This window comes from Actinia tenebrosa, unplaced genomic scaffold (assembly GCF_029948245.1).
Source record: "Actinia tenebrosa isolate PJP-AT-01 unplaced genomic scaffold, QUT_ActTen_1.0 PGA_scaffold3__52_contigs__length_22856419, whole genome shotgun sequence".
NCBI lineage: Eukaryota > Metazoa > Cnidaria > Anthozoa > Actiniaria > Actiniidae > Actinia > Actinia tenebrosa.
The window spans coordinates 21,483,438-21,607,277 of record NW_028292580.1 but is presented as its reverse complement, the minus strand read 5'-3'; the positions used below and the strand labels follow the sequence as shown (position 1 = coordinate 21,607,277).

Below are 123,840 nucleotides of genomic sequence, written 5' to 3'. Positions count from 1 at the left end.
TTATACTATTTCTATTTGTATATAACCTCTCTATCGAAACACAGCCACGAGCCCTCCTGACCCCTAACCCTTAGACCATTTTTATTCTTGTAAAAGGTAGCAAAACCTAATTTCCTGGATCAATTCTTTACTGATAAAAAAAAAAAAGAACATAAATAATAATAATAAAAAGAACAAAAACACATATGAAAATCATTCCATATATTGATATGACATTTGATATTGGTGACAATAACACAATTCAGTTCTGGTGCGCATGCTCACTGATGACCGAAAACAAGATGGCGGACCGTGTAAAACGTTTTTCTCGTCCACCAAAACGATTCATTGAGGAATGTAGTCGTAAAAAAGAACCAGGAATAAAGCGAAAGCAAAAAAACGACAAAAGTCTTTACGATGTTGAGATTGTTGAAGTCGATAGGGAAAGAAAGAAGTTGAAAATCCATTTGTTGGATATAGCGACAAGTTTGACGAATGGCGAGACTATGACAACGAAGGCGAATACTTTCCATTTATTCGCTTGGAGAAAGCTTATATTCCAGGCCAGCAGTCACTAGAAGACCGAAAGTTTGTTTTTCATGAACAGCTTTATCGCTCAATTAAAAGAGCTTTGTGGTCAGGCCGACGGGACGACCCTTCGACGAGAATAGAAATAAATGTTGAACAGGATGTCTTTTACTCCGGACTTGGAAAGATCACAAACAGTATTCTTCATAGGGGAAAGGACATTTATAAATTGGAAGACAACCGGTCTTTGGACGCTATACTAGGGACAAGGTGGGATGAGAGGATTCTTAATTGCATTGGAGATTATGCTTTTGTAGAAAAACAAACTGTACGGTACTGGATCACTAAGAAGAACCCAATTCAAGAGTTTAAGTACATTGGTGGTAATATGTTAAATCAGAAATCGAGGATTCATTTATGCTTGTATTTACGTTTGTACGAGGTGATGGAAATAGGAAGCAATATCTTAAAAACAATACATAAACATTTACCTTCAGATACTCAATGGATTTAATGGATTCCTTTTCAAGAATTATAAAGACAAACGTTTTGTTAATAGCCATGGTTATATCAAAATATCAATGATAAACATTATTGCAATTTTGTTTGTTTGTTTTGTGCATGTTTCCTAAATGCTAAACCACATACTGTAAAAAAACTGCTTTATGTCTAAATTCATAATTGCTGAAAACTCACAACTGAAAACTTGTTAATAGCCATGGTTATATTAAAATATCAATGATAAACAGTATTGCAATTTTGTTTGCTTGTTTTGTGCATGTTTCCTAAATGCTAAACCACATACTGTAAAAAACTGCTTTATGTCTAAATTCATAATTACTGAAAACTCACAAAGTGCAGCTTGGCACCCACTTATTATTCACTTTATCAAGATGACCACAGCAAACTTCAAATGCACACCTTTTGCATTTTTTGGTGCATGTCTTAATGTTGTGACCTTGTTCCAGACAGTTTGAGCAAGTCAAAGAATTTTTTTCTCGCTGGTAACCTTCTGCCTCAAGGTGCTGCACTCTTTGTTTTTTCCAGAAGAGTTGTCTCAAAGCAGATACCCCTCAGTGGTTGGATGATCTGAAATAATTTTTAGATGCCGTATCATTATATTTTTTCCATCCCTTGTTGATTGAAATGTGCAATATTTTTGTATAGCTTCAACAATTCAGGAAACATGACAGTAAAGAGTGTGCATATATGGTGTAATATCTTTACCCTGATAAAGATTAAGAAATTGTTGAAACCAGGATTTTATTTTATCTTTCAGCTTGACTGTTGATTCTTCATTATCATAGTCCAGTTTTAAATCTCCAATAATGTCCAAAAAATCACCCCAAAGTTTCTTCAAATTATCTGTGTATTCATATGTTGGAAGCAGAGTATTGAAGTCAATGTGCTGAAAAACAGTTAGTTTTTCTGGTCCAGTTAGATCCCTATAATTTTTTAGTATTTGGCTCTACCTTCCATTCAAATGTTATTCCAATGTTCTTTAAAAATGCCTCATACCCTGCCATGTGTTTGTATTTTTCCCTTTTAAACCATTTGGAAAAGTTTTAACATTTTCAATTGCATCCTTCCTCCTCAATTCTCTAATCAGAAGCTCAATGAGGTTGTCTGATATTCTTAAAAACAAGTGCAAAGTATCAATGATAACATGGTCTAGTGGAATAAAATTGAAGAGGGGTTTTGATTTGCAATTAAACCGTTTGGATCTTGAATGTTCAGTTATTTCATCATGTGTCCTTGCTCCAAACTTCTTATCAGTTAAGGACCAGGTTTTGGTTATATCACATCTAGATTCTCTGGGACACTTGCAATAAATGCATGCATAATCCTGGTTTGCTGGGCCTAATCCACAGACACATGCTAAGAATTTCCAATCACCTCCTAGGAAGTATTCAATTTTAAACTTTTGTCCTTCAACATCAATTTCATCAAAGTTTTCCATTTCTGTTTTTAAGTGACTTAGACTTTCTGCAAGATTGTCATAGGTTTCTGTGGTTTTCATTACAGCCAATAAATAATTACCTTTATCACTCATTGCAATATCCTTTTCATTGAGTATAGTGTAAGTAAAATTAACTATTTTTAATCTTTTGCCAATACTTGTTCCATCACCACTCAACTTCACCTTGATTGTATTTTCATTTTTTAGCATCCCCTTGTTTTTAAGCCTCTTGGTTTGTTCAATCAAGCTTTCCTTAAATGAAATCTGAACACCCTCTGCCTCTCCTGGTGTGTCTGTAAGCCTCCATTTGGCATTCAAATCTGATATTCTTTTATTAAGTCGATACATATTTGGCATTTCAGTTGATTTCAAGGCCAGTTCATGCCAAGCTTCATTGGAAATGTTAAATTTGTCCTTTATGTACAGCCAAAAGTTGAGATCAGTAATTTCCTCATCAGTGAGTGTTACAGGATTGTTCTCTTTGAGAGGGAGTTGATCTTTATCAACTAGCTGTAAGGTTTCATATTCTTGGGTTGCATTGTTAAAGATCTCTACTTTTGTAGCAATGAAGTCATGATGACCAAGAAAGGAGAGGGTTGCATTACATTGCTCTTTCATCTGGCCCTTTACCCTGTATTGGTGCCTTTTTGTGAACTCATGAAAACTCTTTTTCTTTGAAGACCCTCTTTGTTTGGTGTTGCTTTTTCCTGGTTCTTTATAACTTTTTTGACTAAATTTTTGAATCTCTTTTTGTAGAAGTTACAAGAGCTTTCCGATTTTTCAAGAGCAGCCTGTAGTTTTTCTTCTACTTTCAGCCTTTTTGACACTTCTTCCACAACAGTGTCTTCTAATGCTCTTTTTTGGCCTCTAAGATTACTGTTCTGTTGTTCAAGTGCACACTTGTCAATTTCTGAGTAGTACACAGTAAATTTATGAGTAGTCCCTCTCCATTTATTTTCTAATCTCCTGAGAGAGAAGCCACCCTTCCTAGCTGCAGCCTTTGCTTTGCTCTTTAAAACAGAAATCGTTTTTCCAAATACATTCAGTATACGATTGTTAATTAAAACCCCTTCGACTCCAGAATCTGTCAAAATCCTGCTCACAACCTCTGATAAAGCAGAAGTTCCACAGCCAGTACTATCCCTTTTCTTAGAGATGGCATAGATTAAATAGCTACAATAAAATGAATACAATAAAATTATTTTTTATACAATTCGGCTTCACTAATTTGAAAATAAAAATAAGAATAAGAATAAAAATACGTTTATTGAACGCTTAAATAAAAAAAAAAGCTTAATTATTCCAACTTACTTCGAAATTTCGTAAGTGAAGGTAGGAGAATTTGCCTTAAATTGATCATTTTGTTCCCTAAAATCGTCTTCTATGGCTTCTACAGTTTGACAATAGAAGATCAAAAGGACAAAGACCAGATGATGTAGTTTAGCAGCCATTTGACGTACCAAAAATCTCACAAAAGTCGACTTATAATATATCAAAACAAAGATAATTTATTCAAGATTTCAGATTTGGCGGTAAAATCATGATTCAAAGGCGGGTATTGAAGCTAGACCCAGTTATTCGCAGCTAGATAGTCGAGAATCGAGTAACGCCTTGTAAAATCGACTCTCAACGGTACTCGGAAAACACAGATTTGACGTACCGAAAAATGCCTCAAATCATTTAATATTACTACTAGTAATGGTTTACATACTGCTTTACTTAAATCCAGTGGTAAATGAAAGACAGACTCACTTAAATTCACGAGAGAGCGTAAAATAGTCGAAAAATCCGTGTATTTTCTCGCTCAACATATGAGCTTCGTACCGGAAGTGAGCTCGCCGGAATATGATATATGGCATTTGACACCAGTGATTTTCATATGAAAAACAAACAAAAAAACAAAAAACAAAAAAACATCACGATCACGGCACCTAACGCTTACGGCACTGACCTTTTCACAGTCATACGAAAACTGCACTATACTTGTTCGTGTTAGTCTATACCTTCAAAACAAAACAGTTTATTATTCGCTGAAATATTCCCCATAATCACTAAGCCTGAGGAGAATAGCTGTTTTAGTATAACTTTAGACTTGAGAAAACACCAAATTTATGTTAAGAAAACGTTTGAGTATTCCTTCCGTTCTGGAAACTTACTCCACGGTACGCCACGGTACGCCACGGTACGCCACGGTACGCCACGGTACACCAAGGTACAGCACGGTACACCAAGGTACGCCACTGTACACCACGGTACGCCACGATACGCCACGGTACGCCACGGTGCGTCGCGGTACGCCACGGTACGCCACGGTACGCCACGGTACGCCACGGTACGCCACGGTACGCCACGGTACGCCACGGTACGCCACGGTACGCCACGGTACGCCACGGTACGCCACGGTACGCCACGGTACGCCACGGTACGCCACGGTACGCCACGGTACGCCACGGTACGCCACGGTACGCCACGGTACGCCACGGTACGCCACGGTACGCCACGGTACGCCACGGTACGCCACGGTACGCCACGGTACGCCACGGTACGCCACGGTACGCCACGGTACGACATCCCCCCTCCCCTATTCAATGTTTTCCCACCTCACGAATCGATGGTAGCTCCCAACATTGCTAGGGGAAGATGTGTGAAAGACTAAACTTGCTGGGCTTCCTGTGTTGTCGGGTTTCAAGGTATTTTTTCGCCATTTGTAACATGTAGGTGTAATCAGTGCAACATGAAGAGCAATTGGGCGAGGGGTTACTAGATGTTGATTTTGATAAGACAGGAATGACTCTTTATTTACATTCTCCAAAAGTACGTGTGTAAATTGAATATGCTGTGGTTACATAATTACAATGCTTGGTTTGCTTGCTAAATCATCATACAGAAACACATACTGTCTTCTAAAAATCCTTTAGAATACTCCTATATTTATATCTTACAAATCAGTGGCGGATCCAGGGGGGGGGGGGGAGGGGTCGAAGAGGTCCACGGAACGTACCCTCCTTGAAGTTTTGATCTTTTAGGTAATAGAAATATGTCCAAAAGTATCCACAAAGATAATGTTGAAAACGAAATGATATATATTTGCTGTTATAATGTTTAATTTACCTTTAAGTTCCGTTACTAGATAGTAAATTAGGTGATTAGAGCCAATTTTTTTTGTCAAACATCGACTATAAACAAAAGAGAATTATACACAGTTTAAGAAACGGAACCCCCTTTGAAAAATCCTGGATCCGCCACTGCAAATTGTACTTAAATTTTTACAAAGAATAAATGAAGTATGATAATTTCATTAATATACGACATATACTGCGGCCCTATACTCCTTTTCTTCACTTCCAAAAGAAGCATGTACTTGGTTAGCCTCTTAATAGCGTCACTCTAAATATTCACAAAAACCAAAGGTAAAGCACAGGCAGCCCAATCACGGTTTTTGTCTGTATGTATATCGCGAAAAATCTATATTTATAAATTATTTGTTGAATAGACTTTTATGGAACTTCTTGTGTCTATTTTTGTTCTTATTCTTGCGAGGTTTCTTTCAAGGTTTTTCATACATCACATCAACAAGACCTACGGTCTCGTGCAATATCAACTCTTTGTAAAACACACTCGTGTGAATTATCCCAAACTAACTCGAAACAACATGATTATTGCCTATCAATATCAGAATATTATGTTTTATTATTTTTGCCCCACTAATTAGGTAGGCTACCATGTGACCCCATTGATATACAGTCAATTCAAAAAACGTTGTCGTCGACCGGCTCAAGTACGCGACTGGACCGAAAGGAATATGGATAAAAATCACTAAAGCGGTTAAATATTCGTTCTGAATTAATTGTTCCCGCTAGTAATAAGATAATAATGGCGAGAAACAATCCATCAAATGCATGTCTTTGGGTTTAGGGAAAGAAAAACAAAGTAGTTATGATTCAGTTCACAATTTCGAATATATGAAGGCATTTAAAAAAGCGTCTCCTTCAACATTTCCCGCTCGCCTACGAAGGTTCGTGCTGTAAACCAGGCATAACTAGTCAGATAAAATTATGGAGTCAACTCGGCTTCAATGATTGGCACCCGTCGCGTCTTTGATTCAATGACGTCATGGGTTTGATTCTCAGTAAACGCCATCGATCATATGTCAGTAGTGTAAGTTGTTTCTTAGTTCACCCCTCTTGTGCTTCGGGGGTTTTCTTTCCCCTCCGCATGCATAAAACAACTTAAAAGTTTAACTTTAATCCTTGTTACCAATTTTTTAACTAACATAGATTGGAGTCTGTCCCTGTTGTAATCGTCCGACAACGCCAACATTTCCACTGTGGTGTGTTCTGGCAGGATTTGGCGCAGATAGAAAAATTGGTACATTTTGGAACGGCAAACACATCCAACTCAACATATCAATCAACATTTTCCTCAAGGAGTTATCGTTGTGAAACAAAATCGTCGCGCTCGCAGCTCCATTGGCATAGCCTAGTATTGCACTGATGTACCTAGCCACATAATCACCAGTGAAGGAAATCTTTGGCCTTAAAGTCATCATTAATCCAGTGTACAAAACAAAAACGAAGTAGGGAATGATAAACACAAATATTAAGGATATGAACAAGCTGGTTACTTTGAAGCGAACAATGTATGGTCGAGAAAAGTTTGCATTTTGCAAAGGAGCGACTCTTCTACGGCGTCGCATATACTTTAATATACGAATATTTATAAAGACCAAGATATTGCCGGGCATTATGTAAGCAACGGTAATAAAACTAATGAATAAGCTACTGTACAGAGGAAGAGTATTAGCGTATTTACAGATCAAAGTGTACGAATTTTCTTCAATCTCAAAATATATCAGCTTGTATATGGGCATAGGGACAAGTGTTATAAAAACACCTAAAACCCAAGCTCCCATAACTATTTTCTTTGATTTCCTTCGACTTGGAACACGAAATGGTTGAAATATGCTACAATATCTTTCTATTCCGATAACTAATAAATTCAGAACCGTAATGACTGGGAAAACAAGATTGTTAAATCGATTGACTCTACAAATCCAGTCACTTTTGACATAATCGATGAACATCTCAGCTGTAAACAAGGGAAGGCTGATAAGAGAACAGAGTAAATCTGACAAGGCAAGGCTATTGATGAAATATTCTGTCAAGGATCGAGTGAATGTTCTTTGTATTGTACGGCGTCTTCTTCTGTGTTGCTTGTGCTTGAAGTACAGAATCAGGGAGTTTGCAATCAACCCATACACTCCAAACAAGAGCATGGTAGTGAATATAATGAGTTTGACACGGTGACTAACAGGCGCAAAGACATATTCTCTGCGGCTGGTGCTATTGATTGCATGACTGAAATTATCACTGCTGTTTCTTGCAAGGGAAGTGTTGATCGTTTCCATAGCTGCATCTAGAAGGTAAAAGAATGAAATGAACTGAGCATGGTAATCTATACTCGGTGGTCTTCCTTCCACTCGTATGGGCTAAGGTATGGGCATTATGCCTCTGCGCTTGAGGAAAGGATACTACAACCATACACAAAAGCCCAACACTTAAAATCCATATCCTCAAAACTCCATCCCTTAAACTCCGTCCCGTAAACTGACCGATTCCACGAAAACATCAGAAATGTGATCATCGTTTTCAGCCAACCCTTGAGCCAGAAATGGTTTCCCGTTCGACTGCACCCAGGGGATGAACCCATCAGATTCTCGCCGGGGAGATGAAAGCCTTGCACGATTCGCGGGAGCATGCTAAAAATAAAACAAAACGAGCGATACTTAAGGAAACGCAACGAATTGATGAGCAACGTTAAATTCAGTGTTGGGGAAAAAGGGATTCTGTGATCATGAAAGTTCTAGCTCTGGCGGGGCAATTACTTTTTGCTGAAGAAGTCATCCTAGTAGTCCACTTGGACTTTCATAAAAAAATTCTTTTTTTTTTTTACGAGTTCACCGTACTGGTGGGAAAAGTACGTCTGTTTAAAACAAGAACATAGATAATCTATTCGAGTTCCATTAGATACGAGCACCAAAAGAAAATCAAGAACAATTGGAGCATAATTTTTGACACACACACACACACACAAACACACAAAATTACAGACAGATGAAGCACACACACACACACATACACACACACACACACACATACACACACACACACACACACACACACACACACACATACACACACATACACACACACATACACACACACATACACACACACACGTACACACACATACACCACACACACACACACACTTACACACACATACACACACACATACATACACACACACACACACCACACACACACACATACACACACACATACATACACACACACACACACACACACACACACACACACACAAAATTACAGGCAGATGAAGTATGTCTGAACTACTTTTGTCCTTTTGCAGACCACTTGTCGAGGGCAGGAACAGTTCATATTTTATTAAAGTTTTTTTTACGAGTTCACTGTGAGACAAGGACATCTGTCTATTGCAAAAGCGTAGGTGGTCTACTCAATATTCCATTATAAACAAACACCCAAGGAAATTAACTTAAAACAATTGGACCTCCAGTTTTTTATTTCAAACAATTAGATAAGGTTAGGCAATTAGATAAATAGCGAAAAAGTGATGCACTTTGATATACCATCGCACTCCTCAGTGAGATTTTTGAACATCGCGTCTTATTTGCTCATTGCATTTCTATTCGGTGCCTATCACCCTTCTGACAATACTCTCAGTATTGATTCTACATGGGATAAGATGTGGAATGACCCGAAAATATTTCACAGTTTGAGTGCAGCTTCTTGAAGCCATAAAGGTTTTTCCATGCCATATGCTAATTCTGTGACGTATGAGGAGGCAGTTATAGTTATTTGTTGTTCCTTGTAATTCGAAACACCGTCTCCTATAGGAAAAGAGAAGAAGGGTGATAGGCACTTTAAGATATTATTAAACCCTGCGAAGTTTTAGGAAAAACGCTTTTAATTTTCCCGCAAATCTCCTTAATGGTTCTTCTGCGATTCTCATTTTATTCGCACGAGAATATCGTGAGCTTCGGTGAAAATAAAATAATACATACTTGGTAAATCTATAAAACCGTTACTTTGAAGCCAGAATCTTTGTTCCTTGATGAACGACCAAAATATGAAGCGGAAATTAAAAAAAAAAAACGCTATCGGATTTATTCAAGACGACAGCCTGCGGAATTCTTACTAAATGTATTCAAAAAACATTCTTACAAAACAAATATATGTTAAATATGATCAATGAAGTCTTTCCTAAGAAAATAATAATAATAACTTAACTATCATCACTAATGTAGTACTCGCGCACATTCAGTTGGTTGAAACCGTTATTTTTTGTGATCGTCATTTCGTTTGTTTCCGCACGTTAGTTTAGCATGGCAATTAAAGATCCCTGTCATTTTTGAAATTCCCTGAAGATGGGCCAGAGACCCGAAAGCTTGGAACAAAATTATATTTTAAGAAAGAATTATTTTCGTATTCAAGCAGTAAGCGCCAAAAACTATTTTCTTGAAGAAAGGCTGTTGTACAAGGCTAAAATCTTGTTATTCAGAAAGTTTAACTTGTTTGGAAGTGGAGATGACCGATGAAAGTGGAATCAAAGTGTTAACCCAAAGCAAAAATTTTATTCGAAAATGAGGTTTAGGCCTTCATTTGCTTATTTCCCATATATTTTCTATAAAAAAAAGCCTGACAAAGCAACATTCTAAAACAAATGCAACAAAACATCTTTGTACAATTGAAAATACCGCTTCAAACAGGCATTTTATCATAGTACATCAGTTTCTAACTGTTTAAAAAAGGTTTTGAGTGTTAACCCAAAACGAAAATTGGGATCAAAACTCATACGAAAGTCTAGTTTTTGGTGCTTTTTGCCAATATTGCTCTTATTGAAAAACATTTCCTCTTAAACGCTAATGATATCACAGAACCATATATTTTGGAAAAAAAAGTTTTTTCAGTCGCAAACCGGCTCTTGCGTTCCTATCAAGGTTCAGATAAACAGTTTATTTTTCGAAGTTTGATTTTTCCATGCATCTCGCTTCGAAACTAGAATTAATGAAAAACGTAAATTTCAATCCCGGTTTTTGGCTCACAAAACATCAAAACGTTCATTTAATTCGTGAAAGGATATTTTTAACATAACAACACACCACACAAATAACTTTAAATGGTAGCTACGATTATAGAAATAATTTCAGCTTCGCACGAATCCGTGTGAAAAACTCTCTTACTCCTCTTTTACTCCGACGAAGGACAAGCGTCCGAAACGTCAGTAAGTTTTTTCATCTTTTCACGGTGTATAATTTACTCTTTTATCATTACTGTTTCATTAGAAACACCGACGCAGTTCACACTAGTTTTTAGCTAGTTATCTCTTCTTGTGGAAAACTAAATAAACTTTTAATCCTAGCCCAGAATTCGAATTTACAACGTTCGTTTCATTATTGAAAGCTTCCAAGCAGGATGAAAATCAAACTTCGAATAATAAGCTGAATCTTTGAACCTTGAAAGCAACGCATGAGCTAGTTTGACTATAAGCATCAGTTTTCCTATCTTGTCTTAATTGTTTGTTCATGTACGTAGTTTTCCGAGACGAAGTTTGGCCATGGCGGAATTAGTGAACTACTCATGTACAGAAAGAAGAAAATATTTCAAAAATACACTTTAAAATGAAGAGTTTATTTACTTTGTGGTCTAAATAGGAGCAAAAGATTATTGACAAAGACGCAAAGCTACCACAAACTTTTCCAAAGGCCGGTACCGTTATGTGGCAAGTGTTGAGCAAGCAAGCACAAAAAATTTGTATATGATTTTTGTTTTTTCTTTATGCTGGAAACTTCAACCAAGAACGAGTAATACCAGTGAGAATTTTTTAAAAAGTTTTATATCTATATTGGAAAGGCGTTAACACATGGAAAAAAATTCATAAAAATAAAAAAATAAAAAAATAAAAACATTGTAATATAAAACCATTTTAAAACACTGAAATTTTACCGAAACATATATATATATTTTTGCGAAACAGACTTTAAAGCTAGCATTTAAAAAAAATTAAAGAAATTAAATTTTCAATAGAATTTTTTTCAAGTATTGATTGAACAAGTTTAGTTTTAATTTTATTATTTTTCTCTCCGATTCTTAAAAACATTTATGTATAAAATTCATTATTTTAAAAACTTGAACTTTCGGCTAACATCATGTTTTACTTAAACGGACTTTTATTATAATAATAAAAACAAATTAAATATTGATTGAGCAAAATTTAAGTTCAACTTCATAATTTTCCCCTCTCAAATTTGAAACATTTCTTATAGCCTCAAATTCAATAATCATACAAGAATTACACTAAACAAACAAACAGTTAAAAGCAGCTAAAGTACAATAATTTACTTTTGAACTCACCCAAAACTAGAAGCTTATTTTTTAAAGCTCAGCTCGTCCGATGTACTGTGGTACTAGACTTCACTTCTCTTCATGAATAGACTTTAAGGCGTCCTTGCTGTTCATAAGATCTTTCAGACTGACCGAAAATTATAGAATATTGTGATGGACATATTATAGGGTGGCTTTAATTTCTTCCGGATCAATATATTGTTTGATATATTTATATATTTGAACTTTGAAATATAACCATTTAGTGGTGCGGATATGTGCTGAAATTCTTCATTTCTGTTAAAAGCACCCATTTTGGCAGATAATTAGTTTTCCAGGTGCTTTTTAATATGTGATAGGGTGCCATCGCAAAACGTTCCGTTGTTTTTTTTGTTTTTGTTTTTTTTTTTGATTGAAGACTTAAGTGAGGGTGTGACACGTGACAATAATTTTGTTAACTGATTAACTTGTGGCCCTCTAAACTTAAATTTAACGTTAAACTGATTTAACGATATTTTTTTTCAAAATGGCAGCCATTTTAAACCGAAAGTGAATTTCACCAAAACAAAACACTAAAAAAATTATACTTCGTCTTCATCGGGGAAAATATTGATTAACGCATGTCATTTCATCATTTTAAAAGATGATTTTTCTAAAATTAGCCAGTAACGAAACTGAAAATAATAAAAAATCTAAGTGTTATGCCAAACAGGAAGTGAAAGTTATATTTTAATTTGTTAAAATTATATGCGTTATCAGTTTTTGAATATGCAATTGGCATGTTTGACTATTTCATTAAACCAAATGAACAACATACCATTCTCGAAATGACGTGTCAAGATAAAAGTTAAACAATGTTAAGAGCGGGGGTCTGTAAAAATCGACCATAGGTGTGCAAAATATTTTAAAAAATCGAAATTTTTCTTACTTAGCCCAAATGTAGGTCCACATGAACTATTAATGGGAAAAATATTAAAAACTTTATCAGATTTTTATTTTAGGAGAACGGCGCGATTTTCTGTTTTTCTGGCTGAGGACTACATATCAAGGCCTTTTCACCGCACCTCACAAAAAATTCTATTGAAAAATAATCTCGTAACCATAACGATACCATAACTTATCTAGGGGACTTATCTATTTCCAACACCATTGAGGGGAGCTAGCTTATTAAAGGGAGGGGGGCTTAATGATTTTCCGTTCCAAACATAATCACTATCCGGGTCTAAAAAGCAGTCTTCGTGTGAGAGCCTGGATTTATAAGTGGCTTACCGTGTACTGAAAGATATTCGAAAACATCTGCGCCGCGTCTGCACGGTGCCGGGGTATATATACAGATGTACATAAATAGATTCAGGACAGGGATATGCTGAGATAGAGCCCGATACACGTCACCGACAACCCTTCTGACAGCTGCAACTTATGAGTTCCTGGCATGATCACATGACCTCTGGTAATATGGTCCACAAAGGCCTCCACAATCTAACATCAAAGGATCCAGCCCCGATCTTGAGAGCTTGAAACAAATGGGCCCGGCATCAGGGCTTGACCCCATATATGACCTGCCTGGTAAGCAGCACGTTTATGATGTGCTCTGACAAAGCTACCCTTGTGGGTGGAATGCAGCCTTAATGGGGAGGGGAAGGGGGAAGGGGGAAGGGGTGGGGGGCCTGTGGAGGAGGGGAAAAGGGGAGAGGAGAGAGGGAAGGGAGGGAGGGCTAGGTGGAATGTTGTCAAACTACCCTCCTTAATGGATAAACAACTGCTTTTCGAGCACCACAATATGACTGTTGCCATAACATAACGTTTGATGGAAATACAAAAGACTAGGTAGAGCTAAAATGATCGAATGATCGGCACATAGATACGGCAGATCTTAGACCAGAACGATGAAAAGTTCAAAGCATCTTGTTTATTACGGTAACGTGAAACGTCAATTCACAAGCAAAATATTCTTCCAAATTTGTGAAAAAGAATCGAAAAAATCTTAAAGTGGTAGAAAAATCACAGGGAGCCCAATTTAGATTAAAGCGAATGGCGAAAATGAAATCCGAAAATCAAAATAATTAATTAATTCTTAAATTCGAGATCAAGATAATGTCCTTCATCTACGAAAGTCTGTAAAAAGATAAATAAAAAATGCACTTGAATTTTTTTTCCGCGCGCGCCTTTGTTGAATAAATATAAAACGCGCGCGCGTGCTGTGTGCTGTCATAAAGCACGCGGGGGTTGGCAGAACACGAGAGAAGTGTTAGGAGAAGCACGACGCGTAATGTGCAATGTGCTCTCATAAAGCACGCGCTCCAAACCAATCAGAACGCGACATCCATAACAGTTATTTTATAATTTCCTATATAACTCCCCCATGGTATCTGATGTTGATCTTACGTTATACACCTATTTCGAAGATCGTTGTCGCACCAAGAGCCTCATGTAACAAGCCAAGGCTCCAGAGAACGTCGGTACTTTTAATTATAATTGATTTATTCATGGTTCATGCAAGTGGCTATAGCTCTACACTAATTATCATCTCAAGCAGCCTTGCTTGGAGCAATTTGTGAAGTCAATAAAGAAAAATGCACCATGAATACACCAATTACAGCTAAAAGTACCGGCGTTCTCTGCGGTATTGGCTTGTTGCTTGAGGCTTTTGGTGCGACAACGAATTCTGAAATACACAGTCGCCATCTTTGAAAAAACAACACACTTTCAACCACGATTTCATCGTCTTTTAAATCTCGAACTCCACAAAAAACTTGATCAAAATGATCCCTATGGTGGGGGATTCATTTATTTAAAACTCTTTTGGCTCTTCCTTCCCGATGTCTATGACCGAAATTTTCGTGCGGAACATTTTTCGCCTGAAGAAAATTTTTTTCCTGCTGAAATGTTCTGCCATGTTTTGTCAAGGTTCTTATCTGCGTAGGACTCGGGCGAGAACGAATTTCGACCTTACCACTCTCCCGCACGGGATTTTTGTACCGTGTACACGACCCACCACCAGCCACCCCACTGGGCTAGTTTTGTTCTTGAAAAATCCTTCCACAAAGTCCTCTATGGTAGACATTTTTTTTTTGCTTTTTTGGTTGGTTTTACTTTGAAAAATGAAAGATAACTACAGATAACTCAACACGATATCAGGTTTAGTGAAAAATTACAATGGATGTCTTTCATTTAACTTGAAATTTTGGAGATTTCCCGACTTTTTCAGGACAAAACTACATCATTATGAAAGCTGGTAAGCAAAAATCAGGAGGGCATTATCTTGACTTCAAATTTTAAAAATTTAATTTTTGAATTTGAATTTTATTTCGATTTTATTTTACCGTTCACTTTAATCTGAATTAAATTGGAACAGAATTTCAAAAGGCCCTAAGTCCACAACACTTTCTAACTTTAAACACAAATTTCAAAAGCTAACTAATTATTTGGTTATTTTCTAGAGTTCTGGGGGAAATGGGGACGATCAAATTATTTTTTCAGTAAAATATGGCTTATTTTTGACAGCTTTCCATAGCAGTCCATCATGTCGACGCGCGTTGTTCGCGCGTTTTTGTTCTTGTTTACCGTAAAAAGGGTGAACTTCCACGCATACTGACGGCAAAACAAAATCGGGGACCCCCATATTTTTATTTTCTTATTTTACTTCTAGTAAGATGTAGTTTCATCATGCAAAATTAAAAAAAAAAAATTGGATGGGAACTTATGCCCATGAACTTCCTTAGGGTTTGTGAAATATAGGAAAACGATCCAAATCTTTCTTTTTCTTTTTTCTTTTAGTTTTTGAAAGCAGATTCACTGGTGGTATCTATGATATCATCAGTAAGATTGCCCCAAAGCTTGGGAACCTTAGGTCTGATAGACTTCTTTCCTTAGGTTACTGTGCGGAAGTTGGGGAGTTGAACTTTGTTGATTCCTCGAAGGTTGTATCATGACGTTGCGCTATTCGAAGAGATCAGTAGCTTAGATCTTTATGGACTTCTCCAAAACAACAAAAACAACAAAACCTAACTATTTAATTACTGTTGCCACGTCAGTTAAAACGACTTCACTCAAGAACTTATTTTATAATTTCACTTTGCTTTGATCATTGAAAGAATCATTATAAACCGATTGCATGTTGCATGTTGCATGTTGCATGTTGCATGTTGCATGTTGCATGCTACAAGTTGCATGTTATTTTTTTTTTGAATAGCCGTATAAAGTCAAATGCTAGCTAGTCTTGCGATTTCACTTACGTTGGCCCCTTAAAGATCTCGGAAAGTTAAATCAAGAGGAGCCGAACTTAAACTAGTGAATCTGCACTTACAGATCACGCAGAAAGACTGGACATATCCATCCTAACCATGCGTAGAATGTTTGGAGTATAGTGCCAGGAGCATGACCCGAAAAAATTAGTATTGGAAGCCTGGCATTCTGCCGAGGACAAGAGCTTTAAGTACTAAATAAACCGGCCATTTTCGAGTTCCAAATTACTGCTGTGTTCTTTCAGACTCATTTACTCAGGGTTTTCACCCTTTTTCTCTCTTTAAGGTGGCTGACTACTTTTCAACATTCGATTTGAACCCACGCTGTGCGTGCGCTCAAAAAACGCTGAATAATCTTCACGATTTTATTGAAAAACCATGTACACGTTTTGAGCTTCAAGAGGGCAAAACCCTCAAATTTTGCACGGGACTCTATCATTTTTTTGTTATTTTTCAGAATAACAGGTAATTAATTAGTCATGTTCTTCCTTATTTTTTTGTACAGAGCTTGATTTTCGCTATTTTTCTTCACAAAATTGCACAAACGAACGTATCTCAAAAACGAGCTCAGGACACCCCATTTTTCTTTACATTTTCAAAATCAGCACTAAATTTCAGGTCAAAAACGTTTTGATTTTCAAATTTCTGATTATTATTTACCAAAGAGTCAGCCACCTTAAGAGAATTTATCAAGTATTTTGAAATATAAATAAAACAGAAAAATGATTATTTAATTTATAAACAAACGTCTTATTTCGCATCAAACAATTAATTCGATACATTCAATAACCTGGTAAAGCGGCATCTTTACCGAATGCAGCTCAAAAAAACTTGGTTAAGATGATGGCGACTGACTTTTAAGCCTCACACTGGACTGAACTCATCAAGACTAATTAATTCAACCGCAGCAAATTGAAAGCAGCACAGCAAAAAATGTTATATTGTTTTTAAAAAATATCGCTTGACTAGCCACCGTTTGAAGATTTTAAATTAGTTTGTGGTCGTTCCGTAAACGTGTTCAGCTGCTTCTTCCCAAAGATTAACACAAATGTCCTTTTGTAGTCCGTCAAAGACATGCTTTTCTATCTGTGGAGCCAGCTTTTTAAACACATTTCCTTTCCTTTGAGAGTTCTTAGAATCCTCTTTGCACAAGACTTCTGCAATCTCGAGTAACTGTGTTGTTTGTTTATTTGCTTCTTCTCTGCTCCTCCGGAATATTTGAACGTAGAAATCGCTTCGTTTAAAACTTTCTTGGTCACTTCTTGTCAAACCACTGCATCCTAAAACATGTTTACTCATTGTTGAATTACGTACCAACCTAAAAAACAAATACGCACGTAAAATGACCTTTCAACTGGTAAAAATAGAGATTTGACCAGTCACCTATTTACAGTTTCTTCCAGGCTGTTGTGAGCGGCTTTTTATTTATTCGCACGTCATGATAAGTGATAATTCAGTTACTACATTACTCTATTCATACCTAAATTACTGTATTTTACTAAGTTTTGCCCGAAGCACTTTTTTAAAGACAGCAGCTTTTAGTCTCACTACAGAATCAATTGGAATATAGACAAATTACATGTATGAAACTATGAGCTTTCGATGAAGTTACGTCGTAAAAAATATTTTAGCATTGTAGCATTGATGCTAATTGTTTGTTAAATAGAGTTCATTAGTTATTTTAAAAACACCTCATTTACTTACACTTTACAAGTTGTTTTCTTTCTTACACTTGCAATTGCAATAACGAGTCTTCGAACTGAAGTAAGAAATCAAGCGATAAGTTTCTTGAAATGTTTTTCGTTGGAATATTTTGGATAATATGTTATTCCCCAGAGAGACACTTCAATCGCACTGAACAATAAAACGACCACTAAAAAGCGTTTTGGGTTTGTTATTAATTTAAATTATTCGTGGTTTACCGATACAGGCACTGGAAAATGTTTGGAAGGCCATTGGTATTTGACTGAGTTCGCGCCGAACGTATAGTACAAATTCTTCAAGACGCCATCACTGTTTTGATCAAAGTTTGGAGTAAAATGAGAGCTTAATCGCATATATTTTGCACCGTTCTTAAGGATATGTTATTTTGATCACTCGATGTATTTGAACTCAATGCTTTATTTTAGATGGTTTAAAATAGTACGAAGCTTCACTTGAAATAATAAAAAGATAAAAACTCGACGAAGTGTTCGCTGTAATATAAATTTCAGTTTCATTTCCGAGATACAGTAAAAACCCGCATAAAAGAACACCCATTTTTGGAGTTGAGGCTGATTTTGTTCTTATTTAACGGGTGTTTCTAAAAAATCAACCTGAAGGTGTTCTTAAGGTGTTCTTAAAATAAATGGTTCTAAAATATATACAGTATTACTATATAGACTACCAATACATGTAGATGATATCAATGTGTAAGTTCAAAAATGTTATCAAAAAAAATCTTGACTGACAATGATAACTGTATCAAAACAGTAGAAGAATAAATTAACCCTGATTGGTTATTTCTAATTTTGTTATAGTGTAATTATATAAATTTATAATAAAATTGAATTGAATTGAATTAAACTCTATTACTGTACTGCAAAACAGGTCTAGCACATAAATATTGATCTTATTATTTTTAAGAACACTTTTGAATATTTCAGGCTGATTATATTCTTTTATATGGTACTTTTAAAAACGCCCAAATTCAGGCTGGGTGTTCTTAACCCACTTGTTCTTTTATGCGGGTTTTTACTGTATCAGATATGTGATTGATGCATGAGCATGAGCAGTGCGTTGACGAAACAAAGTTGTGCTATTAAAGTGACCACTGACTTGTCTAGATCTGACTTCTCGTTTAAACTTTCAAACAAACAAAAATCCATTCTAATACTCACCATTATTTACCAGAGAATTGTGCATTTGTTGTCTCAAATTTACGAAGTCTGTCTTTGTCAACTCACAAGAAGCATAATCCCCATGCAAGCAGTAGAAGTTTTTTCTTTATTATTTTCATTTGTTCAACCATAAACATTGACAATAATTGTTAAGAGCTAACCTAATTATCTTACATTGTTAAAAATATCTTTTAAATAGAGCGCTTTTCGTGTCTTCATTTTTTGCGTCCCACACAACTTTGGTCGAGGCACGTTTTCTTGTTTACGGCTTTCGGCCTCTGACTGTTCGAGCGGACCAGAGGATAGAAAATCATTAGTAGAACTAATCAGCTGTATTTCCATTTTTGACCACGTGTCATTCCCTAGAGTATTATTTCTTTGTTTAACGGTTGCACATGAGAAGACATATGAATAGGGATAAAGCTCAAACAAAGAATCTTATTCTCAAGGGAATGACACGTGGTCTGTAATTAATAGATAGATAGATAGATGAACTTTATTTACCCTCGGTTTTAAAATAAGACTTGCTAGGCCTCTAGCATAGCTGCTACTGGTCCGAGAAAATGTGGAAGTTTACGCCTGACCTGGATTGCTTAGGCTTATTGACGCGAACAGAACTAGTCAAGACACAATCTGCCTCAAGAAGGTCATGGAAGTGGATGTAATATGAAAACAGCTTTAGACTAGCCAAAAGAGATCGTGGTATCAGTTTACTGTCAATGGAATATAGCTAGTGTCATTCCGATGGTAGAGAATGACGGAATCGTGGAACAGCAATGTACCACAGGCAGCCTAATCTCCGTTTTTGTCTGTATATATACACTTAATTGAAAAAACGTAGTCGGGTTCGAGAAGGTCATATCATCGAAGCTAAGACCGAAAAGGATTTTGGGTACTCCGAAATGTGTATTATATTTGCATATAGACATGTAAAAATGCACAGTAGAGCAAAGTAGGTCGACCTAGATTAACAACATGCCAAAGCCATGATGCATAAAATGTGCACAGGAAGGGGAAACTGCAATATGCATGAAATTAGCATAATTGTTTGTCTTCCCATGCTCCCCTTCGGTCTTAGCTTTGTGAAAATAACCTTTTTTTGAACCGGACAACGCTTTTTCAATTAAGTGTATTGCGAAAATTCGATATTTATAAATCATTGTTTATCTGTAACAAAATCGTTCAATAGACTTGTATGGAACTTCTTGTCTCTTTGGATATAAGGTAAGAAAAAAACTTGAGAAAGCATTTTTTGTACAAATAACAACTAAAATAGGCACAAGAAAATATCGGGAGTTGAAATTAAGGCCTAGGTGGTATTCGATGATGTAAACAGATTTTGAGGTCATATTACTTCATGTCAATTATCCCTAGAAACTTTTTTAGCTTATTTCGCAACCCCAGAAATGTCATATTCTAATTCGAACTGTGAGTTAGCCGCCCTTACTTAGATCAACCCAGAGGTTGTTTAAAACCCCGTTTAGACTGGCGATTTTTGCGGCGAATTTTGCCGCGATTTTTGTGGCAATTTTCGAAAATATGAAATTTTTTGTCTCATCCTTCATAAGAGACATTAGTCTAGGAAAATCTTGGTATCCTGAAAAAAAAACTTTACAAGTAAATTCTTTATCATTATTTATTATGGACAAAATCGCAGAAAAAATCGCAGCAAAAATCGCCGCAAAAAATAGCTAGTGTAAACGGTGCTCAAGGGTTTGATATGTGAGTTAGCCATGCGCTGACTTAGATCAACCCAGAGGTTGTTTAATTAAGGGTTCAATCTGTGAGTTAGCCATGCCCTGACTTAGATCAGCCCAGAGGTTGTTTCAGGGTTCAAGCTGTGAGTTAGCCATTGCCCTGACTTAGATCAGCCCAGAGGTTGTTTCAGGGTTGAATCTGTGAGTTAGCCGTGCCCTGACTTAGATCAGCCCAGAGATTGTTTCAGGGTTTGATCTGTGAGTTAGCCATACCCTGACTTAGATCAGCCCAGAGGTTGTTTCAGGGTTTAATCTGTGAGTTAGCCGTGCCCTGACTTAGATCAGCCCAGAGGTTGTTTCAGGGTTTGATCTGTGAGTTAGCCATACCCTGACTTAGATCAGCCCAGACGTTGGTTCAGGGTTCAATCTGTGAGTTAGCCATGCCCTGACTTAGATCAGCCCAGAGGTTGTTTCAGGGTTCTATCTGTGAGTTAGCCGTGCCCTGACTTAGATCAGCCCAGAGGTTGTTTCAGGGTTCTATCTGTGAGTTAGCCATGCCCTGACTTAGATCAGCCCAGAGGTTGTTTCAGGGTTCTATCTGTGAGTTAGCCGTGCCCTGACTTAGATCAGCCCAGAGGTTGTTTCAGGGTTCTATCTGTGAGTTAGCCATGCCCTGACTTAGATCAGCCCATGCAGAGGTTGTTTCAGGGTTCGATACAATTGATATTTTATTAGTCAGCCAGTGAACACTTTGTACTTAAGGCGCGATTACTCGGAGCAATTTTCTCTGCAACTTGTCTCCCAACAGCGTTGCGACAAAAGTTGTAAGGGTGTCTACACGGTGCAACGGAGACGCAAACGTTGCCAAAAGTTGAAACGAATTCTACTTTTCGCAATGATTGCTGCAACTTGTCTGGCAACATTTTTCAAATTGCGCTGTACGTTACACGCTGCAATGGTCCATGCAACTTGTGCACAAATTGCAAAGAAAATTAAATCGCTCCACGTAATCGCGACTTTAGATCCAGATTTAGGTTCAGTAAAAACACCTTTTACTCTATCAAAACTGAAAATTTTTCCAGGAGAAAATGTTCATTGTATATTGTCTTCTACAACGTGCTTATTCTACTGTTATTAGTGGAAATATTCAAATAAACTTGAAACCTCAATTCTTATTCTTAGATATAGATCAGTCGGTACCTTGTTTCAATACCACTCCTGCGCATGTCTAGAACTACCCGTATGTCTAACTAAGTTTCAAAACCCATCCCACATTGAGCAACTCTATTATACGAGTTTAGTCGATAGGAATCTTTTTTGCGACTGGCTGCTGGTCATAGCAAGGGGTTAATCATCTAAGGTCTAGGGGCCGACTAACCTCTCCCTTAGGTTTCGGCCGAGCTTCCTGATCAGTCATTACGGATAGCGGTGTCGGGGCCGAAATCTCTGGCGTAGCCGTAAATGCTTCGCGCTGCCATACGACGGTTCAGCACTCGATGTCTGGAAGTATGGTCCCAAATTGTAGAAAAATATAATACGATTGTACGTACCAAGCAATACAGTAGAATACTCGCCCTCTGCTGGTAAATAGCACATGATGGGCAGTGTTTGTCTGTCATTGTAGGCATGTAATGAGATTCATGAGATTCATTCAGCTGATCGATACCAAGCAATAGAATACTCTCTGGTTGATAGCACATGACGGGCAGTGTTTGCCTGTCATTGTAGGCATGTAATGAGATTCATGAGATTCATTCAGCTGATTGATACCAAGCAATAGAATACTCTCTGGCTGATAGCACATGACGGGCAGTGTTTGCCTGTCATTGTAGGCTGGTAATGAGATTCATGAGATTCATTCAGCTGATTGATACCAAGCAATAGAATACTCTCTGGTTGACAGCACATGACGGGCAGTGTTTGCCTGTCATTGTAGGCTGGTAATGAGATTTATGACATTCATTCAGCTGATTAAAACAATATTGACATATTAAAAATTGACAAGTGTTTGACGTCATTTTAGTTACATTTTCTGGTGAATACCGCTGTACTCCCTGACTACAGACTCATTTTTACGGGTTTAGCTTTGTTTAAGAGCAAATAATTCACAAATATTAACTGTATAAAATGTAAAGAATGTCCGGCAACTTGAAAAATACCGATGTTTTGAATTACGACGGATTTTTAATGGTATCTGTGAATATTATGAAATTCTTGTTTGGATGATTTGTAGCGACGTCTCAGTCGGTTTTCAGAAGCCAAGACCAGGCTAAACCGGCCAATATATCTATCCGAAAGTAGTGTGATTCTTAAAACTGAAGCTAAAAATACTCGATTTGCGTTTCAGACATTATTCCATCTACTAGCATATGGCCCTATTTCGTTTAAAAGACAACACTGACAACTGGGGGGGGGGGGGGGGGGGGGGGGCGCTAGAAAATGCAGAAAAAGCAACAGAAAAATTTAATATAACGACTAATATTCGAAATAAAGTACTATTTATTCAGATTATTCTTCTTCTTCTTCTTCTTCTTCTACTACTTTTTCTTCTTCTTGTTCTTCTTGTTCTTCTTGTTCTTCTACTTTTTCTTCTTCTTCTTCTTCTTCTTCTTCTTCTTCTTCTTCTTCTCCTTAGTCTTCTCCTTAGTGACTTCTCCTTCTCCTTTTCCTTCTTCTTCCATCTTCTTCTCCTTTTCCTTAGGATTCTTCTTCTCCTTCTTCTTCTCCTTCTCCTTCTCCTTCTCCAATATCGCTAAAGCATTTAAAGTTCATTAAAAATAAAGCAATCAGAACTGATATTAATTTTTCAATGTTTGATTTGGTTTACCGTTTTGGTTTGAATTCCTTGACTTCCGATAAAACTACTTAACACATTTGGTTATATAATTAACTGTAGCTGGTTAATATAACTTAATTATCAGTGTATTCCCAATAGACTCCATGTATAACACATCATATTCTGTTCTTCAAACACATTACTCTTTAATGTCACTGCTTCTTGGCTGTTTGAGGACGAGCAAACTTTGACTAAATTTGCTAGCTTTATTTCTATCCGTTGGCAAAATTTTGTTTCTTCAAAATATGCAGTTTGTTTATACGTTTATTTTATGAATTATAGAGTTAAAGTGTGTCACATACAAAAACAACAACAAAGCTAATGAGATTTTTCTCGTGACGTCACGCTGTAGAGAAATTTGATTGATTTTACAAAGGAGTTTATGTTCAAAGTTGTCATACCGATATCAGTAAAACTGCGAAGATTCTTGAAGATAGGTAATAAACTATATTGTAGATAGGACTTTTTTTTGAATATAAAATTTTACCTAGAACTTATTATTTTTTTAATCAAAAAGAAAATTTGTTTTACAAAATAAATTTCTTTGTAAAATTTGTCAAGGTTCAAAAATTCATTCTTTCTCTGGATTATCGACAATCTTCACGAAATCTTTACTACAGTTTGGCTAATATGTATAAGATTAATTTTACTGTAATACTTTTTTTTGTGATAAAAGGAAAAATGTGAAATATTTTAAAAAGCGTAACGTCACAGTGAAAAACCTCAATGCAGTCGTTATTTTAGTAAGAAAACTAGTTGTAAAAGACGACCTTTCGCTGTCATCTCGACAAAATGTATACCTAAAAGTACCTTTATCACAGTTGTTATTAGCTGTTTTATCTGGAAGAATAATAATGGCAATTGCAATTAGGTTTTTTCTCCGCCCTACAGACTCCTAAGTTACAGTATAAGTAATAACGACCAAGTTCTTTATTTAAACACAAGCACTGAGAAGAATTGAAGTCAACACTATAGGCTAGTCGACTCTATATATATTCCCGCCTTTAATTGACAAGAGTCTTTGTGAAAAACAAAAGCTTTTGCACTAAAGATGTTGTAATTTTAAATTTACACTGCTTACAGCACCTATTGATATAGAAATATGCATTCAACACTATTTTTCTTTGCGCTTTCCCCCAAATACAGAATACTTTGTGCAAAACAAGCGCTTTTGCACTAATAAAACTGTCCTATTTTTGACACGGCTTACAGCACTTACTGATATAGAAATATGCATTCAACACTATATATCTTTGCGCTTTCCCCCAAATACAGAATACTTTGTGCAAAACAAGCGCTTTTGCACTATAAAACTGTCCTATTTTTGACAAGACTTACAGCGCCTATTGATATAGAAATATGCATTCAATACTATATTTATTCGCGTTTTCCCCCAAATACAGAATACTTTGTTGAAAACAACGCGCTTTGGCGCTATAAAATTGTTATATAAATTTTTACAGTCGGTTTTCATCATCTATCGATGCTATAAAAGTATTAACTGGTATACATAAATACATTCCCGCCCTGTCAATATGTCTTTAAGTCTATTTAGAAGAGATCCGATTGGCTTCTCAACGCTATCGATTGTATTGTTCATTATTGCAATATACTATAATTCTAATTTAAGTTCCAATACGCATCAGTATGCATAGTAGGTAAGGCTTTTGTCTGATTGCAATGCCGTTGAAATTTGCTTAAGCCAAAAAAACCATTCCATCGATAAATGTAATGATTGATGACGAAGATTAACGCCCAAGATACGTTTATTTACAGCTTTACAGCAATTTACTTTTTTTCAAGAATAGCACTTTTTTTTTCTTATTCACATTTGTATTTCCTCATGAAAAAAGTAGCTCTTATACCCGTTTGGAATAATAATTCCAAAGCGCGCTATTCAATCTATATTGCGCAATAACCTGCAAGACTTCGAACGTTTAAATCGATAAAACTCTAAGATTAGGGACGGGACCGCCATTAACGTGGTCATCCGAGCCACTTGAAGGTCTAACCATTTGCAGAAGTAATTACAAAGGCAGTACCTTCTCCTCAGTTATTTTAAGACCCTGAGTGTTGGTCCGTCCGGAACTCAAACCAGGACCTACTGCACAACATACCGACGTTCTTACCTACTGAGCTAACCTGGTGACGGTGAAGTCGCTTATAAATTCCGCATACGCCCATTAGTGCACAGCACTTAAACATGGCATGCCATCACCTAAAAAAGTTAACAGAAATCCCAAAACTTTTTTCCTCAAATAAGAATGATAAATAATGTGAAAAAAAAAAAAAAAAAAAAAAAAAAAAAAAAAAAAAAAAAACCGTACTGAAAACGAACGTTTAACTTTATTTCAATGGTTTCGGCTTGAGTCAGTTTTTTATAATCTTTCTAGCTTCAGTTTCACTCTTTTTCGTGAAGAAATATCCAAAATTGTCTGACATACATTCAATTCAATCATTTTTTTATTTAGTTTCAAGTTAACCCGGACAAATCCAAAGTACTACCAATATTTCATTTAGTTTTAAAGCTAAACAAACTGCAATTATTATAATAATTAAGAGCCCAACGGAAGAGCTTAGGAATACAATTAATACCCCTCCCTTGACATTCTTTCACAACACTTCTGTGTCTTACTTCGCAGGAAAACAAAAACTTGAACAATGCTTCATGTAACATTGTTTGTCTGACTGTTGTCGAATATCGAAATGATTCAGTTTACATTTAGAAAAAAATCGAAAAAAGGGCAAATCATTTTTTTGAATCAGCTTTTGAACCAGCGAGGCAGCTTTGATAAGCCATTTTTCATCTTTTTTGTTTACTCTTTGATTTTTCCAAAGTTTTATATTGAAGTACAATCTACATAAGCTTTACGACACGATTTTTGAATCGGAGAGTCAGTTGGGTGATCAATGTATACGCTCTTTAATAATATTTAGCTCCAGTTTGTTTAGATATTTTACTTCCAAGGTTTAAAATACATAAAGATACATTTGAAAATAAATCAAATGACATAATAATTTGTTTTTTAACTTTCGAAAAAGCTAGCCGGAGAGATGAGTCTTGTTATTTTTCCGAAGTTAACAAAGTTCACGCATATAATATATTATAAATAAAAGAAGTTTTGAAAGTTGGGTATTGAGGTCTTCGAAGTTTTCTCGAGCTATTTCTTCACCGATTCGTAAGGTTTTTTCTTCTTTTTTTTTTGGTTTAGCTGGACTGCAAAAATCTTCAATTTCTGGTACCAAAGATTGCAAAATGTCGACAGGAAACCTTAATGAATTAATCAACATCCTTCCTGCTTAACTGGACAACTCAATGACAGCTTGTAGACAAGTCATTGACACAATGGCTGTGGCCACACTTGGGCGTTTAACTATAGTTTAGCAGTAGTTTAGCTTAGTTAAATGACGTAATACAAACTATAGTTATACTCTTTCATATATGGTTAAACAACTTTGAGGTCACACATGTGAGGTTTAACCATAGTTACACCAAGAACGACTCACACTTCTGTGACTTATCAGTCAAAACACGAAAATGGCTGACAGAAGAATCTTGAGGATTATTCTCCTGTTATTCAAGCAAAAACGAAAAAGGACGAAATTTTTTATTATTTAAGGGTTATTCAGTCATCACGGCGATTTAGATTGCTTACTATTTCAGTTATCGCACCTTTACTAAGACGTAACCGATACTCGCAGAGTGTGGATCCTTCCAAGACCTCAGTTCTGGTTCAATTCTATGCTAAATGAGTGTGTGTATGAACATGATCCGTATTGGCAACAGCAATTTCGAATATCAAGAAGTCCAAAAAACCTATACCTTAAAGAAAAATGTGAAATTAAAGGAAAACACAGACTACCGTGTGCTACGTATACGTTTTGGAGGGACTGATTTAATTGTCCCTTTATTGGCGCGACATACTTATTCCACTTACACAAAATAACCGAACCTAATTGGTCATTTTTTTCTTAATAGAATCTATACCATGGGTTGTACCTTAGTTTAACTTGGTTTAAGTTCCATTGTTTTACCTTGACGACCAGCATAGCAACTAACAATAGTTAATTAAACAGAAGAGAGGTCACATTGGTTTTGAAGTTAACAATTGTTAGAATTGGCTGAACTATAGTTAAACGCCCCAGTGTGGCCACAGCCAATGAGTCGAACAATACAATAATGAATTAACTACAATCCACGCTTTCATTCAACACCATGTGCTAATTTTCTTACCAAAGCACGATAAAGAAATGTTAATCGCGCCTATTGACAACGTACAGGGGAAAGGATTAAGCTTAAGAGTGGCTGTCCGTAACGGTCGAGAATGGCGGGACAGCGAAGGAATTTTCAAATTTCTCATATTTTGTCAGAAGACACCCTTTGGTAAGCTCTTTTAAAAAATCCAGTTTAAAACTTCAAGCGCTTTTTTATTTTGGCGAATTTTACGAAAATCTAAAACTCGACTTCCGGTTTGCTCTGGACCGGTGTGAACAGCCCAAAATATTACCCATATTTAAGAAGGCCTCACTCGTTCAAAAATACTCCTATCGATCTGATACTTTTTCAACATTTTAACTAACTATCAGACTCCAAAAGGGATAAATAATATTTTTGGGAAAATATTTTGTTCTCGCTTTTTGGGATTTTTTTTCGATGGCATTTCAAGCAGCTACGACGCGAAGCAAATTTTAGCCTAAGTTGAATGCCCTAAATCATCACCTGGTATATATTTTATTTTCACTAATACTATATGATCTGAAAGCTTGTTTATTGTACTTCTTTTCCTGAAAGTATTAGCCTTGGAACGCAAATACGTCCTCGCGATTAATCGACTCTTCTATGTAGCATACGGCGGTCTAATTTCGGATTCAGAATCAAAGCGCCTGCTTTATAAATACTCAAAAACTTTCTTGGATCACCCAGAATGAACATTTTAATCGTAAACAACATTAGTTTGATGACTGTAAACTATACTCCAGCTATATATTATTGACTTATACTTTTGTACTGGAATATTTTAGAGAGTAAGGACTTAAGCGTACGAATTCTAAGTTAGAAAAAAAACCTTTAGACCCCATCAAACGCAGGGTTTTTTTATTTTTCTCTTTTCTTTGTTTTTGTTGAATATACTTGCTCAAAATCCTCCCAAATTTCAATTAGTTCCACGTTATTCGTAGAAAAAACAAACTCATTTTTGTACTTTCTCAAAATTAATGGAATAAGTTAGAGGACACTATGATTGAATAAACAAACTGAATTAGTTGAGAAGCGTGGCACGTGAACGTCGATCACTTGTACCTTTCTTGAATTATATGAACTAAACAAACAACCTTTATGTTTTGTATTTTTTGTCTTTATCTCTTGTCAAAATTAATAATAACTAGTGACTAAAGTGCGTGCAGTTGCTTTCGTACTATTTCATTTAAGCCCCTTTCCCGATAACGTCACACATTTGATTCGCATCAACACTGCCTACTCTGTTTTTTATAAATCGTCCTTGTTTTAAGAGAAGTCAGTGGCTAACAAACCTGTTTCCTTTCTTATTCATTCGTCTAGAATGAACTGTTTGACAGGAACAATTGTATGGTTTCTATCAATTACGGCCGCAATCGTAAACTACATTCAAGGTATTTGGTGCTTTGCTCTTTTAGGGGAACAGGAACATGTAACTCTAGAGCCTCACAGAAAATCTGCAGCATTGTTACCTAGAGAGTTTTTAAGTCTGTCATTTTTCACCATTGGAACATATATCGTATTGGTCGTAAGTGACAGGGTGCTGTAGTTGGCAGGGCCGTAACCAGGGGGGGCACAGGGTGCACGTGCACCCCCACATAAAAGCTTAAGGTCCGCCGATTTTTTTATTCGATGTGCACCCTCCTTGTAAAAGTTCTGGTTACGGCCCTGGTTGGAAAGTCGAGATAGCTGCTTCTACAGTATTGTACTGGGAAAATTATCATCTTCCTCTATTGCGTTTGGGGAGATAGCAAGGTCTTCAGGGACGGTCTGGCCGAGTACTTGAAAAGACGCAAGCCGTCGGGACCTCGAGCACGTCTCATGACCTTTTCTACAAATTCTGGGTTTAACTTTCTTCCTAAGGTTTACTCAATGTTGAGCTTGTTGACCAAGTAGGTTCTCTGTTTTTTGATAAAGCGGTCAGACTTTTTATTTTCTTTGAGAGCCCAGCCTCTTCAGCAGATAAATCCGAGGTCCTCATATTACTAGACGAGAATTTTAGGGTCGGTAGAAACCCCAACCCCCTCTTCCAAGCTTTGTATTTGACGGCCTTAGCAAGATCAAATAGCGATTGTTTCTCAAGAGATTTCGACCATCTCTCAAGAGAAAAATGCTTTTCAAGAACAGAGAATCTTCGCACTCGCACGCAGCCGCCGCCAGAGCACCATACCTTCATTTAATTAAGAATGTAGTTTACTATTGCGGCTGTAATTGATAGAAACCATACAATTGTTCCTGTCAAAATGTTAAAAAAAAGAATAAGAAAAAGAAAAAAAAAACCGGCTGCTCAGCTCGACGATTAGCTTGCCTACTGAGCAGCTATTACCTGAATCTTGGCTATAAACATTAATGTTGTAAAGCATAATTTGATATATATATATATATATATATATATATATATATTTAATCAAACTCATAAATAATTCATGAGGAAAACACAATAGAAATCACGACCATGAAGGAGGTTTTATATCTAATATAGATTCGTCTTCATTTGCATAAACTTAAACTTGGATTTTCTTGGCCAGATTCACTTCAATTTTGAAAATTTTAGTGAAACACAAAGGAACTAACCTAGACGTTTGATAAGCAATCTACAGTATGAGTGGCCGTGTTGTATTCGATATACAATCACTCGGCTACGCCTCGTGTTTGTATATCGGATACAACACGGCCACTCATTCTGAAAAAAACGTCTGTCTGATGAGTGCGTAAGCACGAAACTCGGAGTTACAGTGAACATGTCTCGTCTTTAATCCAATCTTTACTATATATCTGTTGCTCTGCATCCCTACGCATCGAGCACTGTTTCACCAGTATAGACCACATTACATACTTTGTTATATATATATATATATATATATACAGCCATTTGCAAAAATTATGGCCGTTTCAAATATAAATACAACTATATCGAAAGTATATCAGACAGGGCGGGATATCATTCTTGATATTTTTTTCCAGAAAGCCCTAATGATAGACAACTTGAAAAATATATAGTGGAAGATATCCCATAATACTTGATATGCTTTCGATATACTCGTATATGTATTGGAAGCGGCCATAGTTTTTGCAAATGGCTGTATATATATATATATATATATATATATATATATATATATAATATGTTATTATTATTGGTAAAAAGATACTTGTTGTTCCTGTCAAACAGTTTATTCTAGGCGAATGAATAGGAAAGGAAACAGGTTTGTTAGCCACTGACTTCTCTTAATGAAACAAGGACGATTTTTGGCTTTTTCATTTAGAATCAAGTTAAATCAATCAATTCTGAAACCCCATATAAAAACAAGCAAAAACAGCAACAAAAGAGAAGGGAAAAAAAGCAGAGTAGGCAGTGTTGATGCGGATCAAATGTGTGACGTTATCGGGAAAGGGGCTTAAATGAAATAGTACGAAAGCAACTGCACGCACTTTAGTCACTAGTTATTATTAATTTTGACAAGAGATAAAGACAAAAAATACAAAACATAAAGGTTGTTTGTTTAGTTCATATAATTCAAGAAAGGTACAAGTGATCGACGTTCACGTGCCACGCTTCTCAACTAATTCAGTTTGTTTATTCAATCATAATGTCCTCTAACTTATTCCATTAATTTGAGAAAGTACGAAAATGAGTTTGTTTTTTCTACGAATAACGTGGAACTAATTGAAATTTGGGAGGATTTTGAGCAAGTATATTCAACAAAAACAAAGAAAAGAGAAAAATAAAAAAACCCTGCGTTTGATGGGGTCTAAAGGTTTTTTTTCTAACTTAGAATTCGTACGCTTAAGTCCTTACTCTCTAAAACATTCCAGTACAAAAGAATAAGTCAATAATATATAGCTGGAGTATAGTTTACAGTCATCAAACTAATGTTGTTTACGATTAAAATGTTCATTCTGGGTGATCCAAGAAAGTTTTTGAGTATTTATAAAGCAGGCGCTTTGATTCTGAATCAGTAGTATAGGGAATGGGGGTTCCAGCGCAATCTCAACACGGGCAAGACCCGTGTCAAAAATCCACCTACGGAAACAACCCACTCCAAGTGTGGTTGGGGGCAACAGCGCAAATATGTTAGTCTATATATGGAGTGCGAAGAATGTAAGAGAACTTTTAAGAAAGAAGCGGATTTGAAAAAGCATTTGAAAATGAAGACGAAGTGTATGAGCAGTTATGATTGTGGATGTGGTAAGAAGTTTGAGACTAAGGTTAAATTGTTTTGGCATTGTCAGGACTGTGAGTACGACTACGACGACCTAAAAAGTGCTTGGTATTAGGTATAAAATATTTCCTATTATATAGATGGAATCCCAAGCAACTTCAGCACGGTGTCAATACCCGGTAACGGTGAGATTGACGTTAGACAGTTTTGGCGTCAGTCAGAAAGGAAGGTTTAAAAGGACTCTCCGAAAAGGTATAGAAGAATTAGGAGCCCTGAAAGCGAGCATAATGGTAGAAGTAAGTTTGTCAAAAGACGAGGTAATGACGACAGCAATGTTGCGATCAAAGTCGTTAGTGATATTAGAATCCACGAATCTGGATAGGTCACTCAGTGAAGCCTTAGAAGCAATAATGGAGTCGCTGTCTAACTACACGAAAGAAGGATCGGGTTGGACAGTAGAGGAGGTTGAAGGAATAGAGATAAGTATAGCCAGGTACGTACCCATACGAGGGGGGAGTTACGTACCGCTACCAACGTGGGTAGAAAGGAAGAAGGCTATTGTAAACGTGAAGAATGAAGACAATCGATGCTTTATGTGGGCAATCAGGTCTGCACTGTATCCAGCAGAGAAGGATCCCTGTAGGACAAGTAAGTATCCCACAGATGATTTAGAGTGGGATGGTGTGGAATTTCCCATGCAGTTGATAGACATCCCCATATTTGAGGAAATAAACGATCTAGCAATTAACGTTTACGGAGTCAGAGAGCAGACGATAGTACCGTTAGTTCTGTCAAAAAGTAAAGGAGAGCGCGTACATTTATTCTACCACGGCGGACACTACTCATGGGTTAAACACATTAGCAGACTATTCTACAGACATACTAAGCACAAAGGCAAAAAGTACTTCTGTGACTGCTGCTTGCTGTCATTTACATCCTTAAATACCCTAAAGAAACACGATGAGATCTGCCGCGGAGTCGAAGAAGTGGCGCAACGGATCCAGATGCCCACCAACAAAGAGCTTTCATACGCAGACCATCAAAAGCAGATGCAAGTGCCTTACGTGATATATGCAGACTTCGAAGCGTTGATAACTAAGGAAGAGCAGAAACGTGGCGCCACGAATAAGGTAGGATTACACGAGATCTGCTCCTTTGGTTACATAGTAGTCAGATCAGACGGTAAAGCAAACCCTCCTGTGATTTACCGAGGTAAGAACGCAGCTAATGAGTTTCTAGAAGCATTGCGAGAAGAGGAGGGGGAGATTAGAAAACAATTAAGATGTCCAAAGAAGATGGAATTTACCAAAGAGAACCAGGAGGCTTTTAACAAGGCAAAAAAATGCCACATTTGTCAACATACGCTTCTTCAGTTTGGAAGACGAGCCAAGAAAGCGTGGGATGAAGATGGAAAGTATCTAGGAGAAGCTCATTTTAAATGCGGGAAGTATGCTAAGAAAGGTGAGAAGCCGGGAAAGCCCTCCACGCACTGCATTCACTGCCACAAAGCATTTGTTGAGGATTTCTATGTGGATAAGGTTAGGGATCACTGCCACATCACGGGTAAATACAGAGGAGCGGCTCATTGGAAATGCAATATAAACTTCAAAGTAAATCCAGACATGGAGATTCCGGTGTTCTTTCACAACCTCCGCGGTTACGACTCCCATTTGCTACTACAAGGAACAGACGGCTCCGACGTCAAATGCATACCCAATAACAAAGAGCGCTACATGTCCGTAACTGTGGGTAAGCTAAAGTTCTTAGATTCGCAGCAGTTTATGGCGGACTCCTTAGCAAACCTCGTAAAGTATAACACCAACTTTCCCATTTCCAGCCAATACGGCGCGGAAAGGAAAGGAGTGTACCCATACGAGTACATGGACTCCTGGGATCGATTCGAAGAACCCCTACCACCCAAAGATCGCTTCTACAGCACCCTAAACGAGTCCGGCATAAAGGATGAGGAGTACCAGCATGCGTTAGACGTGTGGGAAAAGTACTCCTGTGAGAACATGGGGGACTACCACGACATCTACCTAAGGTCTGACGTAGTGCTGCTTGCAGATGTTTTCCAAAGCTTCAGAAAGATGGCTATGGAATATTACGGATTGGATCCCGCTAATTTCTACACGGCTCCTGGGCTCAGCTGGAGTGCTTTGTTAAAGAAGACAAATGCGCAGTTGGATCTCCTAACGGAATACGACATGTACCGCTTTATGGAAGACGGTATCCGCGGCGGCGTATGCGGGCCCAGCCGACGTTACGCCCGCGCAAACAACCCCTTAGTAGAGCACGACCCAGAGAAACCAACCACATACATTTACTACCTGGATGCGAATAACCTTTATGGTTGGGCAATGTCACAGTACCTACCTGTGAGAGACTTCGAATGGGATCCAGTGAAGCCGATAGACTTCTACATGCAGGTAGGAAAGGAGGAAGACAAGGGTTACGTTTTAGAAGTGGATCTGGAGTACCCAGAGCGCCTGCACGACGAACACAATGAGTTCCCCTTAGCACCAGAAGCGATAGAGATACCATTTAAGCAGCTAAGTCCGCTGCAAAAGCAAATGTGCCCTGGTTACAAACCGTACAGGAAACTAACTATGAACCTGATGGATAAGAAGAAGTATGTGGTACATTACCGCAACCTGCAGTTCTACGTGCGACACGGAATGCGCGTAGAGAAGATCCACAGAGTCCTAAAATTCACGCAGGAACCCTGGATGCGCCCCTACATTGACTTTAACACGCAAAAGCGTACCGCAGCGAAAAATGACTTCGAGAAAAACCTCTTCAAACTGATGAACAACAGCGTGTTCGGAAAGACAATGGAGAACATCCGCAAGCGCGTAAGCGTAAAAATAGTCAGCACCAAAGAGGAAGCAGAAGCATACGTGTCACAGCCAGGCTTCGTTAGATACGTAGAAATGCTGAACTTCTACGTGATTCACATGAAAAGGGCAAACCTCTTACTAAACAAGCCCGTTTACACAGGCTTTACGGTGCTGGATCTATCGAAGCTGCTTATGTACGAGTTCTACTACGATAAGCTTAAGCCAAAGTACGGAGACCGCTGTCGCCTCCTGTACACAGACACCGACTCCCTAATTCTAGAAGTGCAAACGGAAGACGTTTACAAAGACTGCCTCCCCGACATAGACGAGTACGACACCAGCGGTTACCCGAAGGAGCACTTCCTTTACTCTGCGAAGAATAAGAAGGTAATTGGGAAGATGAAAGACGAAATGTTAGGAAAACCCATAGTAGAGTACGTGGGTCTGAAACCAAAGATGTACAGCGTGCTAAAGTTAGACGGTGTAGAAAAGAAAGCTAAAGGCGTAAAAAAGTACGTGGTTAAGAAGGACATTACGCACGAGTCCTACCTCAACGTATTACGAACACGGAAGGAACAGCGGCATAAGATGAACAGCCTGCGCAGCTATGGTCATCAGATACATAACGTCACGCAGGAGAAGGTGTCGCTGTCTGCATTTGACGGTAAGCGATGGATGTGTGATGACGGAGTGCATACGATAGCATTCGGACATCACACGATAAGCAGTTCTTCTTTGACGAACCCACGCGTGGGACCATCATGAAGATAATACAAGATGGGCTGACCCTTCTTAGCTATCGCACTTCGGATCTGGTAAGTTTCCAAAGACCAATTAGGATCCGTAGCTCTTTTGGATCCTCCTTCTAATTCACCCGGCTCATAGAGATATCGAACCGTGACATTACCTAATTTCTTTTCATGGGGGAAGACCGCCCTCGAACTTCTGATGAAGGACTTGTGTTCCACGTGTTTCTTTTTTATGGCATCCCTGGGTTTCATTCCCGTAGCCCTGGCCGCCTCGTTGTTCGAAGCTGCGACGACCTGGGGGAGCCTCTGAGTCCATTCCCTATTGCGTTTGGAGGGATCTTCCAGCTCTTTCCAATACTGGTATCCAAAGAGACGCTCGGCCAGGGTCTTATTGAATCTTTCGACAATGCTTTGACCCCTGTGGTACTCTGCTTTAGCTCTTCTAATTTTAGTGTCGTGGTCTTTCAGGGTCTTGGTAACCACGCCCATAAACTCCGTCCCCGCATCCACTTGCAGCAGCTTAGGCCATTTCAAGACGCGCTTATAAACCCTACCTAGGGCTTCTGCGACTTCCCCAGAATCCTTGCTGGTTATAGGTTCGGCGTCCTTATATCTGCTTGCGATATCAACTACGGTCAAAGCGTACCTATAGGTCTTCTTTCTCACCTTATCGTGCGGCAAGAAAAGCAAATCCGCCTGATGAACTTCATTGGGGGTATTTACGGTGAAGCTGGGCCTGGGAATGTACTTAGGCACGGGAAGATAAACCTGCCAGAGGGTTTGTTTTTTCAACCAGTTCTTAGCCGTTTCGTCTGATACCCTGGCCGCGGTCGCGAGTTTCTTGATAGCTGACGCTCCTCTCCAATAGCCTTCCGGCCCATAGTAAATCCTTTTAAGTTTGTCCTCTACGCGGCCCATTATATGAATTCCAAAACAAGATTGATCTTACGTCCGTTAAAATCCACCGTCTTTCCGTCCACTTTAATGGTGATGTTTATGCTTTCTACCAAATTAGACAAGTCATAGCTCAAAGAAATGGGAGTGTATTCTACTGGGTCAAATGGATTACCTTGGGGCAGAAACTTGGACATAAGAGAAGACTTTTCTCCATTGTTGTAACTATGAACCAAGTCGCAATAGACTTCGTAAGAGGATGCGACTTTCCATTTCACATCATATGTATTGCCGCTATTTATTGTGGTACTAGTAAGGCCCAGGAGTTCTACCAATGAACTGTCCTTTAAATTAGCGCTCCCATTATTTTTCTTAAATGTCATTTCATGGGGTAATCCTGTGGTAAGAGTATATCCATGCTTTGCTAGCTCCTTAGCCAGTGTTATGGGGGTGTAATGGGAATCTGGTATTTTTGGTTTGGTGCCGGAAGTTCCGATGACAAAGCCATTAATTAAATTATACCAAGAATTGTACAAAGAGCAACTAACCAACCGAACCTTACAGGCTTTGATGGGAGGATTCAAATACGTGGTAAAGTCATTCTTGTCGCTTTCCAAAAAGACGATCATTATATTAGATACGCCAAAGCCACGCCTCCGGCCAGCCCTGCGACTCCTACAAAGACCAATTCATTGTCTTTTTGTTTCTTAGAAGGCTGGTAGTAATTCTTGAACTGAGGCTTTTTCATTCTAAAGTCGGGGTGTGCTTGCGCATAAAGTTTGAAGGCGTAGTCTGTGTTTTCGAAGTTCTTGTCTGCCTGCATTTTGTCTTGGTAGTTCTTATCCAACCAATCCCTGTAAGCTTGTCTTTTTTCATTCCAAGCTGCAACGTCCCTTTGATATTTCTCCAGCGCTAAGTCGTGTCTCTTTCTTTCGGCGGCACCGCTTTTGTCGCCTCTAACTAATCTATCCAAATATTGACCACCATAATTAGCCCCTGTAAATGCTAAAGCTGCAATGACTCCACCTGCGACTAAGCTAACCATTATACATTAGGTAGGTACTTTTCCTTCCGTAGGTAATCCTTTACCATGATAGCCCCGCCTACGGCAGCGGTCATCTTAGCAAAGTTAGCGAAGCTCTTGCTTGGGTCTTCAGTAAAGTCTTCTTTGAGCACTTTCTTACCTACCCAACCAATACCCGCAACGATGGAAGTAATGATAGCTGCCTCTTCAACAGTTTTCAACAACGCGGTCGACATTATATTACAAAGCGAGAAGGAAAATCTAGATCGCCACGGTACGTGGTGATAAATCTACTCCATTTCAGGGATCTTACTTTTTCTAACCTCCACAGGTGCGTGATACGTTGGTGGTTCTACCTTTTTCGTTGCCCGCCATTGTAAGTAAAGGCTGCCTGCTGCTATAGCGACTCCTAACGCGCCAATGACGTACCCAGGATTAATGAAGGATTCCTCTTCCTCCACCTTTTCTTCTTTCTTTGCTTTGTTCTTCCTGTTCATCTCCGCGAGCTTCTTACCGGCAGCAACTCTGCCTGGAGATTTAGCCTTGGTGATTCGTTGCTCCTCTACTTGAGGGGTTTCCTCCGCCTTCGATTCAGCTTCACTCATTTATATCTAAGGACTTGAAGGAATTGATAAGTACTTAACTAGGTACTTGAGGCGACCTGGGTAATTCCCGCGAATGACTTGACTAAGTACTTGATAAGTCACTTGCAGGTACTTGACTAGGTACCTCAGCAAGTGCCGCCTGGAAGACCTTTTCGACTTCTCTGTCCTTCTTGAAGTCCTTCCAAGATGTTCCGAAGGAACCTAGTACCTCCTTCAAGTCGACATGCTGAGCTACGTGCAAAGCCGCAGAGGCGACTGCCATTAACTTACCGCACTTCAAAGACAACCACCCACAGGTTATCTTAAGTTCTTGGGATATGACATAGTCATCTCTTATGTCCTTCTGTAGTTGCTCCACGTCGTCTATGGGCAGTGCAAGTCCAAGCAATTTAGTGGCAAGTCGGATAGCGGAGTCTGCTACGGCGTCCGTGGTCTTACTTGCAAGGGCAGCCTCGTACCTCTTATGGAACTTCTTAACCTCCTCTTCTGACAGCTTATTAACCTGCTCATGGGTAAGTTCCTTACCTATCATTTCTTTACACTTCCCAGATGACACCAGGATGTTAAGTTGTTCCTTGAGGTTACTTTCATCTAACTGTGTGGGGACTTCATCTATGAGCTGCTCAATGTCCATATATGTTAACGTCATACGGAAACCTCAAAGAGAAGATCATCTTGGAATGTTGGTGCGTTTTTAAATGCCGCATGTATTCGTGCAGCTGTTCCTTGCTTATCTCACCGCCGTAGTCGCTTAAAATGGTTTCCAGGTCAGACTTGCTCGGAGTATAAAATACTACGAGAGAGCCTATGTTTTCCCTAAAGGGCTTAGAGACGCTGGTAAGCTGCTGGGAGAGCAACCAAACGCTGATATTGTCGTGTCTACCGCTGAAGGCGAGCTTCACTAATTCGGAGGTGCGCCTTTTTACGTCGTCCCCACAGGCAATGTCATCCAATATGAGGAGCGTCTGTGTATCTTTAGGGAATTGCTTGTGCCAGAACTTCAAATGGCTGGATAACTCGTTAGGATCTAAGATATCTACGAAGAAGTCGTCATCTTTCACTCCTATGCCTTCCCAGGTGCGGTTATTCACGTAGGTGGGACAAAGCAGCACTATGTAGTCAAAGCGGTATCTAAAGGATCCTAATAGCTGCTCCACGATGAACTGGGTCTTTCCGCAGCCGGTGGGTCCTACTATCAGAGCGTTACAAGGCATGTGATCTGGGTTCATATATAGATGGAACCAGTGGAAGCAGTAAGAAGGATTACCGCCGACGCAAAGGATAAAAGAGACACCATAGAAATGCAAAGGGAAGAGATAGACCGGTTAAAAGAGCGCGTACAGGAATTGTACGATGAAATGTGTGGTCTGAAGCGTGCAGAACGGTTTGGCGCGCTTTTGACAATGGCGGGCTGGGCTAAGGAGTCCATTAAGGACTTCATTCGATATCCCCCATAGATATATGGACTGCATTACGTGCGAACTACCTGCTGACTGCATCATCGTTACCCCTCCGACGCCTCGTAAGAAACACAGCTGCTGTCACTGTAATAAGGTATTCTCTGAAGAAGACTTCATTGGACATTGGTGTCCCGCGGATACTAAAGCACAAAGGACTTTAGACGACGTTCGAGAAGAGTAAGAGGTCGCAAAGAAGATCTTACTAAGCCCCAGCAAGAGGAATTAGCATAGGTCTTTCTTTTTTTATCGTTATTTTGTTAAATGCTGCAAAGAGGTCTCAAGTAAGGGTCTATCTTTTATTGTTATTTTGTTAAATCATCACGATCGAAGAATGGTTAACATGATTATCTTTTTGCTGGTTTCAACAATGAGAAAGAATGATACCTCATCTTTTAATGGGGGCTTAACAAAATAACAATAAAAGATAGACCCTTACTTGAGACCTCTTTGCAGCATTTAACAAAATAACAATAAAAAATAAGGTGTATATAATGGAGTGCATGCGATGTAATAAATCTTTCAGCAGTAAGCAGCGACTGCAATACCATCTTTCCAAGAAAGTCTGTCAGAAGACCGTAAGTACCCTTTGCGGTGACTGCGGTAAGGAACTGTCCACTGTACAGGCCCTACGATATCACCGCGAGAACAGAGTCTGCCTCAAAGACCGTTGTCTCCGTTGCGATGAACCTCACTTCGAGGAGAACTGGCATAAATACCGCTGCCGGCGTTACCACCTCGAAGAAGTCGTCTGTGAAACCCACGGCGATTTAGCAGAGCGATGTTGCCCCCTTGAAACCAGCCGGGCGCTCACGCGACGTAAGAAGGAAATAGACCAAGATTTCGTATGCTTTGACGACTACGAAGGAGTAAAATGGGAGAACCGAGAACACTGGGACGGCATCTGCGATAAATGTGGCTGTCAACGCAGCGGTCAACATATTTGGTGCTGCCTGTACGACGGACCACGTCCTTTAGACCATTACCTGGCGGTACGAAAGGCTTGGAAAAATGAGAAAGATATATGATTCCTCAAATCGCAGCGTTCATAGGAGGAGCCTTGATTACCGTATCCGCTTACCAGATAACAGAAAAAATGAGGTCCGCCGAAGCAGACCAATATCTAATCAATCACATAATGGATTAGCTTCCGGGCGACGTTCGATGTCAAACTTCCATCGGCCGTTAACCTTACCATAGGTACGCAGGTGTGTATATTCTTCACCTTGCAGTACGTACCGTACGCAGTCGGGAGCCCATAAACTGTACTCTTGGCTGCCGTCTAAGAGGACCAACCTTAAACGGTTAATGTCCTCGAAGACGACGTAATTTTTTATTTCGTATGAAATGCCATGTAGCAAGTCGCGCCAGTGAGTTTGTTCAAGAATCATTATATCTATGAAATATCTTTTGGTGCGTTCGTAAGTTCTCATGCGATTTGAAAGCCTTAACACACCAAGGGCAAGGTATGCGAATGCCGTCGACGTAACGGTCGATTTCCCTGCAGATCAGATCGTAATCGTTGCTTACCATCGTTAAGTATCCATTCATTTCATATTGCGTCAATACCGCTTTTTGTTTGTCGGACAATACGCCGTTACCCTTTGGCGTCTTCAGTTCCAGACAGAACCCATTGTATTTCTTATGGGAGTTAAGAATTAGGATGTCGGGTTGACCTGCCTGGTAGCCCTTTTGCCAGCACTTTATCCTTTTACTGGTGGTATCTTGCAATTCCCCGAGTCCAGGCGCTAATATCAGCGTAGGGTAAAACCTGCGTATCTTATCGATGACCTTCTTATGTAAGTCGAACTCATCCTCGATCTTGAAGGTCAACTTATTTGGACCATCCAACGAGTATTTCCCCGTCTTCCTTAACGTAGGTAGGACGTCTTCGAAGACCCAATCTTGGAACGACTCTGCCGTTGGCAGTTTGGAGCTGAATATCAATTGATACAAACCAGACTCCGTCACATACAGGGATTGCGGGTGCGAACCAGAAGGGAGGCGATTCACCTCCAACTCGTTAAGTCTCTTCTTATGCTTGTCCCGCACGTGGGCTTTAATAGCATCTTTGGTGTCTGCATAACCTAATGCCTTTGCTACCTCCTTTGCTTTAAAGTACAGCTTATCGCCTTGCACTATGCATTGCAGTTTAGTTTCGTTGTTTTCGAATACGCGGAGCATATTATACGTAAGGAATATTTTTTATCCTTTCGCTTGGCTCAAGGAACGCGAGCCTAGTAGGCAACGCTTTTTAGCTGATTCATTTCTACACTCAGTTGCGCGTCTGAGACTACGAAGATATATGCGTTGATCTTAGTAGCGTCGCTGGCGTCTTTGGTGCGCTTGATCTCCAACGTAATGCCGTCCTGGGTATTTACCAGCCGCAATCCCTGTCCATGTAGGTCTTCGTCGTTCGTCGTGCGCATGTCGATCCACAGCGCGTACTTATCCTTAAAGAATTTCTTTGGGTCAATTTGGTCGCCAAACTTACGTGCGACTTCCCGGTACATATCCGCGGGCTTTATCCCTTGTGAGTAAACCTTATTAGGCACTCCGTTGATGCTAACACCTACGTTGGTAATGTTAGGATTAAAGAACGCCTCGGAGTCACGCAATCCTGCCGTGTATGTCTTTGCGAACAGCAACATTATCCCTGTAAGGCTGCGCCTGGGAAGGTTAATGCTTTGGTTGATGACCTCTTCGACGTTATTTGTAAAGCTGAACGTCTTGTACATCACGACGTGATCGTAAAGGAAAGCCTTCCCGGAGCTGTATTCCATACCGGCGCTACGTGCTAAGTCTTCGCTGTATACCGTTTCATACTGCAGCTCTAAGTTAGTAACGGAGTATGGGTGGACGGCTGAGGAACTTACGTCCTTTCCCTGTAGGATGTTCGTAGTGTCTGCTAGGGTTACTTCGAACTGCAGCTCGCTTAGCTGCCTTGGGTAGTATGCACCGTGGTTCGTGATAACTTCGAAATCTAATGGAACGACATATTTAGTGCCATAAGCCGTCTTTATTTCGTCTTCTCCTGAGGCGCCAGAGGTTGCGCTTCTTACCTTGCGTATGGCATCACTGGCGATTCCCTGCTCTATCCTTTGCGCGCGGTCAAATGCAGTCAACCATAAGTCTTTGTACGTGGTATACAGATCGTACCTATTTAAGTCCAAGAGGGATTCCCCTGCGAACTTCACCCGCATCTTTGAGACAATGTTGCGGCCAAGGTCGTTGACAACGTGACGCGCGTCCGCAGTGCTTGGTTGTATTGCTAGGTCAAACCTTAGCGCCAGGGTGCCAGGAACTAAGACTAGGTTATCCGTTAGGCGGGGCACGCCTACGTACAGCGTTTCTCCAGGTCTAGCGCTGCTGGGGGTAAAGGTGACTCGGTGAAAGGTGCGTTCTGCTTTCAGTCCGCCAACCTGCTTAGGTAATACGTTGGGGTTTAACTTTGAGCTTATCATATATAATGGAAGTAGAAGGAACGGATTTTGACCCCACCACCGAAGAAGGTCAAGTAGACATTAACGACGAAGAATACGACGCATGGACTAAAGGCGCGGAAACCGACCCCCTAATCTACGATATGGCTCTAGAAAACAAGTATGGTAATAGATGGAAAAGCTTCAAGGCCGCCTTGAATCGCATGTGGCAATCAAAAAACCACGGCAGCCCCGTCCCTGAGTACTTGGAGCTTCAAAACATAGAGCAGCCTGGGGCAGCCGCGCGGGAAACTGTAGAGTGGGCAACGCAAGAGCTAACGCAGCGCTATTCCCACTTCGATGCTGACGACGTAAGGCTCACAGAACGCGGAAACAAAGTCCTCATAAGCGTTCAAGACCTGAGATTTCCTGATAAAGACCGCTGGACAAAACCGCAGCCCCTCTTTGACGAAAATGGCGAAGTTAGGGGTGACGTAGCAAGATTAAAAGGCTTCCAGCGTGCCACTAGAAGCATGTTAGAAAGATTGGAAAACATAAATGAAAGGGTTGCGTTAGAAAAACGCGTCGAGGAACTGCAAGAAACGTTGGAAGAAAGGGAGGCAGAATACATGAGGCAAAACCGACTACTTCTCGATGCTCAAAAGAGAGAAGTTGATGACAAAACCCAAAGAATAATAGAAATTAGAGGACAAAGAGACAATGCCCTACGCGATAGAGACCAATCCCAAAGGGCTTTCGACCTCGCCTTACAGGAGCTAGACCTGACAAAAGAGGAAGCTAAAAACTTGCATATCATCATAACCGGCTCTTTAGAGGAACGGCGGCAGTTGGTTGCCGAAATTAACACTAAGGAAGAACAAATCCGGCAAAGAGATCAGGCCCTCGAAGACCTGGAGGGGCAAATAGAGCGGCAGCAGGAAATAATCGAGGACCAAACTCGTACCGAGGAAGAAAGGGAAGCAGCTCAAAGGGAATCAGAAGCCCTTCAGGAGAGAGTTGCGGAATTGCGGGCGCAAAAGGAAAACCTGGAAAAGGAGCTGGGGCTTACCACCAAGGAAAAGGTAAAAAGAGCCCTTTTGAAGTATGGTCTTCCGCTGGCATTCGCGATTGCTATTTCGAGCGTAGTAGGAGTTATCCTATCCGCTCTTAAGGCTACAGGCGCGGGCGTAAAGAAATTAGGCAATGGGCTGACGGACTTAGGGAAAAAGATGGCAGCCGGCATTCCTGGGCTGCTTGGTAGTGTTCTTAGTCTGGCGCTTAGGGCCGGCGGAGAACTGCTAAAGTTTGTGGGGAATAACATTTGGATATTAGTCGTAGCTATTGGAGTGGTACTCCTGAAGAAGATGAAGGGTTGATCTTATCCTCGTGTATTACTGGTGGCTTATCGTCGTCAGACCTTCGAGGCGTCCTCGACTGGGGATAAGTAAAGATAGTATTCGCGCCGCCTTGGTAATTCGGAACTAGTGGTATGGCGGTCATGGTGCTAATGGGCTTATGATTCCAAATAGCATCCGGTGGAGAAGGTCCCACAGTATTTATTCCTATGCGACCACGAGTTGCTATGGTCTTACCTCCATCGCTGGGACGAATTTGCAGCTTTGCATATTGGCAATTGGCTATCATATGAAAAGTCGCCGGCCTTTGATCTTCTCCGCTTACTGGAGGGGGCTCAGAGGAAAAATGAACTGGGTTCCTATTGTTAATTTTTTTTCTGTAAGGCAGTAATGGATGGTCATTCTCATCAACGATCCTAAACCCAGCATTGCACGAATACCCCGTATTAAGGCTAATAGTACACACAAGTAATCCCACGCCTCCAACCTTCACCCAAAGATCAGTGTCAAACCATTCATCATTTACGTACTCCTTCTCCTCTAAGTAATAAAGAAACCAATCTTCCTTTACATGTGGGTTCATATATTTCAGCAAACATAGTTTGCTTCTAGAGACTAAGCACCGTAAAAGTGCTAATGGTCTTGTGGTTATAAGCCGTGTCTCTTTGATTTTCTATGCCATTCACGCAAACGCTCCCAGAATCGTCTACGCGTATTTGCAGCTTTACCTTCCCATGGCAATCGGCGACCATGTGGAAAGTCCAAACCGATAGATTTTCGGCGCTGCCGGGGTTGGGCTCTACGGAGAAATGCGCAGGCTCCCTGTTGTTCGTCTTCGCGCGCATAGGCTGCAGTACGCCATTCTCATCCAGGAACCTAAAGCCGACGTTGGCATGGCTGCTCGTGCCAATGCAAATACTACAAAGGATCAATTTCTTTCCTGAGTAGTTCAAATTCACGGACATCCCCGTGACATCAACCCAAGATGCCTGGGTGTATTTTTTCTCGCCTGTGTAAGTCGTATAAACACAATCTACTCCAGCTACGTAGGGGTTGTTCATCGCCATATATAATAGCTCAGACCAACACCCGCGGCGGCTAAGCCGGCTTTTAGTAAGTTATGGTCATATTCCTCGGTAACCTTCTTTACTGGTTTCTTTGGTGGCACGTACGCCTTTTTTAATGGTTTTTCTACCTCTTTTTTTGGTTTCTCTACGAAGTGAGTAATGCCCTTGGTCATGTCAGAGTTCACGTCATTCACCCCAAACTTCATATCCTTAGTAGCTCGCTGCAGCTTGTTGTTATAACCCACAACGGAATTGGTGTTAATAACCAAATTACTTGGCATTAACCAACAACCAGGCGACAAAGCGTAATCCAGTCGCACTTTAGACTGCTGCACCGCTAATTGATATCTCTGCACCGATTTAGATATGTCATTTTCTATTATTGCAGACTCAAATAAAGTTAGGAATTCTTGTTGCGTTTCCTGTGAAGCGCCTTGGGATCCAACAATGGGGTTGCGGGTATTTACCTGCGCTCCCAGGATGCAGTACACGAATGCTTCAATGCTACGGTTAATCCTGGCTAGGTTCCTTAAACCTTTTCCTTTCATTAACACAAATGGATCCCAAGTGCCGGGGTAGTTCGTTTGAATTCTAGTAATTAATGAATTATTACCCTTATTACCACCCATATCACTGAACTCTAACTCATTACTTGGGTATTCCTGATGTCCGTAGTCAGCCGGCTTCTCACCATTGGCACCCCAAACGTAAACTATACCCAGCCCATGCGTCTTACCCTCCTTATAACGAAAGTCTTTTTGCTGTGGTTTGAACTCATTAATTAACCTTTCCAGGGCTGCGGCGTCATATCGGTTATTCATTGGATTAAATGCTCCATCTCCTGGTAGGGGTGCGTTAAGCTCCTTCAACAACCTCCTTACCGTAAAGGCAACGTGAAACTGCATAATTGGAATGTGAAACATGTCCGCGGCAACACCACAACCTTTAGTGGCAGCCCAAATAGCAAAGTCTAACTGCTGCGGCCAATACCGCATATTGGGCCCTGCTAACCATTCCCTGGCCTCTTTACCCAACGTATGCTTCAACATCGTATTCTTATAGATATTTCTTAGTATTACGTTAAATGATTGTTTACCCACTGAAATCTTCAGGTGCGTTACCAGCTTTTCGAAGTTGTTTACACCACCTTCAGCATCGTAAAATGGGTAATCTTCCGTGGTTAACAATAAGTTTCTAGGAAAATTAGGTGCTTTATGCTCGGGTTTTGGTGGCCTTTCTTTATGAACGGGGCGTACAATCGTCAATCGCTGCACCTGATCACCTACTTGCTCCAAGTCTGCATTGCTGTACATTCTGGAGCCGTTATAGTAAATCCCATCGGGTCTTCTTTCGAACTTACTAGGGTCTGCATGTGGAAACATCTTCCTAAATGCTCTCCAATTCCAGTAATCCCGGTTGTCATGATGTGGCTGCTCCTCAATATCATTCCCAAAAGCGTCGTACATTAGTATATATAATGGATGTTATACCATCAGCACCTCAGTTGTACCCAGATGTTCCCTATACTACACCTAATGAACTAAACGCCGAAAACTTTCGTCTGAATAAAGCGAACTTAATCCTGGCTTACTTGGAAGGGCAGGCAAAACACTATGAAAAAGTTAGAAAAAAGTACGTTAGAGCCCGGAGTACGCTACATAAGATTGCGATAACTTCAGGATCCATATCTGTTGTGTTAACGGGCTCTGGCGTTGCTACTTCGCTTACTGGGCCGGGAATAATCGTTGGAGTTCCTTTGGCCGGCGTTGGGGCAGCCTGTGGTATTATCTCGGCTGTTGCTACGGGCATCATGAAACAGTTGTCAAGCAAAATATCAAAACACGATACAACAATAGCTCTGTCAAGGGCTAAAGTAAATACGATCACTGACCTTGTCTCAAAGGCTTTGCGTGACAGAAAGATAGACGACGTAGAATTCTCGCTTATCTTAGCCGAAGAGGAAAAGTACGAGAAATTAAAGACTGACATAAGGAATAAAAAAACAGTCGTAAGAGATCTTTCCGAGGAATCTCGCAAAAAGATCTATCAAGAAGCGAAAGAAGAGCTTCAAAGAAAGCTTGCTCAGTAAACATCTGCTTCGAAAAGAGCGTGACGGGATTCTATTTACATATCGAACGTCAGTCTAGAAATTATGCAGATTAAATATAATAATTTTCACATACATAAGCGTCCAGATGTGTCTGGCGTTCGCTCGTGATCGTGGGACTTTGGAGCTGGGGAGGCCTAAAGTCCCGAGTTCGAGCCTCGCTGTAGACGCATTTGGACCGGTTGCTGTGAGTGGAAAAAAAGCCTCCCCACACTCACAGCAACCGTGGGGGGAGGGGTAGAAAGTGCGATTCAACCCCGCGATGGGGGGTTTCGTGAGGAAAAGTTGGAAAAGTCAGGGGGTGTCTCGGGACGCTGTCCGGAGTTCACCCTCTGGTGGGTCGTAAGAAAGATATATGTGTACGTACTAGAGGGCCTCTGGCGCGGGATGAAATAAGCCCCGTAAGCCCAAAATGCAAAAAACCCCACTGGGGATAGCTTGGTGTTCTGCGCGATGCATTCCCCAGTGGGGTTTCTGGCAAAATAAACGCCAGTTTTGCATTTTTATTTTCTCGGAATCCATCCTAACAGGGGGTGGTTGGGGTCTATTTTGTAAAATATTTCGTAAATTACATCAGGATAATAAGGAATATCCTTATTCAGCCGACAAAACATCCACTCGGCTTTTGTCATATCAGAAACCTCGGGAATAGACTTACCGGTAATTTCAGACAAAAGATAGGGAATAGCTTTGTAATATTTCCCTAGTTTTAATTTTTTCAATGTCTTCCGTAGACTTTGTGGGGTTGGCTCTTCTAAATGGTCTATGATTTTCTTCTTTACTTCGTTGTCTAAATATACCGGTCGATAACCTTGGATATGACTCATCCAGTCCCTAAAGTATTTTATTCTTTTGTATGGCGTCTTCTTACGACCTCCGTTGGAATAATATTGTTCCCTGGTAGCACAAGGCACGGCATTACGAATATTTTTACCGCACTCGTAACACTGTGCTGACGTGTCGTCTTCTATTTGCATTTTCTTACCACAACAAATATACTTATTTGGTTTAGTAGGTACAAACTTGGGTTTCAAGCACTTTACACAGAAATCATAAACAAACTCTTTACAATCTTCGCACTCCATATATAGACTAACATATTTGCGCTGTTGCCCCCAACCACACTTGGAGTGGGTTGTTTCCGTAGGTGGATTTTTGACACGGATCTTGCCCGTGTTGAGATTGCGCTGGAACCCCCATTCCCTATACTACTTGAATCCGAAATTAGACCGCCGTATGCTACATAGAAGAGTCGATTAATCGCGAGGACGTATTTGCGTTCCAAAGCTGATACTTTCAGGAAAAGAATTACAATAAACAAGCTTTCAGATCATATAGTTTTAGTGAAAATAAAATATATACCAGGTGATGATTTAGGGCATTCAACTTAGGCTAAAATTTGCTTCGCGTCGTAGCTGCTTGAAATGCCATCGAAAAAAAATCCCAAAAAGCGAGAAAAAAACATTTTCCCAAAAATATTATTTATCCCTTTTGGAGTCTGATAGTTAGTTAAAATGTTGAAAAAGTATCAGATCGATAGGAGTATTTTTGAACGAGTGAGGCCTTCTTAAATATGGGTAATATTTTGGGCTGTTCACACCGGTCCAGAGCGAACCGGAAGTCGAGTTTTAGATTTTCGTAAAATTCGCCAAAATAAAAAAGCGCTCGAAGTTTTAAACTGGATTTTTTAAAAGAGCTTACCAAAGGTTGTCTTCTGACAAAATATGAGAAATTTGAAAATTCCTTCGCTGTCCCGCCATTCTCGACCGTTACGGACAGCCACTCTTAAGTGTCCTTATTTATTTGGTGGGTTATTTACCTCAGACAATGTGAATAATAATTTTCTTTATTGTCATTGCCCCAAAGGGCTCACTAAATGTAACTTGTTTCATTTTTATATTCTAATATTATTATATAAAATATAACTATTTTCTTATGTCATTGTTCATCTATCGCTCATTGTTATAATGAATAGAAAAAGATGAACGTTTCTAGGCATGTCGTTTAAGGCCATAGTCTACATTGGTTGTTTTTAACAAAGAAAGACGCCTCCCATGCAACAACAACAGACCCCCATGCAACACTGGCTATTTAAGATAACTTTTTTATGTTTCTGCAACTCTGCGAACTTTAGATGCGGCCCATTTTCTCGCATTTTGAGTTCCATCCATCATATATCCAATGGTCTGAATTAGCATATTTTTGATTGACAGAAGCCGAACTAAGACGTCTGGAAGTTGTGGAGGTCACGGAAATATGAAAAGCCCTCTAATGTAAAAAGTTCGTCTCGGATTTCGTCAGCAATTCAATGTTGGGCTGTGGGGTACACCACATGTTTTGCTTGATGATGACGCATTGGGATCTTGGAATTAGTACCTCAGTAATCCAATTTTTTCGTCTATAACATTATGCCCGGTGTACAGTTTAAAAAATCAACCCACTTGCAGAACTTGAGGAACACCATAATTATAAACAAACTGAATGGTTCAACAAATCAAACACATCCATCCAGAAGAATTATTGCTGGTTGCCATAATTTCTAATGCCTCGAAAGATGAAAACCAGGGCAAGCCTTTGATGGATTACGTACCCCGAGTCCTACTTCATCAGACAGCAAGATTGGGACATAATGAAAAACCCTGACTAGGATCTTAAAAAACTATCTTGAATGTGGTCCAAGATTAGAACCTTGTGGCACACCCTTGGTTAGATTACCTGCCAAGAGGTTTACTTTTAACTTACTGTTAACTAGAACGAGCCAAAAAACTATCTGTTTTCCAAATGATATCCTTTCCAGCCTTGCCTTTATATAAAATCACTGTGGTTTGTCATTCCACGAATCATGACAAGACAAGACATGGGTATTAGTCACTACGACCTGTCGCCTCAATGGATTTCTATCGTCAGTGAACAAGATGGTAACACCAGACATGTCTTTAGTGTAGAACTCCTTGGAACTAAAGGCACAGTTGCCAAGCAATTACCTTTAAAAATCCAAAGTATGAAACTTGATAGGCGACATATTTACAGTATGTTAGTACAGACATGGCTTCCAGAATTGAAGAGTCCTAAGAAAAAAAAAAAAAACAGTAAACGTTTTGTTCTATTCTTCAGAACGGCTTGCTCACCAAAATATCCTATTAAGTTATAAGCCCAGTTCTGGAATTTGCATTTATGACACAAAGAGATTGAATTAGAACACAAGTAAAACAAATAACTTGTACATCCTAAACTTTATTATTATTCCTATTTCTTTGGGTTATAAGCACCCTCCCCCATTTATAAGCCCGAGCAAAACTCCATTACAAATGAGTATAAACCCAAAGGTTATAACGGGGATTTTATGGTATAAAGTATGTTACTCTGTTATCAAATCAAAACTGTAATAAACGTTATGCCTTTATAATAGTCAAAGGCTTTTTTTGTTTTTAACATGTGAGCTCACTGGTCAACATGAAATACAAGACAAACTCAAACCACTAACGATTGGTATCAATCAGCTGAATGAATCTCATAAATCTCATTACAAGCCTTCAATGAAGAGCAAACACTGCCCTCCCATTTCAATACAAAACTTGCTATTCAGCTTATACAATTCTTACGTTATAATTTGATGTTTTCGCTTGAGTGGCCCTTGTAGGATTTCCTTAAATATTACCGACCACTCTAGAATTTCATGCACTGAGATAAAGATTGCCTGAAGTGGAAAAAGAAAAATACAATTAACAAAAATACATGGGATGCAGTTGCTAATCTGGGGCGGGCCCAGAGAGGGGCAAAGAGGGGCTGTAGCCTGCCACCTTCAGCTATAAATAGGAAGAATAATTTGAATATTTTCCCCAAGTTCTGTAGTATCATTAACAAAATTCAGAATTCAGTTAATTCCTCCCCCCCCCCCCCCCCCCCCATATTTTTGGTTGCATCCCCACCTGGTAGTCCACGTTCGACCACATGAGTGGGAAATAGTCAGTACTTATTTAAGAAGGAAAGAGCACCCACTTGTTGACGTCAGCTTATTTGTCTGTCCTCTCATTGATGATAAAAAATAACCAATCAGCGTGCGAGAAATTTGTAAGTTGGGAAATATTTGATTAACGGTAGTCTATTGCCCATTTACCTGTTGTGAGCATTTGTCTCGATCAGCGCGAAGCAATGAAAATATTGGTACGGTTACAGCAAAACAAAGTATGATTTTATGGTGTTGCAGTTTTGCGTCCCGTGAATTGCTCAACAGATGTTGTCCAGCAGTGATGAGACTTTTCAACGTCCAGGGCGCGAAATTAACTTTTAAACCCTTGCTAGTAAGTTCTGTTCTCAGCAAAAATTTCAAACTCACTAGTAGTCGGATGCGGTGAATAACAAATGTTACTTGATGCTGGTTCTAAACTTTCCAGTCCTTCATTTTCTGGATCGTGGTCAAAACTTAGCTTTTTTGTCACTCGCTAAATACGAAATTCCAGCCGCTTTTTGCGAGCGTTAATTTTGTGCCCTGAAATCAATCTTTTGTTACCAGACTTTTTCACAAACCTTAATCTCCATGAGCCACCTTCCCAGTTCCTCCCGTTTATTGTAACTGACAGTGTTCCTCAAATATTTCTGTCAAAAATAAAATTGGTCAAAATGGATTGGAAACTGCGATACATATTTTACTAATCTCTTTATCTTTTATCAATATCCACAGGGACAACAGCTGTACAAAGGCTAAATAAGTTGTTTTACACAACCTACGTTTATTACCCCAGGGTCCGGGTGCTAATTTTAACTAACAAGACTGAATCGCCCATCGGTCTAACATCCTCCAATTGATCTAGTCTGGGTCTCCTTATAAATGGACAGAAGTTCATTCCATAACACTTGATTGGCTTTCCATTGTTATTCTCTGATTGACAGCACATGTGGATAATAGGGACTTTAGGATTTCAAATTCTACAGTGGTGACGTCAACCGGAAGTGTTAAAATAATTTCTCTTCGGGGTTCTGCTCATTGGAGACTAAACTCATCCACAGGGAAGATAAACTTTGAAAGGTTGGTGCATCCGGGATTGTAGATTTTGAAAGTTTTAAAATCTCTGTTATCCACATAACTTCAGTAAAATAAGGTATACAGGACTTTGATAATTCAGGGTTTTTTTTCTGATAGAGGAAATGAGGCCTTTTTAAAAGAAACTATCAATCTTATTCGAGAAAGTACGTGAAAACTATTTCCAGAGAATTTCGTTAAACTTGACTGAATAACAAAGGAGTTATGAGAAATCAAAAATAGAAAGTTTCGCATGTATTTATCACTGGAGGCCTTGGTGGCCTCATAATGGCAAATTTTCAAAACTTCTTCAACAAATGCTCTTGTCAAGGATTTAATATATATTACTCCAGCCATTACAAACTCACATATATTATCTAAAACAACAAGTTCAATGATTAAAAATGATTTCACTCCAAAAACTTTAATTTTCAACTTTTATGCAAATTAGCAGCATGCTACAGCACTAGGCCCATATCAGTCATACGAAATTTGCCGGTCCGAGGAAAAGATGTTCAAATCTCTGTCCTCATAATCGTCAACATGAACACCATTACCATCGGCACCATCATTACCACATTCATCATCATCATCACCAACATCATTGCCGTCATCATTTTCATCGTCACTGTTGTTAATATAATTATTTCATCAGTTACCTGAGTCCTCACTATCATCAACATGAACACCATTACCATCGGCACCATCATTACCACATTCATTATCATCATCATCATCATCAACATCATTGCCATCATCATTTTCATTATCACTATAAATTGTTAATATATTTTATCAGTTACCTCAGTTACAGTATCGATGGCTTTCTTGATGATTGACATGAAAAGGACTCTGCTTATAGAATGAAACATCTTAACGCACTTGCTTACTTGATTAGGAATCTGACGGTAAAGAATAAAGTTAAAAAAAGTGTCAAAAGCAATTGTATTAAACCTGTAACTACGTATACCAACATCTCAGTTTGTTCACAGGAAAAGATGTTAAAAATGATGTCTTATAAAAAGTTTGTCTTTCACCAATGCGAGTCTTCTTCACCATTGTGAGTCTTCTTCACCATTGTGAGTCTTCTTCACCATTGTGAGTCTTCTTCACCAAGTGAGTCTTCTTCACCAAGTGAGTCTGCTTCACCAATGTGAGTCTTCTTCACCATTGTGAGTCTTCTTCACCAAGTGAGTCTTCTTCACCATTGTGAGTCTTCTTCACCAAGTGAGTCTGCTTCACCAATGTGAGTCTTCTTCACCATTGTGAGTCTGCTTCACCATTGTGAGTCTTCTTCACCAAGTGAGTCTTCTTCACCATTGTGAGTCTTCTTCACCAAGTGAGTCTGCTTCACCAATGTGAGTCTTCTTCACCATTGTGAGTCTGCTTCACCAATGTGAGTCTTCTTCACCATTGTGAGTCTGCTTCACCATTGTGAGTCTGCTTCACCAATGTGAGTCTTCTTCACCATTGTGAGTCTTCTTCACCAAGTGAGTCTTCTTCACCATTGTGAGTCTGCTTCACCATTGTGAGTCTTCTTCACCATTGTGAGTCTGCTTCACCATTGTGAGTCTTCTTCACCAAGTGAGTCTTCTTCACCATTGTGAGTTTTCTTCACCAAGTGAGTCTGCTTCACCAATGTGAGTCTGCTTCACCATTGTGAGTCTTCTTCACCATTGTGAGTCTTCTTCACCATTGTGAGTCTTCTTCACCAAGTGAGTCTTCTTCACCAAGTGAGTCTTCTTCACCATTGTGAGTCTTCTTCACCAAGTGAGTCTTCTTCACCATTGTGAGTCTTCTTCGCCAAGTGAGTCTTCTTCACCAAGTGAGTCTTATTCACCAAGTGAGTCTTCTTCACCAAGTGAGTCTTCTTCACCAAGTGAGTCTTCTTCGCCATTGTGAATCTTCTTCACCAAGTGAGTCTTCTTCACCATTGTGATTCTTCTTCACAAAGTGAGTCTTCTTCACCAAGTGAGTCTACTTCACCAAGTGAGTCTTCTTCACCAAGTGAGTCTTCTTCACCAAGTGAGTCTTCTTCACCAAGTGAGTCTTCTTCACCAAGTGAGTCTTCTTCACCAAGTGAGTCTTCTTCACCAAGTGAGTCTTCTTCACCAAGTGGTAGTGAGGTTGGAGTTAGTTCAGTAGTATTAGCCATTGGCTAGACTGAAAAGCCGGCCTATTACAACAATTCTATATATTTTAACACTACTTACAGGTTTTGTATATTGTCTAAAAGAAGAACTGAAACTTGCTTGAACGAGAGCGGAGGACACATAATCCTTCAATGCCTCAGCCAATGACATGGCCTTATTCTTGTCTCCCATTCGTTTCACCTCTTCTAGACTTGTATTAATCTAATAGGGAAGACAAATACATTCACTTTTAAAGCTGCTTTCGACTAAAACCTTGCCAAAGCTACATTGCGCACTGGTCTAACAAGATTCCCAGAATTCGCCTGGGACTGACACGTGTTTTGGAGGCAAAGTTCCTGCCCCCTGTGCCCCATTGTCGCTATCCCCACTAACTAGTCCAAATTTGGAAAAAAAGCATATCTTAAGGTGTTGTTACACCAGGCAATTTTTCTTGCAACTTGTCTTCTGTTGTGTGATGAATAACCCCCATGCAATTGCACATACAGTTGGATGTTACACTAGCCTAGGTAACGTTTCCTGCAACTCGCCTCGCAACAGCAACCGAACAGCGATGGAACTGGGATGGTAATTATTTTACGTAAAACGGAATATCATTGGTCGCAAGACAAGTTACAAGAGGGGTGTTACCGACACTAGAAAATATCTCTCAATTGTGTTGCAGACAATAGAACTCAGCTCTACTTCTTGCATCAGTTGATACAACAAAATTGCGAGACATTGGGCATGCTACTGTAGACAATTTCTCGTACAACTGGTATAGCAACAAAATTACAAGACTACATGTAGTTGCCAGGAAAATTGCCTAATTTTATTACCTGGGAGAAGTTTATCTCGTAACCATTATAACCATCGGTCACCCCATTCAAGCACTCTAGTAAATCTTTATACATTTCTTGTTTGACAAAAATTTCAATTACAGCTTCTTGCAAAAACCTGAGAAAACAAACAAAAATTCCGTAAATTTCAGATCGCCCAATAGACGTTCTCGGCTTGAGCGGGCTAGAGTGTGCTCAAGCATAATGTTTTCCATGTTTTCCCTAAATGTTTTTATTTTAGACCACATCTCATTTCTTAGAGTATGGTTTCTTTGTTTAACAGCTGCGCTCGGTTGCACATGAGAACAGGCATGAATATGGATACAACTCATTCTCAAGGAAATGACATAGGTCTGGAATAGGAAAGCATTTTCAACATGCTGAGGTCTATTCAAATCTCCGACCGACAATGTTTTTTGAAATAGGTATATAACAACTATAATACCAAAACAAAAAGCTTGAAAAGTTGAAATATTAACCCCATTACAACATCACATGAGTGGCGACTGAAATAGACCTCTTCACCTTGGTTGTATGTTTTCCCACTTCAGACCACGTGTCATTCCCTTGAGTATCATTTCTTTGTTTAAGGAATGCATGTGAGAACACACATGAATATGGATCAGCTAAAAGAAAAAACATTCTCAAGAGAATGACATGTGGTCATCTACCAAAAATGGGGAAACATTATGCCCAAGCTAAATAATAATTAGATAATTAATATTAATATAAGTGTGGCTTATATTGCAGAGGAAAAATACTCTAAAACTGCACCAATATGCTTCTCCCCTTGGCCCAACCCCTTATCCCCCGTTTAAGTGCTTCACATTGTGTTACAGCTCACCTGCCATTTTTCTTTAGAAACTGTATAAGAATATTTTGTTTTTTAAGAAACTCCACTTTGTTCTGGCTGCCCATACTGTTCCTTATGGCTTCCAGGGCTTGAAAACTTGGTTTGTAGACAAATTCAATCTCTAGTTGCTCCCATGTAGTGATTGGAATACCTAGTTTTTTGGCTGTGTCACTTGGGAACTACAGTATTAAAAAAAAGAACATACAAAGGTAAATTACGAGCCTTGTATGAAATGACTGAAGAAGAGGGCCAATGGGCCTTTCACATTTTCAAGTTGCGCAAAAAATGAGCCAGCTCAACTAGAAACCATGGACAACTGTTTTGGCCTGTATTGGGCCTTGCTGGCCCAGTGTATCTAGTGAGCTCATAGAATTCCACGAAAAAATAGTACATGAGAGATGAGGTGGTAAGCCATGTGGGATGGGCTCGGAAATCATTTTTAATTCTTAAAAGAACATGCATGATAGGTAAAAAAAAATAATTGAAGTACGAATTAAGTAGAAAAAGAAGCCAGAACTTGCTACACTGCATGCTTAGTTGTGTTTTTCTAGTCTTGATCTTGGCTGATCAAAATCAGGAAACTTCTAACACACAGATCTAAATGGGATTTAACTTGTCAGGTTTTGCAGAGAGATGGAAACCATAGAACTAAAAGAACCCTTGCATCATGGAAAAGAAAAAAATGTACTACATGTAAAAAGATGCGGCTGTAATGCTGACAATCAATGCATTGAAATGGTATTCAAGGGGCCTTGAAGTAAATCACCCAATCGCCAATGATACAGTTACCGCTATGGTATAGCAACCACGTCAGGTATTATTATTATTTTCATCAAGCCTATTGTATCTCACCTTTTCCTGCACAGCTTTGAGATATCTTTCAACATTAGACCTATCTTGGCCATAGGAGTGAATCAGTATTGATTCTGTTAACGTCTGGGAGAGGATGATGGCTTTTTTCTTCAACGCTACGCCTTCCAGTCCTAAATCAGTCCAATAATTGATACAGGATAACATTCTGGTCAATGTTGCGTATACCAAATTTACTTGTTCAAGCACCACTTAAGTGCAATGGAGCTGTGATTAAACTTTTTGGGTTTGATATGCTGCCTTAATTCAGGGGCAGTGTTTATTTTAAAAAAGCATACATAATGCGTAACCAATGATTTAATACGAAGTGAATACAAACTTTTAAAAAACTCAAAATACCAATGTTTTTTGTATGAATATAAGCGTCACTTTAAAAAAAATGACTGTAAACCCTTATTTGGGGGTGGTGATTATTTGAGGCTAGAACTCATTAATAAGTTTGGTCTTGGGCTTGGCACTTATTTGAGGGCGGCATTCAATCAGGGGTGGTACTTAAATAAGTAAATACACTAATTTGACTCAATATCGAACTTCAAAAACATGATTCTATTATTTACTTTTCGTATAAGTCAACCCTAAGTTTTTGCTTTAGATCTAGCCAAGCAGGGAAGGAATTCTATTGGTTATTCGAAAAAGAGGAAAAATAATGCTGCTGATTGTGGTGGAATCTTGCAAAACGAAAACAGAAGTCTCAGGGCCATACTCGCAAGGAAAAACTTAGATCATGGTTTTCAGAAATGCTATTTCCCGCATTCTGGGGCTATTTTGGACCAAAAAAGGTATAAAAAATTAATTGTCAAAAGTATACAGTATAAACTCACCTTTCCTTTTACTTCCTGTGTTAAACATGTCACGGACAAGATCAAAGAGAACATTAAAATTAAAAACGGCATTGATATTAGTGATCCACCTGGAAAAATAATTGCAAGATGATTAAGATAGAAGAAAAATATTAAGAAAGTCATGAGCAGTACTCTATGAGCTATAAGGATGCATTCCATATAGTATACCGAACCCAAATATGGTGACCTACTTCAACGATAGGCCAGCTGCTGTCTTGAATAGCAGGGCATTACACGGCATCCAGAGTGGAAAAAACGATGTTAGTCAGTCCAAAACAATAGATATTTAAATGAACTACTTTGACAATATAGCGGCCATCTTGCCACCAGGAACAACGAAACAAAATAATGAAAAATACATAGAGTTTGGTGTGTTCCTCCTTTTTTATGGGTAAAGGTGATCAAAGGTGGCAAAAGAACCTAACAAGAATATAACAAGAGAATAACATTGTGTGAAATGGGAAACAGTATGCCAAGCCGGCGTCTAATAAATAATGGATTGGAGAGTTTGATAGTTGATAATGATTATTTGTTATTTATTATTATTACTTTTTGAAGACTTCGTCAGGAATGGCACCGCAGTCTGTTTTTGGAAGGATGATCTTGGTAAAGTATGTTACTACTTCTGGCTGTAAATATGTGTCTTGTACTTGAGATGAGGAGATGAGGGTCTTACATACCCAGTATAATTGCTGGATACAATCATACAAACATTATGTAGAAAAAGTAATTAAAAAAAATTATTAACTGTGCTACATGCTGTACCATGAACATTTCTACAAGTTTTAAGACAGTGTTCTTTTTACCGCTAACAAATCACTATTGGTGCTTCACTTTCATTGATGTTTGGATATCATTACATTGAATCAGATGTAAAAACTCCCCCTATCAAAACATCAAGGTGAAGCGCCAATGTCTTATTGGTTAGCAATAAAGTTCAATTTTTTACTAAAATTCGTTAAAAATATCAAAAAGTTGTTAAAAAGAAATAGTGGATCGAACCGAATTGGATGTAAGCGATCTTTTTAAAATGTGGACTCAAATGACCTGGATCGAAATTACTGTTGCTCAAAAAGACTGGATATCCAATTGTATTACTTACTAACTGCTCAAACATTTTGAAATGAATATCCAATTCTGCAATGTGTAATTCCACAAAATATCCATACCTACCATGAAGAAAATTGGAAATTCCCGAGGGGTGGGGGAACCTTTTTTCAAAGTTCCTCCATGGGGGTATGTAAATTTTCTAAGAACCACAGAATCTGTAACAATTTGGTTAAAAAAGCATTTGGTTGGATTACAAAAACCATCTTGAGTAAGAAAGTTACCTTTTTGACCAGAGACTGTAGGCATTTGAGGACAGAATACCTGGCTGAGGCAACTAGGAGTAGTATCTCAATAACATAGACCTAAAAGGAAGAATTGAAGATCTCATTAAAGTAAGTATCTCAGTAACATAGACCTAAAAGGAACAATTGAAGATCTCATTAAAGTAAGTATCTCAATAACATAGACCTAAAAGGAAGAATTGAAGATCTCATTAAAGTAAGTATCTCAGTAACATAGACCTAAAAGGAACAATTGAAGATCTCATTAAAGTAAGTATCTCAGTAACATAGACCTAAAAGGAACAATTGAAGATCTTATTAAAGTAATACATGCTCAGCTTGACAAGTGGATGAGAGGTCAAAATTAATCTAGGACTTCTTGCATGGCCCAGGTTTCATACTGTCAAGAAGTTACATGTTTTGTAATAATCAACCTATTTTATATATAAACTATCGTGTAGTGTAAACCATTAAATTGAGTAATAATGTCCCTTATGACTGGATGATGTTGTATTTTAAATCATTTATATTGTTGTGTTAGAAGTTGGCATGTTCAAAATTTGCATTTAGAAATATAAAAATGCTAGCGCAAATCTTCTGCTTTAAGAAGCAAAAGCCTTCCGATTATAAGCCCCTCTGAATAAAGGCCCCTTCCAAAAGTATAAGCCCCCGAAATGCTTTTTAAAATTTTATGGTAATATGGTCACAAATAAAAAGTTTAACCACATTTTCTATCTAATAGACAACTTGCACTAACAAACAACTGTCAAAATAAATAACAATCAAAATAAAAAACAGAAATGAAAAGAGCATCTCGGCATTAGTAGGGAGGCGGAGTTTCAGCTCATAATAAGCTAAACAGGAGAAATGGCATTAGATATAAAATTGAATGTTTTATAAGGATTTGTATGGGAAAATGCACTGGATGGCAAAAGCTTACCAGCCAACACTTTTCCCGTACAAATCCTTGTAAAACATTTGATACTATATTTAATGTCATTTCTCCTATAGTCAACATTTTGAGATGAAACTTCGCTGTCTTACTAAAGTTGAGGTGCTCTTTTCATTTCTGGAGTTAATTTTGCCTCATCTGCTTGTTTCAAGGGGAATGGGGTCACGTGACCCGTTAGTGCAAGTCGTCTATTCTGGATCAGTACTATTTTTAGATGAAAATAACTGGACATACTGGTAAAGGAATATTTCTTGGTGCTTTGATATCTTCTGGCTGGAACTGCTTGTTGCCCTTTTTGACTATTGTATCCAGAAAAGTTGAGGCAGATTGCTGTACATCCTGTAAGTATATGTTGATAATGATATGGTTTTTCTTTCACAGGAATAGTAAGTAAATGGTAGTAATTAACTTAGCAAAAGAAAGTGTGCAAGGCATTCTGGTAGTGGTAGTACTAGGCCAGTTGTACGAAGGGTGGATTAAGTGCTATCCGATTGATAAATCCTACAGTGGATAAATTTATTGCATAGCAGCATAGACTTAGGCCTAGGGCAAACATCGAACTTTCCATGCACCGAACTTAATTACATCAAAGAATGCCGCCTCATTATCACCTGATATCCATTGTTTTTAATGAGTTCGGTGCATGGAAAGTTCGACGTTTGCCCTAGGCCTTATCCACTGAATAAAGATTGTTGGTCGTATAGAGCTATTCACCTTTAGTACAACTACTGTAGACCATGGTGTATCAATAATTCATCATGCAAATTTATGCCAATAGTAGCAAATGTTCAATGAAAAAACAAATGGATTTACCTTCCTCACAGCTTCACTGGTGTATTTATAGACCCTGTGCTGGGCACTGATCTCTTCAAATAAAAACTCAAAAAACTCCTAAAAGTTGAAATTGATATCAGTTTAATTTTACCCGTCCCATGAAAAAATAGTAACTAAAGTATAATAATACATGTGGTAGTAGTTTTTGACTGTCTAAAATACAATTGCAAAAGGAAATGCAGGATATGAAAATGATCTTTGGCACCCAACCTGCTGCAACAGTGGATAGGAAATGATGATGATGATGGTGTTGGTGATGATGGTGATGATGGTGATAATGATGGTGGTGGTGGTGGTGGTGGTGGTGGTGATGATGGTGATGATGGTGATAATGATGGTGATGACAGTGATGATGATGATGATGGTGATGGTGATGATGATGGTGATGATAATGGTGATGATGATGATTTTGAGAAGACACTAGCTCTGTGCTTTTCTTTTGTTTTACATTTAATTGACTGTTAGTCACTAATACTCCATTTTACAGTTCCATTCAGTGACCATGAATAATAGTTCCAAGCTGAGGTTGGAGTTGCCATGCATGATAAAACGTATAGTTTTGCTATGCGTGGAAACTCCAGCCTTGATCATGACTTGGAGCTCGACTTAGATTAGCTCAGAGGTTAACCACCATCTTAGGGTATCAAACAAAATTTAAAGGTTTTATTTGGTGCATATCTTACCAGTGAATTGAGTTTCCCATTAACATATAGCCCAGGAAGAGTAATCGTCATTGCATTCCTAAGTCCTTCCTGAGAAATACTACTTGAAGCTTTCCCATTAGAGTTCTTTGTTGTTTTTGGCTTCGCTAGGCCCAAGAACAGATTCTTGAAGGTATTAATGGAAATAGACTTCATTGGGGTGCAACTGAAGTTGAATGTTTTCCCTTGAAATTAAGTGAAAAAAAGGATAATTAAAGTAGCAGAAGTGTCTGTCCGTCTGCCTGTCTGTCCGTCTGCCTGTTTGTCTGTCTGCGGCCTGTCTGTCCGTCTGTCTGTCTGTGATAAAACCAGTCATTTGCTTGATATGTCCATTAGTTTGCAAAGGTAAAGGCATAGTTGGATTTTTTTGTTTTTGTTTTTCAGGCTCATTACAGAAGAGGGCTTAATCCAAATAACCTGTAAAAAAAACTGTAGCCCCTCCACCCTCTCTGGCTGTCATGTCCCTTATGATGTGTAGTGAAACAAGATGAGCATCTTAACTGAAGTTCAAAATATGAAACTAGGTTCAAGCTAGTACAAGAAAAATTTGGAGAAAGAAGCAGCTAAATTGTCAGACTACAGGAAGGAAGTGTAGTCAGGACAAAAAATAATGGCTAGGTCAGTTAAGGCCAAATTAGTTTTATGCCTTGTTTCTGGCCCAGCGTTACTGGCCAAGCAAGGAAAAGATTTGCCTGACCAGCAAGGCAGAGATGTGACTTTCCAATTCGGGGCAGACATTGTCTGATGCAGGTTTTCCCCCCCAGGCTTTTTACTTTAAGGGTTCTGCCTACAGCAAAAATAATTTGTTTAAATCATGACCTACTTACCATTGGAAGTTTTTTCCTGTACATGTAAATCTGTAGGTAGCTTGTTTGAAAAGTGGGTTTTACACACAGTCAAAGCTTCTTGCATTCTTCCTTTTGTAATAAGTAGATCAACCAGTTCATCTCTGAGTTCATGATAATCACACAGCATGCTGTTGACGCCAGGTGTTTCAACTCCAAGGATATAATTGATAGCTTCAGAGATCCTAATAATTTAGAGCAAAAGTAGAAGTAAATTGAACTCTCATGAAACCTTTTAATATAATGACCAAGGTATTTAGAGAAAACCGTACATGCTGATTGGTTGCGAACTTCAGATTTCGAACTAAGTATTTCACAATATTTCACAATAATCACGTACAGTTGAATATAGGATTACATGCATACTGTTTGTTGATGAATGCTGCTTTCAAAATATGAAATCAACTGTACATGTATCTATTTTCTATCACCTCATTGCTCATTGAACATTCATCGATAATCACTAAATCTGAGGCGAATGGTTGTCAAATAAAACAGGTAATTTTTATTTTTTAAATTTAAGTTCATGCTCGGGAACAAACTTGCTTTGTAAAAGGTGCTGTTATATGATCCTACCCTCCTATGCAGATGTCCTTAGGGTTGTTATGCAATACTTCATCCCCTCCCCCAAAGCAATGGATGATGACCCTATGACATCTGAATACTAGGAGGCCAATATGATCTAGAAAAACTTACTTATTATTTGCCTTGAAGTACTGTAGTCTTACTTTAGTAACCTCGTAAGATTCTTTCAAACCACTACTCCCCTTGTAGTTTTTCATTAGGCATTTTACTACGAGGGAATCATCATATGGCCTCAACTCTGATAAGATTCTGTTAAATCAGAAACAAATAAGATTAGAGACCAATTATTTCAATATGAATTTACTAATAGTGTACAATTAAAAATACAGCCAATCAGAATGTAGGAAGCTGTTGTGTATTTGGCAGTATTCCACTGAGAGTTACTTTCCATCAGGTATTATGGTGTAGGCATTTTTCAGTGGTGTGGTATAATAGATGCTGTCTCCTCACATACAATAGAATATCCAATTCAACTTGTCACTTGTATTTTATTCACAGGTGCCTCATAATATACAGTATTCCATGGTATGCCTCTCCTTATTTGCTGCACAATAATAAGTGACCCTTGCCCTGGTTGTAAAGGCTTTCCTCTTCAAAATTATCATGCCTCTTGGCATTACTCAGTACTGAAGCCAAACATTAAAGTGTAATTTTATTTGTAGTGCAATAGTTAATGCAGATATAAATCTTTTAGACTGCATTCTTCATTACAAACAACACCAAATACACTGTAAAGCACAAGATGTTTGCTATCTCAGAAAAGGTCAAGGTAACAGTGTAACAAATTAACTATAAATAGTTAAATAAATTAACTAAATGAATTAACTTTGGCCAGTTAGTTTCCAATCGACCACTGGATTTCAGAAGATGGTTGTTTGTCCTGCCAGCTAACAACCAAAATTTTTTGTTTCGAGTTCATTTGCAAAAGAAAGAGATCTCTTTAATATGATTTTCAATAGGTAACCTCTTTTTGTCTCTGACAATAAAGAATGCATCCTTACTCATGGATTTTCTTTGCTTCAGGGAGAAATAGCTGACTTCTGCTATCTTTCACTGATTTAGAAAGGCGTTCTTTAGCTTTGGATAATAAATCTTGGTCAGCGTCCCTATTCAAGGCAGCTTCAATCCATAAGGAAGTAAGCCTAAAAAAGATTTTTTTTGGGAAACAATAAATATTTCATTAATATACAGTACAGCCTAGATGTATGTCACAGTAGCACGCGTGTAACATGTGTGTACTCTGTTATTGTTATTAGTTATATGTTCCATAAGATATTTATGCAGCAGCGTTCCCATTATCTGAAAACCCTGATATCTCAAATCTCCTGTCATCTCAAATCTTTTTTTCTGGTCCCCAGGGGCAAGAGTGAAAAATGTCTGCGCATGCTCTATTCATTTTTATGGCATGCCACATGACATAGACAAGACTTCTGACAAAATAAAATTACATGATTGTCAGACTCCTGGATCAATATTCTGAGCAGACATTTGTTCTGTCAGGGTATTAAAATTAAAAGAGTGATGATATGTACGCATGTTTATGCGTCCACAAACTAAAAGGAGGGTTTTACTGTGAAGAGCTTAAGTTGAAGGATGCTCTTCAACCGGTGATATATTTGATTGGCAGAAATTCATTTGTGAATGGGAACAATCACGAGATAAAGGAACAGCGAAAGATGATGTCCAGTAGATTTCACCTGCAATTTCATTATCCATTGAGCGAGATGCATTTGGCAGTTCAAAATTATTTTTGCCTGCCAAGCCTTAAATTTGGCCATTGATAGGGCTCTATTTCGAGCACTGTAGTACTCAACTGTGAATAATCCACATGTGGAAAAAATTGAAATAACAAAATTTTATAGCAATACATGTACCTTGAACTATCTTTTTCTGGAATAAATATCGAGTACTTGCTGGAATGAAAAAAGCAACAACCTTATAAGTAGGGACTTAGACTAAGAGTTTTCAAGGAGTTTAAGGAGTAGCACGAACCCTGTGTGTCAAAATGTTGTGTCAGCTGTTGTGGCATGAGAGAATAGTTAAATAATAACAAGTGGATTTGAGTGTCCAAATAGACTATAAGCGATTTCATAATGACGTCATGGTTCGTTTACATCGGCTAAAATGATAGAAATTTAGGCTAAATTTAAGCTTAATTATCTTCTTTTGAGATATTTAGCGTAATATTTAGTTGTTCTTGCCTTCAGCAGCTCATAAACCAAATTTCATTGTGATTTAAGATGTGTTGTTTTCATTCCATCCCCAACCAGTGACCATGATCCCTAGCATTAAAACAATAGTTTGTTTTGATGTGACGTCATCATGAAATGGGAGGGGGGAGGGCTTGGGGTTGAGAAGCTAAGGGAAGGTCAGTACAAATTTGAATTTTCATGGAAGGTCCATTCTTCTAATTTTGGCAAAAGCTGGTTTATACTGACTTCATGGGATGGCCATGGATTTCTTACGGAGTGACTACAACCATTTTTTTTAAGTTAAATGCAAATCCCCCAGCACTCCCCCTCCCAGTGAAAATTTTAAATTCCCTAATTTACAAGTACATACCTGTTGATGTCAACTCCAAGTAGCAAGGAGGTAATTGTATCCAGGATCACAATAGCTGGATTAGGTTGTTTTCTTTGTAAATGTTTCTCCACTTCAATTGTTGCATTCGACACAATCCCTTGCATTTTAGATTTATTCTGGAAACTTTGAACAGAAAACAAATAAACAACTGTGTTTAGATATGTGTATAAAATAGAACAGTTTTTGTATTAAAGTGAAAAGCTTGTGGCACAAACAAAGTCACAGCAAGACATACTGTACACAAGACCAACCATATCAGGTTGCACAAATATTATTTTACTCTCCATCCAATCAATTAACCGAAACATGGTGCGACCATTGGTCACCGCCAAAAACATGGCATTTTCCATTTCAGTTCATGTGTCATTCTCTTGAGAATAAGATTCTTTGTTTGAGTTGTATCCATATTCATGTGTCTTCTCATGTGAAACCATTAGACAAAGAATACTCTAGGGAATGACACAAGGTCTGAAATGGGAAAACATTAGACCCAATGAATTAAAGTTTTAATTTTTTTTAAAAGTTTTAATAATTGTTCTCTTTATCGCAAACCAATAAGACATCAGCGCTTCACCTTGATATTTCGATAAGCAGAGTTTGTACATCAATGTGACGATGTCAAAACATCCTAGCGGGCAGTGGTAAAGAGCATGATTAAGACTTGTCAAAAACTTGTTAAAAAGATGTAAAAAAGAAATCAAAAACTTTTAGAAGCATTCACAGTAATGCAAGTAGCACAGTAAGAGGTTTATTGGTATCTAAAACTCTTGTTTTATTTTCCATTTGCAACTTTAAAAACTACGGACATACGTACAAGGTATATTATTATAGATCCTAACCTGAGATAGCCACGTTCCCATTTACATGCCTGACAACCAAATGGATTAAGAAAAGGGTCAACATGACAGTAGCACACATTAGTAGTACTCCCAGTATCATAACTTGAATTTGAAACCTCCTGGATTTCATCAACATATATATTACACACAACAGCTGCAGAGAAAATCAAAATATCAAAAAATCAAAATCTTTCAATTTGCAGCTGCATAAGTTGCTTTATATACTGTGAGGATTAACTCAATTTGATACATTACGACCGCAGTACAAATATATAATTCATATATATTTACATACACATATATATCTTTCCTATCGGGCCGATAAACCTACCTAATGTGTCCTTGTAAGTTTCATATGAGACTTGGTAGCTCAGTGGTTGGAGCACGGTACCAGAATTGCAAGGGCATGGGTTCAAATCCCAATCGAGATTCAGATTTTTCTGAGTGTTTCAATTTGCAGCTGCATAAGTTGCTTCATATACTGCGAGGATCAGCTCAATTTGATACATTACAACCGCAGTACAAATGTATATTTTATATATATTCTGATACAAAATCAAAATAAAGCAAAATAATAACTTTATCGATTGAGAAAATTAATCCATAAAGGCCGAAATTTGTAACATGACAAGGTCAGACATTTGGCCCAGAGTTAGATAGGTTGACAGACAGCTGTCAATATCAAACATGATACACACAGCAAATATAATTTTTAGGGATAGGGGCAGAAAAATCTTACTACTGATTTCACTGAAGTTCCTTTTTGCGCCAGAAAAGCATATCAAAGTCACACCATCAAAAGTCTATGACTCCGCCCACAAACATCTAGCTGTCAGTCAGAAAAATATCAAAAGGATGTCGACACAGAGAAAGGAATGCTGTATAATAGGGTGATGTTTGTGGGCAGAGTTGTAGTTGTGACCATGATATTTTTCTGGTCTCGGTTGTTCAAAGCCTTATTAGTGCTAATCAAGTATTAACGAAATTATTTGTAAGTATTATATTGACACAAATCAGGTTTTGAACAACTGGGTCCTGGTTTGAAAAACGACTTCAGTGAAATTCATAACAGAAGGGTTGGCATAAATATTCTATATTATTAACTTATTTTCTTTACGCAACCTCAATTTAGGAAATTCTAACTTCAATTTCCTAGGAAATTATAATCATTCAGAAGTTGAACTGAGTTCAACACGTACCACTTTTGGTCATCTCTTGATTAATTTTTTCAGGCGCAAGAAGTGTCAGAATTGGGACAAAATTAAATTTCTGAAAGGAAAATTGATTACCATTGAAATAAACTAGGTGAAAATCATCTATAATCATATGTACTTATTGACTGAGTGGAAGGGCTAGACAAGAAAAATTATATATAGGAAAATATTTTGCTCAAGGTCATGTGGAACAGACCGAGAGCAAGCCAAATATGACCCAATTTTTGTTGTAACAAAGGCTGAAAAATCCTGCTAAAATTGATGAATACAGAGCTCATAAACTAGAGAAGGCCGGACTGGTTTTTCCAGCCGGCTTACATCAATCCATCAGGCTCTCATCCCATGACTTTTTCCAAAGGTTTTTTTAGAGTATGCGAGCAGGGCCATAGGGTTAATACAGTATGATAATAATCAATAAGAACCATGCAGAACCTTAACAAGTTTAAGAGGGCTTAAATTGGAAAATATAGTAGTTTTGCCACAGGAGAAAGCCCTGTGTCAAGGTTGGGTTTCCTGTGTTAACTTTACCAGGACTCTGGCTAGTTCATTATTTTCCCCTATTATTTCAAAACTTAATGAAAACCTTGTTAGATCATTGCAAAAATATTGTGTGATTGAAAAAATAAGATTACAAATAAACCAGGTCCATACCTTTAAATTTCTCTTGTGTAGATTTCTTTCCCTTTCCCAGAATGCATGCTTTGCATATGCATTGCAATGCGGCTTTTCTTCCGTCTTCCACAATTCACACTATGGGGTGAAATAATATCAATAACTCGCATTGTGCAGTGCAACTGATAAACAATAAGAGCTCTTATTATATGGCAAGGTAATTTCACGCGCTATGATTGGTCAATTTGCGGTCCATAACTTACGGTACGGACCGAAAAATAAAATGGTTCACTGAGTGTACGTACTTATGATCTTTTAAAACATTCAAATCTTTATCAAAAAATATATATTTCTGGATGAAAATCGTCGGAAAACCTTCAATAGATAATTAAAGATAACTGAAAGTCACTGGCATTTAATGTAAAACTTATCAAACAAGCGACAGCTCTTTCATATAAGCGAAACTCTTTCAATCAAGGTTCTACAAGGCACTAGTTGAGTGATTTTGTACGACTAGAAAAAACTAGAAAAACTAACTATGCTAAAGCTAAAACTATGTCAAACTACGAACTAAAGGGTGGTGAACAGCGGCTAATTCAGTAAATGAAATAAAGATTTCAGTGAGCTAACAACGTCCAGTTTGAACTTATCTGAATCGATCGGGTGAAGAAGCCAGTAGTTTCTTTCGTAAACGTTTTAAGCAGTTAGGCTCATCCGCTCTTGAAGTATTTCCATATTTCAGTAATATTTCACCCTCACTTGCATTTGAATGTATTTTTAGACAGGAGAGTTGGCAGTACCTTTTTTAATTGAGTCCAAAGTGTGCCGTCTTCATGACTTCAGCCATTGTGAATATGGCGGCCTGCTTCAAACAGTCAAAACGTCGAAAATTGACGAAAACTATCCATGTTCAGCCAGCCGTAATTTTCCAAAGCTTCTCATTCATTTCTGGAGACAGTTTTTGAGTTTTTTCTCAAATAAAAGACAGGAAAACAAGTGGAAGGCTGTAGTATTTTTCATTTTGGTTGTGAATATCTTGAAGTTTGAAGTACGACAGTTTTCTTCTCAATCTCATGTTGAGTTCTCGAGGTCTTCTTTTGATGCCTTTTTTGCTTTGCATTTATATGTTTTGCAAAATAAAGCCTCACTTTTGTTTGAACTAGTATTTCAGAAAACTTTAAACTTTAGCTAAATTCTTTCAAAGTAAACTAAAAATTCTCTTTTTGAGCGACTCAAACACTACATGACTTTTGGCATGTACAGGAAGCCCTTCCAATGCAGTTCTTGTTTGACATGCGCTGTCAACTTTACTTTTTGTTGCTTCACCTCTTTTTGATCTCAGGGCCTTGCCATATAATAAATATCTTATTAACCTCGTTTGCTCGGTCCGTACCGTAAGTTATGGATCCTTGTTTTTTCCACTTTTTTTATGGCCTGCGCGCTACACGCTTGGGCCATAAGGCAGTGGAAAAAACTCGGTCCATAACTTACGGTACGGACCTCGCACTCGGTTAATAAGAGCTATATATACTCTGGTTTTCCTCCCTCTATAAAAATTGTTGAGTAAAGGCCTAGGGCAAACGTCAAACTTTCCATGCATCAAACTCATTAAAAACAAAGGATATCAGGTGATAATGAGGCGGCATTCTTTGATGTAATTAAGTTTAGTGCATGGAAAGTTCGACGTTTGCCCTAGGCCTAATGGAATTTAATAGTAGTAATCAATGGTAATGGCAGGATGTAATGGTAGTGCAGATGAGTGGAAGTGGCTAAATAAATATTTGTACTGAATTTTTTCACCCATTGTGTAGTTCCAGAAATTATCCATTCCCCCCCCCACGGAAGAATTTTGAATTTCCCAGGGGTGCGGGGGCCAGAGAAAAAAATTACCAAGAGTTTGTATGGAAGAAAATTTGAATTTCCGGAATAGGGGAGGTCAGGGGTTACGAATAATTTCTGGAAGTACACATAAATAAAAGCGTTGGCTGAAATTAAAAGCTCACCTTGCTTGAGAGGTCATCACAGACATAACAATAGCACTTGTCACAAAATTCCTCATTGCTTGAACACTTCGTTGTCACTGAAGGAATTTGAACAAATGTTTTAGTTCTGCAGTGTTCTCTTGCATGAGGGAATTCAATTCCTTTTTTAGCAAATGTGACTGCAATCTCAGAGTCTGTTCCTACAGAAGACTTATCAATGGCTGCCGTTCTTTTCTCTTCATCAAGTTTCATCTTCTTCCTGGGAGAATAATTTTCTGGCTCAACAAAGATGATTTCATCACCATAATCTCCATCAGGGATGAATATCGATGACTGCTTGTCTTTACCACGAGATGTTTTATGTGGTTTTCTCTTGAGATCCTTATTAACCACAACATCATCATCATCACTCACGACTACTTCTGCTGACATATTAAAGCTTTCACAGGAGTGATCATCAGAAGAGTTCCATCCTTCTTCACTATATGAAAATGGAAAGATGTCTTCACTATTTAATGAATCATCGCTTAAGTTTTCTCCAAAGTCTGGTTCTTCAATAGATGAAAGAGGATCTGAACTGAATTCCTGTAAGATAAATAAACATACATATTTAGTAAAAGTCCCTTCTTGGAATATCAGCGGATGACGTCTGAGAAATGGTCCAAAAAAAGAACAGTTGGATCTTTGGGACTGTGCTTCCTGCAATGTACCTGACCATCAACTTTAGGACTTGAACTAGTTAGATGTCAAGTTTTATACTTTCATCAATAAGGAGTATATCCATTTCTCAAAAGAGAGTTTTATTCATATATCAGTTCTACATGTACATACAGAATAATTGAAAAATAAAAAGTGACAACAATCAAAAATAATCCTGTTACTAAACTTGATGGCTGAGTACATACACCTATTTCAGAAATCGTTGTCCCACCAAAAGCCTCAAGCAACAAGCCAAGACCGCAGAGAACACCGGTACCTTTAGCTGTAATTAGCTTATTAATGGTGCATTTTCATTTATTGACTTCACAAATTGCTCCAAGCAAGGCTACTTGAGATGATAATTAGTGTAGAGCTATTTAAAACCATGAATAAATCAATTATAATTAAAAGTACCAACGTTCTCTGGAGCCCTGGCTAGTTACTTAAGGCTCTTGGTGCGACATTGATCTTCGAAATAGGTGTACTGTATAACAGGTAATCCAATCCCAAACATCCAACATGCTCAAAAAAGTTTTCTTATTAGGTTCAGTGTTTTCAGTCTATATTAAGTTTAACATTAAGTTCATGCAAAAATTTGGCACAAATCAGCATTATTTAAAATTAGAAGCAATACCTATTTCAGCTTGAAAAATTAATTCATCACCAGCACACTCAGCTTCTCTTAGATAATCTTGCATTCAGAACTGTCAATCAATTAACGCACTACATGACTACAATAAGAATGAATGAATATACAATGTATGTGAGGATACCTATCCAGCTGAGTGGTGAACGCGGCGTGCAAAGCATGAGTGGACAAAATGACTGGCCCTAAGCATTTTTGGATCTTGAAAGAAAGAAGCAAACATGGTGGTAAAATGAAATTGTTTTCGTTCCTCTTTTCTATATTTCTTCTTCTCGTAGGCACGTGAATTATATCTTAGTCAAAAGAAATCAGAAAATATGCAAAAGTTGGGTTACAGAAGACTGGGAATGAGGGCCAGTGGCAAAACAGCAAAACACACTGATTGGCAGAAACAAAATTTACTGCTCAGCTGGATGTAAGAAAAAAATCGATGACTTGCTCTAACAGTTCTTGTGACCCCATTCCCCTTAAAACCAGCAAATGAGTCAAAATTTAACTCCAGAAATGAAAATAGCACCTCATATTAAGCAAGAGGGCAAAGTTTCAGCTTGAAATGTTGACTATATGACTAAATGTTGACATTTTACAAGGATTTGTATGGGAAAAGTGTTAGCTGGTAAGCTTTTACCATCCAGCGCATTTTCCTATACAAATCCTTATAAAACATTCAATTTTATATCTAATGCCATTTCTCCTATTACGCTTATTATGAGCTGAAACTTCTGAAGTTTGAGTGCTCCCCCCATTGTCTAAGGAAATGTGTTACTGCTTCTCTCTCTCTGTCTTGAAAAAAACCTAGTAGTTTTAAACTTAAAGACAGTTTGAATTAACTTTAACATTACTTTTACGCATTAATACAATTTATGCAGTTCTGTGAAGATTTAAAGCTAATAATGCGGTAGAAAAAGTCTGTAGATTTTGCAAAACACTGAAAACAAGCAAAGACAAGGCGCCACGAAAACGTCAATGTCTTTCAATTAAACGCAAATATTTCACTAAAACCCATGAATTTTTTTCTTATTTTACACCAGAGGTGGAAAGTATGAATAAAATAATGCATTCATTGTTAATTTAGATTCAATGGCCCTGATTTTTACGTGAAAACTTACCGACATTTTGCGCAAGTTTCTCCCACCATTGCGTTTCTTACTAGCTTGTCATATGATCCGTGTTTAACATTGGCGCGGGAAAATCCCAACATGCATTGGAATATATCATTAATGATTATGTAATCTTTAAAAATAGAAAGAGTTAAAAAAAACAACACAAAATAAATAATTGCTTTAAACTATTAAGATTAAGAATAAGTAGGAATATATAAGTCAACAAAAAATTATATATGTATATATATATATATATGAATAATTGGTGGGCTCCCTGTGGTATCAAATGACGTCACAACTCTCAATTTTTTTACTTTTTTCTTTTTTTCTCCTTTCCTTTAATTTCTATTCCTTTTTTTCTTTTTAATTTTTCATCTGCTACAAGCAGAAGTAACTATAATGGGCTCGATATAGATTTTAATTTCTATACATAATTTACCAATTTTTTTAAGATATAAGATTTTTTTTGACTATCTATTTATTAAATAAAGGCAGAGAAAACATTTTTTTGCTAAAATCAATCATTTTTAAAATAAAATCAGCATCGCTTAAAAGGGTAATCCAATAATGGATTGAAGATTTGACCAATGTGAATTTAGAGTCCACGATTTCTTGTTCAGCGGTTAACTTTTAAAGAATTCAAAAAGTCACAAGACTTAGTGGTTGTAGTTGCATTTTGTGAAATACAGTCTGAAAACTGCTTTTGAAATATGGAAAAATCTCTAGAAACACACGTTGAGGAATTGTAAGTGCGTGAAGGACCTTTTATGCCTTAAGGGACGATTTTATCTGTATTTATTAAGTTTTTGCTCCTTATTTTTCGTCAGAATGTTAGAACATGGAGTGATAGGTGTTCTGTGTGTAGATGAGCAAGGGCTCGCGTTAACAGGTAAAGATTATCATTTCTTGTGAATTATGTTAAGGATTGATAACGGATTAGAGCGAAGGCATTTAACCCGTGAAATAAAAAATACTAGTCAACGTGTAATAGTCAAAAAGACACAAAAGAAAACAATGGAATTAGGTTGCCTGTCTTGGGTCTAGATCTACTAAAGTGTATTTATAGTCTAACATCTATTTCACGGGTTTAATGACTTCACTCTATTGCATTTGGACATCCTAACTTTAGATATTTTCACGTCAAGTCATGTGGTACATGCTTATTTTTGAAAAAAATACCTTTTGCTCCATTTCTTACTCTCTTTCTCCCTCTCTTCCCTTCCCTCCCTCCCTCTTTCTGTATCTCTCTCCTTTCTCTTTCTCTCTCTTGTAAATTCTTTCTGTTAAGTTCTTCTTATATTAGATCTAAATCTATGACACATACTAATTTATTCGCATCAGTGAGTGTGAAAGGAGATATTGAGGTTAGCCCTATTGTGAAAATCTCCTAGGATCAAATTAGTAGTTGGTTTTTGCGGAGGGAGAAAAACCGGAGAACCTGGAAAACCCTCAAAGCACAGGAGAGAACCTACAAACAAACTCAACTTACATGCAACACCGAGACCGCCAGGAGTTGGTGAGACACAACACATTAGCAGCACACATCACCCATGATTCCGATTCCAACTTTTATTATGCATGTGCCAACCAGAAATCAGATGTCCATTCTGCTGCTTACATTTTACCCTCTGTCACAATTTCTACCCTCCCCTCCCCTAATGTAGTTCCATGCTTTGGATCACAGGATTTAAAATCTTTTTTTCTAATTTATGATATTTATAGCAAAAGGCACAGCTAACCCAGTTAATGCAGGACCAATATCAAGCTTAACTGAATCTGCGAAGAAGCTCTACCCAGAGATCGAGCCTCAGCCTGTTATTTGTCTGGAATCAGATGCCTGGTAAGCATTGAGAGTACTCTCTTAAGAAATGCATTTATACTTGCCTTTAGAGTGAAGTCATTAAACCCGTGAAATAGATATTAGACTAAGGCCTAGCAGCAGCAGTTAGGCGGAGGCGCGAATTGCCGGCATTGTCAAAAATCACAAGTCGAGAAACACCAGCCTTCCCCGGGGTTTTGGAGGTCGGTTAACCGCCCTACAGGGGGTCTTGCGCGATCCGCATGCAGCGCGAAATGTGCCTAACTGCTGCTCTGTTGGGGTCGCAAATGGAGGGAAAGATATTCTTTAGATATACGATGCATGAATGTAAGAAGTTCGTTAATGACTTCTGTGTGATTTGTTTAAGGCTTAAAGTTAACGTGCTTAAGCCAGAACCCTTTTGGTGTTGTGGTAAAAAAATGCAAATAGAAGACGACACGTCAGCACAGTGTTACGAGTGTGGTAAGAATATTCGTAATGCCGTACCAAATGCTACCAGAGAGCAGTATTACGCCAATGGAGGTCGTAAGAAAACGCCATATAAGAGATTAAAATACTTCCGAGACTGGATGAGTCATATCCAAGGTTTACATCCGGTATATTTAGACACGCAGAAAATCATAGACCATTTAGAAGAGCCAACCCCACAAAGTCTACGAAAGACATTGAAAAAATTAAAGCTAGGGAAATATTACAAAGCTATTCCCTATCTTTTGTCTGAAATTACCGGTAGGCGTATTCCTCATGTCCCAGATATGCAAAGGGCCGAGTGGTTATTCTGTCGGCTGGATAAGGATATTCCTTATTACCCCGACGTAATTTACGAAATATTTTACAAAATAGACCCCAACCACCCCCTATTAGAATGGATTCCGAGAAGATGAAATGTGCAGTCGAAATCCCCCTACGTTCTTTTCAAAGCAAATGTCTACTGAGCGAGTTTTCTTTGGAGCTCCTCTTTTGCCTCCTGGTAGATCTTTTTGCGAGATTCCTCGGAAAGATCTTTCACGATGGTTTTTTTATTACCCGACTTTAGCTCCCCGTATTTCTTTTCCTCCGCGAGGATCAAAGAGAACTCCGTGTCGTCTATGCGGCGGTCCTGCAGAGCCTGAGACACCAAGTCGGCAATGGTGTTAGCCTTTGCTCTTGCCAGGGCTATATGAGTGTCGTGCTTGGATATCTTACCGGACAATTGCTTTATAATGCCTGTCGTAACAGCGGAAACAATGCCGCAGACAGCTCCAACGCTGGCTAAAGGAACGCCAACGACTATTCCAGGCCCGGTAAGCGAAGTAGCAACGCCAGTGCCTGTTAACGCCACGGACATGGAGCCGGAAGTTATCGCGATTTTATGTAGTATGCTTCGGGCTCTGGCGTACTTTTTCCTGACCTCTTCGTAGTGTTTCGCTTGCCCTTCCAAGTAAGCCAGTATTAAGTTCGCTTTATTCAGACGAAAGTTCTCGGCGTTTAATTCTGTAGGACCTATGGTGGGAACATCTGGGTACAACTGAGGTGCTGAAGGTATAACATCCATTATATATACTAATGTACGACGCTTTTGGGAATGATATTGAGGAGCAGCCACATCACGACAACAGGGATTATGCCAACTGGAGAGCATTTAGGAAGATGTTTCCGCATGCAGACCCTAGTAAGTTTGAAAGAAGACCCGATGGGATTTACTATGAAGGCTCCAGAATGTACAGCAATGCGGACTTGGAGCCAAAGAACCCAAAACCCGAGCATAAAGAAAGGCAGCCTAATTTTCCAGAGAATTTATTACCGGCAACGGAGGATTACCCATTTTACGATAACAAAGGTGGCGCAAATGACTTTGCTAAGATGGTTACCTCCTTAGAAATCCCCGTGGGCCCTACGACTTTCAAAATAAAAGTCAGAGACATCTTTAGAGAAACTGCCATGAAACATACCTCAGGGAAAGAATCCAGAGAATGGTTATCAGGTCCCAACATGCGGTATTGGCCGCAGCAGTTAAACTTTGCTGTCTGGGCTGCTACTAAAGGATGCGGTATAGCCGCGGACATGTTCCATATTCCTTTCCTGCGATTTCATGTTGCTTTTACTATTCGTAGGATATTGTTTGAGTTAGGAGCACCGCTTCCTAGTGACACTATCTTTAAGCCGAAGGATAACAAATATGACAAAGTCGCATGGGAGCGATTAAGGAATGAGTTTAAGCTTACCAACCCTGATTTTCGCAACAAAGAGGGTGCCGCCCATGGTTTAGGAGAGACTTACACCTATGCTTCGTATGTTGGCGCCAGCATAGAAACTCCGGGTATGGGGTATCCTAGCAGATGGGAATTCTCCGACTTAGGGGGTAAAGCGTCAAAAGGTGACTTGATTTACTTCATAGAAAGCAAAGAGAAATATCCTTGGGCGCCTTTCTTTGCCGCAAAGGGCATTGGTCTAAAGAATCTCGCAAGGATTAATCGAAGCATCGAAGCCTTTGTTTACTGCATTCTAGGGGCCCAGGTTAGCACTCGCAGCCCCATCGTAGATGCCTCCGGTGCGTCGCAGGAAACGCAACAAGTATTCCTTGTCCTCTTCGAAAGCGCTGTTATCGAGAATGAGATTTCTAAGTCAGTTCAAAGATATCAACTTGCGGTGCAGCAGTCTAAAGTGCGACTGGATTACGCTTTGTCGCCTGGTTGTTGGTTAATGCCAAGTAATTTGGTTATTAACACCAATTCCGTTGTGGGTTATAACAACAAGCTGCAGCGAGCTACTAAGGATATGAAGTTTGGGGCGAACGACGTGAACTCTGACACTCTTAGAAGCGTCCCCCATTTCGTGGAGAAGCCTAAGAAGGAGCACGTAGAAAAGCCCACACCAAAGAACGTAAAGAAGAAGGTCCTGCCTGCGATACCTGAGGAATATGACCATAACTTACTAAAAGCCGGGCTAGCAGCTGCAGGCGTTGGTCTGAGTTATTATATATGGCGATGAACAACCCCTACGTAGCTGGAGTAGATTGTGTCTATACGACTTATACAGGCGAGAAAAAATACACCCAGGCGTCTTGGGTTGATGTCACGGGGATGTCCGTGAATTTGAACTACTCGGGAAAGAAGTTAATCCTTTGTAGTATTTGCATTGGTACGAGCAGCCATGCCAACGTCGGCTTTAGGTTCCTGGATGAGAATGGCGTACTGCAGCCTATGAGAAATAAGACAAACAACAGGGAGCCTGTGCATTTCTCCGTAGAGCCCACCACAACCAGCGCCGAGAATCTTTCCGTTTGGACTTTCCACATGGTCGCCGATTGCCATGGGAAGGTAAAGCTGCAGATAAGAGTAGACGATACGGGAAAGGTTACGGTAAATAGCATAGAAAATCAAAGGGATACTATTTATAATCATAAGACCATTAGCACTCTTACGGTGATTAGTCTTTAAATATATGAACCCACACGCGAAGGAGGATTGGTTCCTTCATTACCTGGAGGAGAAGGACTACTTAGAACAGCAATGGTATGACACCGGGCTGTGGGTGAAGGTTGGGGGCCTGGGATTAATCATGTGTACTATTAGTATTTCGACGGCGTATTCGTGTAAAGCCGGGTTTAGGATTGTCGATGAGAATGACCATCCATTACTACCCTACAGAAAAAAAGATAATAATAGGAACCCAGTTCATTTCTCGTCGGAACCCCCACCACCGACTGTAGAAGACTTAACACCAGTAAGTTTTCACATGATAGTCAATTGCCAATATGCGAAGTTACAAGTTCTCCCCAACCGCGTTGCCTACCTTCGGATAAATGCCGCCACAGTAAAGGCGAACCCCCCGACTGATGCTGCCTGGAATCATAAGACCATTAGCACTATGACCGCCATACCGCTAGTTCCGCATTATCAAGGCGGCGCGAATACTATCTTTACTTATCCCCAGTCGAGGACGCCTCGGGCGCCCGACGACGATAAGCCACCAGTAATACACAAGGATAAGATTAACCCTTCATCTTCTTCAGGAGTACCACTCCAATAGCGACGACCAAGATCCAAATGTTATTCCCCACGAACTTCAACAGTTCGCCGCCGGCCCTAAGTGCCAAGGAAACAACCGAACCCAGCAGCCCAGGAAGACCGGCTGCCATCTTTTTTCCCAAGTCCGTCAGCCCACTGCCTAATTTCTTTACGCCCGCGCCTGTAGCCTTAAGCGTGGATAGGATAACTCCTACTACGCTCGAAATAGCAACCGCAAATGCCAGCGGAACGCCATACTTCAAAAGGGCTCTTTTTATCTTTTCCTTGGTGGTAAGCCCCAATTCTCTTTCCAGGTTTTCCTTTTGCGTTTGTAATTCCGCCAGTCTTTCCTGAAGAGTCTCTACTTCCTTTTGGGCTGCCTCCCTTTCTTCTTCAGGGCGAGTTTGATCTTCGATTATTACTCGCTGTCGATCTATTTCGTACTCCAAGTCTTCGACGGCCTGTCGAAGTTGCCGTATTTGTTCCTCCGCCACTGCCTTGTCCACCATCAATTGCCTTTCTCTGTCAACAGACTCCATTAATTCTTGTCCTAAGCGCTGTAGTTCCGTGTCTTTTCCCGCCGCTTCATTCAAAGCAGCCCTTAGCTGATTCCTTGCGTCGCTTTTTTCGTCCAACGCCTTAGAAAGTCTATTCCTAAAGTCTACGATTTCGTCTGCATGGCTTTTAGTAGTTAGTTTATTTTGTTTCATGAATTCGTCTTCTAATTCTCTTATACGTTCCTGCAATGCTTGGTTTTCCTCTTGGACGGCTTCGAAGCGACTAGTAAGACCGCCTTCTTCCTTGGTTACGTAGTCGAGTTGTCGCGTAAGGTCATCGATGGTTATGTTATTTTCCTGTATTTCCTTCTTAAGTGCTTCCCTTTCAGCCCTTATTTTCTCTAAGTATCTCATTAAGCCTCCAGTCGCGTCGCTATCTTTTGGAAGTTCTTCAAGTTGTTTGCTTTTTTCCTCTTTGACGGTCTCTAATTGGTTGAGTTTTTCCTGGCGCTCCTCTTGCAGTCTGATTGCGGATCTGAGGGCATCTTTGTAGCCAGGGTTCGAAATACCTCTAATAAAGGCCCTTTGAGCAACTTTTGTTTCCTCTTGAGTCAAAGTGCTTAGCATCGTCAAGTTGGGCGTTCCAAGCGCATTTGTGACTCCTTTTGGAAGCTGGTTGTTAAGCAGCTGGGAATTCTTCCTTTGATACAGGTTGTGCCATTTTTCCCTACCCGATTCTCTAACTTGAACTTGCCCTTTGTCTCCTATTTGGATGTCTAAGAGAGCCAGGTTTATGTTTGGGTATCGCTCCCTTAGGTCCTCGATGATGTCCGCTATTAAGTCCGACCGCACGCCAAGGGATTCCATTTGTAAGTATTCTGGAATGGGCGTGTGGGGGTTCTTAGACTTGAATTTATCTCTTAAGGAACGCATAGCATCGCGGGCCCTGACGCCATACTTGCTCAGCAATTTATCAAAAAGGCCTCGTCCGTCTACGTTGTCATTAGGAAGCAGGGTTTCATATTCTTCATCGTTAATGTCAACTTGACCTTCTTCGGTAAGGGGATCAAAATCCGTTCCTTCTACTTCCATTATATATGATAAGCTCAAAGTTAAATCCCAACGTATTACCTAAGCAGGTTGGCGGGCTGAAAGCAGAACGCACCTTTCACCGGGTCACATTCACGCCCAGCAGCGCAAAGCCTGGAGAAACGCTGTATGTGGGCGTTCCCCGCCTAACGGATAACCTAGTATTGGTTCCTGGCACCCTGGCGTTAAGGTTTGACCTAGCAATACAACCAAGCACCAAGGACAAGCGCTATACCGTCAATAATGTGGGTAGGAACCTCGTCTCTAAGATGAGAATCAAGTTTGCCGGGGAATCCCTCTTGGATTTGAATAGGTACGATCTGTACACCACGTATAAAGATTTATGGCTAACAGCCTTTGACCGTGCACAAAAGATAGAGCAGGGAATCGGAAGCGTTATCCTTCGTAAGCTTCGCAGCGACACCAACCCGGCGCCTACTGACTCCAGCGGAGCAACCGCAGTAGCAGACGCAACAAGGGTAGTAACTGCGTACGGTACCAAATACGTTATCCCTTTGGACTTTGAAGTAATTACGAACCATGGCGTGTATTACCCCAGACAGTTATCCGAGTTACAGTTTGAAGTAACCTTGGCGAACACTACGAACGTCATTGGAGGCATGGACAGCGCAATTAGCGGGACTGTTGATCCTTATTCTATCACCAACTTAGAGCTACAGTACGAAACCGTGTACAGCGAAGAGCTGGCCCGTAGCGCCGGCATGGAATACAGCTCCGGAAAGGCATTCCTTTACGACCACGTAGTGATGTATAAGACGTTCAGTTTCTTGGATAAGACGGATGAGGTTATCAACCAAAGCATTAACCTCCCCCGAAGAAGTCTCACGGGGTTAATGCTGGTGTTTGCGAAACCCTACGAAGCCGGTAAGCGCGACTCCGAAGCGTTCCACAACCCCAACATTACTAACGTCGGCGTGAATATCAACGGCGTTCCAAACAAGGTCTACTCCCAGGGGATAAAGCCCGCAGACGTGTACAGAGAGGCCATGCGCAAGTTTGGCGATCAAATATCCCCCGAGGAATTCTTTAAGGATAAGTATGCGTTATGGATTGACATGCGCACCATTAACGACGAAGACCTACATGGCCAGGGTTTACGTCTAGTAAATACGCAGGATGGCATAACATTGGAGATCAAGCGCACCAAGAATGCCTCCGCGGGCGACAGCGACAAGATAAACTGCTACATCTTCGTCGTGTCTGACGCGCAACTGAGCGTGGAAATGAACCAACTTAAAAGTGTTGCATATTAAGGTTAAAATATTTCTTAGATATACAATGCTTCGCGTATTCGAAAACAACGACACCAAACTGCAATGCATAGTGCAAGGCGAAACTTTGTACTTTAAGGGAAAAGAGGTGGCAGCTGCATTAGGATATGAAAAAACGAGAAACGCAATCAGGGAGCACGTTTCTGAAAAGTACCAGAAAAGGTCGAGTGAGTTAGGAAGGGCCCTAAAACAGGGCGCTTCTATGCACCCACATTCTGTGTTCATATCTGAGCCAGGTTTGTATGAACTGATATTTAGCTCTAAGTTACCCCAAGCCGTTAAGTTTCGCGATTGGGTCTTCGAAGAAGTCCTACCCGCGCTAAGGAAAACCGGTAAGTATGAAAGGCGGTTTGACGGTCCAAACAAGTTGGTATTCAAAATAGAAAATGAATTCGACTTACATAAAAAGGTGGTGGACTACATCCGCAAGTTTTACCCCCAAATGCTCATAGCACCCGGTCTAGGTGAACTGCAGGATTCAGACGGCAAACGTATAAAGTGCTGGCAGAAAGGATATCAACGCGGTCAACCCGACTTAATGATCTTGAATGCGCATACACATTACTGTGGATTCTGCATAGAGCTGAAGACCCCAAAAGGCAACGGCAGGTTATCTGAGGATCAGCAACTACTCTTACGGAGGTATGAAGAAAACGGCTATAAGGTGCTCGTAAGCAGCGACTACGATGTCATTTGCAGGGAGATCACTGCGTATGCTGAACACCTACGAATTCCCTGCAGGTGGTGCTGTAAGGGCTTTAAAACCTCGGAGACTTTGGCAACACACTTAAAGATATTTCATAGAATATATGGACAAGGATAAATTTAACGAGTTAAAGTTTATACAAACGCACTGGAGGGATTTGCAGGCGGGGGAAATCTACGAGATAAAGAATTATGTGGTCTTCGAGGATTTAGACCGCCTGCGCTTGGTCTTAAAGAATAAAAAAAGAACATACACCCTTTGGGCGCCCGATAGGATAAGGTACGCCATCGAAGGGCAGGACGTTACCCATGTTATGAGTCATGGTAAGAAGGATGGCAGGTGGGTATTTGACGTGGTTAATTGGGAGCCTGAGAGTCCTCTGCATTCGTAAGGACGTCTAATAGGGTCCGCTGCTCCGCGGAGCACCAGTGGGATCCTTCAAGAAATACCTTGCCGCAATGAAGGCAGGTGTATTTTTTACGCGGTTTTTGGGTCGTAATGCAATCGGCTGGTAGTTCACACGTAATACAGTCCATATATTGAAAGGGTGATTAGGAATCCTCCCAGAAATGCCACAAAGTAGGCTAGCATATACCTTTAAAAGGGGTTTTGATGATACTTAACAAACAACAAGAAAAATAAGAATGGGGTTTGAGACTCTTTGCGTAAACCCCATTCTAAAAGGGTCTCAGAATGTTGAGTATAAGGTTGTTATATTGTTAAGGACGTTTATTTGTCGAGGCAGTTGAAGATATGTTCCTCTTCTCTGATGCAACCACAACGATCGCACTCCTGCCTCCAATACTCCCTTTTAGTCCACGGAACGCCTTCGGCGCGTTCAAAAGAGGGGAAAGTACGGACTATCTTCTTATGGTAATCTATGCGATTCCTTAAGTAATCCTCTTTATGCGGGCAGCGACACATCAAATCCGCACATTGGTAGCAATCCACGCCTTCTAGGTCATACGCCCCAAAGAGAAATCGATAGTTGACTTCATGTGTTTTCCGATGCGTTTGTAAACGTTGACGACTACTAAGTATCTTATTACAGAAACTACACTGTCTGCTTTGTTCACAGACGCCCCTTTTCAGGTGCTCGGAGGTGTTAGGGAATTCCTTATTACAGCCCTTACAAAGCCCACAAATGCGTTTGTCTTGATGTTGTCGCATCTTTTGAACGGTGCTGAATTCTTTACCACAATCCTTACAAACTTTACTAATTGGTTTCTTTGTGCAAACGCCACGACGAACGTGGTATTGTAGTCTTTGCTTGGTGCTGAACACCTTTTTACACATCGAACAGTTCATTTATACTTAAGTGTACCTTAACCACAATATAACGTATTTTTAACTTTATTGTTAACATTCTGCAGTGTCTTTTAAAACAGGTCTACGGGAGCATACAGCTGCGTTTAAAAGACACTTCATAATGTTAAAGATAAGGTTATCATATTGTTAAGGATGTCTGCACGTGCTGCTTTAAAAGACACCTCAGAATGTTAAAGATAAGGTTGTTATATTGTTAAGGATATACGTATGAGTCATTTAAAAGATGTCTTAGAATGTTAAAGATAAGGTTGTTAAATTGTTAAGTATGTCTGCACGTGCTGCTTTAAAAGACACTTCAGAATGTTAAAGATAAGGTTATCATATTGTTAAAGACTATCATCTTTTTTTTTTTAAGAAAAGAAATATCCTTGTCCTTAGGTATATTTTCTTAAAAGAAGAAATAATAGTCCTTAACAATTTAACAACCTTATACTTAACATTCTAAGACATCTTTTAAAGCAGCATATGTCTTTAACAATATAACAACCTTATAGTTAACATTCTAAGGTGTCTTTTAAACAGCACACGCAGTATATCTTTAACAATTTAACAACCATACACTTAACATTCTAAGACATCTTTTAAAGCAGCATATGTCTTTAACAATATAACAACCTTATCTTTAACATTCTAAGGTGTCTTTTAAATGACTCATACGTATATCTTTAACAATTTAACAACCATACACTTAACATTCTAAGACATCTTTTAAAGCAGCATATGTCTTTAACAATATAACAACCTTATCTTTAACATTCTAAGACATCTTTTTTTCTTAGAAGTAACATCCTTAACAATTTAACAACCTTATACTTAACATTCTTAGGTGTCTTTCAAACGACTCTACAGCGGATATCGCATAAAGTCCTTAATGCTTTCTTTCGCCCAACCGGCCATCGTCAACAAGGCACCAAACCTTTCCGCGCGCTTCAGACCGCACATTTCATCATACAATTCCTGCACGCGCTCTTTTAGCCGATCGATCTCTTCCCTTTGCATTTCTATGGTGTCCCTTTTATCTTTTGCGTCGGCGGCAATCCTTCTTACTGCTTCCACTGGGTCCATCGTATATATAATGGATCCGAACCATATTCCTTGTAACGCTCTGATAGTAGGACCCACCGGCTGCGGCAAAACGCAGTTCGTAGTGGAGCAGCTATTAGGACCCTTTAGATACCGTTTCGACTACATCGTGCTGCTTTGTCCCACCTATGTGAATAACCGCACCTGGACGGGCATAGGAGTGAAAGATGACGACTTCTTCGTAGATATCTTAGATCCTAACGAGTTATCCAGCCATTTGAAGTTTTGGCACAAGCAATTCCCTAAAGATACACAGACACTCCTCATATTGGACGACATTGCCTGTGGGGACGACGTAAAAAAGCGCACTTCGGAGTTGGTGAAGCTCGCCTTCAGCGGCAGACACGACAATATCAGCGTTTGGTTGCTCTCGCAGCAGCTTACCAGCGTCTCTAAACCCTTTAGGGAAAACATAGGCTCCCTGGTCGTATTTTATACTCCGAGCCGGAGTGATCTGGAAACCATCTTAAGCGACTACGGCGGTGAGATAAGTAAGGAACAGTTGCATGAATACATGCGGCATTTAAAAACGCACCAACATTCCAAGATGATCTTCTCTTTGAGGTTTCCCTACACGGTTGGAATCTATGATTCCTAATGTATATGGATATTGAGCAGCTCTTAGATGAAGTCCCCACGCAGCTAGATGAAAGTAACCTTAAGGAACAACTCAACATCCTTGTGTCTTCGGGGAAGTGCAAAGAAATGATAGGCAAGGAACTTACCCATGAGCAGGTTAATAAGTTGTCGGAAGAGGAAGTCAAAAAGTTCCATAAGAGGTACGAGGCCGCCCTTGCAAGTAAGACCACGGACGCCGTAGCAGACTCCGCTATCCGACTTGCGACTAAATTGCTTGGACTTGCGCTGCCCATAGACGACGTGGAGCAACTGCGGAAGGACATTAGCGAGGACTATGTCATATCCCAAGAACTTAAGATAACCTGCGGCTGGTTGTCTTTGAAGTGTGGTAAGTTAATGGCAGTTGCCTCTGCGGCTTTGCACGTAGCTCAGCACGTCGACTTGAAGGAGGTACTAGGTTCCTTCGGAACATCTTGGAAGGACTTCAAGAAGGACAGAGAAGTCGAAAAGGTCTTCCAGGCAGCACTTACTGAGGTACCTGATCAAGTCGCCTCAAGTACTTAGTCAAGTCGTTGTCAAGTACTTAGTCAAGTCGTCATCAAGTACTTAGTCAAGTCGTTGTCAAGTACTTAGTCAAGTCATTGTCAAGTCGTCATCAAGTTACTTGTCAAGTCCTTCAAGTCCTTAGATATAAATGAGTGAACCAGAGTCGAAGGCAGAGCAACCTCAGGAGGAGCAGAAGATTACCAAGGCTAAATCTCCAGGCAGAGTCGCCGCGGGGAAGAAGCTCGCGGAGATGAACAGGAAGAACAAAGCCAAAAAAGAAGAAAAGGTGGAGGAAAAAGAAGAGGAATCCTTTATTAATCCGGGATACGTCATTGGCGCGTTAGGGGTCGCTATAGCAGCAGGCAGCCTCTACTTACAATGGCGGGCTACGAAGCCAAAAGTAAAATTGGAACCAGCACATTACGCACCTGCGGAGCCGCCCGTGAGAAAAAGCAAAATCCCTGAAATGGAATAACCTTCTCGCTTTGTAATATAATGTCGACCGCGTTGTTGAAAACTGTTGAAGAAGCAGCTATTATTACTTCCATCGTTGCGGGTATTGGTTGGGTAGGTAAGAAAGTGCTCAAAGAAGACTTTACTGAAGACCCAAGCAAGAGCTTCGCTAATTTCGCTAAAATGACCGCTGCCGTAGGCGGGGCTATCATGCTAAAGGATTACCTACGGAAGGAAAAGTACCTACCTAATGTATAAATGGTTAGCTTAGTCGCAGGTGGAGTTATTGCAGCTTTAGCATTCACTGGAGCTAATTATGGTGGTCAGTATTTGGATAGATTAGTTAGAGGCGATAAAAGCGGAGATTTAGCCGCCGAAAGGAAAAGGCATGATTTAGCGCTGGAGAAATATCAGCGAGACGTGGCGGCTTGGAATGAAAAGAGACAAGCTTACAGGGATTGGTTGGACAAGAACTACCAAGACAAAATGCAGGCGGATAAGAACTTCGAAAACACAGACTACGCCTTTAAGCTTTATGCGCAAGCACACCCCGCGGCATTAACGGGGTTAAGAAAGCCTCAGTTTAAGAATTACTATCAGCCTTCTAAGAAACAAAAAGACAATGAATTGGTATTTGTAGGAGTTGCAGGGCTGGCAGGAGGCGTAGCTTTGGCGTATCTGCTCTAACGAAGGGGAACTGTGTTTCCTGAAATATATGATCGTCTTTTTGGAAAGCGACAAGAATAACTTTACCACTTATCTGAATCCCCCCATCAAAGCCCATAAGGTTAGGCTGGTTAGTTGTTCTTTGTACAATTCTTGGTATAATTTAGTCAATGCCTTGATCACTGAGCATAAAGGCGGCGGCAATTATCAAGGCGTAATGCTGCCCGATGGACATTACACACCAATCACCCTTGCTAAGGAATTAGCAAAACACGGTTATACTCTCACCACGGGGTTGCCGCACGAAATGACCCTCAAACATAATATGTCAAATTATTCAATGACTTTTGGAAAGTCTGACCCATTGGGATCTTTATTATGTGCCTCAGGCAAGACGATTACCAACACAGCCATACCCGTGAAATGGAAAGTCGCATCCTCTTACGAAGTCTATTGCGATTTAGTCCATAGTTACAACAATGGAGAAAAGTCTTCTCTTATGTCCAAGTTTCTACCCAAAGGTAATCCATTTGACCTGGTAGAATACACTCCCATTTCTTTAAGCTATGATTTGTCTAATTTGGTAGAAAGCATAAACATCACCATTAAGGTGGACGGAAAGACGGTGGATTTTAACGGACGCAAGATCAATCTTGTTTTGGAATTCATATAATGGGCCGCGTAGAGGACAAACTCAAAAGGATTTACTATGGGCCTGAAGGCTATTGGAAAGGAGCGTCAGCTATCAAGAAACTCGCGACCGCGGCCAGGGTATCAGAAGAAACGGCTAAGAACTGGCTAAGAAAACAAACCCTCTGGCAGGTCTATCTTCCCGTGCCTAAGTACATTCCCAGGCCCAGCTTTACCGTAAATACCCCTAATGAAGTTCATCAGGCGGATTTGCTTTTCTTACCGCACGACACGGTGAGAAGAAAGACCTATAGGTACGCTTTGACCGTAGTGGATATCGCAAGCAGATACAAGGACGCCGAACCCATAACCAGCAAGGATTCTGGGGAAGTCGCAGAAGCCCTAGGTAGGATTTATAAGCGCGTCTTGAAATGGCCTAAGCTGCTGCAAGTGGATGCGGGGACGGAGTTCATGGGCGTGGTTACCAAAACCCTGAAAGACCACGACACTAAGATTAGGAGAGCCGAGGCAGAGTACCACAGGGGTCAGAGCATCGTTGAAAGATTCAATAAAACTCTGGCCGAGCGTCTCTTTGGGTACCAGTATTGGAAAGAGCTGGAAGATCCCTCCAAACGCAACAGGGAATGGACTCAGAGGCTCCCCCAGGTCGTCGCGGCTTTGAACAACGAGGCGGCCAGGGCTACGGGAATAAAACCCAAGGATGCCATAAAAAAGAAACACGTGGAGCACAAATCCTATGTCAGAAGTTCGAGGGCGGTCGGACTGAAGGAAAAAAAGCTCCCCCGCGACATAGTGGTCAGATACCTCTATCAGCCGGGGGAACTCGAAGGTGGCAGTAAGAGAGCCACGGATCCTAACTGGTCCCTGAAAACGTATGAGATTTCGAAGTCCGTCACCAAGGAAGGGCAACCCGTGTTGTATTACCTAGATGGCCCAAGTCGTGGATTTGTTAAGGAAGAGCTGCTCATAGTCCCCAAAGACTCAGAGTAGCGCAGCACCACGCGCCCGATTGCACTCTAGGCATGTCAGTCTTACGTTGCCTCTGCAATGCCCGCGCTTATTATTTATACGATCCACGGAGAACTGCTGATCGTCATTTGGGTCAAACCTCCATAGTAGAGGTATGTTACACTTGGCACACCGTGCCCCTTCCTTATAGACGTCGTCCACGCATAGGTCGAACGTCATATTTTTTTCTTCGTCGTGCCGCTTGTAGCGAAGGAGTTTCTTAGCAATGTTCTCCTTAGCTATATCTTCTGGCGTTTTATCGTAACGCAATTGCGGACCCCAAGCCCTCCGCAACTGTTTGGCATGCTCCACACGGCTCACAGCGGTATATATCAAATTACTCCAACATAACCGCTGGTCTATAATCCATAAGGTTTCCTTTACGGTTAGACCTTGCGCGCTGTGGACTGTCATACAATATCCCAAACGCCAATCTGGATGGGAGGTTATTTTTTCGACCTTTCCCATAGGCACCCAGGCTTTATCATGAGTTACCGCGTTTCGCAGTTTGACGTCGGTACCTGGCACCCACACGTCACGCTTCTGCATGCGGGTATCGCGAGGCTTGTAGCAAACGGGCACCAAATGGCTTGGGAATCTTTCGCGGTGTACGCTTAACAAATCTTTCTGTATTCGCGATTGTGCTGCGCGCTTGCTGCTCAACACCAAATCCTCTGGATGCCACGCGCAAAGGAAGTCCTCGTAAGACTTCGCTCGGATGCGTTTACGCAGCGTCTTGTTTTGCTCGGCATCGCTGAGGCCCCGAAGTTCCGCCTTTAAGTCTCTTACTTGATCCTTACTGCGGTAGTCAGCATTGATTTCCTCTGCATGGTCTACCATTTCTTTTAACCATTCGTGGGGCATTTCTCCGCAAATGGGAGGAGGTTGGCATGGATCTCCAGCAAATATAACTTGACACTTTCCGCGGACGAAGTCTACGAATTCCTGCAAGATTTCTAATGGCACGGTGCAAATCTCATCCCATAATATGACTGACGGTATGTCGCGTATTGCTTCCGGCACCCACTTCTGACCATTCCAGCGGAAGAAGCTGTGGTACGTCTGCGCGTCGTAACCCATCTCTGTCAATTCTCGTTCCAGACGGTGCGTCGGCGTTAACACCTTCACGCGAGGAAATAATTCCAAAACCCTGGTGGTTTTACCGCTGCCTCCCGGCCCGTATAGGTACGAGAAGCGTTGGTAAGAAATGGGGTCCACAACGGATGGCAATGGTTCCTCAGTGGGGACGGTGGCACCTTTTACGTGTTTCCCGTGGTATTCCACACGTTCTCTCCAAGCTTTTATCTCTTCATCTTTCACACGCCATTGACCACTTTCCGCGAGTTCATCGGCCGTGTAGAATTCCTGCATTCTTTCTAACACTTCGGGCTTCACATAGAGGGAATCCGTGGCCACGCGCGGAACGTCCTCTTTGTCAAACCTCAACAGCATCGACAACAGATTAATATGCGCATACGCGAACATGCTGGCGCGCAAATGGTAATATTGCGGGCGATGATCTTGGTAATAACACAACGCATTCCATTGTTGCTTGCCTTTACCTTCTATGAAATAATCCCACTTTTCTACGGACACCATCGTTCCTTGCTCATGTGCACGTTTTACGAGGAAGCTCAACTCTCCGTCGTCGGTTATCAAACGCCGCTGCATGTGCTTTTCTCCTTCTTTTGCACCCTGGGTAAATTTACCTATGACAATCCTAGCAGTGGGGTTATGCTCCGGCAACCATTGCGTAAACGCGGAGCGACACAATATAGCTTCATGCGCTGTGTACGTAAGCAGTTCGCGCTCTTCGAGAAACTTCAGCAATGGTATGGGAATCCATTCTTTCTCCTGCAGATGTTTCCCATACCACGCGTAAATTATTGGATGTAAGCCCTTTGCCAACTTCCACGTGGTCAACCGCACGAACCCCGTAGACTTTGGAGCATCGCACTTACCTGGCAAAGACACACGAAAGAACTGTGAATCCGGATGCCCGTAGCGGTCGTAATACTCCTTGCAATCCCCGAGGCCTTTAAAACTGGCAGGGTAACAATGTTTCATATCCAGGGAGACGTATTCGTTCTCGTCATACTCCATATTCCACAAACCTCCATGGCCGTGCTCTACGCAGGCTTTGGCTATGTCTCCAAATTCCTTAGGCGTGGACTTCCATCCATTCCTTTTCTTCGCAGCTAGGAAGTCCAAACTACGGCTGCTTAAGACCTCGTCTGAAAAGTCTTCCCCTAATGTCGCACACGCACTTTGAATACGTTGATGCTCTACTTCAGGGCGGTAGAGAGTACCATCCTGCGTCATAAACTGACTTCCTTCCGCGTCCATCAACCAAACGGAATTCTCGTGGACCAATTCTGCCAACGGCGACGTCTTATAAACCTTAGTTTCCTTTTTTTTGGGGAACCCAAGTTCTCGCCAAGCATGTCCATTGTGTTGATAGATGACGATAGCAGCACCTCTACCTCCATATTTTTCCGTCCCTTCGTAGATGTAGCCGCCCGTGATATCCTTCACGTGTATGCGGCGTTCTAAAGCCGTCTCTAACTTCTGGATGTTTTTGATGGTACCTCCGGTTTTATGCGTGTTCTTTTCCCATTTCCTTATGGCCTCTCTCCTCTTGGGCGTAAGCTTACCACCACGAGAGGCATCTTCAAAGAACCCCCTTACTAACTTCCCGACACAATTGCCCGGATGTCGCATTGGTTGCAACTTTCTGACGTCTGGCTCCTCGATCTTGTACGCGCCGTAAATGACAACGGTAACCGGGTAAGCGACCTCATAGAATAGCATGTCAATCCCCTCTAATGCCCCTGGTCTCGTTTGCTTATTCAAGACGAACAAACTCTGCTTACCAGACGCCCTGATGGGATTACGGCCCTTTTCTATCACCCACTCACCGTCCAAATACTTCACGAACGTCAACTCCAAACGGTAGTCGCCGTCCGGCATTCTGTCGATTATCCTTTCAGCCATTTCGTGATTCATAGTCTTGTCTGTCTTGCCCTCCATGAACGTCGCAAAGACAAAATCCGCATCTGAGTTATCCATCACCTGATTTCCCAGCCTGCGCACAGTTTCGTTTTGAATGTTGTTGACGGATGCCATGTATATCTAAAGAATATCTTTCCCTCCATTTGCGACCCCAACAGAGCAGCAGTTAGGCACATTTCGCGCTGCATGCGGATCGCGCAAGACCCCCTGTAGGGCGGTTAACCGACCTCCAAAACCCCGGGGAAGGCTGGTGTTTCTCGACTTGTGATTTTTGACAATGCCGGCAATTCGCGCCTCCGCCTAACTGCTGCTCTAGCCTAGGGCAAACGTCAAACTTTCCATGCACCGAACTTAATTGCATCAAAGAATGCTGCCTCATTATCACCTGATATCCATTGTTTTTAATGAGCTCGGTGCATGGAAAGTTCGACGTTTGCCCTAGGCCTAATACTCATTAGTAGACCCTTATTCCATTGTCTTCTTTTGTGTCTATTTGACTATTACACATTGACTAGTATTTCTTATTTCACAGGTTATATGCCTTCACTCTAATAGGCCATTTGCAGCAATTGATCACGTGTCAATTTGCCCCATAGCAACAAGCCCGTGGTGGGCAAGCTAACTACGCATTCCTTGACAACAATAAGACTTTGAGTGGCGAAGCTTAGCGATACTAAGACTATACTGACTGTTTTTAACCTTTGTTCTGTCTGGTTTGACCCGATATTCCGTATAAAGTTGAAAGAAGTGTTTTTTTATCGTTGGCGATAATTTTTATCATAAAGATTGGCCGCAAAAGAGAGTTTTTTGTCTTTATTCTGGTCGCCGTGGACAGAAGACGCGTGTGCAAATGGCGGAATTCTCAGGTATGTTTATGACTCATTCAAACCCCGATTTAACATCAAAATTTCTCTTCAATTGTCAAGATTCTTTTGAAATGAATGTAGATATACCTACAGATCCTCTTATACTAATAAAAACTCATATTTGCTAGCATTTGAGGCCTGATTTTCGTTTTAAAACTCGAGGTGTGATATCTTCGCCGACTGCTGGCGGCAACAATTTATAGACTGTTTTTGTGCTTAAAATGCTTCTCGAATTTAATTTATCTTCGAATTTAATGATTCCAGATGAATTGACTGATATATCGAGACTTCCTGAGCTTACATCTCATGTTAATGGTATAGATAGTGGACATGAAGATGCAACGAAGCTTACTACGAAGCTTACACTCTCTCGTCAACATTGTTGTGTCCCAAAGTGTACCGGCGATTCTCGCTACAACCAAGAGCTTTCCTTCCATCGATTTCCAAAAGACACATCATTAAAGGCAGAGTGGATCTCAAAGATCATTAACATGAGATGTAAGCTCAGGAAGTCTCGATATATCAGTCAATTCATCTGGAATCATTAAATTCGAAGATAAATTAAATTCGAGAAGCATTTTAAGCACAAAAACAGTCTATAAATTGTTGCCGCCAGCAGTCGGCGAAGATATCACACCTCGAGTTTTAAAACGAAAATCAGGCCTCAAATGCTAGCAAATATGAGTTTTTATTAGTATAAGAGGATCTGTAGGTATATCTACATTCATTTCAAAAGAATCTTGACAATTGAAGAGAAATTTTGATGTTAAATCGGGGTTTGAATGAGTCATAAACATACCTGAGAATTCCGCCATTTGCACACGCGTCTTCTGTCCACGGCGACCAGAATAAAGACAAAAAACTCTCTTTTGCGGCCAATCTTTATGATAAAAATTATCGCCAACGATAAAAAAACACTTCTTTCAACTTTATACGGAATATCGGGTCAAACCAGACAGAACAAAGGTTAAAAACAGTCAGTATAGTCTTAGTATCGCTAAGCTTCGCCACTCAAAGTCTTATTGTTGTCAAGGAATGCGTGGTTAGCTTGCCCACCACGGGCTTGTTGCTATGGGGCAAATTGACACGTGATCAATTGCTGCAAATGGCCTATTCTTTCATGAAAAGCTAATTAATGGAAAACAATATTTTGTTTTTTTTCAGTAATTTGCTTATCAAATCACAAGACAAAGTAACTACAGCCATTCATAAAGTTCCTTCATGAGTCTACTAGATTGAGATATTTGCAATAATCAGTTGTTTTATCAACTAACAATTATTAAACACAACAATTTGTTATAATAAATCATTAAGAGTATACTAATCATTTTTTCTTGATCTTTCTTATAGTGTCTTATAAATTTCAATTTTATAATCGTATGTAATTACAGTATTGCCGATTTGCTTTGCTAAATGACTAAGGAACTTGAGATTCTGTATGAAAAATTTAAAGACAATATAAAAGTTTTGTGTACCTAAATGTCAACCTTAATTTATGTATTTAATTCAGTATATATTATATTGCCCATCTTTCTACTTTATTCTTCCCATTTTCCTTCCATTGTTTCTGTCTCTCTTTAGCATGTCAATTCTTTCTTTTACTAAGGTATTTCAAGCATCACTAGTTTATTTGTTTGTTTGTTTGTTTATTTATTTGTTTATTTATTTAGCTTTACCATTAAAAACCCACGCCTACTTATACAAACGAACTTTATATATAAACACATGTATATATACTAAAGCATGTGCCAATTACAGTGGTTCCTCACATATATATTGATAAGTCATAAACAAAGCTTTTTTTGCGGGGTTTTTTTTTGTTGTTGTTCTTTTTTTTTTTTTGTTTTTTTTTTTTTTTTTTTTGTACTTTTTTCCTTACATTTCTCTCTGGAGAGAAAAAGTCAGTAGGAGCCGGATAGAGTGTCCTGCAGGCCACGTACGGGCAGGTGTCTTGGGGTGATCGTAAAATTATTAAAACTAATAGTTTGCAGTCTTGACTTCAAAAGTTTCGTTTTCTTTCAAGAATCAAATTTTTGCGTTACCCTTCGAACATTGTGACGATTTAGTCAATTCTGAATAAATAGAAAGTCATTTTGGAAATCATATCCATCCCGCTTTCAGTTTTCTAGTACATAACTAGTTCAATGATTTACGATGTGTCTTCTTTATCAGCTGTTCAAATATGACATATTTTTCCTCTATAACAATCTGTTACTATGGTATCTTAAGATACCTTATATATCTACTTAATTAATCATGAAAGACTTGAATTTGGAAGTCAAATCCTGGATTCTCGTCCGGTCTTTAATACATCACAACCTCCAATTACCCCGAGATGGTTTTATTCACCAAATTTCGACTGACACACTAGAAATTCATTTTCATTGATATTTTAAGTTTATAACTTCAAATTGATTCGTAAGTGCTAGTCCTATTTCCTTGAAAAAGAACAGCGTTTTTGCTATAGTATTTGTTTAATTTTGTCGCTAAGTAAGCCAAAATGGAAGTAAACGAACTTTTTGTATCCGCTTTAAACTACGAGAGACGAGCTCGATGGAAACAGGTAAATACTTTACACTGAATTTTTTCCATTTGTATAATTGTTTTTTCATAAAAACGATATATGATTTTGGTGTGCAAAAACATCGATATGTATTTTTTCTCCGCGATTGTTAGTCTTTATGTGTTGATGTTTTGTGCTAAATAATATTCTGTCTTTTTCAATGGACTCGATTAATAGCGAGCGAAACCAAAATAGTCATAATAATAATTTGTTATTTTTCTTCGACAGGCAGTAAAGAAATACGAAGAAATAATGACACTTCTTCGAGGAAGTAACAATGACGACAGAATAGCTGCCAATTCCTTGAAAATGTTGGTAAGTTTTTAGCATCCTTCCAAGCGAAAATTGTATCGACCGTTGCTTCAATTTGACATTTTGATAGAACTTTTTTTCATTTTCAGGGAAATTTTAGTTCTCTCCTGTTATTATTTATTTCTTGCTCGTTTGCTTCTTTGTTTGCTTGTAATTGTCTGTCTGTCTGCTTGCTTGTGTGTGAGCTCGTTAAAAGTTTGTTTACTTGTTTGTCGTTATGTCTTTAAGTCTGTCAGCGTGTTTTTGTTTATTGTATGTCTATCTGTTTTGCAATTTTTGGTGTATTGACACCAGAATGTCCTCTCATTTCCCCTACAGATGTATGAATGTCATCTTCACTGTGGCGTGGCATATCACCATCTCGACCAGACTTCAGAAGCCATTAAACACTACGTTACAGCAATGAGAGTGATAAGCAGAAAAAAGGTTAGTTTGTATGAAGGTATACGACCATTCACTACCGCACATTTGGCAATGTTTACAAACATAAAAAACCCCTATCCCTTTTGCCAATGACCTTTCCTCCGATTCCTAAAATACTTCTATGCTCACGATGCGCAGATTAATTGCTGTGTTGGTTGCATAACTGGTAAAGTCCTCCATCTTCACGTCCCAGCCCTGGCCAAGATTTCCATATGCCATATACAACAAGGTACATGCCATCCTTATCGTGCTGATTTACTTATACTGCATGCATCCACAATATGTCATATACAACAAGGTACATGCCATCCTTATCGTGCTGATTTACTTATACTGCATGCATCTACAATATGTCATATACAACAAGGTACATGCCATCCTTATCGTGCTGATTTACTTATACTGCATGCATCCACAATATGTCATATACAACAAGGTACATGTCATCCTTATCGTGCTGATTTACTTATACTGCATGCATCCACAATATGTCATATACAACAAGGTACATGCCATCCTTATCGTGCTGATTTACTTATACTGCATGCATCCACAATATGTCATATACAACAAGGTACATGCCATCCTTATCGTGCTGATTTACTTATACTGCATGCATCCACAATATGTCATATACAACAAGGTACATGTCATCCTTATCGTGCTGATTTACTTATACTGCATGCATCTACAATAATAAATCGATTAAGGCCCGAATCGAAGCGCGCGCAGGGACGAGGGACGTTTCGAGGGACGTTACACGTAGGTAGCAACTTTAATTTTCCAGCAGCCATTGCGAAACTAGAATTATCGAAAACTAGTTACCCAATTGCTGATTTTCAATCATTCCCAAAAAATGAAATAACAAAACGAGACACGGCGGCCTTGTTGGATGATATAACAAAAGCGACTAATGACGAATCTTTTGTTAAAATCTTCCAACATGGCGGCTGTGAAAACCATTAATTCTGATCAGCGGAACACGCAAGCGTCGAATTTTACATGCAGAACATCTTTAAATTTAATTTCCACCGATATCCGTATGTAAACCTGCCATTATATTATATGTAAAGTTGATCTTTTTCCTGTTTGTATCATCGACAGGAGAATATGAAACCGCTTTGAAAAAAGTAGAAGAAGCACTCGTTCTTGACTTCAAAAACCCGGTTTGTACCTTACCTTTTCGTCGTACTAAGAGGTGACACGGGATAGGAGAGTGGACACAAGCGGGTTATTAGTTAATTGCGGCTACTTTCTCCCCCCATTCCCCCCACCCCTTTAGTCTTTAGTGCTCCACTCTATCTCCCGCTCTCCGGCCCCCCTCCTTCTGATCCCAACACTAGATTAATTCAGTTCAGGATCTTCTCTTGTCTAGGGCAACCTGCGACCTTTTTTTGAAGAGAATACTCGCCATCTTTGCCACATTGATTTTTTCCCGAAATGCAACATTGGGTCTGCCTTTGTACGTAATTTGGCCAAGTCACTGACTGAGACAGTTTCTAATTCTGTTCTGTTTTACTTTCACACTAGGATCTGTTTTGCATCAGGGCCTGCATTTATTACCTTCTCAATAATAAGAAAATGGTGAGTTGTCACTTTGAATGAGTTTGTGAAGCGTAGAGAAGCGGCTTATAAAATGCTTGTTGCGTCATCATGTGACGCATGCGCAGTTGGCAAGTTCTCATTGGTTGGCGATACTTGTGTTCCTTGCTCAGCAGACGAACTCACCAACACTGTTGTCACGCTCCTTTTTTTCAGGCGATGAAAGACGTAAACTTTGCAATCTGGCTGAGAACAAAGCACGTGTGCGCTTGGCTGTTAAGGGGGATTTTCAAAGAAAAGGAGGTAAAGAAGTCTTCCGTAAATGAAATATTTGTAGACTTTTCAGCTCGCTATAGACCAAATTCAAAACTCGCACCGATGTGAGGCTTAAGTTGTGAGCAAAGGGATCTGGCGTGACTCAAAGTAATCTGGCGTGATTCAAAAGTCGCGAATCACGCCAGATTCCTTTGTTCACAACTTAAGCCTCACATCGGTGCGAGTTTTGAATTTGGTCTATTTTCATGAAGAATTAATTGTAAATTTAGGGTGATGTATCTGTATTACACTAGCCTTTAACCTTTGAGTCTCGATTTCTAGTCTCGACGTCACTTGTGATCGAGTCTCCTACTTTATTTATGATTTTTGTCCATGACTTAGATCAGCCAGAAGTTGTTTCAGGGTTACGTCTGTGAGTTAGCCGTGCCCTGCCTTAGATCAGCCCAGAGGTTGTTTCAGGGTTCAATCTGTGAGTTAGCCGTGCCCTGATTTAGATCAGCCCAGAGACTGTTTCAGGGTTCAATCTGTGAGTTAGCCGTGCCCTGACTTAGATCAGCCCAGAGGTTGTTTCAGGGTTCAATCTGTGAGTTAGCCATGCCCTGACTTTGATCAGCCCAGAGGTTGTTGTTCAGGCTTAGATCTGTGAGTTAGACGACGTGCCCTAGATTACCCCAGAAATTGTTTGAAGGTTCAACTGATCTGTGCGTTGAACGTGCGATGACTTTGATTAGCATAGAGCGGGTTGTTTTAATTTCAGTCAGTCCGATAATTTTTTTCCGCAGAAAGAGGAAGATGCTCAGAAAGACAGTAATAATACAGATCTTGAAATGGTAATTAGTTTTGACTCTGAAAAAAGAAAAGAAAATACATGCATATGAACTAGCTTGTATAAGCCCAACCAGCTATAGTATAGCCTGTAGACTGATATACAACAATCGCACAGCATATTATTCTTTGGAAAAAAGACATACTTAATACGCCATACATAATGCCAGTGTGTCTTGCCGAATCGCGCGCGTCGATCAGTTTCTGAACTGCTTAACATCTGCCCCTATTATTCGATATTTGTCATATTTGCGCAACATAAGCACAATCAGTTATTCTGTATTTTTATGTATTATGCTATATTTACACATATTTTTTTCTTTTTAGGCTTTTAGTCTTGAAGCAAGTGCGTCGGCCTATACAGCCCTTAAGGACCTACCATCATCTGTTCATACCATTCTTAATAGGTAAATGAACTGCATTCCATCATGTATATTACTTACTATCTCTGTCATGAATATCCGTTAAGTTATCTTGTATTATGTCGAGGCAGTGATCTTGTGCAGCCGCACTGTTGACTTTGTATGACTGGCGGGGATAAAGTTGAAACACTGGCGAATCTGCGCCCATGACATGTTGAATTTGTTGATGGTGAATGGTGGTTTTGGTGATGATGGTAGTGAGGTGGTTTGTGGTGCGTGGTGCACGGTGATGATGACCGTAATCATATTATCGTGATTCGTAAAATTGGTCATAGTATGATGACTATTATACTATATCATTTTCTAGGTATCTTCCATCTCTTAGAGTTTCCCACACGATAACTCCAAATGATATCTTCAACGAACTTGCGCCAGAACCACAAATCGCGTCCAAATCCAATAAATCTAGCGAAAATTCCCGACACCAACGTTCTCCCGCGAGGCAACACAGATGCAAATCCAGAACGAAAATTGTGAAAGAGAAAGAAAATCCAACACCTAAGGACGAAAGCTCTATCTTTAAAACGTCGGTAGCAAGAAAGCTAAAGTTCCACGAAGGTAGCTTTTTAAATACAAGAACGAAATCGAAATTCACCCTAAATTTACTAGCTGACATGGAACTCTACAGAACAAAAACAAGATCAGTGTTGCCGAGGGACCGGAGTTCTGAGTTCCAGAGGTCAAACTACAGCCACAAAAAACCATTTCCTTCTGATGGAATCAGAGTCCAAGATTTACTTGATGTAAAGATGCATCCAGAGCAGCGTCTGTTGAAAGATAGTGCTTTAAGAACTGAAAAATATCTTGGGGCATCTCAAATAGGAAGAGTGACATCCTATCCCTTAAGCAATAAGGGAATTCTTTCGTATCCTTGCCATACGTTCAAGGTAAGACTTTCTAAGTTTGCTTTTGTTTGTGCTTTTAATTTTGTCCTTCTTTTACCAGGCTTGCCATATTAGCTACCTTATTTAGTCATGGTTCCGCAGCTCCCCTTTGTTACCGTTGCTATGTCCCACAAGCGGCTCAACAAATTAACTAGAATAACTTAGAATTTAATAGTCTGATCGCATAAAATTGACTATTATTACTTTTTTCTATTCTTTACTGTTCTTTGAAAAGTAAAAGAAATTAAAATTGCCTCAAAATCCTTTCAGTACTCTTTAAAATATAGATACTGTCGTAGTTGTTCATTGGACAAGATTTTAATTCCACTAGTAAAACTGTTGCAACACGTTGATTGGCTCGCTATTTGGTCTGTGCATGGGGGAACCATGAATTGCCCATATTTCAGTATATTAAAATTTAGCAACCCTGACGCTACAAGTCGTTTTTGTTTCAGGCTCAACTACCAAGAAGACACGGCGAACAAGAGAGGCTTTATCCAAGGTTATTTACGAACAAACCACATCGAAGTATCTTTTTATTTTAATTTTTTATTAAGAGATATAGTGCTAAGCAATTTTCTTTTTCCACAGGTTGTGGACGCAAAATCAGTACCCGGTTCGAATACCAGACATCAAAGGGTGTAGATCAACTACTGACTTAGAAAGTACATAAAGACAAAGAAATGAAATTTGAGAGGCCAGGACTGTTTATTAGATAATTCAAAAACTCCTTAAATAAATAAAATTTCTGGCAAATTTGAGTGGTTTCTTCGGTAAGTTGGGGCGATATATAGCCGACACAACATCGAATGAGCTCGAGCAGGGACATGACAATAGACATAGTTTTTCCAAGGTTGCGTTCGCATCCAACTTGACGGGCCACAAAACTGAAAAACACAAATTCAGCAAAATTGAGAAAACAGTTTTGTATTTAAAGAGGAGTATAATCAAATTTATGAATTGTTACCCAAAATTTTTTTATAGCAATACATGAAAATACTCGTGTTCTGGTATCGTGGCCCGTCAAGTTCCTTATATCTTGTTTGCGCACGCAACCTTGAGAAAACGGTCCACTTCTTCGGCTACCAAAATGTCATCAGTACGAACAAGTGAAGCGTTCCTGTGCGCATACGCCGAATCTTCGAACGATTGATCTCGAGAAGAAAACAACTCTGCGATCGCATCACAAAGGGTATCTTTATTTTGCAATATTGAGATTTCATTCGAATAAACTTAGATCTTTGTTAGTACGCATGTGATTTTTCTGGAGCGAATTTTTAACAGGACCATTCCTTCAAAGGTTGATTGTTAACGCATAATATGCTAGAAAGCTCTGTTTGTTTTAATTTATATTATATAATTATTATGAATAATCAAAAATAACCAGGACCATACTTCCAGACATCGAATTCTGAACCGTCGTATGGACTGAATTTACGTCATCTCATTTGCATATTGATATTTCAAATGTTTATATCTCTTAAAAGAGAGGTCCACATACAAAATATTGCAACCATACTACTACACTGTTCACATATAAGTGATTTTTCCCGTGATATACACTTTAAAATATTGCAATTAGGAGTTTGGTGCCGAGGGTCAGGAATTGACACAGGGAGCCCAAGCTATTATTATGAGTAATAGACCGTAGAGAAGGAAGGCCAAAAGTGAAAGTAAAACTGCCTTCTAAAAAACGCTTCGCATCATAACAGTCTAGTTGACTTTACTACAGCGAAACTGAAGAAAGAAGAATAAATAGTCCTGCATCGTTTTGAAAGCAAGTTATGACAAGAAAGGCAAATAATTGCTGTTTTGTCAGGAAAATTCATGTTCAAAGCAGATAGACTGATCATTCGAATACAAGCGGTTTCATACAAACACAATGGGCCAAAATCATGTTCGCTTTATACAGAATTTGGGTTCAGGAAGTTACGGAGAAGTCTATAAAGCAAAATGGGACGGTAAAATAGTCGCTGCGAAGCGAATTCATCCGCTGCTTGTTCGTTTTGACCCAGGAGGAGAAAATGGCGTGGTGGCAAGATTTGTGAATGAGTGTGAGCTTCTTCGACGTTTGGACCATCCAAATATTCTCAAAGTGCTTCATATTATCCATGAACCAAAAAAACCTCCAATATTGATAACTGAGCTACTGGACTGCGATCTTGGAAAGCATTTTAGTGAGAATGAGGCAGTTATACCTCTTGAAGAACTGGTTACTATCATGCTTGATGTTGCCAAAGGGTTGGAGTACTTACACCTACAAGACGTGCCAATAATTCACAGAGATCTTTGCCCCAAAAATATCCTGCTAGATAAAAGTAATCCAGCTTTATTACGCGCTAAGATATGTGACATAGGGTTGGCTAAGATTACGAACGACATTAGTAGAGAGTTTTCGCCTGTTCCAGGAACGCAAGCATACATGGCACCCGAGACATATGGTGGGCTTAACTCTCTGTATTCGATCCAAACTGCTAGATATGGCACCGAAATAGATGTGTTCTCTTTTGGTATGACTCTTCTTGAAGGAATCATTGGAAAACCACCTTTTCCTAAGGAAAATCCCCTCGCTAAAGACGAAGGCAAGTATCTTAGTTAATATTCATAACTTTCCCCAAAAAAATAGAAATGCTCAAGAAAATGTTGTCTTTTTTTGTCAATTTTTGAAATATTTTCCTCGCGGCTCATTCTGACTCATTTATAGTATATTTTTAATAATTATTTTCGATATTCACTTCTATAATTGACGCACTAGCGTCTTCTGCGTATTGACTGTTTACATATGCTAATCTTTATCTTTCGATCTCGTGTCATCCAGCCCCACACCCTGGGGTGTTTTTTTGTCTAACTGTAGTTTGACAAGACTCGCATGATAAAACAAGTAAATGTAGAAACCAACTCATGCCAAGGCATATATTATATATCAGGGCATTCAGTGAAATTGGCTGTAGGCCAGTGTTAGAAAAAATTTGCTCTTTGAATAATTTGGCCCTTGGGCATTTTGGAGGGTTTTTTTTGTTTAAAAATACCACAGGGAGCCCAACCACAGCACTTGCTCCTTTATTTATCTCTTTTATTGATCAGTTGATATCTAGCGCTGATTTAATTTTCTTTCTACATTTACTTTTGTTTATGCTTATTCTGTATTGCTGGCTTTCACTACACTTCATTTCTTTTCTTGTGTGGAATGCTCATCAGCTGAATCGCAAGTTTTCAATAGGACTCTTTCTGGTTGACAACACATAATAATCTTTAAGGGATTAAGTTTTTTCTTTATATTCCAATTGGAAGTATTATATTTTTATGAAATTTTGTAGGTGTCTGTGATATCATACAATAAACATCACTTCATACATTTCTTCATAAATAACTTCATGTTTTACTCTTTTTCTATTAAACCCAAAGGTTCGCTGATGGACTTAACGTACATAACTTGTGGTTAGAGTCATTTTATGATATTTTTTCTTCAATACTGAGTATAAAACTAGTGGATGATTACAAAATACAAAGAAATGTATGGATCGATGTTTAGTGTTGAGTGTATTATGTCACAGACTCCTAAAAAATTCGTAAAAATATAATTCTTCCCATCTGAATATCAGGAAAAAACTTTAACCAGTGATTGTTAGACCTGTAAGGGTTATCCCAGCAAAGTTTCAGCTGAATTAAAATTTGGATGATTTTCATGCTAGCTGTCCCCTTTAATCAATTCCTATGTATAACTGTCATAAATTATGAATCTTGCTTTCTGATTGGTTGGGAGTGCATGGTTTATGCACTATACAAAATAGAACACTAGTGGCTTAGCCAATCAGAACGCAAGATTTGCAGTAGTCTATTATAGCTAGTCTTATTTGTACAATATTTCCTCTATTTAGCCCCCTGGGGGCTTATAAGAAAGACTTAATTTTTAGCACCCTAGACTGAGGCCCTCAGTCTGGGCTTAATAGAGGAAAGGTTATTTTTATTGGGGGGGGGGGGCGTAAGGTTTTTCTTCCTAAATGGCTCTGATTGTCTACGGATTACTGATAGATATGTAAAGTTGTTTATCTTTTAATAGGGAAGCATGGGAGGTGTAGCAGTGAGAGAGCTCACCTCTCGCCAATGCGACCCGGGTTTGAGTTCCGCTGAGCTCGGCGTCGTATGTGAGTAGAGTTGTTTGTTGGTTCTCTCCTGTGCTTCGAGGGTTTTCTGGGTTCCCTGGCTTTCCTCCCTCCAAAAAATCAACTCCTAAATTCCAATTGGAATTACAGTGGATGAATAGCTATTCTGTAGAAATGCCCACTGCTAAATCCCATTTATTTATTTATTTATTTATTATTTTATTTAATATTAATCCTTTTGTCTTTTAACTGAACAGAAGCAACAGTGCATTCACAACTACAAGCAGACTTGAGAGAAATGGGAGAAGACAACCCATTGAGACAACTAGTGTTTGATTGCTTGGAGGATAACCCTGAACAAAGACCCAGGGCAGAAGAGATTGTAAAAACACTGTCTGATGATGGCTTCTTGAAAGGTTTGAATATAGTTGGGATTTTTTTTTTTTTTTTTTTTTTTTTTCATTTTTTGACACTTGGCTACTACAATACTTTTGATGAAGGGATGATAAAATGTTGATCACTAGGGAGGGTTGAATCAAGGCTTGTTTAAAGGCCAGCACACACAAGGGAGCTTGCTCCCACAACACTTCTCCTGCCTGACACGCTCCTGGGTAATCCTTGGTCGTTTTGCTAGAACAGTACACTTAAGGGAACTAAACGCTGAAGCAACTCGATCAGAGCATGGGAACTAGTTATAAATCCAACAAATAATTTGATTGGCCAACTGGAGACAGGTTGTTGTGCAGCAATAAAAGTTTCAGTACACATGAGGGAGCTTGCTCCCGAAACACGATTCTGCAACAGATTTGCTCCTCAAGCTTGCTCCATCATATTTAACCATTTTGATATGAGGGAGCAAAACCCGGCAGCAAAAGTTTTGTTGCACAACATTTTTTCCACATGAAATCGTTGGTACAGACGAAGGGAGCTTTGCTCTGGGAGCATGTTGCGGCAGCGTGTTGTGGGAGCATGTTGCAGGAGCGTGTTGCGGCAGCGTATTGCTGGAGCAAGCTCCCTCACATGTGCTGGCCTTTAGATTAATACACCCTTGTAGCTTGGATGTAATTATTTTCCCAATTGAGACCATGTGTCATTCTCTTGAGTATAAGATTCTGTGTTTGAGAACATATATCCATATTCATGTGTCTTCTCATCTGCAACTGTTAAACAAAGAAATGATACTCAAGGGAATGGTATATATTTTGAATTCAATATCCAAATCAGTGTTAATAAGTCAGAATAACATACAGTCTTAAATGGGAAAACATAAATTATAACAAGGCAAAAGGGTTTATTACTGGGATAAATGGGCAGACAAAAGGTAAAGGCAAGGTCTAGTAATGAATAGATGGGTGAATGTGTGGATGATGACGAGGATGGAAAAAAGGGAAACATGAGTGAGTTGAAGGATAATAATTTTCAGATGCATGATTATTAAATATATTGATGGATGAATAGAAGGACAGGATGGTAAATAGATAGCCAAATATGAAAAGATGAATGGGACTGGATGAGAGGATAGGAGATGAGACAATTATGTGGAAAGACTGTACCATGCAGGTTTTCAGGCTTTCTTTTCGTTTTAGAAATCGTCAAGTATGATTTTCAGTCACAAAAAAGAAAAGTTTGCGAAGATTTCCATCACTGGATTCCCGTCAGAAGACGAACCATCCGCGAACTTGAAGAAATGAATCTCGACGAGATGACAGCAGCACTTGATGAACTCCACCGCAAGGCAAATATCGCAACAGCTGCGGGCGCATCAACTTCTGTACTTGCCACTGGCCTAGTTGTTGGTGGATTCATAGGTTCATTCTTCACATTTGGCGCCACAATCCCAATAATGATTGCGGGCGGAAGTATCGCGGCTGCCGGAGGACTTACCACTTTTGGCGCGAAAATGTCAGAAATTGTTGTGTCAAAGACAAATATCAATAAAGTGGAAGATGCTATCGCGGAGGATAAAGAAGAAAGCGAAAACCTGCGAAAGAGCATCGAAAAACTTAACAGGTTGATTGAAAGAAATGTTCAAAGGTAAAGATAAATATCTAGATTAATATCTAGGATAAAAAGACCGTTAGTTCCTTTCTTAATAGGACAAAACTTGGCCCATTTTTGTTCTTGATCAAACATGGAACAGCAAGATTGAAAGGGGTTTATCTGACAGGGCAGAAAAACGGTTTTTGGCCTTTTGCCATAAGGACAGCTTTACGTATTGAAGCTCTATTTTTTGTAAACAAGTTCTTTTAGAGCCAAATAATAAAATATCAAATGCGACCAAAATTTATTGAATGCGTATTTGAGATATAAAGCCGTGTACTTTGGGAGAGGTGATATTTTGATCAGCAGAAAAACTGACATTTTCGTGAATACTAAGTAGATTAACTCAGTTACAAATGAAACGCTTAAAAATTTAGAGTATTAAACTCAATTAAATTTTAAAAAATCGCGAAAGGAGAGGGCTTTTCGTTTTTCTACCCTGTCGGTTTATCGTTTATTGCTGGCTTTTGTAGGATCTTCGACAATAAAGAAGACCTCGATGAGCTCAGTGATGAAGCTTCGCCAGACGCCATTTTAAATGTCATGTCTCACTTTGAAGATATAACTGGTATGAGGATAATGGAAACAGACCAGCTACACCCAGTGAAAAGCAGCGCTCGAGCCGTTGGTGCCGTTCTCGCGGCCACGTCGTCAGGCGTCACTGCCGGCACTGCAGGCGCGCGTATCGGTACAGCGGTATTTGACACCTTGTCAGTCGCAAGTCGAGCTACTCATGTTGCAGGTTTTGTGGCCAGTGTTCTATCCTTACCAATTGATGCGTACTTCTTGGTGACTTCGGTGCGTGCGCTGAGAAACAGATCTCCATCGGAGGTGGCGGAGAAGATACGCGACATTCAAAACAAGATGGTTTGTCCGTTAGAGTCTGAAATTCATTTGCTTATAGAAGAGTACGTCAAGTCGAAGGTGGCAGAAGTAGTGAATGCTCATTTTGAAGGCAAACCTCGCGAGGAATTTGAGATGTTGGATGATATCGATACACTGTTAGCAAACGATGAGCTGAACAATGCCGGAACCCTAAGCTTTGATTGCCAGTCCAACAACACTTTGTAGACAAAAGTACGTCCTGGCCTGTGTCGCGGTATAAAGAATAAACAGTGGCAACAGGGAAATCAGGCAATACACAGCCATTAATCACATAAGTTGTTCGCTACATTTACATATTCTGATTAACAGTAGTGTATTGACAAATTTCTCTGCGCGACAATTATCTCGATCAGCGCGTAGCCCGGCATGACAACAGTGGTAGGAGTTGTCCTTATCCATAACGATCGACGCTACATGTAATTAATAATAATAAGTTATTAGTCTAAATATTGCGAACCGATTGTCAGACATACAAATCGTTTTGTGCATTTCAGCACGTTTTTAAGAATTTTTAGAGTTTGAGTGAGAAAATAAATGTTTGTTTTCTCCGAGTATACAAAACATTTCGCGAGTTTACTTTTGTCAGACCAAGATTCTGTATTAACAAACAAAAGTTGAAAGAATTAGCCTTAAATTTCAAGAATGGACACTAAGTTTTGGCATTTTGTGAAGTGCATATTTGAAAGTCAAATTTACATATGTTTTTACCAATTTGCATACGGATTCATAGCATGCGCAGACGTTTTTCACTTGTGTCTAGGCACCCAATAATTTAACATATTAATAATCAAGGGGAATGAAACATGTTTGTAAGAAGTTTTTAAAACTATTGGGACTATTGTATAGGAATTTAAAATAAATCTTACAATGTAAATTTGTTCCCGCATAGTTTATCTGCTTATCTTGAGCCTGCAAAAAAGCAGGCGAACTTGTGGGGGAAAGCCGGTTTTTTTGGGGGAAACCTTAGAAATTTGGTGGAACGAGCGAGATTGCTAGCTCCCATTTTTCTCGCGGGCACGTAGTTGAAACAGCAACCTCCGAAACACCGATTAGGCTCAGGTCAAACGTCGAACTTCGCATGAGCCGAACCTAATCACGACAAAGAAGACCGCCTTTTTATTCATTGTTTCAATTAGGTTCGGCTCATTTGAAGTTCGACGTTTGACCTGAGCCTTATTCTTCGCCAAACCCACAAGATTAGATTAAATTGAATTAAAATAAACCAATTAGATAATAACAATCATGTTTGGGTGTGCGTGGCTGTCGAAATAGTAAAAACTTTCGAGTCGACAGCCACATTAAATAGTAAATTTACAAGTGCTAGTGGACAAGACGGCAGATGATCTATTTACAAGTTTATCTGAATAATTAATGTTTAACTAGGTAAATATATAAATATATTCCTTTTATATACCATATATCCCCAATATTTTCATTTAATCTTGATCCTTAACCCCAGCATGCAAGCGTGTAAGCATCAGATTTGATCTCTGCCTTTTTAACCGCATTTGATATCTGTGTTTGTTTCTTCAATGCCAAATTCAGGCACAGTCACAGACTTGTCTTATGATAGATCAATCGTAACATTGTCATCATTGGCAAAAGAACGCTACAATGGCTACAGGTAAAAGAATAATAAACAAGGATAGAGCACTCAGGCTGTTTGAACCAGAACCCGTATTATTGTTGTCCACTGGTTTGACAGTTTTCGTTCTCGTTACTGGGTTTGTTGGACCTGAAAAAATCACAACATTGTAGCGATAATGTGACTCAAACAAGATTTTAGTGCGTCCAGGGGGGAGGGGGTAAATAAAGCTTTGTTACAGTACTATTGATGTCGATTGATATTAACAGCTCACCACAAGAGAATATAACAAAAGAAGAATTAAGACGGCACACCGATCACCTTTACCCATAAAGAAAGACAAACACACGAAACTCTGTCGTCTTTCGGTTTTGTTTTGCACCCTGGCAAGATGGCCGCCGTATCGTCGAAGTATAGTCCACTACAGACAGATGGACGTACACACAGACGGATGGACAGATGAATGAATGAATGGATGAATGGAAGTATGGCATAGTTACCTATTATAATGATATTTATAACTTTTGATATATCAGTGTTTCCGTTTGAGTCCGCTACTCCATTGTTTGCGCGACACTCGTAAGGTCCGCCTGATCCTTGGACAGCGGTAAAAGTGTATCTAGCCGCTCCAAGATTGGGTGTTATTGGCTGGGGAGATAATATGGAGAGCAATCAAATTTGAATAGATAAAAAAAGACTTGATGTACGACGTCACGTGATAGTATTTTTACAAATCGTTTACAGAGTTGCTTTTACCTGTGGAAGAAAACCGAACGGGGTGCTCAATTTAGAACCAAATCTTTACTTTTATGAGTCTTTGATTCTGGTACTATATTATGCAAAATAAAACCTACGATATATATGTCTGCCACATTCGTCCATACAATAATTAAAAAGACAATAGCAGAGGGGATCCAGGGTTATCCCGTCATGCATTGCGAGTGAGATAATGTGAAGTGTATGAACTGTCACGCTTTGACTAAGTTTGTTGTGTGACATAATTTAGTATAGTATCAAGTGACATGTATAATAGAGATAAGAGACATAAGAGAGAACACGTGTAAGCGCAAGAAACGAGTATCAAGCTCTAACAGTGAATAAAGGATTTTACTGCTGTATTTGTATCTGGAGTCAGATTGGAACTTGTATCAATAACATTTTCCCTCTTAAACTGCTAAATTAATATTTTCGAAATTTAAAAGAATCAATTGTAGTTAATTCGAGTGCAATGTCACCCTTTCAACAAGTTAAGAGATACTCGTCAAAATACTGGAGTACCTTGGAGTACTTTCAGGTTCAGTACATATCCTACAACTGGCTACTTTTATTTTACAAATTAGATACTCGTCAAAATACTGGAGTACCTTGAAGTACTTTCAGGTTCAGTACATATCCTACAACTGAATACTTTTATTTTATATATTAGTCGAACATGTCTTCATCAAATGCTAGAACAACACCTTCAAGGGCGGATCCAGGGGGGCAAAGGGGGGCTGAAGCCCACCCCCCCCCCCACCCCTTCAGCAGTTTTCCGTTGTGTTGACGGAAGAAACTCAATTAGCCCCCCCCCCCCCCAATTTTGGCTGGATCCACCCTTGACCTTAGCATTCTTTTTGTAAATGATTAATAATCAAATTACATTTACCGAGAAAGTCGCTGCTTCTTGCCCTTCTATGAATACTCCATTTCTGTACAGTTTGACTACTGGTGTTGGATCTCCCTCAGCGACGCTGTCGATTGTAACACTGCTTCCTAATGTTACTTCTTTTTGTGGATCAAGCCTTATTTCTGGTGCTTCTAAAGCAAAACAAAAAAACACACACTTTAAACTTACTATTTTTACCTTAGATTATTCATCAAGCATTATTTCTGGTGCTTCTATAATAAAGGAATACAATGGAAGTTCCTTGTTACCCTTTATTAAAAAATTATAAAACTCTCTAAAGCTCGATAGCTGTAATGGGAAGAGCGAATGGTATATTTCGTAGTATCAAATAAAACAAGCTTTTCCCTACCTCATCAATATTAAGTAATTCGTCGTTTAGGAAACGTCGAAAGTATGAAAGCATGCAAAAGGTGAAGAGAGCATACCGTCTCTTACCTTAACTATCATCAAGGAAGCCATTAAAATTGTGGCATGGCGAGCGTATCGTTTATTTGAAGATCAATGGCGGATCCAGGGGGAGGGGGGGGGGGGAGCAAAGGAAGGCTGAAGCCCCCTCCCCCCCACCCTTCAGCAGAAAAAAACGATGCTTTTTTATATTGTTTTCCGTTGTGTTGACGGAAGAAACTCAATTAGCCCCCCCCCCCCCCCCCCTGCCTAAAATTTTGGTGGATCCGCCCTTGAAGATACAGCTGTAAATCAACACCTTACGTTTCCCACGATTATGAAAAAGTTTAACGCTTTATAAATAACGACTTCTTACTTGATGAATGGACTAAAACCACTGCACTCAGCACGAAGACCAGCCGAGCGTATTCCGATGGCAACATCTTCACCGCAAGAATATTTGATCCTGTGTGAACACACAAAAGTAAAATGTATTAAAAACATCCGTATCAGTATAGTAAACAAGCCTGGAATATTCAGTATATCCCGTTTGATACCGAATCTAGCTGCCAGTTACTGGTCATAGTTTATTTAAATATCGATGTGAAGACATACTGAATAGCTTAATTCTGCTTAATCCACCAACAATATCAAGAATTGATAGCAATTAATCATAAATTATTTCAACCATGTCTTGGCATTTAGTCACAGAGTTAGCCTTGCCCTGACTTAAATCAGCCCAGAGGTTGTTTCAGGGTTCGATCTATGCCTTAACCTTGCCCTCACTTTTCAGCGTGCGATAAAAACGAAAAATGACTTTACGTTCGAGTGTTGCAATAGATGAAACCCTTTTTTGCTTTTGAACATGTTTTATCAATAGGGGCTGTAAATTAAGGATACCGGAAAAGTAGTTGGTTCTTGTCCTTCTATGAATACTCCATTTCTGTACAGTTTGACTACTGGTGTTGGATCTCCCTCAGCGACGCAGTCGATTGTCACATTGCTTCCTAATGTTACTTCTTTTGATGAATCGAGCCTAATTTCTGGTGCTTCTAAAATGGAAAAATGAAAAAAATATTGCTTAAAATACTAAGTATGCCTTTTTAAGCATTAATTTTTCCTGTTCTTGATTGCTGACGGCTAAAGAACTTGGATGTTAAAGCCTGAATGTGTATGAATTTCAAAGTCATTTATAAGGATCATTGATATTTGTAAGGGATCAAGAGGACTATCTATCATTTTATTGGTTGTTCCTGTGATTTCGATTGCTCTATGCCTACAATTAATAATGATAATGATGATGATGGTAAATCACTTACTTAATGAATATACTAAAACCACTGCACTCAGCACGAGGACTAGCCGAGTGTATTCCGATAACAACATCTTCATCGCAAGAATATTGATCCTGTGTGAACACACAAAAGTAAAATATATCAAATATAACAGAACATACTATGACCGGCCATTGTCGCTTGATTAATATTGAGCTTGAGTTCAAGTTTGTAGCGCTTTCTTTGTTAACCGCTTTGTTACCGCCACTCCTATCATTTAAAAACTCTTATTTCACATTATATTACGCACTATATATATATAAATCAATTTACCAACCCTGATGTAAACAAGATAATGTTATCGACTTCTCCTCTGTGTTTCTCTGTCTTTCTCGATATTCACGCGTAAAATACCCTCAAAACTTACGTTAATTCAGAACACAAGAAAAATATTGCAAATATCAACATTTCAATTCCGCAATAGCTATTATTTGTCGAGTCAGAGGGTGAAAAAGTGTCTAGTTAATATTGGCCGTTCTCATGACAATGAGACCAATCAAATCTGGTGATTAATCACAATTTCTACTGACGTGTCACCCGAGGGCATAAATTGTTTTTTTAAGTCAAACTTTCTAGAATATTACGAATTTCAAGCATCTAGTGTCGTTTATATAATTAATCAGTTTTTTTCTCTCTCTCTGAATTATATTTTCCATTGACTGGCATGACTAAGGGGAGCCCTTATCAGACTCTTCATGAATGTTGGCCGTATTTTTCATTCGCAAAACTTTCCAATTCACTTACTCAGTCTGAATATTTTTTACACTTTTAAAGCCTATAGAAAAGTCTTACAGAAAACTCAATTAGTTCATTAAAAGTTTGATGGTGTCAAACGCTGGAAGAGTTTATTTATAAATATATGTATAACTTGGTTTGTTATTTAAGATTAACTGCATTATATTATTTTTCGAGAGATGATCATTGCATGACTAACGAATTCAAAAAATGTCCTAATCACACTAACGCTGGGCTTAGGATGTCACTGAAATCCACGGATGTTAGCGTAAATTTTGATGGCTTTTTACAATAAAATCCTGGCCAAAGAAAAATCTTCTTCTTTTTACCTGTAGTTTTACCAATTTTACGATTTTTGGCGGGAAAATGACGTCACCAATTTGGTGGGAAATTGAAAAAGAGGGATATGTGGAACATTTGAATAGGGCGCATTTGAAAGACCTAAAGAGGCTTTGTGTCACGTGCCGGCGGCGCCCATAATACAGCTTGGACTGCCTGTGGTTAGATGGCATAGCAATAAAATCCCTGTGCTCTCGAGAATTGAATTCTTTCTCATGTAAAACGATTGTATTGTTCCTGCCATCTAACATGGCTGCTGTCACGTCATGAATTCTAAAGATTTTTTTAATTGCATTTCTAGCCATTACCAGGAATTTCCAAACCGTTAAAAAAATAATATCTTCGGACTACATGTGACTTTGTCAAATACTTACTATTATGATATATATTATTGTATTATATTGCATGTAAAGGTGCCATAATAAAAAATTGACATTTTCATTGAAAATTCATCAGAAATAATTTTCGAATTCAGAATCGTTTTTCAAAATTTAGAAAATAATTTCAAAATTCTGAAAAATAAATTTAATATTTACAAAAATAATTTCAAGATTCAAAAATCCTGAAATGTAAACATTACGTGCAGTTATAATAAAAATTCAAAAAAACGTCATTTCTGCGGACTAACCCTGTACAAGGGATAAAAATGAAATCAAGAAATAAAAAAGTAATATGATATTAAAACCTGCACACACTCTTAGATGACAAGTCAACCAAATCAATCCACATGCTTGCCCAGATTTTGAAACTGTTGGGCTTCAAAATATGGTATCCTCCATTGCCTTTGCTTCCGTTACCTCTCTTCCTAGCTCTCTATATTAGATGCATAATCAGTAGTTTTGAATTTATCAATCAATCAACGAACAATTGAAAAGCTTAAAAATTTCACAGGTTGTAGGCAATTTCTAAAGAATATATTACACGCTGACGAGGCTGAGGTTGAGTAACGGGATCCGTGAAATGGCCTATTTTGTATCTCCGCGCGCCCATGTAATATACTCTATATAACATTATATTAGCATATCAGGCCCCATCGACACATATTCGGATATTTTTGAGAACGGATTTGAGAACGATTTCAAACGGATTTCAAACGAAAAATTCTTTCCCACACGTAACGTTTTTGAATCGTTTTTGCGCGTCCGCACTGATAAGTTTTCAAAAAGTTGCGTTTTCAAGGCTACTATCCATAAAGAAAATTTTCTGTAATATTCGGATACGTGTGGACGGGTTAAAATATTAAAGTTAAGTTAAAGAAAACTAAAGAACATGACACACCGTTCTATAGACGTTTTGCGCCATCACGTGCCCACGCCCATAATAAAGGTTGAGCTGCCTGTGGTCAGATGGCAGAACAATAAAATCCCTTTGTTCTTGGAATTTGAATTATTTCTTATGTTAAAACGATTGTATTTTTCCTACCATCTAACATGGAAAACAAAGCAAAACCCCACTCACATTTGCAGTGCAACTGGACATTTTGCACGCGCGCGCGCAACGTAAGAATGTCTTGTGTGTCAAACATCGTGTTTGTGTAGCGTGGTTAATTTTTATACATGGTTCTATGGAATTATCACGACGTATTCTGGTGGTTAACGGCCACCATTTGATGCGTTTCCAGCACGTGGATTATAAAGTGCTTGATATTCGGGGGAACGGTTATTTCTTTGCAAGAGATCTTGATAAACATGTCCGTTCATTGGCTGTAAATAAGACTGATTCCCTCCATTGTGTTGCATTCCACGCCTTGGGTCGCCTAAGTCCTGCTTTCTGCGCGGATTGCTTGCCATATGGGGTGCATTCGCCCTTCGTCCTTCATGGATGTTTTTGTTATAATAATTAGGCGGCGGGCTTGCATTTTGTATCAGTTTTGGTTCTCTGCGTGGATTGCTTGCCATATGGGGTGCATTCGCGGGCCGTCCATAATTCATTTTACTGTTATTACTTTGTTGGGGCAAGGGCATTGGGTTCGCGTTCGGTATCAACTTCGGCTCTCTGCGTGGACTGCTTGCTATTTGGGGTCCATTCGCCCTTTGTCCTTCGTTAATGCGTTTGTTGTTATGATTGAATGGCGGCCTTGCATTTTGTATCAGTTTCGGCGGTGCTCTAGGTGGGTTGCTTGCCTTGTTGGGCGCATTCGCGGTTCGCCCTTCTTTGATGTGTTTGTTTTTATTTCGTTGGGGCAAGGGTGGCTGGTTTGCGTTCGGTATCATCTTCGGCTCTCTGCGAGGATTGTTTGTCTTGTGGGGTCCATTCGCCCTTAGCCCTTTTGCGTTCTGTATCGTCTCGTAGGTAGGTGGTATCTGTTCGTATTGGCTATCTTGGTAAGATGATCCTGGTCTTTGGTTGGATGCTCTATTGACAGCCTTTCCATTTGAATGAAGATCCTGAAGCTAAAGAACAATCAATATGTATTGGATAAGTAAGAAATGATGGGTGGGAAAACTATGAATGAATGGAAAAAAGAAAGAAAGAAAGAGAGAGAGAAAGAAAGAGAGAAAGAAAGAAAGAAAGAAAGAAAGAAAGAAAGAAAGAAAGAAAGAAAGAAAGAAAGAACGAATGAACGAACGAACGAACGAACGAACGAACGAAAGAAAGAATGGAACAATGAAAGAAAGAATAAAGCAATGAAAAAAGAAAGAGAGAAAGAAAGAAAGAAAGAAAGAAAGAAAGAAAAAAAGAAAGAAAGAAAAGAAAGAAAGAAAGAAAGAAAGAAAGAAAATAAAGAACGAAAGAAAGAAAGAAATTAAGAAAGAAAGAACGAAATAAAGAAGGAAAGAAAGAAAGAGAGAAAGAAAGAGAGAAATTAAGAAAGAAAGTTGTCATAGCAACCGGTGCCAATATGATGTCATTCGTTTCCTAATACGGAGATAAATTGCAGGACAGCCTACCACTGATTTCATTGTTACCTCATGAGGAGCACCTCGTGATGGCAAAGGTGAATCATAGCCAAGGTTATCAGCTGACGTAACTCTCCTATGACATCATCATGCAACAAGAACAAACCATAATTTACTATAACAGTTTTGTACTATTAAACCAGAAAAATATGATACAAACAATCAGTTCCAATCAATCTACCCCCTTCACCTTCAACGCTATACTTATGCACTACCCATCACCTTCAACGCTATACTTATGCACTACCCATCACCTTCACCACTATACTTATGCACTACACATCACCTTCACCACTATACTTATGCACTACACATCACCTTCACCACTATACTTATGCACTACACATCACCTTCACCACTATACTTGTGCACTACACATCACCTTCACCACTATACTTGTGCACTACACATCACCTTCACCACTATACTTATGCACTACACATCACCTTCACCACTATACCTATGCACTACACATCACCTTCACCATTATACTTATGCACTACCCATCACCTTCACCACTATACTTATGCACTGAGATTAACGATAATGAGATAACAAAAACTCAACTCGTACTAAACATAGAAATACTTCTGGCTATAGATTACCTGGCTTCGTCCTTTTTCCCTGAAATTCAAATTTATTAGGCGGTTAGTTATTTGTTCTATTAATGCTTATATCAATCAACCAGTCTCTCAATCCGTCAGTCATTCCGCCAGTCATTCCGCCAGTCATTCCGCCAGTCTGTCAGTCAGTCCGTCAGTCCGTCAGTCCGTCAGTCCGTCAGTCCGTCAGTCCGTCAGTCCGTCAGTCCGTCAGTCCGTCAGTCCGTCAGTCAGTCAGTCCGTCAGTCCGTCAGTCCGTCAGTCCGTCAGTCCGTCAGTCCGTCATTGCGCCAGTCCTCCAGTTCGATTTCTGTCGTGTTCATTGGTAGTACGTATTAATGATAAGAAACCAACCTTTCTTTTTCCTTTTACAGCAAACGCAAGCAATAACGATGACAATGATGATAAGTAATACCACACCACATGCACCAGGAATAATGACGGTGTACAAGTATTTACCTGAAATTTAAAACCTAGTAAGTACATTTAAAAGCGTAATATTTCAATAATGCATGGGCTGATCTTACCGATAAATCCACTCGCTGCAGCTGATTCTGTCTTGACTCTTGTCTGTGTTGGAGCCGGAGTAGCAGTCTTGGTGGCTACCGTTTCGGTTACGTTTGTCGTGGTTTGTATTGTTATTGGTGATGCTGCATTAGCAGTTTGTGTTGGTGGTGTTGTCGGTGGTGGTGTTGGCGGTTGTGTTGGTGTTATTGGTGGTTGTGTTGGCGGTTGTGTTGGTGGTTGTGTTGGTGGTTGTGTTGGTGTTGTTGGTGGTTGTGTTGGTGGTTGTGTTGGTGGTTGTGTTGGTGGTTGTGTTGGTGGTGGTGTTGGTGGTGGTGTTGGTGGTGGTGTTGGTGGTGGTGTTGGTGGTGGTGTTGGTGTTATTGGTGGTTGTGTTGGTGGTTGTGTTGGTGGTTGTGTTGGTGGTTGTGTTGGTGGTTGTGTTGGTGGTTGAGTTGGTGGTTGTGTTGGTGGTTGTGTTGGTGGTTGTGTTGGTGGTTGTGTTGGTGGTTGTGTTGGTGGTTGTGTTGGTGGTTGTGTTGGGTGGTTGTGTTGGTGGTTGTGTTGGTGGTGGTGTTGGTGGTGGTGTTGGTGGTGGTGTTGGTGGTGGTGTTGGTGGTGGTGTTGGGGGTGTTGTCGGTGGTGGTGTCGGTGGTGGTGTCGGTGGTGGTGTCGGTGGTGGTGTCGGTGGTGGTGTCGGTGGTGGTGTCGGTGGTGGTGTCGGTGGGGATGTTGTTGTTGTCGATGGTGGTGTTGTTGTTGGTGGTGTCGTTGTGGTTGTGCTGGAGAGACCTAAATGGAAAAAAGGAGTCGAAATGCTACTATTTAATATTATTTAAGATTTAAGATTACAGACTCATTTACTCAGTTTTAGCCTCGTATCAGTGTCTAAAATTCACAAATACCGATGGTAACGTAAAGAATGCATAACTTTAACAATACAAACACTTTGGATCTTCACTGGAACGCATATGAATATTGTAAATGATATCGAGGCTAACTTCACCCCTAGAAACGTGGATTGCTGCATATCGAAAAAACAAAAATAGGGCTATAGAATATCTTTTTTCTCGCTTTAAACTATAAGCTAGAATAGTACATAGCTTTTCTAGTCATTTTTATAGCCGTCATGTTCATTGAGAAGGCTGTTTCAGTGTCAGTGATGTAGCGCGCATGGGTAGTTTTTCGCCTCTCTCCGCTATGGTCCCGGGTTCGATCCTCGGACTCGTCGTACGTGAGAATTCGCTTGTTTATTCTCCCCTGTGCTTTGAGGGTTTTTTTCTCCGGGTTCTCCGGTTTTCCTCCCTTCGCAAAAAATCAACCCTAATTTGATCTGAGCTGTGCTCCGTGGTGAAACATGAGACGTAAGTCAGCTCAAGCGACTCGACCATGTTGAGCTAAGTCCTTCGCAATAAACTTTTTCGTTTTGCTCGTAATGTTTTCCCATCTCAGGTCTAGACATCGTTTCATTCTTTTGAAAATAATATTCTTTGTTTGAGCTCTATCCATATTCATGTGTCTTCTCATGTGCAAACGTTTAACCTCATGTGCAAACGTTTAACAAAGAAATGATACTCTAGGGAATGACATGTGGACTGAATTGGGAAAACATTACGCCCAAGCCTAAAATGTCTATTGTCAGCTATTCAGCTGCAAGAAAGGATTGATGATTAGCGACTCCATTTAAAATATATATAACATACCTGTTATAATAATATTCATAACTTTTGAAATAACAGTGCTTCCATTTGAGTCCGCTATTCCATTGGTTGCGCGACACTCATAAGGTCCGCCAGACCCTTGGACAGCGGTAAAAGTGTATCTGGCCCCTCCATAATTAGGCAAGAATGGCTGGTAAAATAAGAAAAATTAAGATATGCTGAATGATCTTCAAATTAACAAGTTTTCCCCTCTATTCGAGGGATTTCCTTCTGGTTTCAGTTTTTGGTTTTCCTCTCTTCACAAAACCGAACAATCTATATTTAAAATACCCTGACTTAGTTCAACCAAGAGGTTGTTTCAGGTTACAATCTGCGCCTTAGCTGTGCCCTGACTTAGATCAGCCCAGAGGTTGTTCCAGGGTTCGATCTATGCCTTAACCTTGCCCTCACTTTCCAGCGTGCGATAAAAACGAAAAATGACTTTACGTTCGAGTGTTGCAATGGATGAAACCCTTGTTTGCTTTTGAACATGTTTTATCAATAGGGGCTGTAAATTAATGATACCGGGAAAGTAGCTGCTTCTTGTCCTACTATGAATACTCCATTTCTGTACAGTTTGACTGTTGGTCTTGGATCTCCCACAGCGACGCAGTCGATTGTAACACTGCTTCCTAATGCTGCTTCTTTTTGTGAATCAAGCCTTATTTCTGGTGATTCTAAAGCAAAACAAAAAAACACACACTTTAAACTTACTATTTTTACCTTAGATTATTCATCAAGCATTATTTCTGGTGCTTCTATAATAAAGGAATACAATGGAAGTTCTTTGTTGCCCTTTGCAAATTATAAAACTCTCTAAAGCTCGATAGCTGTAATGGGAAGAGCGAATGGTATATTTCGTAGTATCAAATAAAAAAGCTTTTCCCTACTTCATCAATATCAAGTAATTCGTCGTTTAGGAAGCGTCGAAAGCATGCAAAAGGGTGAAGAGAGAATACTGTCTCTAACCTTAACGCCATCAAGGAAGCCATTAAAGTTGTGGCATGTCGATCGTATCGTTTATGTGAATGCAGATGTAAATAAATACCTTATGTTTCCCACACATATGAAAAAGTTTAACGCTTTATAAATAACGACTTCTTACTTAATGAATGGACTAAAACCACTGCACTTAGCACGAAGACCAGCCGAGTGTATTCCAATGGCAACATCTTCATCGCAAGAATATTTGATCCTGTGTGAACACACAAAAGTAAAATGTATTAAAAACATCCGTATCAGTATAGTAAACAAGCCTGGAATATTCAGTATATCTCGTTTGATACCGAATCTAGCTGCCAGTTACTGGTCATAGATGTGAAGACATACTGAATAGCTTAATTCTGCTTAATCCACCAACAATATCAAGAATTGATAGCAATTAATCATAAATTATTTCAACCATGTCTTGGCATTTAGTCACAGAGTTTTGGAAATTCAACAAAAATATGATAAAAAATACTAAAATAAAAATATATGAAAATATCCAATAACTTGAAGAAGAACAAGAGCAAGAAGAATTAGAACTCTTAGTACAGTACACATAGAGAAAACTCTGTCTAAATTTTACCCTCTTAAATAAAGAACAAGAAAACCAAGAATAACAACAAGATTACAGAAGACTTAAGGAAGAAGAAGGAGAAGAAGGAAGAAGAAGGATGAGAAGAAGAAGAAGAAGAAGAAGAAGAAGAAGAAGAAGAAGAAGAAGAAGAAGAAGAAGAAGAAGAAGAAAAGAGGCGAGACTACCACCTCGTCTCATTTTAGTATTTCGTATAGAAACAAAATATTTTTATGAAACCTCATACCACAGTTTAGTAAAACCGATTGCGACGACTAGATTTATGTGGCTATGAAGCCGTTGAACTAAGCAGTCGAGTTTACAAAACTTTTGAAATGGCCTTCTTTTTATCACTTCAAGGAAAGAACCTTCACAAGTCTAGAGAAAAAAACAGGAACCAGAAACAAAGGCTCGAGTGAGTTTTTTATTACATCGTAATAAAACATCGAGAAATACGTGCAGGTAATGAAAGAAAAAAGTTTTATGATAAAGATTCCGATATCCAGCAAGAAAAGTGAAATTTAAATTACTTTTGAAATTTTGTCATCAAGATTTATTTACCTCTTTTCGATCCAGTAATCCGAACGTTGTTTTCAAAATATTCAGAAATTCTTTTGTGTTTTGTTCTCTTGCTCGACTGAAATTCTGGTATTCTCAGCCATTAAGAAACGTTGATGTCATAAAGAACTGATATTATACTCGTCTTGTTTGGCCAGCACGACGGTAGCCCTTTTGGTTCCTATAATAAAGATATATGATAGAAACATATGATAGAAAAATAAAGGATTTTGGACAGTTTAGTGCCGTTTAGCTTCGTACTTTTTATGGGTTGTTTTGTGCAGCTTATTTGGTTAAGATTTAGTTAATGCGAAATTCCACCACAAAACAGAATAGCATGGAATTCTTTGCGTTTAAGAACAGCGTTTGCAGTTATTATCGAATTAAATCGTACTATCTCATATCAAAACAGCAAAAATATCAGCTAAGGCCAAGCAATTTAGTTTGATTAATTTTCACTCAAGCTTACTTTTTCGGATGATTCAAAGGCTTCGATTTTCTCATGTCTTGTTTTTGTTTTTTGTTTTTTCCTTTGAGATATTCTTTATAATGATTATATAGTTTCATTTTTAACAATAAACGTATCAAACTTTTTATGTATTACAAGAGATTTTAGTCTTATATTCAATCAATAATCGTTATTCTAGAATTATGTATATATGTACGAAAAAGATATTCCTACCTTTCTGAAGGAGTTTGAACAGTCGTATGCTTTCCCCCAAATTACAACTGAATTTTTCTTTAAGTTAGACGTTCTTGTTTTCCTTATTCGTCGGTTCGCACCCTCTTCAGTTTTAACGACGGCAATTTAGAACTAATTCGAAGTTAATTCGTGCGATTCTTGCGATAATTGTTCTATTCCGTTCTGGATCATATCCAATCCCTACTCGGTCCAATATATCTAAGCCCCACGTACATGTATGATCCCAAATAACGTCATACCTTTTATCATTTTAAAGACTACTTCAATACTTTCAGACCAAGAAATGTTACCAAGCTTTCGACCTAAGTCATGTCATACTGTACGAAAAGAGGCGGGAGGGAATGTTCATTTTTGTTTTATTTTGATATGGATATATCTTTTACAGTGGTATTAATATACCTCCCTCCTCTATTTAGCCCTATATTAAGCGGACACCCTTTATTAGCGGACATTAGATCGGGTCCCAAAATCTTCAGTCGTTCATAGAGAGGTTGATGATGTCATAAACTGATATCAGTGTAAACAAAAAAAAAGTGGTGTTTGACAGAATACCCATCCCTTTGGCTCCAAACAGGGTCCCATATTTCACTCATGTCGTCAGTTACTAAATACAAATAACTAGGCCAAATCATTAAAAGGGGAAAAAACTGCAATGAGTTATCAAGTCCGACGAAAGAACGAACACCGAAGCCGACCTTAATCCGAAAAATTTCCGAGATGTTAGTGTCGAATACGATACGGAAATTTGTTCATTAACTGCATCTCAGTTCCTCGCCCAAGACATAGCAGAAACTCATTTTTATTTCTGTAGGCAAGACATTTATCTCCCAGATTCTGAAACTCAAAAGGTTTCAAGACTCCTAAATTCACTAAACTCTGAGTCCTATCGGAATGAAAGCATTGGTGAAATGTTTGAATATTTCATCGACAGAAGCCCGCAAACAAAAAAAGAATGGTAAATTAAACGAGTTTCTAATCGGTGTTTAATCAATTGAGCTAGAGAGGAAGTTTGGTTTTGGGGGTAATTTTATGTGATCTGATAATCTATTGAAACTTTACTCTAAACGTGTATCTTATTTGATTTATTTATATTTTCTATTAATTCATTTTGCTTGCGTAAAAATATAACCAGGACCACAGGGAGCCCAATTTAGATTGGTGAAAATAAAATCGGAAAAACTAAATAATTAATTATTTTTTAAATTCGAGATCAAGATAATGTCCTCTGTAATGCGAAAGAGCAAAAAAATCAATGAAAAATGCACCATTTTTTTTTTTTCGCGCGCGCCTTTGTTTTCCTATATAATTTCCCTATGGTATCTGTTGTTGATGTTATGTATATACACTCAATTGAAGATTCGTTGTCGGGTTCAGAAACATAGAACATAGAAGCTGAGACCGAAATGGCACATGGGAAGTATGTCAATTAGATGCATGCTGTGACCAGCGACCCGTGGCATCATCCACTGTTTTTAGTTCGTGAAGAGCTATTGGAGTGGCTAGATTTCGCATTTTTCGGATAACGCTTCTCAGCCAATCGTTTTGGGTAATTCCCGTAACCATGGAAACCATTGTATCGCCAAGTGACCTCACTGGAAGAATCCACAAACGTTGTTTGTAGAGGAAGCCATGTTGGATTTTCGCGATCACTTCATAATCACATGTAATCAGCAGCATATTTTGTGGACCTTGAGATATGAGATTGTCGTATTTATCATCAAGAAGAATCCGAAAACAGCCTGGTTTGTCATATATTGGATCGATTAGACTCGGTCCAGATAATCTCAATCGTAGAAACATTTCGTAACCAGAAATCCGAAAAGAAAGGATTCTAGCCAATTTTTTAATAGATTTTGTCATATATATATATATAGTGTATTTCTTTCTAACCCAAAGCAAAAATTTATTCGAAAATGAGGTTTAGGCCTTCATTTGCTTATTTCCTATATATTTTCTATAAAAAAAAGCCTGACAAAGCAAGATTCTAATACAAATGCAACAAAACATCTTTGTACAATTGAAAATACTGCTTCAAACAGGCATTTTATCATACTACATCAGTTTTTAACTGTTTAAAAAAGGTTTTGAGTGTTAACCCAAAACGAAAATTGGGATCAAAACTCATACGAAAGTCTAGTTTTTGGTCCTTTTTGCACCAAAGCATAACTCCGACCATCACCTTACTCGGGTCACAATACCCTCAATGAAATGAGTCACCAACTGTCATTTGTTATCTCTTAAAATTCATTGATACTCAAAAAGCTTCACGAGCTTAGCATGGGTTTACCTTTGATTAATACGTGTTTGGTATTCTAAACCGACTGCATGGATGGCGCAAATGAATAAATTATAATATAATTATGTCATTTCCCATGTGCCATTTCGGTCTCAGCTTCTATGTTCTATGCTTCTGAACCCGACAACGATTCGTCAATTGAGTGTATACTCTGACAAGGGAGGAAACTTCA

The 123,840-nt window shown here is 39.3% G+C and overlaps 6 protein-coding genes and 1 long non-coding RNA gene across 7 annotated transcripts; 3 read left to right on the top strand and 4 right to left on the bottom strand.

Annotated features, from left to right (window-relative positions):
- Nucleotides 1-15,888: 15,888 nt before the first annotated feature.
- On the bottom strand, nt 15,889-18,182 carry LOC148908895 (uncharacterized). The gene is made up of 2 exons (XR_016120761.1): nt 17,841-18,182; nt 15,889-17,454 (listed from the first exon to the last, which is right to left on the bottom strand). It is a non-coding gene; the product is annotated as an uncharacterized LOC148908895 (long non-coding RNA).
- Nucleotides 18,183-49,343: 31,161 nt separating this feature from the next.
- On the bottom strand, nt 49,344-71,709 carry LOC116289330 (uncharacterized). The gene is made up of 25 exons (XM_089035999.1): nt 71,639-71,709; nt 71,207-71,231; nt 70,518-71,081; nt 68,554-68,652; nt 67,888-67,957; nt 66,689-66,842; nt 65,829-65,972; nt 65,141-65,179; nt 64,268-64,408; nt 63,378-63,515; nt 62,664-62,866; nt 61,819-62,021; nt 61,115-61,192; nt 60,536-60,640; nt 59,350-59,430; nt 58,568-58,710; nt 57,998-58,086; nt 57,159-57,289; nt 56,298-56,485; nt 55,454-55,571; nt 54,699-54,839; nt 53,289-53,387; nt 51,993-52,061; nt 51,068-51,162; nt 49,344-50,533 (listed from the first exon to the last, which is right to left on the bottom strand). Exons 1-25 carry the CDS (start codon nt 71,707-71,709, stop codon nt 50,500-50,502), a joined length of 3,222 nt encoding a protein of 1,073 aa, XP_088892125.1. The 3' UTR covers nt 49,344-50,499.
- A 1,876-nt stretch (nt 71,710-73,585) lies between these two features.
- LOC148908894 (ragulator complex protein LAMTOR5 homolog) lies at nt 73,586-93,847 on the top strand. Its single transcript, XM_089035658.1, has 4 exons — nt 73,586-73,689; nt 73,772-73,833; nt 74,667-74,784; nt 93,694-93,847. Exons 1-4 carry the CDS (start codon nt 73,655-73,657, stop codon nt 93,752-93,754), a joined length of 276 nt encoding a protein of 91 aa, XP_088891784.1. The 5' UTR covers nt 73,586-73,654; the 3' UTR covers nt 93,755-93,847.
- Nucleotides 93,848-94,775: 928 nt separating this feature from the next.
- Nucleotides 94,776-100,532, top strand: LOC116289326 (uncharacterized). The gene is made up of 12 exons (XM_031696216.2): nt 94,776-95,092; nt 95,321-95,407; nt 95,723-95,830; nt 95,966-96,056; nt 96,932-96,993; nt 97,358-97,411; nt 97,586-97,672; nt 98,428-98,475; nt 98,798-98,877; nt 99,200-99,779; nt 100,232-100,278; nt 100,368-100,532. The coding sequence occupies exons 1-12, from the start codon at nt 95,030-95,032 to the stop codon at nt 100,447-100,449; spliced, it is 1,389 nt and encodes a 462-aa protein (XP_031552076.2). The 5' UTR covers nt 94,776-95,029; the 3' UTR covers nt 100,450-100,532.
- An 896-nt stretch (nt 100,533-101,428) lies between these two features.
- On the top strand, nt 101,429-107,678 carry LOC116293045 (uncharacterized). Its single transcript, XM_089035077.1, has 4 exons — nt 101,429-102,358; nt 104,137-104,295; nt 105,466-105,913; nt 106,393-107,678. Exons 1-4 carry the CDS (start codon nt 101,659-101,661, stop codon nt 106,988-106,990), a joined length of 1,905 nt encoding a protein of 634 aa, XP_088891203.1. The 5' UTR covers nt 101,429-101,658; the 3' UTR covers nt 106,991-107,678.
- Nucleotides 107,679-108,030: 352 nt separating this feature from the next.
- Nucleotides 108,031-112,201, bottom strand: LOC116293044 (uncharacterized). Its single transcript, XM_089035079.1, has 7 exons — nt 112,051-112,201; nt 111,759-111,847; nt 111,340-111,491; nt 110,816-110,905; nt 110,035-110,186; nt 108,890-109,037; nt 108,031-108,539 (listed from the first exon to the last, which is right to left on the bottom strand). Exons 4-7 carry the CDS (start codon nt 110,880-110,882, stop codon nt 108,397-108,399), a joined length of 510 nt encoding a protein of 169 aa, XP_088891205.1. The 5' UTR covers nt 110,883-110,905; nt 111,340-111,491; nt 111,759-111,847; nt 112,051-112,201; the 3' UTR covers nt 108,031-108,396.
- Nucleotides 112,202-113,397: 1,196 nt separating this feature from the next.
- On the bottom strand, nt 113,398-119,731 carry LOC116289633 (uncharacterized). The gene is made up of 7 exons (XM_089035998.1): nt 119,659-119,731; nt 119,079-119,230; nt 116,877-117,645; nt 116,704-116,808; nt 116,353-116,371; nt 115,757-115,823; nt 113,398-115,240 (listed from the first exon to the last, which is right to left on the bottom strand). Exons 1-7 carry the CDS (start codon nt 119,729-119,731, stop codon nt 114,440-114,442), a joined length of 1,986 nt encoding a protein of 661 aa, XP_088892124.1. The 3' UTR covers nt 113,398-114,439.
- Between the last annotated feature and the right edge of the window lie 4,109 nt (nt 119,732-123,840).

Coding starts and splice junctions, on each gene's coding strand:
- LOC116289330 (XM_089035999.1), bottom strand. CDS start 71,709: ATGTTTGGGATTGGATTACCTGTTATACAGTACACCTATTTCGAAGAT. Junction 67,958..68,553: donor TACACAAGAGAAATTTAAAG/GTATGGACCTGG, acceptor TTTTCCTTTCAG/AAATTTAATTTTGTCCCAAT. Junction 51,163..51,992: donor GGTGGCTCATGGAGATTAAG/GTTTGTGAAAAA, acceptor TTTCCACTTCAG/GCAATCTTTATCTCAGTGCA.
- LOC148908894 (XM_089035658.1), top strand. CDS start 73,655: ATGGAAAAATCTCTAGAAACACACGTTGAGGAATT. Junction 73,690..73,771: donor GAAACACACGTTGAGGAATT/GTAAGTGCGTGA, acceptor ATTTTTCGTCAG/AATGTTAGAACATGGAGTGA. Junction 74,785..93,693: donor TGTCTGGAATCAGATGCCTG/GTAAGCATTGAG, acceptor GTTTTTTTTCAG/TAATTTGCTTATCAAATCAC.
- LOC116289326 (XM_031696216.2), top strand. CDS start 95,030: ATGGAAGTAAACGAACTTTTTGTATCCGCTTTAAACTACGAGAGACGA. Junction 96,994..97,357: donor TTCTTGACTTCAAAAACCCG/GTTTGTACCTTA, acceptor CTTTCACACTAG/GATCTGTTTTGCATCAGGGC. Junction 98,878..99,199: donor GTTCATACCATTCTTAATAG/GTAAATGAACTG, acceptor ATCATTTTCTAG/GTATCTTCCATCTCTTAGAG.
- LOC116293045 (XM_089035077.1), top strand. CDS start 101,659: ATGGGCCAAAATCATGTTCGCTTTATACAGAATTTGGGTTCAGGAAGT. Junction 102,359..104,136: donor TCCCCTCGCTAAAGACGAAG/GCAAGTATCTTA, acceptor TTAACTGAACAG/AAGCAACAGTGCATTCACAA. Junction 104,296..105,465: donor TGATGATGGCTTCTTGAAAG/GTTTGAATATAG, acceptor TTTTCGTTTTAG/AAATCGTCAAGTATGATTTT.
- LOC116293044 (XM_089035079.1), bottom strand. CDS start 110,882: ATGTTGCCATCGGAATACGCTCGGCTGGTCTTCGTGCTGAGTGCAGTG. Junction 110,187..110,815: donor GGTTTTAGTCCATTCATCAA/GTAAGAAGTCGT, acceptor GTTTTGCTTTAG/AAGCACCAGAAATAAGGCTT. Junction 108,540..108,889: donor TATAAATATCATTATAATAG/GTAACTATGCCA, acceptor TGATTTTTTCAG/GTCCAACAAACCCAGTAACG.
- LOC116289633 (XM_089035998.1), bottom strand. CDS start 119,731: ATGAAGATGTTGCCATTGGAATACACTCGGCTGGTCTTCGTGCTAAGT. Junction 117,646..119,078: donor AAGAAGCAGCTACTTTCCCG/GTATCATTAATT, acceptor TTTTCCATTTAG/GTCTCTCCAGCACAACCACA. Junction 116,809..116,876: donor TGCAGCGAGTGGATTTATCG/GTAAGATCAGCC, acceptor TTTAAATTTCAG/GTAAATACTTGTACACCGTC.